Genomic DNA, 144,179 nt, shown 5'->3' on the forward strand with positions numbered 1-144,179 from the left:
TCTACTGAATTGCTTTCAATTCTGGGTGTCCTGTTTTAGGTTTGTTGTTGTTGTTATTATTCAGTCATTTCAGTTATGTCTGACTCCATGGCCTCCTCTGGGGTTTTCTTGACAAAAATACTGGAGTGATTTGCCATTTCCTTCTTCAGCTCATTTTACAGATGAGAAACTGAGATAAACAGGATGAAGTGACTCGCCTAGGTCCAGTGGCAAGAAATGATACAGCAGAAAAGGCTGCTGGATGAGTAGGCAGAGGATCTGGGTGCAAATCCTGGCCTTGCCACTTATGACCCATGTGATCTTGAGCAACCTTTCTAGGCTTTGTTCCTCATCATTAAAATGAATCCTTTGGTAGTGTGGTGAAGCCTATGGACCCTTGCTCAAAACAAAGTTTCTAAATGCATAAAATAAAATACATGGGATTACAAGGGAACTCAATTATATTGAAATATAGTTATAAAAATTTTTAAAACACGTTCATGGACACTGGGTTAAGAATTCCTGGCTCTGGATGGCTCCTGAGGTCCCTTCAAGTTCTGATTCTCTGTTCTTCTGATTCAGTGACTTGGAAAGAAATGTGCCAGAGAAGAAAGCCCTGAGAAGAAAAAATGAAAATTACACAGAGAGAAAGAAGTAAAGAATATCACTGTCTGCACCCCAGGAAAAGGGGGGAGGTAGCCAAAGCTGGCAGAAGTCACGCGAACACACTCTTTAGGTATAGAAAATATTTCAAAGAGCTCTGGTCTTGATGGACGTACAGTACCCCACCCTCTCTCTTTGCTTTGTAAATAAAATAACTCTATAATACTTGAAGATTATTTATTATCTTACCTCACGTTCAGCTCCCACTCTGAACTCCCTTTGGTTTACAGCCATGTGATCATCTCTTTTTTTTTTAGATGGACAATTTAACCAACCAGCTGTTGTTCTTCCTCCATGATACCAAATCACTCAAACTAACAGATTCTTCTTCTCCTACCCAACCCGCACCTCTACTCCAGAATTGGCTTACAATTTTGACAGTCAAAAACATTAATTATTATATTATTAATATTACATTATTAATCAATCAATCAATTAATTACTTTTGTCCATAACTCAGAAAAACTAAGAGTCTTTGGGCTAGTTGATATCTAAGGTTCCTTCCAACTCTTAATCCTATAATCTTTTATTTTTGCTTTTTAAAAAACAATTTATTTATTAATTTTTAGTTTTCAATATTCACTTCCATGAAATTTTGAGTTTTAAATTTTCTCCTCCTCTCTCTCCCCAAGAGGTCATGCTATATGATACATTAAGCATATTTTCACATTAGTCATGATGTGATCATCCCTTTCTTCACCCAGAAATGAGAACGCTAAAGAAGAACATATTACTTTGTGAGCTCTGTCTCTGTCTCTTTGTCTCTGTCTCTATGCCTCTGAGTCTGTCCTTGTTTCTTTCTATCTGTCTTGCTCTGATTCTGTCTCTCTGTACCTGTCTCTGTCCTCATCTCACTGTCCCTAAATCTGTCTCTCTGTCCCTCTCTGTCTCTTTCCCTATGTCTCTTTGTCTCTGGGTCTGTCTGTGTCTATCTGTCTTTCCCTCCTGTCTCCCCCAGTTCCTAAAACCAGCTCTGTTATTCTGTTGGCTATGGAGTTATAGCCCCACCTGTTTAGTTGCCTATGAATAGCAGGACAATCTCTCAGGCTGGGAATACTGTATCACATGCCACACTTCACAGCATCATGGTATCAGTGTGTTAAAGGGAACCTGGAGTGGAAGGCCATCTTCCCCACCCCTCTGTCTGTAGGCAAGACTGCCTTTAACTTCTGTAGGTAGAAGAAAAAGTAGTACTGTAAAATTTGGAACCCTCTTGGTCCAGTTACACTGCTTTCCAAATGGACAAGCAATGAACTTTTCTCCAACATTAGAAAATTGTTTTTTGGAGGCAAATTTCTTGAAGGAAAAAAAGGAAATTATTATGGAAGAAGCTTATATTAGATATTCAATTCTTCCTGTATGCTCAGGAGCTTAAGACTTTTATAAATCTTCTGGTTTTGAATGCTGAATCATTAAATGTTCAGTGAATCCCAGGCATTTGATATAAAGTTGAGTTTAATTTTCAGAGAACAAAATAATTGCTCAGTACTGGTGGTGGTAATATTGATGGGGGAATGTTTTTGAAGGAATACACCTGCAACTATGACACAGATGAAATTCTTAACACTTGACATTAGAAAATAATGGTATCTGTAAAGTGAATAAATCTGATTTTGACTCTCTTATGTCAAATTGGGAGAAGACGAATCTTTATGCAAGTATGCTATGTAGTAATAAACCTGCTTAAGGAGCATATTTAATGGTTGCCAAGACTATATATATTTCTAATAATTGTTTATATTTTAAATTTAACACTATTATTTCTAGAAGGAAGCTTGGTTTCTTCCTGCTAATTCAAGTTGGGATGAGATTGTAAAAAAGCCCAACCATCAAAATTTTACAGAAGGCAGTAGCTTTATACTGCTAAGGTCACACTAAGAAATGAAGACTTATTTTAAGGTCATTTTGTAAATAAATATTAAATAATATTTTAGTAGATTTTTTTTTCTTCCTTGGGGGTAGAGGAAGAAAGAGGGAACAAAAGAATCATTTTCAATTTATTTTTCACATAAATATTGCTTTCTTATTTATCATTGGGGTGTTTTCTTAAATTTTCTTATCAGATGATTATTCTAGACCTGTAATTTCATCCATGTAAGGAACTCTCAATGTGGAAACTTTTTCCACCAATGCAGATTGAAAATTTGTTTATAGATTGTTACTTGGGACACAGGAATTAAGCAACTCACCCATGGTCATAGTTAGTATGTGTCAGAGGCAAGTCTTGAATCTAGGTTTTCTGGAATCCAAAGCAGCTTCTATCCGTGTTAGGCTCCCTCATAACTGGTTTTTAGTCTCCCTTGATCTTTGTAAAATGTTAGTTTTTATTTAAGAGTATTGGATCATGGATTTAGAGTTGGGACATTAGAGATTATCTAGTCTAATCCTCTCATTCCTTAAAAGTGGGGAACCTGAGACCCAGAGAGATGAATTTAACTCAAGTCACCCAGGTAGTGAGTAGCAGACCTGTAATTCAAACTCAGAGCCTCTGACTCCAAATCTAGTCTTTTCTCTTTGTTATGCTTTGTACTTAACCAGAATAGTAGTTTCAAAGACTACATCATTATTATGAACTGCTCCTGGGAGAATAGTTCAGAGGAATGAAATGAGGTGCTGACAAAAAACAATAAAACCCAATTATACCTTTTCTGGCCATTCAGTGGTTTACTAGAGATGAACTTGGGTGTCTCTGGGTGAAGAACCACATCACCCAACCCACCCTAAGCCAAAGATAAGGACTATGCATTATGAAGCAAGATTTGAAGTTCATTGATAAGTCAAAATGGAAAATACTCCTGTTTCCACTGTTTGTGTTATGCTTCTTCCAGGGATATATAATAACCCCTCTGTCTCCAGGGCTGCCAAGTCAGCACTTTTGATGAGCACTTAGGGAAAATGGCACCCCCCACTCTCCATCATCAACAACAACCCAAAGCCATAACTAGTTATAATGGCATAAGGGGGAGTAAGGGGAAATTTAGAAAGGATATCAGGAAATATTTTCTCAGAGCCAGTCAATAAGAATATGGAATAGTCTTCCAAAATATGTGGTAAAAGTCCTGTCACTAGAATTCTGCAAACTTGTGCTATTAATATCATTGCTGCTATCATGGCCATTCATGTTTATTAAGCACTATCAGTGCATTAGGCTCTATGCGGTAGAGTTAGACAGAGTGTCTGTGAGACGAGGCACTCCAAGATGTTCTGCAGGAAGCAACCCTGTGCTGACAGAGAGAGAGGGATGGATGAGCCCTTTCTCAATTCTGTTTCTATTATAAATTAGATGCCTACTTAAAAAATGAGCAAAGTATAAATAATTAAAACCAAATCAAAGGCATGTATTACCACCACAGCAACCCGGCTTTTGGAGATAACTGGACTCTTCTCACATGCTTTATCCACATTGCTCTTGCTTTGTTTTGCCTTTTATTTTTCCATTAAGGTTATAGATACCATCTTAAGCTATTGGTTCCTTTTAATAAATAATAATAATAATAATAATAATGATAGCTCAATGTATATATTACTTTACCACTTTACATACGAGAATCTTAGAATTAGATAATGCGAGTGTTGTTATTGTTATTATCTCTGTTTTACAGAGAAGGTAATTGAAAGAGGTGAAATAACTTGGCCATAGTCAGATGGTTGGTGAGTAGGAGAACCTGAACTTGATCCCGAGTCTTCTCATTCTACTATAATAAGCTGAAAGATTTTTTACAAGTTTTTCTTTCCTTTCTTTCACAGATTTCATCCATTTGCACTTAGTATTATGTAAGTGCTAAAAATATTTATTTACCAAATATCCTAAAAATAATTGAAACAATCTTCCAAGCACTAGTACATTTTGACCCTCCCAATACAATGGCCTCAAAGTTTCCTGACCTCCTCAACTTCACTTATCTCTGTCTCTACTCCACGAGAAAACCCAAAATCTGGAAAAGGAAATAAGCATAAACACATAACAATCTTACTGTGCTTTCCATCCAGAGCACCATATCTTGTGTCAGGATTCACTTTTCTAGTCTTATTCTTGTCCAGATGAGATAGTAGTTCCCATCATTTCTGCAACTCGTGAAGAAATAGTCAATAGTGCAGCCTCTGCCCAAGTGATAAAGTGGAGTTTGCTGGCCAGGAAGGCTTCTTTTGGAACTATTATGGGAAGGGAATGTTTAATACATTGGTATATTACAAAAAGATACAAAAGCTGTAACTGACTTCTGTTTCATAGAGAGTATGTTGAGAAATGATGCCCCCATAGATACATAAATTCAGCATTTACATAGCTTTTCTGAACCCCAGTTTTTCTCAGCTGTTAAATAGAGGTAATAATATTTACATTATCCATCATCTCACAGAATTGTCTAAAATGAGCTGTTAATATTGTATCACAGTATTACCATTGTGACCAAGTGTTCAGTAAGATGAATTGACAAAGTGTATCATCAACTACATAATAATATCTGACCTTTGTGTAGCACCTTAAAAGATTATAAAATGCTTCACATATATTATTTCATCTTCACAAAATTCCTGCAAGTACAAGAAGCATCTTTATTTCTATTTTACAGTAGAGGAACTTAAGGCTCTTAAAGGTGGACTTACCCATGGTCATATAATTACCATGTCAGTAGCCCAAGGCAGTACTCTTCCAATTACAGCACAAAGCTCTGGATTAAAGTAAAGGCCTATGACCTGGACTTGCTAAAATAACACACCCAGTTTCTGGTATACTTTGTGTTTATGTTGTGTGCATGGCTTTTTAGATTGACAAATTGGTACTTTTTAGATTGACAACTGGATTGGTAGACCATGCAGGCACATACTGGCGTGTAATTGGCTATATGAGCAATGTTTAACTCAGCAATGCACATCTTCGATAGCATCTGAGACAGTTTTATTTCTTTTTCTTGAGGGATAAATTCTCAGAGGCATCCCCATACGAGGCTCTGCTGCCAATAGCAGGAACTGCACTCAACTTATTTCAACTGACTACACTGAACTCTTCAAATGATGTGTCAGCAATTATGTGAAACTGATTAAAACACAACAAACAAATCATTCTGGGCCTAATGTGCAATGTGTGAGAGCTTGTTGGAGAATATATTTAGGCACAAATCTTCTGAAACAATATTCCTGTAAATCCGGTATCAATCCCTTGGGGAGATATTGGTAGTAAGCAGGAAATCAGCAAACAAATTGATCTTACATGGGCTGTGATGTTAGCAGTATTCATGAAATTGAATTTCATCTTAACATATTAAAATCAATATTCAGTATTCAGTTTAATTTAGAATGTAAATACCATCAAGGGTTTTCAAGACTGAGAAAATAATGGTTTCTAACCTTTATATAATAATAATGTTGATAGCTCACATTTGTATAATGCTTTATGATTTACAAAGTACTTTACATATATGATCATATTTGATCCTCACATCAATCCTAGATAGCCCAAGTACTGTGTAAGGGGAGCAGCAATTTGAGTGCAGTCACAGGAATGAAAGACAAAAGTTGCCAGGTCAACTGCACCCCTCGAGGGTGGTTAAATTATAATCTGCATGTCCCTGGTACCAGAGGCCAAAGGCATAAAGGGAGTTTTTCAAGTAACTAATTCACCCTAAACCAAATATCAATGGCATGAGTGAATTCTTGCTGAAGGAGAACACACACACAACACACACACACACACACACACACACACACACAAACACACACACACATTTTTTTTTAACCAAACCTATGATGAAATATTATTTGAGTACCTGAAAAGTCAGATGAACAATTTGGTGGTACAGAAAGCGTATAGGAAATTTATGTCTAGTTCCTCAATATCTTCGAAATGAGAGAGAAAAGGACTTTGACCTGCATTTAGAAAGGTTTTTTCATATATACATATTTATTTATTTTTGTGAGGCAATTGAGGTTAACTGACTTGTCCAGAGTCACACAGCTAGTGAGTGTCATGTGTCTGAGGCTGTATTTGAACTCAGGTCCTCTTGACTCCAGGACCAGTGCGCCACCTAGCTACCCCAGAAAGATTTTTTTCTATAGTCAGTGGAAATCAAAAGACCAATGACTGCCAAGCAGATGAACAATGTCAGAGACCCACATGGCCAGAGGATTGTTGTATCCCCCATTAGACTGTGAGCTCCTTAAGGGTAGGGGCTGTTTTTTCCTTCTTTTTGTATTCCCATTACTTAGAACAGTGGTTGACACAGAGTAGATGCTTAATAAATATTTATTGGTCATGTAATTGATTAGGTTATAACAAAAAGATACGGAAATACCATATCAATGATACAATACTAATAAAATGACTGTGGAGTTGGTGAGGGAACATAGGTCTGAAAGTAATAAAACTAACCTTGCCTGGATTCAAGACATGTCCTCAAGTCTAGGCCATCAGGGTCAAATGAAAGGGCACCTTTGATTCAACTGCAGAAGTGCAGAGCAAGTACACTGGAAAGTGGCACAGTGGCCAAAATCAATCTTCTCAGAGGGATAAGGGGACTTGAAACAGGAGGTCAAAACAACCCATGACAAGAAAATTCAGGCAAAGAGTCCAAGCTATTTTTTGCTGCAGATGTGAACAAGATGGCCATACTTTGGCCAAGTGCACATAAGCAGAGATTCTAGCATTGTTTTATCAGAAATTGAATTCTACTAGACAAGCATAAGGAAATAGAGATGAAGTTGGGAACAGGAGTTACCCCAAACCCCAAAGAACAAAACCTATGTCCCATCATCCATTCTTGGGTCTTTTCTACTTAGATCTCCTTTATAGCAGAAACATCCAGGTCTTGTTTTATCCTTGCGGTTGCTTGGCACATGGTCTCTCTCTCTCTGTCTGTCTCTGTCTCTCTATCTCTGTCTCTGTCTCTCTGTCTCTCTATTGCTCTGGATATTGGTTATGACGTAGAATTCTGGCACTTTTACTTCTGTGTACTTTTCAGGAGGTAATCAATAGATTCTTTCTATCTTTAATTTGCCCTCTAGTTCTAGCAGATATGATCATTTTCATTTTTTGTCTCTTGAAAAATAGTGTCTGGGATTTTTTTTTTTAAATATGGGTTTCAGGGAGTTTAGTGATTCTTAAATTTTCTTTCCATGATCAGTTTTTTTAATCAGCTGTTTTTAATATCAGATATCTTACATTTTGCCTCATGTTTTTGATGTTTTAATTTTGTTCTAATATTTCTTGTTTTCTCACATATTCATTAATTTTTTTTTTCTGTTTAACTACACTTTTCTGGGAGTCCATTACTTGGGCAAGGTTTACCATTTCTCTTCTCTTCTAAGCTATTGTTCTCCTTTCAATTCTTTTCTCCAGAGATTTTATTTTATTTTTTAAAAATCTCACTTATTTCAAGTAACTCTTGTGGAAAATTCATATCCCCCCTTTGAGTCTCTACTTCCAATTATTACAATGTCACTTTCTCTTTTGTGATCGGAGTTTTGGACAATTCCAAATGACTATAATTCCTCATAACAATTAAGTGTTTTCTTCGGTTTATGTATCTCTCCAGTTTTAGTGTCAGGGCTTTGTGCCAGGGCCAGCCTCTACCCCATGCTGTATCTTTGAGTACTGACCTTGGCCAGGCTCCTATACTGCCACTTTCCAGGGTTAGGCCTCCCTCAACCTTTGAGGTTTGAAGTGATTAATTTTCAGGGATCTGTATAGTGTCTCAGGACAGAGTGCCAACAATCTTGGAGCCCTGGAGTTGAACACTGCCATACCTAAATTTTCTTCCACTTTTTTGTGGTTTCCAAAGTCTCCACTATGGGTTTCTAACCACCTGAGGACTTTCTAGAGTATCCCTTATTCTTGCTGCCTCTAGATTCAGAGGCTAGGAGGCTGCTTGCTTCCTTACGTGCCATTTGCTTTCTCGTTGGCCCTTTACTGTTGCCTGGGGGCTTCTGGCTGATGTGTTGTGTAGTTCTGGAGCAGAAATCATTTGTCATGCTCATTTGATTTCTTGATCATTGTTTGGTCTTGTGTGGATTTGGAGGCTTTTTTGTGGGAGTAGGTGTACAATAACTTATCAGCTTGCCTCTGATCAGGCATCTTGGCTGGAAATCCCACTGGTAATCTCTTGATGACAAGATTAAAATTAAGAAAGCCCTCAAGCACATTGGGTGGACACTGTGATTAATTTATAGAAGAACTTGTACAAAAGATCCCCTGGATTGGCAGGCACAGATGGGTGGCAATCTGCATTGAAGAGATTAAAAAGATCCTTTATTTGATGAATCATATTCATTGACTTGATTGATCCATTGGTTATTGAATCAAAAATCCATTATTTGATTATACATGTATCTCTAGATTATTTCTGAAATATCCTACAGGTATTTCAAAATGGTTTTGGTTTTATCAGATTATTGTAAATTGAAGAGGAATTTTCTAGATATATAACTATCACCATGAAACTAAGTAAACAGGAAATGGTCTGATGTATTTGTTTCCAGATAAGTGTCCAGTCCTACAACTCAGTTTTGCATTGTGCATTAATCAAGTGTCTTCATTTTGGACTTTGTGGATGGCTAGAGGGCTTATTGCTTGCCTTACCTAAGCATTTTGGCCAAAAGCCCCACAGATGTAGTGGTTTTTAAGCACTGCCACTTTTTATTCCTAAACATTCCATATGGGACTGGATGATTTCTGGTTTTCTTGTGGTGATAGACTAGGAGAGTACTTTGGGGAGCCATTTCTTCAGGTTGAGATCACAGGAATGTTGTGAAGTAATGTCTGAGAAGCACTCTGACCTTTCATGGAGATTCTAGATCAATATCAAGCATCGTTATTATTTATTATTAGATTGAAAGAAATAGGAAGGCAGGAGATACTTCTTTTGCTGTAATGCTATGACCCAGATAGATTGCATTTTGCTAGGATGGTCCAGTGTTTGTGGCTTACCACAAGAAGCTTCCATCCTAGTCAGGTTCACGCTAGGGACGTAGGGTTTGGTGAATCTTAAAGAATGATCACAACATTTTCATAACCCTTTAATGTTTTCAAAGAGCTTATACACATTATATCTCATCTAAACCTCAGGTAAACCCTAGAAGTTAGGTACTATAAGCAATGTTTTCCAAATGAGGAAACTGAGTCTTAGAGAAGTTAGGTAGCTTGCCCATGGTCACATAGCTATTGAATGTCTGAGACAAAACTTGAATCCAGGCATTCCTGACTCCATTCCATCACTCTCTCCACTGAACCAGAGATTGTGTTTGAGGTTGTCTGAACCCATTCCATTTTATGTTTAAGGGAAGAACAAAAAGCTTTAGGGGTATTGGGTAAGAAGCAGTGAATTAATGACAAGATCCCTGATGACGACTTCTACTTAACATTAATTAGAGAGGAGTGAAAAATACTATTTGAAGCCTGAAAATCCAGTTTTAAGTTCTGGTCTATAGAATCATAGTATCCCAATTAGAGCTGAAACGGATTTGGGGATCCTTCTAGTCCCACCTCTTAACTCCTCACAGACAAGGGACTGAAGACAAGAGAGGTTCAGATAGTTGCCCAAGACCTCACAGGTAGTAAGTGTTTGAGGGGGGATTTGAACCCATCTTCCTGAATCCTAGTCCAGCACCCTATTCATTACGTGTTCTGCTACTTACTAGCCATATTGTGGGGAAGGAATTTTACCTCTCCTAGTTTCAAATTTCTCATTTCTAGAATGAGAGAAATAATGTTCACTCTACCTTCTTCACAGGTTTGTTGAAAGGAAAACATTTTTAGTATATTTTTCCATTTATTATGTAAAAACATTATAAATTATGGACCATTGTTCTCAATTTCATGAAGAGAATGACAACCAGGTGAACTTTTTTGACTATAGCAACCGAAAATTAGTCATCTAGTAAGGTCATATCCATTTTTTAGAGGGAGTCCTCTTAATAGTCAAATCCTATTTTGTAATTATTAAAATATTATTATTAATAATGAGGATAACTGAAGCACTCTCAATAAAAAAAGGTGCAGTAGGTTAGTATAGTTGGGTTAGTATAGTTGGTAGAACTTATCATTCTTACTTGTTTTATTTATTGAATCCAGCTTTGAGTTTTTATGACTCCAATGTCTACAAAGAGATAGACTCGAGTGACTCTCAGGATGACATGGATAGCCTATGGTTCAAGAGATATGAATTTGGCCTTAGATTGACCATAAATAACTCTAATCTTAGGCAAGTTACTTGGATTGAGGCTAAGTTTCTCTTGTTACTAGGGCAGAACCCCTTGACTAAAAAGAGATGCCACCTTCATTGGCCTCTCCTCTGGCATTGAGCTTGGAATCCAAAAGACATGATCAAGATGGTCATGATTAAAACTGCAAATCATGAAAACTGTGTTCAGTTCACTTTTTGAAAAGTATATTGATAAATTGGAGCCCATCTAGAAGAGGGCAAACAGGATGGTGAAGGATCTTGAATACTGATAGAAGAAAATGGGGATTTAACATGGAGAAGGAAAGGACTGGAGTGAGGGGCATATAGTAGTAGTCTTCAAGTATTTGAAGGATTGTAATGTGGAAGAGGGATTAGGTTTGTTCTTGGTTCAATAGTAGAACTAAAAGCAATGAGTAGAAAAGCTGCATAGGCAGATTTGGGTATGATGTGAGGGAAATGTCCCAACAATTAGAGCTAATCAAAAATGGAAGGAGCTACCTTAGGAGGCATTGGGTTCCCCCCCACTATAGGTCTTCAGTCAAATACTATATGACACTTGTTGGGCATGTGGTAATAGGGTCTTATTTTAGTATATGCCACTGTGGAAGGCACTGAGGTTCCTTCCAACTCCAACATTCTGTGGTGGAATCTCCAAACCTCATGGGCTACTGTGAATAGACATCACAAGAAAGAAAATAATTACACATTTATGATTTAGACCAGAAATAGTAGGAACAAATTAGGGATGTGTATGTAAAGGTAGAGTCAAAATAGCCCCATCCCACTTAGCCCTGATTACATTTATTGTTTCAGAACATATCTTATTATTCATTAGGTGAGACCAAGTCCCTTAGACAATTGGAACAGGCTTCTTAGGGAGTTGTCTAGGCCTGTTTATATCCAATGAACAATTGAGATGTGTGCTTCCCTGATAAATGTGTCAGGGCTAAGAGGAATGGAGTGACCCTATACTACAAAAAATAAGTTGTTTGAATGCTTTTTCTTTGCTAGTTCTTTTTTTTCCTCGTGTGAAGACTGTGAGACATTGGTCCTGCCCTTATTCTCTTTCATTCTTGTTTGGTATTCTGCTAGGAGGGGAGGGGGAAGGACATAGAGAAGAGAGAAGGTGAGGAGCAAAGAAGAGGGACTAGCACAATAGTAGTGAGGGACACCCACAGAGTTAGGGGATGTGATTTAGATGATAGTTCTGCAAAGGAGATTGAATGGACAGAATGATCAGATGGGTAAGAAGAGAACCAAGAGAGAACAGTATTGTGAAAATCCAAAAAAGAGGAACTATAGAGAGAAAATAGTGGTCGGTGGTGCCAAGTGCAGCAGAGGGGTTAAGAAGGATGAAGGCTGGTTTGGCAATTAAGAGATCATTGATAATTTTGAAGACAGTACTTTGAGATGAATGTTGAGGTCTGGAAACCAGGTTGCAAAAGATTGATGAGCTGGTAAGAGGATGTGGAGGCAAAAATTTCAGAGAATATTTTCTTGGAGTTTTGCTGGGAAAGGGAGGAATGATATAGAATGATTGCTTGAGGGGACGATAGGGCCTAGTGGGTTACTACTTATGAATGATACCCTCAGTTTATAGAAGTTATTTTTAGAGGGATTTGAATGTTTTTAACTAAACCAGAAATTTCTCTTAAAGGTCCCTATGTATTTTTCCCCAATTATGTATCAAGATAACTTTTAGCATTCGTTTTTACAAGGTTTTTTGTGTTCCAAATTTTTCTCTCTCCCTCCATCTCCTCCTCTCTTCTGAAAATGGTAGGCAATTTGATACAGGTTATAAATGTGCTATCATGTAAAACATATTTCCACATTAGTCATAGTTGTGAAAGAAGAAACAGCTCAAAAAGGAAAAAAAACATGAAAAAGAATAAAGTAAGTGGAAAAAAGTGTGCTTCACTCTGCATTCAGAGTCCATCAGTTCTTTATCTGGATGTGGATGGCATTTTCCTTTGTGAGTCCTTCATACTTGTCTTGGAGCATTGTGTTGCTGAGAAGAACTGAGTCATTCATAGTTGATTATCACATGATGTTGCTGATATGCTGTACAATGTTTTCCTGGTTCTGCTCATTTTTACTTTGCATCAGTTTGCACAAGTCATTCCAGGTTTTTCTGAAATCTTCCTGTTCATCATTTCTTATTGCACAATAGTATTCCATTACATTAATATATCACAGCTTGTTCAGTCATTCCCCAACTGATGGACATCCCCTCATTTTCCAATATTTTACTACCACAAAAAGGGCTGCTATAAATATTTTTGCGCATGAAGGTCCTTTCCCCTTTTTTATGATCTCTTTGATATATGGACCTAGTAGAGGTATTGCTGGGTCAAAGGGTATGCACAGTTTAAAACCCTTTGGGCATAGTTCTAAATTGCTCTCCAGAATGGTTGGATTAGTTCATAGCTCTACCAACAGTGCATTAGTGTCCCAATTTTCCCACATCCTCTCCAACATTTATCATTTTCCTTTTTTATCATATTAACCAATCTGATAAGTGTGAGGTGGTATCTCAAATTTGTTTTAATTTACATTTCTCTAATCAAAAGTGATTCAGAGCACTTCTTTATATGCCTATAGATAGCTTTGATTTTTTTTCATCTGAAAACTGCCTGTTCATATCCTTTGGCCATTTGTGTGTCGGGGAATGGGTTGTATTCTTATAAATTTGACTCATTTCTCTATATATTTGAGAAATGAGATCTTTATCAGAAACACTGGCTGTAAAGATTGTTTCCAAGCTTTCTGCATTCCTTCTAATCTTGGTTGCAGTGGTTTTGTTTGTTCAAAAGCTTTTTAGTTTAATATAGCCAAGATTATCTAGTTTACATTTTACAATAGTCTCTATCTCTTGCCTGGTCATGAATTCTTCCCTTCTCCATATATATGACAGGTAGACTATTCCTTGCTCTTCTAATTTGCTTATGGTGTGTCACCCTTTATGTCTAAATCATATACCCATTTTGACCTTATTTATTTTGGTATATGGTATGAGATGTTGGTCTATACCTAGTTTGTGCTCTATGGTTTTCCAGTTTCCCCAGCAGTTTTTGTCAAAAAGCGAGTTCTTATCCCAAAGGCTGAGGTTTTTGGGTTTATCAAAAGCTAGGTTTCTGTAGTCATAGACTACTGTGTCTTGTGTACCTAATCTATTCTACTGATCCACCACCCTATTTCTTAGGCAGTACCAGGTAGTTTTGATGGTTACTGCTTTATAATATAGTTTGAAATCTGGTATTACTAGACTACCTTCCTTTGTATTTTTTTTCGTGAATTCCCTTGATGTTTTTGACCTTTTGTTCTTCCAGATGAATTTTGTTGTTATTTTTCCAGCTCTATAATATTCTACTAAAATAATATTAGGTTTTTTTGCATGGCACTGAATAAGTAAATTAATGTAGGCATAATTGTCATTTTTATTATATCAACTCAGCCTACCCTTGAGCAATTGGCATTTTTCCATTTGTTTAGACCTGACTTTATTTGTATGAAAAATGTTTTCTAATTTTGTTCATATTGTTCCTGGATTTGTCTTGGCAGGCAAACTCCCAGGTATTCTATATTGTTTACAGTTATTTTAAATGGAATTTCTCCTTCTATCTCTTGCTGGACTTTCTTGGTCATGTAAAGAAATGCTAGGGGCAGCTAGGTGGTGCAGTGGATAGAGCACTGGTCCTGAAGTCAGGAGGACCTGAGTTCAAATCTGACCTCAGACCAAACACTTGACACTTACTAGCTGTGTGGCCCTAGGCAAGTCACTTAACCTCAATTGCCCAAACAACCAAAAACTTTGCATTAATAATCATTAGGGAAATTAGTCTATAATTTTCTTTCTCTGTTTTAGACCTTCCTGATTTAGGTATCAGCACCATATTTGTGTCATAAAAGGAGTTTGGTAGGACTTCTTCTTTCCCTATTTTCCCAAATAGTTTATTTAGTATTAGAATTAATTATTCCTTAAATGTTTGGCAGAATTCACTTGTGCACCTATCTGGCCCTGGAGATTTTTTCTTAGGGAGTTCATTGATGGCTTGTTCAATTTGTTTTTCTAAGATGGGGTTATTTTGGCATTCTATTGCCTGATCTGTTAATCTATGTAATTTATATTTTCATAAATATTCATCAATTTCACTCAGATGGTCAGATTTATTAGTATATAGTTGGGCAAAATATTTCCTAATAATTGTTTTAATTTCTTCTTCATTGGTGGTGATTTTGCCCTTTTCATTTTGATATGAGATATTTGGTTTTCTTTTTTTTTTAAATCAAATTAACAAATGGCTCATTTATCTTATTTGTTTCTCATAAAACCAGCTTCTTTATTTTTCAGCTCAACAGTTTATTATTGTTGTTGTTGTTTACTTTCAGTTTTATTAATCTCACCTTTGATTTTCAGGATTTCCAATTTGGTGCTTTATTGGAAATTTTTAATTTGTTGTTTTTCAATTTTTTTCAGTTGCATACCCAATACATTGATCTGCTCTTTCTCTACTTTGTTGATATAAAAATTTAGAGAAATAAATTTTTCCCTAAGTACTGTACTGCTTTGGCTGCATCCCATACATTTTGAGATGTTGTCTCATTGTTTTCATTCTCTTTAATGAAATTATTGTTTCTATGATTTGTTCTTTGACACTTTTATTCTTTTTTTTTCTTGATTTTTGGTGAGTCAATTAGGGTTAAGTGACTTGCCCAGTGTCACAGAGCTAATAAGTATCAAGTGCCTGAGTCAGATTTGAATTCAGGTCCTCCTGACTCCAAGGCCAGAGCTCTATCCACTGTTCCACTTAGCTGTCCTGACACTCTTATTCTTTAGGATTAGATTATTTAGTTTCCAATTAATTTTTAATCTATCTTTCCTCTGTCCTTTGTCAAATGTAATTTTTATTGCATTATGATCTGAAAAGAATACATTTAAGATTTTTGTTTTCCTACATTTGATTTTGAAGTTTTTAATGACCTAATATATGGTCACTTTTTGTGTAGGTACCATGTGCTGCTGAGAAAAAGATATATTCCTTTCTGTTCCCATTCAGTTTTCTCCAAAGGTCTGTCACATTTAATTTTTCTTTTTTTAAAATTAATTTATTTATTTTTACATTTCAACATTCACTTCCATAAGATTTTGAGTTTTAAATTTTCTCTCCTTCCCTCCTCTCCTCTCTCCAAAGATGGTGTGTAATCTGATATAGGTTCTACAATCTGATATAGGTTCTGCACATACATTCACATTAAACATTTTCACATTAGTCATGTTGTAAAGAAGAATTAGAACCAATGGGAGGAACCATGAGAAAGAAGAAACAAAACAACACACACAAAAAAAGAGAGCAAATAGTATTCTTTGATCTGCATTCAGACTCCATAGTTCTTTCTCTGGATGTGGATAGCCTTCACTCTATGTGTGTCTCTGCTTCAAGTGTGTTTCTTGTAAATAACATATTGTAGGATTCTGTAGTTTGATCCATTCTGCTATCTGCTTCTGTTTTATGGGAGAGTTCATCACATTCACATTCAGTTATGATTACTGACTGTGTATTTCTCTCTATCCTATTTGTCCTCCTGTTTGTCCTCTCTCTCCTTTTTTCCCTTTCCCTCTTTAACAGTGTTTTGCTTCTGTCTACTGTCTCCCCTAGTCTTCCCTTTCTTCTGTCAGTCCCCGCCCCCCACACACTTTACTTAATCTCCTCCCCTCCTACCTTCCTGTTGGATAAGACAGATTTCTATAGACAACTGATTGTGTATATTATTCCCTCTTTGAGCCAATACTGATGAGAATAAGGTTCAAGCAATGCCTATAGCCTATCCTCCCATCTTTCCCTCCACTGTAATAGGTCTTTCGAGCCTGTTCATATAAAATAGTTTGCTCTATTCTACCTCTCCCTTCCTTCTGCACCCACTTGTACTCCTCTTTCTGATCCCTTAATTATTTTTTATGTCATTCTCTCAAATTCACCTTATACCCATACCCTCTGTTTATGTATATTCCTTGTAGCTGTAGCATTACTAGTGCAATTTTTAATAATTACAAGTATCATCTTCCCATTTAGGGATATAAACAGTTCAGTTCCATTGAGTCCCTTATATTTTTTTTCCCTTTTTAAGCTTCTCTTGGGTCTTGATATTGGAGATCAAATTTTTTGTTCAATTCTGGTCTCCTTTTGAGAGTTCAAAATCCTTCTGTTTCATTGAATGACAATTTTTACCTTGAAGTATTATGCTTAATTTCACAGGTTCAGTGATTCTTGGTTGTAGTCTTAGCTTCTTTGCCTTCTGGAATAGCATGTTCTATGACCTCTGATCCTTTAATGTTGTAGCTGCTAAGTCCTGTGTAATCCTGATTGTGCTCTCTGATATCTGAATTGGTTTCTTTTTTTTTTTTCTGGCCACTTGCAGTATTTTTCCCTTCACCTGGTAGTTCTGAAATTTGGCTATAATGTTCCTTGAGGTTTTTATTTTTGGATCTCTTTCAAGAGGTAATCAGTGGATTCTTTCAATGCCTATTTTCCCTATGCTTCTAGAATATCAGAGCAGTTTTCCTTGATAATTTAAAGATGCTGTTCAGGTCCTCCTTTTGAGTATGGCTTTCAAGTAGTCCAATTATTCTGACATTGTCACTCTTGGATCTATTTTCCAGGTCAGTTGTTTTTCCAATGAGATATTTTACATTTTCTTCAATTTTTGTCATTCTTTTGAATTTGTTTGATTGATTCTTGTTGTCTCATAGAGTTATTAGCTTCTACTTGCCCACTTCTAACTTTTAAGGAGTTGTTTTCCTCAGTTGGCTTTTGTACTTCCTTTTCCATTTGGCCAGTTGTACTTTTTAAGGAATTGTTTTCTTTTTCCAAGTTGTTGACTCTTTCTTCATAATTCTCTTGTATCACTCTCATTTCTTTTCCCAATTTTTCTCTCATATGATTTTAAGCTTCTTTTTGAGCTCTTGCATGAGTTCTTTCTGGGCTTGAGACCACTTCCACTTTTTATTTCAGGCTTTGCCCATAAATGTTTTGACATTGTTGTCCTCTTCTGAATTTGTGTCTTGATTTTCCCTGTCATCATAATAACTTTCTGCAATCAGATTCTTTTTGTTGTTGTTGTTGTTTTTTATTTTTTGCTCATCTTTTTTGGCCTTATTCCTTTCTTTAAAATTTGAGCTCTGCTCCCTGGATGGAAGGGGAACTTTCTCAGGCTTCTTGTGCCAGGGGCTAGAGACTCTGTCTGTTTATCTGGTGCTACATTAATGTTGCCCTGAGGCCCACAGGGGACATTGCTATCTGATGCTGTGCTGAGGGGACAGAGTGTTGGCAAGATGGTTGGCACTACTAGAGGCTGTAGGGGTCTGGCAGTTAACTGGTGCTGAGCCTAGGTCCTAGTGCTGATGGCTGGCATGTGCTTAGGCTGGTAGGTGTTTCTGCATTTCCCCAGGGCTACACTGAAGCATGTGGTAGTTTGGCCTCTGGAGGCTCCCTATTGCCCAGGGCTATGCTAAAGGACATGGCAGAGCCCCTGCACTAGTGGCTGCCTGTTTGCTTAGGCAGCTGTAGGGTTGCTGTCTAACTGTGTGCCTAGGGCTATGCTGAAGCCCGCGGAGGTCTGGCTGCTGGAGGTAGTTCTTGGAGCTTCAGTCCACCTATTCCCCTGGCTATGCTAGGCAGGTGAGGGCTCCAGGTATTGGCATTTGCCTGCTGCACTACACTAGGGCTCAGATCTCCCTCTGGTTTGCTGAGGTGGGGCTTGCTGCTGGCTTGCTAGGACACATCTTCTCCTGGACTGCATTCCTCTTTTACCTGAGAGAGACAGACCTTTCCTGTTGATCTTCCCAAGTTTCTTGGGCTAAAAGATTATTTCACTTTATCTTTTTGCTAGTTTTCCTGTTCTAGGATTTGTTTGGGGCACTATTTTATAGTTGTTTGGAGATGAATATGGGAGAATTATGGGGATTTACTGCTTACTCCACCATCTTGGCTCCCAGAAACCCTAGTCTAGTAGCAGGAATTTCAAAACAATAGCTTTTGTTGCTGTGCTGTGACAAAGGGGCAGCTAATAACTAAACTTTTTTGTAATACGGTTTAGAATGAAGGACCTTTTTGTAGGAGGTATAGGTGACCACCTTGACCTGGATCTAGTAAGAAACCTGTATTCTTTGTACTCTTCAACTGGAGAAGGATGTTTTGGTCTCATAGAAATTTGCTATGAGGTGTTTGTACTTCTTAGGCTAAGGCAGGATAATACGATGCAAACTCAACAGTGACATTTTATAAATGACACCCCTAGACTATGGTAAGAGATTTTGATTTGGGGGCAGTTGGGTGGAACAGTGGATAGAGCTCTGGCCCTGGAGTGAGGAGGACCTGAGTCCAAATCTGGCCTCAGACACTTGACACTTACTAGCTGTGTGACCCTGGGCAAGTCACTTAACCCCGATTGCCCCACAAAAAAAAGAAATTTTGATTTGTCTCTGTCAATTTGTGGAATTTAAAATAATGTAAAAAAGCCAAGAATTACATATAGAATGAGAAATGTAGTTTTTTTTTTATTTTTTCAAGATTTGGATAGTGGTTCAAGTATGAAACTTTTTAATTCAGATTCATTTTTATCATATTTTTCTCAACTGAAACTGCTCTCTCCAAAGTTACCAATGATTTCTTAATTACCAAATCTAATTACCTTTTCTCAGTATTCATCCTTCTTTACTTCTCTACAGCCTTTGATATTCTCCTCCTTGATCCTTGGATCTTTCCTGGTTCTTCATACTTTTTCTACCATCTGACTTCTGTTTAGTGTCCTTTGCTGGATCTTCATATAGCTTATGTCCCTCAGGACTTTGTCTTAGGGCCTTCTTCTTTTCCTTCTGTTTACTAGTTTGCTTGGTGATCTCATAAGTCCTATGAATTCAATTATCCTTTTTATGCTGATGATTCACCTATCTACTTATTCAATCCTAATCTCTCCCCCCAACTCCAGAGTCCTATCTCCTACTGCCTTTTGGATATCTTCAACTGAATGACCTATAGACATCTTAAATTCAGTGTGTCAAAAACTGAACTCATACTCTCTCACCCCAAGCCCTACATCCTTCCAAGCTTACTTATTATTGTAAAAAAGAACACTGTCTTCCCAGCATCGTTCCCTTCTCATTACTTCTTCAGTCCCATATCGTTGTTCAGAATAGAACTCATTATCTTTCCACCTAAACTCTCCCTCCACCCCACCTATCTTACCTATTATTGTAGAGGGCAACGCCATCTTCACAGTTCCTCGGGCTCATCTCTCGCTTCCCCAACATCCAGCCTGATGCTAAGGCCTGTTAATTTCAACTTTGTGACATATTTCAAATATGACTCCTCCGTCCCCCTGACACTGCCACCCCTCTGGTACAAGCCCTTATCCCCTCGCGTCTTGATTACTGCAATAACCTGCTGGTGAATATGCCAGCCTCATATCCCTCCCCCCTCAAATCTATTCTCCATTCAGCCAGTAAAGTGGTTTTCCGGAAGTGCCGCTCCTGTCGTTTCACTCTTCTACTCGATAAGATTCGACATCTTCCTGTGGCCTCCAGGATGAATTACAAAATTCTCTGTTTTACCATTCAAAGCCTTTCATAACCTAGCATCCTCCCTACCCCACCTTTCCAGGCTCCTTGTATCTATCTTGTTTCCAACCCAAACACTCCGATCCAGCGACGCTGGTCTCCTGACAGTCCCGCCGCCGAGAAACTCCATCTCTTGGCTCCAGGAATTTTTTCTGGCTGACTCCTTTGCTTGAATACTCGCACTCGACCTTTCCTAGCTCCCTTTAAGTCCCAAATAAAAACCCCGCCTTCTGAGGGAAACTTTCCGTGACCCCTGTTAGTTCCCACGCTTCCATCTAATTATTTGGATAGTTTGGTGGCACGGTAGACAGAATACCAGGCCTGGAGTCCACACATTTTCCTGAGTTAAAATCTGGCTTCAGACACTTAGTAGTTGTGTGACCCTGGGTAAGTCACTTAAACCTGTTGGCCTCAGTTTTCTCATCTGTAAAATGGGCTGGGAAAGGACATGACAAACCGCTCCAATATTTTTGCCAAGAAAACCCCAAAAGGGTCATGAGGAATTGGACACAACTGAAATGACTGAATAACAACAAATTTATTCTGTATATAACTTGCTTTGTATATTTGTTTGCATATTATCTTCCCCATTAGATTATAAGCTCCTAGAAATCAGGATTGACTTTTGCCTCTTTTGGTATCCCCAGTGCTTAGCATAGTGCCTGGCACTTAGTAGGTACTTAATAAATGTTGATTGATTGATTGATTGATCTGCTTGCCCCAAGTTTCTCCTTACTTCTAGTCTCATCTCAGTTGTCAAATTGATCTTCCTTAAGCACAGGTATTAACATGTCACCACCCCTGCTCAATTGACAAATGTAAAATCTTTTTGTCTTTCAAAGTCCTTCATAGACTGACTCCTCACATATACCCCCCATCTCCATCTTTTTACATCTTAATTCCCACAGTGTACTCTATGGATCCAAAGACAGTCCATCTCTCAACTCCAGGCATTTTCATTGGCTGTCCATCATGCCTAGAAGGCTCTCTCTCCTTACCTCTGACTCCTAGCTTCCTTGGCTTCCTTCAAGTCCCAACTAAAATCTTACCTTCTACGGGAAGCCTTTCCCAATCTCCCTTAATTGTTGTACCTTCTCTCTGTTGATTATCTCCAATTTATCCTGAATATATTTGTCTGTAAACAATTATTTTCATGTTCACCTTTATTAGACTGTAATCTCCTTGAGAGCAGGAACTGTCTTTTGCTTTTCTTTATATCCTGAGTGCTTAGAAGACTGCCTAGCACATAGTAGATGCTTAATAAATGCTTACTGATTGTTTGTTTTTTTTTCTTAGCAGAAATTTAGGGAATGGGGAGGGGCAGAAGAAAGGTTATAAATATCCGCTGAGATCCACCGAAGAACATTAGAACAGAATTTAATTTTATGTTGTAACTGCATGAGGCCTATAAATCTTGCTAAGTTTGAAAAGTTTGTGGCATAGTTTTACTTTTAGAAATTATGGGTGCATTTGGCACCTGGTGTTTCAACTATACTCAAGTGTTAAAATGTTTGGAGTAAGTGGAACTAAACTACTATATGTAGCAATTTAATATTTTATGTTGGGATAATGGCTGGTTTAACATTCATTAAGAAAGCCTATTTAAGTAGGAAGGGAATTTAGCACATTTTTAAAGCCCTTATGTAATTTGCTTTTGTTTTTGAGTCACGTTTAATATGATTAATAACCTATATCCTTTTGTAAACTCAAGAGATTGAAAACTAGTATTCACAGGGATGCTTATTTACCATCTCTAATATCTGGGTTTGCTCCAGGCATATTTATACTTGTTCCTGGATTTGTATGAGAGTACATGTCAAGCATTGTGTATATTCATGTGGTTCTTGGGTTTGGGAATCTTATAGAAAAATCATAAATTTTAGCTATCTACTTGTGAGAATTTGCAAGTTCAGAGGAAAAAACAAAGTCTATGTACCATATGTATTTCTAGTCTATGTCAGACACAAAGAAGGTTTTGTCATACCTTAGACATTCACTATCATCTGGAACCCCTGCCAGAAAGACTGTGGACTCTGAAAGTATGCTATATTATCATCAAAGCAAACATAGACTATGAACTTTTGAGACTTAGCAAAATATTATGCCTTCTATAGTTATAACCTAAAATTAAATTCTATTAAAAAGTTCTTGGGGTGGATCTCTGAAGTCACTGTAACTGTCTCCTTCATACCAAGTTTCTGTTAAAGAAAGTATAATAGGAAAACAAAGCCAAAGTGAATTTAAAATGAAGACAAGGTTTCATGTTTGAGCTACTCTCCTGTCTTCCATTCTAAGATTCTTTGGAGACATCTTTCTATACTATGTATACTGTACTCTCTATATTTGCCTTTCTGTACCAACATTGCTTTCTAAGTATAGCTACTTTTCCCCTCTACTCTCAGAGGAAGAGGTAGCCCTCCTCCTTGCCAAGTCTAGCCCTTTCCATATGGGCTCATCCATCGCTTTCTGTCTCTTTCCTGACCTTGCTCCATTAATCACTTACTGTTCTACTGACTCCTTTTTTGGTTTCCATATCATACTGTTGGTTAATATCAACTGCTTTCTAACCATGTCTTCCCATTTCTTATATTTATGAAGCTGATTTGTAGAACCTACCAATAAGGGCCCAGTTCTTCCGTTACTCAAGAAAAAGATGTTACCAATATATATTTACCTCAGTTCTCTAACCTGTCAAGATTTTCTTGGATCCTGATTCAGTCATTTAGTATGTTTGGTATCCCTTCTAACTTTGTATCATCTGCAAATTTAGTAAGCATGTAACTCAGTAACCAAGTCACTAAAAAAAAAATCAATCGATCAATAAACATATATTAAGCACCTACTATGTGTCAGGCACTGTGCTAAGTGCTGAGGATACAAAAAAGGAGGTAAGACAGTCTCTGCCCTCAAGGAGCTTACATTGTAATGGGAGATACAAAATGCAAACAAATATATAAAAGAAAGCTATATACAGGATAAATAGAAAATAATTAATAGAGGGAAGATAGCAGAATTAGGAGTGATGGGAAAGGCTTCCTGCAAAAGATGGTGTTTTAGTTGAGACTTAAAGGAAGTTAGTAGACAGAGTTCTAAGGGCACCTTACAGAATGTTGGAACACCTCACTGGAGAATTCTTTTCAGATGATATTGAGCTATTAATGATTACTTTTTGAATCTTGCCATTCTCCTAGTTCTGAAACCATCTAAATATATTCTCCTGTAGCCCAGAGTTTCCCATGGACAGCATTATTCCCAAGAGCAGCTGAAATCAGATTAAAATATAATTAGGAAATATTGAACAAAATAAATAAAAATACGATAGAACATAGATAATGCTGACATGTGGTTTCCTAAGTCAATATGTATAGATTAGTGGTCCCAACTCTATTTGAGTTTGACAGTCTTTATACAATCCATAATAATAGCAAAGACTACTTCATAATCATAGCAAGTATTTATATAGTGTTTTAAGGCTTGTAAAATACTTTGCATGTGTTATTTCATTTGATCCTCATGCAAGGTAGGTGTTATTATTGTTCCAATTATATAGATGAGGAAAAGGTCACACACAGCTAGTAAATGTCTGAGGCAAGATTTGAACACAGGTTGTCCAGACTCCATGTCCAGTATATTGTCAAGCACTTTTCTCAATTCTAGGTAAATTATATATCATCCATCTGATCTACTAGTTCAACAATCTTGTCAAAAAAGAAAATAAGATGAGTCTGGCATTACCTGTTCATGATACAGTTACCCAAGCCTGATTTATTTTAGTCATTTTTGACTGTCTTACCCACCCATCCAATCAGTTGCAAAACACTCTTTATTCTATCTCTAAAATAACTTTTGAAATCAGCATTCCCTTTTTACTAGTACTGTAGCCACCTTAATTCATCCCCCCATTGCCTCCCATCTGAACTAACTGTGGGGTCTTGGACAAATGACCTATCTTTTCTTGACCTCAGTTTCTTCATCTCTAAAAATAAGGAATTTGAACAAAATGGTTTTCACAGTCCCATTCAGTTTTAGAAGTCTGTAAGTACTTGGGCAGCTAGGTGGCACAGTAGATAGAACATTGGTTCTGGAGTCAGGAGGACCTGAGTTCAAATCTACCCTCAGACACTTACTAGCTGTGTGACCCTGAGCAAGTCTCTTAACCCTAATTACCTCCAAAAAGAAAAAAAAAAGTCTATGAATCCTATTGCCATATGTTAATGGTTAAAATACTTATTTACAGGTTTGCTAAATAATTGAGGAAATAATTTTTTCAAAGAGCATCACTGGTATCAAACTCAGTTTTAATAATGAGCCACTAAACTGTACATAAGGGGGGGGATTCCTGGGGACCACATATTGACTTTAAAAAACCATATATTAATATTATCTATGTTGTATTGTATTTTTATTTATTTTGTTCAATATTTTCCTCTTAGCTTTTAATCTAGTTTGGCCCTCACTGGGGAAGTATTATTACAGCACTGGGGGAAATCCTCTGGCCTAGTATACTGAAGAAGCTAAATAACGTGTCCAGGGCCACACAGCCAGTTAGTGAGGGCAATTCTCAAACACATATCTTAATGGTTTTGAGGCCAGTTCTACATCTGCTAGGTCATATTGCCTCTCTTGATAGAGAGAATTTTGCAATTTGTCCAGTAGGTAAAGCCCATCCTATAAACTACTAAGGATACTCAATACTCTTATCACAAAAAAGTTTTTTTTATGTCATTTATTTAATAGATGTAATTTGGGTATAATTATTTATACAATATCATAATGTCACAAAAGTCCTGTAATAGATTTGTGAAAATAATGAAACCTTCTTTATATGGCAGCTTTTTAGAGCTCAGGCTCTCTAATGTTAAATATTTGCTAAAATGTAAGAAAGAGAATTGACAGATATTGGGTGAGAATGATTTAACTTAAGGATAAAATACATCCAAATCAGTGAGATTTGAATGAACAAAATGTATTCCTAATTTATTAGCTCCTATTTCTATAGGTTTATTGAACACTTTTCTCAAACTCCCCTGTAAAGTTCATCAAATATATATTATCCTCATTTTATAGATGAGAAAAAATGAGGCCCAAGAAGAGTGAGATTTTAAAAAAAGGCTGAGATTTAAAAAAAAAAAGGAAAGGGCTGTTCAGTAGCATGAAATCTATTAACAAACCAACAAAAAATGAGACATACGCTAAGATTTAATGACCAGTATTCCTGGAAGTAAAGGCTGGAACTGGATGGTTAAAGGCTTTAAATGCCACATAAGAATTTCTATTTTATCTTAGAGGCAATAGGAAGTCCCTGGAGTTTCTTGAGCAGGGAGGTAATATGGTTTTGCAGTTGTTTGGGAGATGGATTAGAGTGGAGAGAATCTTGAGGCAGAAATACTAATTTAGGATGCTGTTGAAATGGTCCAGACCAGAGGTGGGGAACTTGCGTCCTCGACGCCACACATAGCCTTTTCAGGTCCTTGGGTGCTGCCCCTTGACTGAGTCCAAGTTTTATAGAACAACTCCTTTTATTCAGGGGATTTGTTCTGTGAAGTTTGGATTCAGTCAAAGGGCCACACTTGAGGACCTATAGGACCACATGTGGCTTTGAGGCCACATGTTCCCCACCCCTAGCCCAGACAAAAGGTGATAAGGTCAGAATGCTGACTATTTGAATGGCTAGAAGGGGAACAATATGAAAGGCAAGATGTTAACTTAACCACAATCTATTTCTCAACCTAGAAAAGGTATTTGGTTTCCATTTGCAGTTGACATAGAATACCAGTTTGGGTAGACTTATGGCAAACTTTGATTCTACATCTACAAATATAAATCAAGCATATGCAGTCCAAAAAGTTTCAAACACCATGCATCCCTTGTTCTCCCTACTATGATGATAATGTTAAGTGATTTTTTTTTGTCCAGGGTCACAAAGTAATACAGACAGAAACAGCTAGAATCAGAGCAAATTCAGTCTATTTCCCTTCCCCCTCCCCCAATCCTTTTCAGTGATAATTAACCAACTCTAGGCCTCTGCCTTCTTGGAATTTGAACAGACTGATAATTAAATACAGTAACAGCTAATTTATAAAACCTTGTCAATTAATCCAAGAAGTTCAGAGATGAAAGAGACCTCAGAGGCCATCAAAGCCAATCCATATCTATACTGGAAATCTATAACACCCACAAAAGGTGATCACCAAGATTACACTGGAGACCTCCAGTAATGGAGACCTCCATGATCTTCTGAGGGAAGCCACAGGACACCACTTTGGGCATGACTCTTTAGCTTTCACCCATTGCTATTTGTTCTGCCTTCCAGAGACAAGCTGAATAGAAATAATTTCTTTCACAAGGCAGTCTTTCAAATACTTAAACATAGTTATCACCTCTTCCTTGTGAAAGAATTTTTTCCACAGAAGGTCCTTGACAGCAGGGATTATTTCTTCTTTTGTCTTTGTAACCCCTGAGCTAGCACAATGCCTTGCACACAGTAGGTGCTTTAAAATGCATGTTGATGGATTGGTTGTTTGAAGTTTGTTAAATAAGCTTAGGCCTTGAAGGAATAAACCTTTGCATTGTTGACCGCTGTTACTTTGTCTTCTCTGGATTTTTATGAATAACTTTGTTTTGTTTTTTGTCTGTTTCTTTGTTTGTTTTCCTATTGGTCTAACTGCTCTTCAGTCTCCTTTCCTAGATTATCTTCCATGCCATACTCTCTAAATGTAAGCATTACCGAAAGCTCATATCTGACCCTCTTCTTTTCTCTCAGCATCCTCTTTCTTGGTGATTGTTTCAGATAAATTAAATTATCATCTCTATAAAGATGACCCTCCTGCTTTACAGTTTTAGCCTCTTAAGCTGGAGTTCCACATGACCACATTCCCATTGGGCATTTCTTTGGCATCCCTTAAGCATCTTAAACTCAATATTTCTAAATCATCTCATTATCTTTTTCCCCTAAAACCCACCCCTCTTCCTAACTTTACAATTACTCTTGAGGACACCACTGTCCTTCCAGTCACCCAGTTTGGAATTATCCTTTTAGGTTCTTCCTTCTCCCTCATATTTAATCACTTGCAAATTCCTGTTGAGTCTACCTCCAAAACTACTTTCAAATTTGTCCCCTTCTCTCCTTGCATATCACAACCATGATCATTTGTGTTGTTGTATTTTGCCTAGATTATCTCGAGACTGGTCTCCTTATTTCTAGTCTCTTCCCTTTCCAATCCATGCTCCATATAACAGTCAAATTGGCATTCCTAAATCATGTCTATGTTACTCCCTTGCTTAAAGCAAACTGACAAAACCCTAAGTAGCTCCCTCTTCCTTCTAGTGTTAAACAATCTGATTCCAGATGGCCTTTTTAGACTTAATGCAGCATTCTTTATATTATCACATTCTTGCCAAACTTATCTTCTTATTATTCTCTGTACATGATATTTCATCTCCCATCTCCATGCCTTTACACAAGCTTCGAACACCTTACCTCATTACCTCAGCTTCTTAGAATCCTTAACCTCCTTCAAAGTTTAGCTCAATGCCATTTCATGCATGGGATCTTTCTTGATCTTGACAGCTTCTAGCACCCTGTCCCTGAAATTGCTTTGTGTTTATTTGGTATGTATTGTATATTTACTTACCCTCATATGTATAATTTCCCCTCAAGAGAATACAAGCTCCTTGAGGACAAGTAATATTCTATTTTTGTCTTTGTATGCCCTGAACCCAGCACAGTGCCTTGTACTAAAGAGGTACTAAATCAATACTTTTAAAACTGAATTTATGTGAAAATATACCTAATTTATATCTTTTCCTGCATTATCAAACAATGTATTAAATATGCCTAAACTTTTTAGTCAACATTCATTATAATATAAGTTAATTATTATATTGTATTTTACCAAGGAGAGGTAAAGTGGGGAGAAATATCTCCCACAATAAGCTGTATTTGTTTGTTTAATAGGAGGTCCTATGAATAATACTCTTTCCTGATGTTTTAGTAAGCTAATATATGAACTTTTCCCTCTTTAGAAAATTCCTCTTTGCATGGAAAACTAATGGTCACAGGATGATAACAAGTCCATGGTTCCTCTGCTCTGATTCTCTGACCCTCTCCAATTCTAAAGAGTGAAGGAAGAGGGTTACAAACACTCTCTCATTGGAGACTTCAAAAATCTGAATGATCTCTTTGGAAGAAATATGTGGGAGAAAGAGGACCTGAAGGGATACAATGGCATTAAATTTGGCCCTCAAGTCCCATTGGTACAGGGATGGGCTACATCACCAAGGCAACCCAGCAGGCACTATGACCTCAGATCCATATGTGGAAAATTTTTTCATTTAGGCAGAAAATAAATAGAATTGTGTGGTCAGTGTTTCAGGAGAAAAGAATGAGAAGCTGGAGGCATGGAAGACAGACAACATCCAGGGAAGTTCCCTAATCCCATCCTATTTTCCTTGAGAAAGATGGAACCCCAGGGTAAAAGGGGATGTAAGTGTGCAAAATTCTTACTTTCTTCTCACTTAGGAGGATGCGTTGACATTATGCTAAATATATTTTCTCATTACCATGTTTTTAATTACTTTATTTTTGTTACAGTTGAAAGTTGGGCCTGAGTATAAGTAAGAAGATTGGAGTTGAGGGAGGTCTTAGGAAGAGAAGAACCAACATTCTTCTTTGAGTTGATTTTCTAATCTTTTCATTTGACTTTGCTCTGATATTTCAGATTGCATATCTTCATCTTGGAGTTCCATCTCTTCTAATTTGTTTTGCAGAATGCGCAACTTTTTATTAAAAATTTCCAGTCTCTGTTCTAAAACATTGGCTCTCTTTTCAAGTTTTTCTTTAAGAACTTTAATTCCACTCCTTATTTCATCTTTGAATTCTTTTGTTAGAATTTTCAACTGCTCTTGTGCCTGTTCCATCCTCTTTTCTGGTGTACCAGCTATGGGGGGCAATAACAAAGTATTCCTTTCTTCTTGAGATGTCTCCTCAGATTCGTTTACCCTGTAGTATTTCTGCATTGTAGAAGGGCCTTTCTTGTGCTTGCTCATGTTTCAGTCTCTTTACTTTTTTGTTTTGTTTTCCCCGTGGCATTTTCCGTGTGAAGATTACTTTCCTTTCTGCTCTTTATTGTTGTTCTTTTACCTTATGTGGATCAGCTGTTGCTATTTGGAGGTGATTACTGGGAGTGAGCTGATCTCATGACTACTCACTGAACCATCTTGGGAGAAATCCTGCCCTCTAAAGCACTCCTTGGCTAGTCACTGTAGATATAGAAAGAAACCCAGAAAGTCAAGCCAGTGGAAATCTAGGAATGTAGTTGATATTTAGACTCATAAGTATAGTAAGCTTATTATTTTCCTATGATGAATATAGCCTTTCTCTCCTCTTTGAGAGTTTAATAGTAGGTGAAGACTTAACCAGGTTGGTGGCAGGTGGGTCAAATCTTCCTGTGTTTTTTTCCCTTTCATTTTTATTTCAAAAAATGCTGAGGGAGAACAGATGGGTGACTACATTCATGCTATGCTATCTTTTCAAAAGAAAATGTGGGTCAAAGTATTATACAAAATAAAAACATTTATGTAATCCATAATGAATCTCACCGTCATTATTCTCAAGTATCTGAGCTATAGGCTATTATCCACAATATCTTCTTTTTTTTATAAAAGTAAGCATTGCTATAGTGAAAACAAGTCCTATTTATATAGGATACTTTGGGAAATCACTTTTACCTTCCACATTTGACCTTTTAAAGTCATTATTATTAGATATCTATTCAGGTTGAGCTTTATACATGGAAATGTTGGGGAGGGTGGTGATCAAGAGGAATAAGAATCATGACCTGAGATTTAACATGGTCAGAAATTTGTTTTAGAAGTCAGGTTAAACGGGAATGAGGATGTGGGCAAGAGATCAACAGAAAAATAAGGTGTGAGAGACCATGGAGATCTGGTGTTGGAGACAGGAATGGAACATAACTAAGGAAGAGTAGGAGAATAGGCTTATTTAAATGAAGTAGTTTAAAAGATGGTTTGTGAGAGGAGAAGGAAGGAGCAAGAGAAGGAAAGCATAATTACAGTGGGTATCAGTTGTGAAGTTATATAAAGATGTGTTATATGTATGTGTATATATACATATATGCATGTATTGTGAACATATGGACATATATGTGTATTTGTGTATACATATAGTCCATGGAGGTCTGAGGTAGACAATAGAAATAGCTAATTTTTTCTCAGAATCACTTGATGAGGAGCAGTGTGATAAAGTAGAAAGAATAGATGTGGGGAGGGGTGGTTTCTCTTTTAATTGTTCTGGGCCCTGTTATTTACTATGGAAAAGTCAAGTCATGTAACCTCATAGTACTTTGGGGAAAATATGGATTTATTTAATTAAGGCACAGGAGAGTGAAAGCCTCACAGTGCTTATAAGACATTCACTGGGAATACCATCCTTTCCACTTTCCCCTCTTCGGATGCCAATGGCTATAGGAAATAGGTGAATCAAAGGCAACTAATTGGATCAGCATTTCCCTGGGACAGTTAAGGGAATCAGATAAGGGAAAATGACTTTTGTTTTTTGGATTATCTCACTCATACTTGTTGGTGAAAATCAGTCTAGTCTTGTACAGGGGACAAGAGACTGGTTGTAGCACTAAGGTAGAGTGTATCTATGGAACTGTCAGGTAAATATTGGTCATGGTCACTGTGGTTTTGTAGCACTAACACAGTTCCAGACTTTGTGTCTGTTTAAGATTTACAGAATCTTACACAATTTCTAAAAGGTAATTTGATGTTCTGGAATTCTAAGATATCATTATGATTCATCTATTCAGTGGTCAGCTTAAACAGCCCCAACCTTCTGGAGCTGCCTAGAACTCAAAAGCAAGACAGGAGTGTAAAAAAAAAAATTAAAACCTATAAAAATGCCTGTCACAAAACACATGCACTTAACCCCCATAAGAGGAGAGAAGAGTCTGTCATAACTAACTTTTCAGGCTCAGAGAATATTCATCCAACTTACCTGAATCACAGTGCTTGAATTTGTGGCTTAAACTTCAGTTCTGCCTAGGTTATAACAAGACTGCCTGGAGGCAAATGGCACCGGCTGTAGATAGTGGTCAGAAAGTGAGATGGTGGTAGCATAGTCACAACTAACATGGATATACCACTTAAAAGTTTGCACAGCACTTTATATGCATTGAATCACCTGAGCCTCATAACAACCCTCTGTGAGGTAGATACTGCAGGTATTATTATCCCTATTGTACAGATGAGGAAAGTGAAGATCAGACAAGTTGTCTTGTGTTCACATAGTTACCAAGCATGAGAGACAGAATTTGAATTCAAGATTTTCCTAACTCTAAGTTCAGAACTATCACTGAGAAACTCTGAATAGGAGTAATAGCCCAAACACTTTGAGACATATGGCAAGGCAGGTGGAAGATTGGGATCAATTGGAAATTTCAGGATTTCAGTTGGATTTCAAGAAAGCATTTGACAAAATTTTGTAGTTTATCATTTGGACAATGGAGGAACGTGTACCAGATAGTTTCAGAACTGGAAAGAAGTCTCTAATGGAATGAGTAAGGGATGTCAGGAATGTTCCATTTTCGCCTCTGTGCTGTTTAACATTTTAGAAAATGTTAAATTGTTTAAAATATTTTATAAATGTTAATTCAAGGGTAAATACGTAAATGACCTATATATCAAATTTGCAAATGACGTAAAGTTGGGATGGAGATCAGAACAGATCCTGACATAGAAGGATTTTTGACAGACTGGAATGGTGGACTTGAATAAGATTGAGTTACTGGAGATAAATATACAGTTAGTTGTGCATTTCAATGACAAAAAAATCAACTTAGCAAGTACAAGATATGGAGGCATGGTTGGGTAGCAAATAATTTTAAAAATCATTTGGTGGCTTTAATTAACTTGCAAAACTCTATGTGAGTCAACAATGCCAAATAAATGCCAGCCAAAAATTTGGCTAATGCATTATCTTAAGCTACATTAAAAGAGATACATTGAATGAGAGAGGGAATGGTACTGCTGTTACTCTGACTTAGACAAACTACCTTTGGAGTATGGCGTTCAGGTTGAGGCGCCACATTTTAAGAAAGATATTGCCAAGTCAGAGAATATTCGAAAAAGGGGAGAGCAGGGAAATGAGGTACATAGTTTAGTGATTGAAAATTCACTGAAGAAAAGGACAATTTTGCATGAATTTAGATTAATGAACAATATTGCTAAAAATTTAGAAAATAGACATTGGTTGAGCATCAGGCTAAAATTTTCTGGCAGGGAAAATTACTGGTAAATATGATATTTAGTTGTGACCTAAGTCTGAGTCCACTTTGGTAAAGTAGAAACAGCATATGCCTCTGAGGGGTCCCTCTATCCTCAACTCTATTCTTTGTGATCCTAGAAAATTCATTTATCCAGTAAAATGGATATTTTACTGAATAATGTATTGGAACAGCTAATTTCTTAAGTCCTTTCCAGCTCTTGATCTATGATTGTATGTAGGTCCCATTTACTAGCTGCATGACTTTGGGCAAATTGCTTCAATTCAAACATGAAATAGTCCCTGTTCTCAAGGATGTTTGTTTACAAATAAAAATACATACAAAGTAAAATACGAAGTAATTTTTAATGTGAAGGTGTATGTGTTGAGGTGGGGTGTACTAACACCCGGAAGAATCGAAAAAGGCTTCTTGTAGAATGATGGCACTTAAGCTGAGTCTTTAAAGAACCTAGGGATTACAAGAAGTGAAGGTTAGGAAGGATTATGTATCCAGGAGGACAGAGAAGTCTATGGGGTTAAGTGCCCCAGAGATTTCAAGGAGTGTAAGAACTGAGAAAAGACCAACAAATTGAGCAGTTAAAAAAATTTTTTTTGATAACTGGAGATAGCAGCCAGTTGAGAGTGCTTCATTTTCTTTTTTTTTTAAATTTATGAAATAAAACAAGCATTTATGTAACATATATAGTAAAAAAGATGGATTACACATGACGTTTCAAATCTATTACAACTTGCTATTCCTTTTATATATGTAATAAAGTTATCATGTACATTTCTTTTTTTCTCTTTTTTTCTCCCTTTACCCTGCCCTAGAGATGGCTATCATTAGACACAAATATATGTGTGTGTGTATGTATATATATATGTTATGCATATATATATACACACACACATATGTGTGTAAAATTATTCTATACATACTTCTGTCAGTTCTTTCTCTGGATGCAGATAGCATCTTTCTTCATATGTCCTTTATAGTGAATGCGGGTAATTATAGCAGTCAAAATCACTTATTCACTCAAAGTCGTTCTTAAAACAATATTGCTGTTACTATATACAACATACATATAACTGTATATGCTCTCTTGGTTCTGCTCATTTTGCTCTTCATTATTTCATGCAAGTCTTTCCATGTTTTTCTAAGATCATTGAGCTCATCATTTCTTATAGCACAGTGTTATTCCATCACAATCATATACCACAATTTGTTCATCCATTCCCTAATCCAATGTGGGAACTGGACTAGGATCTCTTTTAAGGCCAATCCCCATTCTAGCAATCTCTGATGAGATGTTAAGATTTAGAAAGTCATCATGCAGTCTGGAGTTGTCTCTTTTGAAATGAGAGTTGTATAAGAATGAAGAATTCTATTACTCTTCTGTTTTCACGTCCAAGAAAAAAGGAACTCAACTGTGATTACAAAAGAGCCATTTGCCATGATAAGTTCCTAGCCGCTATACGTGGTTAATATGTTTAGCTTGGGTTATTAACATGATATGTATTTAATTTGACTTCTTTTTCTTTGTAAAAATGTTTACCTATCAGTGCTTATCAAATTTTATATATGTGTATTTATACATATGTATATGTGTACATGTATGATTTAGTTTTTATCTACTCTTTTTCTTGGATTGCTCCCCACAAAGAGGCCACATTATCATGAGGTTCAGAAAGGTTTTTTATGCTCATTGAGAGTTGTTTTTTGAAAGTTGTATTAGAAATTCAAAACACATCATGTCCCAGAAATATTTCTTTAATTGAGAAATAGGTTACTGGTGAATAGAATCCATAGAATTGAATTCACAGAGAAATAATTGTGCTATGATAATAATAAAAAACCCAACTTAATGTTCTCTAGGCAATAGAACATTGTCAATGTGCTAAATCTTTGTCTGTAAACTTATTAAATTATTGTTTTATGAATCTTCTGTGGGCCTATATCCAAATTGAATGTTTTGCCAATACTAATCCCTTACTGGTGGTTCTAACAAAGAGTTCTCTTTCAGGGACAGGTCTTGTTCCTTGGGGAAGTAAATAGAGTCAATGATTTACTGATAAGGCCACCCAGTATATATATCATTGCTGTCCCATATATCAATGTCACGGGCAACAGCTTGCTTTACTAAGTGATTCTGCAGTGTCTTCTCAAAGACTATTTTGTTTTGTAATCAGATCAAAGTGGCAACATGAATACTTTTCAGTATTGCATAAATTGTGTTCATCTCTAATAGCACTATTATTTCAGAGACGTATTTATGGATTAGTATCCCCCAGAAATTGCAGCTGAAATTTTTTATTTCATCTTTCAAAGCCTGAATAAACTTGTCTCCTTAGAAAACACCCAACATTAGTTTGCTTATCATTCATGTGAGCTGAAGCATGGCTGATTGCGGAGACGCTTTTACACTAAAATTGAGATTTTATGCTTGTTCCTTCTTGGAAGGATTCAGACATTCATGTGGCATTTGCTTTGTAACTCTTACTAGCATGTGGGTTGCAAATTTGGTGTTAATTAGCCAAGCCATTTTGTAGATGCTCCCGCCTGTCCATAGGATGCTATCAAATGGTATTAAATATTTTATCCAATCTCTTGAAAATGGATTGGAAAACTAATGAGTGATTGCTTTGCGAAAATTACACAGGGTGAAGAGAAAACCCTAAAGGAACACTGCCCCTTTGATGATGACTGACAGATAATGACATAGCTTTCAGTCTTTGCTTAAAAAAAAAGAGGCAGATTTTACTGAGTGGGTAGTATAGTTTCGCATCAGTCGTAAGTTGATACTGGAAATGCCTTTAGGAGAACAAGTAGAAGGACACGTTTTCTTTTGAAATCCAAAAGATGAGGAAAAGTTTGGCAGTTTTTAAAAAATTGATATCTTTCTAAACAAGTTACTGATTTTCTTTTTGGATTTGCAATACAGGCATTCCTGTGAGTAGTCCCATTTTGAAGCGTTTCTCCGAAGTAGCATGCTATGCTCTGTACGTAATTTTTCAATGAGGAATCCTACTTGCAGCATATTTTTTCCTTCAAAGGCTTTGCATTTCTGCATAAAAAGCTTATTAATTATTTGTAGCTGCTTGTCATCGTGTTCTGATAATAGAAGCCTGGTCAAGGATAATAATTACCACTTCACCTTTTTTGGATCATACATATCCAGTATTCCTAGTGCAATATTACCCAAAGCATCTCTTCTCTCCCTGTACACAGGACCAAAAGTGCAGGCACATCATTTATTGATAAGACAAAAAGAATGTAATGAAATTATCAATGTTCTTGAATTAATTATGAACATGATTAAGAAAGCTAAAATCTCAGGAGCCAGGATCTCATTACCCATTCAGTCTTAGGGATTGCTTTCATTCAGCTAAGCAAAAAGGCTTTGAGCAGTTCCACAATTGCCTTTCTCTCATTTATTTGTGCTAGAATTAAGGTTTATTTGTTTTCTGTTTTCTCCTTCTTCAGAGATTATTTCTCTTAGTTTATCCATTTAACAAATTGTTTCTTCCTCTATCATAGAAGAATGCCCCTGTAGGGCCTACATCACTGTCTTCTGTCTACAGACCTCCTCCTTTTGAGGACATTTTCTCTCAACTCATTTTGCTGGGAGCTCCTAAATATCTCTCAAGGTAAGTCTGAGAATGTAGCCAAAAAGTTCTTTCAGATTTATGTCTGCAGCTATACAACAGCTCTGTCTGAGTCCCATTCAGCTCAGACTCTTAATGACATCATTATTACGCTGTCTGAACTAGGCTACATTTAACTGGGAGCCTGCTTAGTATTATTACTTACCTTCCTTACTATGTGAAGGTACTAATAATAGTTGTTTGGGGGGTGATGGGGGAGGGGAGGGGAGGAGGAAGAGGCAAGGAATTGCATCAAAAATAACAGGGAAATTGAGTTTGGATTTAAATCTGGTTGCCCTGAGCAGCATAAATAAGAAGCCAAAGTCCATTTCGAATGGACATTTTGGAGGATGGAAATCCTAATAGGTCTGTTGCCCTCACTCCATCACAGTTGGTTCAAGAAGATTGTAACTGAAGATTCTATGCTGTCCCTCGCTTTATTTACGGATTTTTCAGTGTTCCACATTTCAAAATGTTCCTCCTTACAAGGCCCTCTGGAATTCCGGGTTATTGTAATGTCTAATGGAAAAGGAATATTGGAATGATGCAGTATAATGTCAAATGCCTGGTAATTACCTTGGTGAAACCTGGCAAGGAAAACAGATCTTTTTGTCAGATAAAGCGAGAGGACTTTTAAGCAGCAAACTTTTCCTAATAAATCATTGATATAAAACGCCATTGTTAAGATATGATGTTCTCTGTCAGCCTGCATTTTGCAGTCACAGGCATGGCTATGCTGCATGGTTTAATGATGTTTTGGTTTAAAAATGTGACTTTGGAGCCCATGTTTTTTCATATGTGAGAGTTAAACATTGGAAAGCTAAGATGCAGGAGAACAGTCATAGCTGTAGGTCATTAAACAAATGCTGTCTGTGTCCCACTTTAAAAAAAATTGATCCTGGTTTTCTATGTAATGGTGACTTAATAAGATTGCTTTTACCTTCACTAATGAAGGTAAAATGAATGGGAAAAATGCAAAAATTAAAATACAAGATGAATTTTGGAGTTCTCCACAATAAAATGATTGCAACATACAATATTCAAACGTGGAGTCCTAGAAACAACCTTGAAATTTGAAAGTTTGCTATAAAATGTGATTAAATACACAAAGAGTGGAGACTGTCCCTGTAAATTTAGAGACAGCTATTATATAGTAAATATGCTTATATGAATTTGTATGTGAGTGTTTTATTTTTTTAAATGCTGCTTCTGTTTTTTTTTTAACCTGTCTATATCAAGCTTTTGAAAATATCTCTGTTGCTTATAGTGACATAACATTATTGGCTATTCTATTTTCTGCTGCCTATTTTATGTTTTGTTAATTTGATAAACAAATGGCTATTGATAAATGGAATGACAGCTAATATCTATTCTGCTTAGGCCTGATTTTAACATTCATGAAGCTAACCATTTTAATTTGAAAGTGTTAAAAATGCATAAAGACCTTGAGTCTTGTTTTTATATATCAAACAAGAAGAGTAGTAGAAAGTAATTTTCTCATTTTATGAACTCAAAATGCCAGAGAAAAAAAAAGGTCTGTTGCTTAAGTAGCAGCTTCTTACATTTCATCTCATTCTGAGAAAACGAAAATGTCTCTGAATTCTTTTGATATTTCTTTCACATCTTATCAAAAGAGAAAAAATGAATCATATCATATCTTGCACGCTATTGCTACATGAAAGGAGTGAACAGAAATTCTGTGTGGTTTTCTCAAGGGGAAGCCCATTATTATGGTCTTCTAGGTGGTCATCTTCACTGCAGTTATTGGATGTGTTCAGGTGAAACAGTTTGCAGATTGAAATATTCAGTGTACCAACAGACACATTGGTTGCTAGTGATGGATTAAAGAGGGGGATGGGAAGAGGGGGAAGGAAGAGTGGCTTATCTTTCTCTAGAAAGTTGGTAAACAGAAAATGTTCTTCCAATTCAAAAGCATAAAAGGCGCATTTTCTTTAGCTTATGGCTATTACAATATCCACATGTTTCTAGAAAGATATTATTGTGATGAGTTCATTAGCTCAGAGAGAATACTAATGACTAGTGCCTCTAGCTAAATCTGAAAAAGTTGTTTTAATGGAAAGCATTTAAATGTCTATCTTGGTCATCTAGAAATCATGCCTTGTCCTTACATTAAAAGTCACTTGCTGGTATGTGTGCGTAAGACAAAATACAATTTTATCTGTAATAAATTAATAGAGTTGACTTCACAGAACTGAAACAAATTGAAGTTAAACCAATACTAGAAAACTAACTTGAGAAAACATTCTTTGGAAGTTAGATATTGCTAGGCTGGAGGAAAAAAAGGTATTGCTAATAGACTAGTAAATATATTATAAGTACTGGTTAGGAGAAACCTTCCAATCTTCAATACAGAGCAGAGCATCATAATTATATTTTAAACAGGTTTATTTTTTTTTACATAAAAATTGAAGCTATGATAAAAATGGAAACATCACAAAAATTTTAAAGTTTCTGAAGATGTCCTAATTAAACAATTTCCCTAGTAAGAAAAACTGCTCAGTCTTCACTGAAAAAGAGTAAAGGGTATCCAAAAGCCATACGTCCACAAACATACACACATACATACATATGTTATATATATATATATATATATATATATATATATATATATGTAACACACATATTAATATCTATCATTGCTAGCTGATCTATTGCTTTTTTTAAAAAATCAAAATAAAGGTAATTGGCATTTTGGACTCCAGATACTAAGTGTAAACATATCTAATTGATACAGAAATAAAACACCAATAATAATTTTAAAATAATATTAAATATTAAAAAATATGACTTATGTTGTTAATGGTTCTAATTATTGTTGGCTAAAGAACTACCAAATGGCATGTGTGTATGTATTCACATATATATATATATATATATATATATATATATATATATATATATATATATATATATATATATATATGTATACACACACACACATATATATAAAGATCTGTATCAATATATACTATGCATGTGTTTCCATAACATGTAGATGTGCACACATACATGTATTATGCATATTCATGGCATATGCACACACCTTCTATACACACAAGTCTTTATATATAGCAGACACAGTATATGCTTATTGGACTTGATTGGATTTCTGTTCTAGTGATCTTTCCACTATGTAATTACTACTATATTATATACTCATCTATGCACACATACATCACATATACAAGCACATGATTTAAGCAATGTGGTATGGAAAGAAGAGTACTGAACTAGAAACCTGAAGATTCGAGTTCTAGGCCTGTCACTATCTACTTGTGTGACCTTGAACAAAGAACGGTATGGAGGTGAGGGTGTTGGTGGAGTTGGATTAAGTGATCCTCAAGGTCTCATACAACTCTCAAATTCTGTTATGCCCAGTTTCCAAGAGAGAGTTAGAGTTCTCCCATCTCTCTGTCTCTATTTCTTTCTGCTCATTCTTTCTCCCTCCTCTCTCTCCCCATCTCTGTCTCTTCTGTCTTTGTATGTATGTATAATAAACATGCATATATGTGTATATTATATATACTGACAAGATATATTGTTTAAATGATTGTTTTTACCTTTCTACTTAGAAATAAGAGAAATATAGCATTAGTGTTTCTTTCTCCAAGTGTTAAAATATTAAAGTATGCTTTTTAACAGAGAACAGGTAAAATTCTCCATATGCTCTAAGTTTATTGCTCACTAAAGTATTGATCGTTCTTGAACTTTTGCGATCCAGCTAGCTTGATTCTGGAAGTTCAAAACTTAATTTACCCCCAGCCATTTAAGTTTATGCTGACCTGTCCCTATAAACAGTGGGGCTTGCATTCTAGCAAATACTTCTTTAAAAAATTCCCCGAGTGTAAAAAGAGAAAATTATTTCATCCTTGCATTTCTCAAAGCAAGTTGTTGGGCCTTTGCAAATTGCTAATAAGCTCATTTAACTCCTGCTATGTATGAATGCTGAACTGATCTCTCTAACTAAAATTAGCTTTTTCTTTTGGTCAGTAGCCCAAATTTCCCTACTTTTGAGGGCAGCTGTATTCCACTAAGATGCAATTTCATTTATGGTATTAAAAACTGTGTTTGGCATTTGGGGCATTTCTGTCCATGGATGTTCGTAGCATGGCGCAATACACTAAAAGCTGAGGATGCTGGTGGTGTTGGGGGGGGGGGTGGTGGCACATTGACGCAAAAGGGTCCATTTTACTCCGAATGGGTTAAGCAGAACTACCTGCTTTAGATTGATTTAAATCAGTAATGGATCTTCTCATAAAGCTGCTGTTACTAGATATTACATTGCTATCTCAGTCCTTTGATAGCACAGATAAGAAGTGCTTACCACAGAGGAGGCTCCTAAAGGACAGATATTGTTTCCCATACCTCAGGGAGTAAAAAGCCATACTGCTGGTTCAGGAACTTTTACTAACAGCAAGTAAATTCAGGCCTTATCAAGTTACAGCACAAACTGCACTCATGTTTTATTATTCTCATTAGAGATTTAAGGACTAATTCCAGTTGTTAGCGCTTAGCAGTTTAATGTTTTCCATAGATAAGAATTAAGATTCTTCTGGGGGATTTTTTTATTTGCTAAAGCTTGCAAAATATAATGTGATAATGCACTTACTTTGATGTAATACAGGAGGTTTTCTAAATGTCCTAAATGTTTTTAAGGCATAGATTTTTAAAATTTAAACTTAATGACTAGATTTTTCCAAGTTGAAAAGGCACCCATTTCACTGAAACATGGCTTTCTTTTTTTTTGGATGGGGGTGGGGTAGGGAACCCAAATCAGATTCCCCTCTGGAAATATTAAAGAAGACTGCACTTGAATTTTCCCTACCTGATCCTGAGTATGACCAGTTCTCAAATCAAAGAAACTGAATGAAAGCAAATTCCATTACTCTAGGCAAAGTGAAATTTGATTCAAAATGAAGCATTGAATTAAACCAGTTTTGCAAGCACAACTTATATTACAATTGTTATCTTGAAGTGAAACTGCAAGGTTTTTTAAGGTTTTGAGGGCAGAGACTGTAAAGTGGAGACATATCAAAACTGTTGAGTTGATGGCATTTCAATTTTCGAGAAGGATTTCAGATTTTGAAGTTAAGCATGAAAATGTGGTTGATAATTGGTTCCCTTGACCCTGTATGGCAAATTTGTGGGAGAACATGAAACAAAGCTTTGCAGAATGGGCAGAGATGGTTGCATCATGATGTGTTTTGTTGGAGGGAATACCCACACTGATGAGAACCTGGAATCTGTTGGAACACTGGGTCCTAATACTAAATGACTAGTTTGGTCTTTGGGAAGAGGAAGGGGTTCTGTGAGCTTGGCATTGATCAGGCTGTTTTACTTCCTTAAACTTCAAATCACAGATTCAGAAGTGGAAGGGGTCTCTGAGATCATTTAGTCCAACCCCAGTATTTTACAGTTGAGGACACTGCAGGAGCCCCAGAGAGGTAAAGTGATTTGCTGAAGGTTACCCAGGTAATAGTGGAAGGGCTTGAACTGGAACCCTGGTCCTATTACTCCCCATTCATCAATCTTTCCATTGCACCACAATACCTTTCTTTATCTTACCACTGAACCCAGTTGGCTCTGAAGGAGAAAGTGAGCCTGGTGATTTTGTACAACCCTCCCTCACTTAAATCCAATTTACCTGTGTGTCATATTATCACCTCCCTGAAGTCATCTTCAAGAAGGAAGGACACACAACAACAACCTTTCTAAAAGAGAAAATTTATTTGAACAGATGATGTCCAATTTGAAAAACTTAATACCAAGAGTCTCAAGAGAATATTCAAGTATTATAATTAAATTAAACTCTAAAATTGCTGGTTTAGCTTTGTTTCTAACAGGAAGTATCTTCCCTCTGCTAGTAAATCTATATAGAAAACCCTGTAAACTCCTTGAATATAGGGACTGTTTGGTCTTCGTATTCAAATTCCTAGTACTCATACATAAGAGGTGCTTAATACATGCTTATTGAAATTGAGTATTTTCAAATGCATTCATTTTTTCCTGCCCTTAGCCATGGTGTGTACTTGTAGCTTTCAGGTATGGTCAGAGATGACTATATTTCAATGATGTGATCTCTATATAAAAAAAAACTTGTAAAGTGAGACACATATAATATGCATATAATAAATATGTTTTATACATATATACATATATAAATAAATGATGTTATCATAATGAGACGTTGATTGGCTGACACTTTGGTATCCTGTTTTTGGAAGACTATTTTCCTAGGGTATGGTAGTACTACCAGGAATAGGATTATCCCTAGTAACTCCAAAATTCCCGAGGAATGCCTGCTGCAGAAGGTTATTTCCAGATTTTTAAACAACAGCAGCAGCAGCAGCAACAACAACAACAACTACTACTACTACTACTACCACCACCTCATGGCTGGTTAAGTTGATCTGTTTAAAAAGAGGATCCTTACTCAGGCCCCCTGCTCTGAGAATTTCTTGTTTAGTTTCAAGCACTGCTGCTTCTGTTGGAGCCTCAGATTCCTTCCTCCTTTTAGTCGGTGATACTGTATTTGCCAGAAAAAAATTGAACATGCTTGTTCCAGTTACATTATGGGGTGTAATCCTCCCTTATACAGGAAATAAATTTATTATGAAGAACTCCCACTAGAAACCTTGGAAAACTTACACAGAGCTGTGTGGTGTCCAAAATGCTGTTCAGTAGGTTTTCCAAAACACCCAGGTAACAGCTGGTGCAGGCCATGTGCCAGCCCTGACAGCCCATATGCTCTCTTTAGTGCTGTAATTATCTCAACACAAAACTCTGATAACCCAGTCTACTGGGTCCAGTTTCACTAGGTTAAATTGACTCAGTGGCTTTGTTAGTAAGTTCCTTTGGCACAGTAAGAACTTCATCAAGAATTTAAGTATTGAGGGGTAGGCCTGAAAAACCAATATGAGTGTGACTTTCAAGACAGGTGTCTTATTAACCCTAAGAGAGTGTAGGTTGTAGTTCATTATAGTGGCACCCAGCAGCACTGCTCTAGTTAAAGGTCTGTCTTTGTTTCCACTGTACACCCAGGCTTAGGGGACAGTAGAGGAGGTGAGGGGAGGTGATAACTCATTTGCTTTTAATAATTGACTATGAGCTACATCTTGGTGTGTGAAGCCAGGATTATGTAGGGTTCTCTTCTGCATGTTGGGGGGCAGAGGAGGTTAAGTATGATGGGAAAGAGAATGAGGGAGGGGGTGAAAATAAAAATGGAAATTGGATTCAGATTAAGCCTGTCTTTATTAATTATGGAGTTAGAGATGGGGTTCTTAACCTGGGGTCCATGAACTTGGTTTTTAAAAAAAATTTGATAACTATATTTTAATATAATTGACTGCCTTAGTAATCCTATGTATTTTATTTTATGCATTTTAAAACATGATTCGAGGAGTCCACATGCTTCATTTGACTGCCAAAGGAGTACATGACACAAAAAAGGTTGAGCCCTGAATTAAAGATAATATTCCCCCTTTGTCTGATGCATCTTACTCTAGGATTGGAATGAAAAGATGTTAAAACAAAAGGACATTCAAATTAGCACTTTGGAGGTTTGGGGCTCATAATTGTGAATGCACTTTTGCTTTCCTATTCTGTTCTTATTTCCTTTTTAGAGAAAGGTAAAATTCTAAAATACCAGTTGCAGCTATACTACAGGCAAACCTTCCCATAAATTGATTACCATTGACTTAAAAGAAACTTTTTCACACTATAAGTGTGCAGAGTTTAGCCCTTGCTAGTGGAAATTAAGTGAAGGTCAAATTTGATTCTGTTACCTTAGCTCCTTGACTACAATTTTTAAATGCAGAAGCATGAAAGTGAAGTGAAAGTAGAGCTAGAAGTAAGATGGATGGTTTATCCACAAGCCAAGGTTTAACTCGATCCCACCCCTTGGTTACCCACAGATGGTTAGTAGGGCTCTTTATTAGACTTTGGAGATTAGTAAGGGGCTTGAGCTTCTGATTTTCCTGCCTAAAGTTGATTTTGTCCCACTCTTTAACTATAGTAGAGGGCAGCTAGGTGGTACAGTGGATAGACTGCTGGGCCTGGAGGCAAGGAGGCTTGTCTTCCTGAGTTCAAATCTGGCCTCAGACACTCACTAGCTATGTGACCTTGGGCAAGCCTCTTAACACTATTTGCCTCAGTTTCCTTACCTGTAAACTTAGTTGAAGAAGGAAATGGCAAATCATTCCAACATCTTTGCCAAGAAAACCCCAAACGGGGTCACGAAGAGTCAGACACGACTGAAAAAAGTGACTGAACTTAATTGTAGCAGAAGTTGAAGCCAGCCAAATTGTACAGCCATTGCTCTGCTGGTTGTTTTTAATCTGGCTCTGTGAAGAGAGAGGGAGTGATTTCAGATGCTACTGACAAGTGGGATTGGAAGAAATTGGAAGTTCATTGAAAGCAGAGAACCACGACTTGTACTTCTTCTGCAGCAAGCGCAGCATCATGTATAGTTCCAGGCACCTTAAAATACTTAGCAAATTGAATTATTGAATATCAAATGACATTCTTTCCCACTGTGCTACTGTAGGTTGATCTGGGTCTGAGTCCAACCTTAGGAATGAGTCTCTACCAAGACAGACTTGGGTTTCTGCTCCTCTTGAAAGTGGATCTATTTTGAACTACTATTAGTTCATTAAGGGTATCTTTGGGAAGTTTTGATTGAGGCCTAGGGATGGGGATATAGCCATATAGATTTTCTTCCATATTGGACATCACAGTGAAATCAGCTCACTAGCATCGTATTAAATTTTCAATTTAATAAAGTAAATTTGGCAACAAAGAGATGCTAGATCATTTAGTTCATAAAAACCAACACACGAACCTTTGTTATTTAGTTTTCATCTACAGGTAGTTATACTTCTAAAGTCATTATTTATATGTTGTCAAGAGTACTCACCAAATTTATTGACTTGTACATTATTCTTTGCAAATAAGTTCTGGCTGCTCTCTGCATATTATAATTAAAACGACAGGGACTTTAATCATTTATGAAATTTTAAACTACATACTGAATATAAATGTATCATTCAATGTGATAGAATGAATTAAATTCATCACTGTCAAATAACTGTATAAAAGATGAAATATGTCTCATCCCACATCATTAACTTATAAAAAAGCCAGTTTTGCAAGTATTGTAATATGCAGTACTTTTTATGGCTTTGGGGGGATACTTTTTAAGAGCTAAGTCATTTAATGTATACTCTGAGACTCTTTTGAAAGGAGATGTATTTTAAATAGGAGTTACTTTAAAACTTACCTATACAGAAGACAATTTGCATTTAGGATTCAAGAGTGACTCATCTGTGTAAAGAGTGGGGAATTGGACCCTTTCCACAGGAACACCAAAGCATTTTTTTTGTTAGCAACAATATTATATATATAATCTACATATATATATCAATATCTATAGCTATATATGCAAATTATTGAGTTGAAGCAAATTGGATTTAGACAAAAATCTTTTCTGTGGATAGTTTTTTTTCCCCCTTCTTTTTCTATGGAGAAGTACTGGGATGGGAGGGAGGATCTTAGCTATATGTCTCAAACAAATATCTGGGTGAAATTTTATAAGTTTTCTGATCAAATTCTTCTTTTACCTGTGTAGACATAATCTCAATGACCACATCTCAAAGGCGAAAGCAAAACAGAACATGGAAACGAGGATCCAGATAATTCCCTTATGCTCCAGTTTTTCCTAGTTGAAGTGATGCCTTTTTCTGGTTAGAAATTGAGATTTTTTTTTTCTAGAATACATCTGGCTAGACCATTTAATATTTGAATTATTTTTTATGATGGGAATTATTTTTATCTCTCCATGCATATATACATATATTCCATATGTATATATAGACACATGCATACACACGCATATATGTGCATATGTGCATGTGTGTATTCCATATAGGCTTTTTGTGAATTTTAGACTTTTGTTATGATTAAAGTGAGCCTTTTTAATGGTCCCAGCATTTCAACCATATGCTTAACCATATTCTTCTTTCTGTGGATTCCTATCCATTTCTCTGTAGATTACCAACCCACCTAAACCTGAAATATGCATGGCCTTCCAAACACTAATTTTCCCAGATGTCTTTAGCTAATTCTCATGATTGAAAAAATGAACAGATTAATTAGGACATTTAACAAAATTTCTTCCCCTTGTTTGAATTCTCATAGCCCAATCTCAGATGCAATTTTCCAGTGAAATGCAGTGGAAACATGACACAAGAAGAAAAATGAAGACTGTTATGGTGTACTGGGATTTACAGGGCTCCTTCATAAATTGTGTTTCAATTAAAAACGTAAAGAAAGTCTCAAGCCTATTTAGGATATGTTAACTTGGGAACAGAATCTATTGTGATACATTACTCTTCATAAATGATCAAAGTGATCTTTGATCATATCATTTCATACTGTCAGAGTTTTAGACTGTATATTTTTGGTATGCGGATCTGGTGAGTATTAAATTCCCCTCACACTGAGTCATGTTATGTCACATGTTGCTCATGTCACATAATACCAAAAATCAATAAAATCAATGCTTTTTAGAACTTGATATATTAAAATGTTAGCTACATGATATCCAACTCCCCCTACAGTTATTTGATCATGCACCTCTGATAAGTGAGTATTTCTTTTCGGGAGGAAGGTGGTAGCGATATAAGATGAAGTAATGAACAGTATGGAAAAAGGAAAATGGTCTAAGACTTCAATCTCCTCAACTAATCCCCAGCAACTTTCCAAAAGCTGATTAATGACTGGAGTACTACCCTGGTTTTATAGTTTTAGCTTTTCATTATCTCTATTTTATCAAGCTTAAATGAGAGCAAACTGTAATAGGTGATTGCAACAATTTTTTTTCAAAAAAGTCATACAATTATGAAGAGAAATATTTTAGAGGGAAAGACTTATTACAAAAACCCTTTTTGTTATTACCCATGATATATCTTTCTTTGCCACATGAAGAATAATATTAATGATTAATTTTTCTACATGCAGTGTATATGCCATTTCAGGATGGTACTTATTATTGCTAAGATTTTTTTGTAAATGCAATTCCCAAGTTATCTTGCTTTAAGAAATTATAAATCACAAATCCTTTTGTCACTTTTATTGACCTAAAATGGGTCTAATGTGTTAGTCTGTTTGAAGGCAGAACGATTTACTAAAAGGTTGTCCAAAGCTTTCTACTGTTTTTCAGTACGATTATAAGGCAGTAATTGTCTGTGACAATAGTTTGTATCTTAGAGCAAAATGTAGATCAAGACATGAGATTTCAAGATTTTTTTCTCCAATAGATTTCTTTATATTGAGAAATCTTATTAGGTGGGAAACAGAATTTTATGAAAATAAAATTCAATAATAGAGGAAGGTGAAAATTGTTTTACTTAAGCCTCTCCATTCTTTTTTCTCCTGCTTCCCAGAATTGTTTCAAAGCCTAGAAGGTGATGCCGTATTCCTTGGTGTGCTGTTTAAAGTCAGAAGCAGCAATATTTAGCACATGCTTGGGCAGCCTTGTTTGAAATCCATGCCTTCCCTCTCTGGTGTTCTGATGTGCCTTTAGGGGATGCTTTCCTGTTTGTAGTTTGTTTTCTTTTGTTTAAGGTTTCAGCTACTGCATTGACTAATGATTATATAGCAGTAAACTCTCGTCCCTGCTAAATTCAGAGGTAATGCCTCAAAAGCATTTTTCCCTTGTGTGACATAAAACAATAAAAGAACTAGACAAACCCCTTTTGAGGAAGAATAATCCTTTGTTTAAAGAAAAGAAAAGGCGTCTCCTTGACGCCTGGAGGGTGTAGAATTCAAATCAAAGACTTAACTAATTGATTAAAAAAAACCAAACATAAAACAAGATTTAATTCTGAATACTTATCAGGTAGAGTTATCATTCACTGTAGTAACTCTTCAGTAGTAATATACCATGACACTACAGTTTTTATATTCGTGTAACTTCTTTGTGATACCAAATCTGCAATATTTATTTTACACCTTTTTACTTGATTGACGTATTTTGCTTTTGGACACAACAGGTCTAAATAATGACTCTTTTCTTCAGAACCTCATTACTAGTTCAATTTATCAATAGTATTTTGGTCTAACAGCTTAACATATTTTGTGTCTTTGAAAATAATTATGTTTCCTTTCCTTCCCCCCCTCCCCCTTCAGTTCTTTAGGACAAATTGAAAGAGTGAATTTTGGAAACAGTGTTTGTGCATTGCACTTAGTTTGTCTTTAGAAAAATTTAAGGATGTCATTAGGTTAACACAACATATATTCTTAACCTCTGGATTTACCAATGCCAACTCCAGTTTTAGGAGAATTTGAACATACCGTTTAATTGTTCTGCCTGCAATTTTTAAAATGAGGCTTGTGGTCATGATTCTGAGTGATAAATTCTTCTTGATTTATCTTCAGTTGTCACTGGCCAAACCTTAGGGAATGGAGGATTAGTTATGGTGGCAAAGGAGCTATTATTTTAAACTGGAATTTTTTTTTTTATGTTGTAACCCAATTAGGCAGAAAGGGAAGAATCCATTGCCGATGTTGTCAGTTTATTGGAAGTGATTCTCCAGATTGGATGAAGTTCACTAATAGAAAAAAATGACATTCAAATTTTGACTCTAACTTAGGATTAGGATACATTAAAAAAAAGTAGTTAAATTTGATATCATACTCTTAAAATGGAACTATGTCTTAATAATTTAGTAGTTTAAATTTTAGTATTTTAAAAGTGAAAGACTTCAAAATAAGAATGAACCACTTCTTAAGGCTTTCCCATCTTACTTCTAAATGTGGCTTGTCTTTTATCACATAAATCCTTGTGCATTGATATATAAGTTGCACATGTATACCTTGCATGCATTTGGTCTTGTGGTGAAATGAATGCAAGTAGGAGTGTGAAGGCAAGGGGTATTTACATCTATTGCCAAAATGCTTTATTTCGGAAACATGAACAATAATACTGACTTTACACTGCACCAATTCTGAATGCCAGCCAATCAAGGCATATGGTAATTATTTATAATATAGATAGAAAGCATTTCCTAATCAGAAATTCCCTATACCAATGAAATCATACTTTTTATTGGTCAAAACATCCCAAAAGTTATAGGTAACTAATATCAATGAAGATAAATATGTGCTGTTCTTACAGACTTATCCTCATATAATAAACCTAATTTATGCACATTTTAGTTATTTTTTTTCCCTTTGAAATTCCAAAAACTCAAGTGAGGGAAAAAGTTTTCCATTGAAGTTGCAAAGCTGCTATAGTCAGGCCACAAAAATAGTCCAAGTTGGCCCCAAACACAGGTGCTCCCAGTTTGAACATCATGCCTGGCTTTTCCTCAGAGAAACCAAATGAAATAATGTCGCTAAACACAGGTGCAGAATTCTGCATCTGTGAGGGAGCAGGGGCTGTGTGTGTTTGTGTGTGTGTGTTTGTGTGTGTGTGTGTGTGTGTGTGTGTGTGTGTGTGTGTGCGCGTGTTTGCATGCTGCCTGAAACCATGGCTTTCTCCTGACCATTTTCAGCATGGAAGCCTTCATTGTCCATGGGAGCACCTGTGTCAGAACCAATCAGGGAAACGTAGAAATGTTGCCCATACCTACCCAGCATTACTTATTTATCAACAGCAACACCAAATATTGACACAAACAGGCAAGGATGCCTTCATCTGTAGAGTTGTGCTGAATCGATGCTTGGGTATCCATTTGTCTACTGACTAATGGGAATGGGGTCAAGTGTCCAGAAAAGTAAAGCCCCAATTCTTTTTCCTCTAAAAACTTAAGTCATTTTATATTTCTGGATTTTGCAGGAGAACTAGGTGGGAAAGGGGTCTCCAAACTTAAGGGTGGGATAACCACCATCCTCTAGGGGGCACTTTGGTGCGTCATCTGCTCTGGGGGAGATTGTTGGTCTTACTGTTTGATAACCGCTTGGAGACTTTGGATATGAAGCTGTGGAAGATTTTGCTTTTCTGTGGCAGCAGCAGCAGCAGCAGCAGCAGCAGCAGCAGCAGCAGCAGGGTCTGGATTCCTGGCAGACTCCACAGGCATTTGTGTTTGTGGCTTTCTATTTGCCTCTGGGCCTTTCATGCGGCTGGGCTGGGGAGGGGCTATCTGGGCTAGTAGATGCTCTTGGAAACCATTTCTTCTGTGACAATTTAAATTTATGTGATTCTTAACTGTCTGTAAACAAAGCATTTTAAATCTAGCACTAAATCTCCATCGAGGTCATCTGGCATTAGAAACAATGTTTGATGATTTTGTCCATGTTTATTTTCTTTATCCTGAAAAAAAAAATCATCCTCAATGAGTTTATTGTCCTCTGATACAGAAATACAAAACATACAGAACACTTAGACCCTCCCCCCACTTCTGACTGAGCAGATAAAAATCCATCTGTTTTTTATCGGCACAATCAGAGGGCCAAATTCTGTGCCCGGTGTAAAACAAGACAGAAAGAAAAAAAGAAACAGCCATAGGAATACTATTGTGAACAAGTACCTAAGTCAGTTGTGGTTAGACATGGGTAATTTATAGTGCCATTTTGGCCTCATGATAGTTGGTTTGGAAAAATAGACCCAAATCATGTGCATTGTAGAACAATTATGATCTGAATAAGTAGTACTATAAATATTAATCTTCAGCTACTGGCAACCTCCCTTTGGAAATTAAAATAGAAAATAAAAATGATTTCAAGTCAAATCAACAAGAACTTCCCATGTGTCACGTGTTGTGCTAAATGCTGAGGCTATAAAGGCAAAAGCATAGACCCAGCCCTCAAAGAGCTTACATTTTAATGGGGGAGACAACATGTAAGCAGATACAGAATACATACATGCATAATTGTCATATTTTAATAGTATAAATATTATTGTATAATACAAATAATGTAGATTATATAATACACACACTATATTAATAATAAATATAAATATATGTGCCTAGAGAGGGGACAATTTTGGCTGACTGTAAACTAGTGATAGTCTTCTAAACACAAACGTATTCAGACAAATGTTTGATAGCTAGTCACTGACTTGTACAGGCACCAAACAGTCCTGGAAATTTTTCTTGTTTGTTGCATACTGAGAATTGGTTGTGGAGAGCCTCCTGTATCCTTCCTGAAGGTTGTTTGTTGCTGTTTTTCCATTTGTCTGAGTGCCAAGCTTTCTGTGCTACAAGTGAGAAGGGAACATTGACAGACAGACAGACCGGGGAGATTTGAGAGAGGGAGAGAGAGAGGAAGAGAGAGGGGGAGAGAGAGAGGAAGAGAGAGAGAGAGAGAGAGAGAGAGAGAGAGAGAGAGAGAGAGAGAGAGAGAGAGAGAGAGAGAGAGAGAGAGAGAGAGGGAGAGAGAGAAGAGAGAGGAGAGAGAGAGAGAGAGAGAGAGAGAGAGAGAGAGAGAGAGAGAGAGAGAGAGAGAGAGAGAGGAAGAGAGAGGGAGAGAGAGAGAGAGAGAGAGAGAGGAAGAGAGAGGAGGAGAGAAGAGAGGGAGAGAGAGAGAGAGAGAGAGAGAGAGAGAGAGAGAGAGAGAGAGAGAGAAAGAGAGAGAAAGAGAGGAGGTAGAAAAGGTAACCAAGAAAGATAGAGATCACAGAAAAACATGAAGCAAGAGTGTTATACTGTAAAAATTGTGAATTGTCAATTGAGTCTAACTTCTGAAGATTCAAACTCTGGTGTGGAGTCCCTAGCTTCAACACTATTGTCCCTACATTAGATTCAGTCCTAGCTCATTTATGCTTTCTCTTTTGGTTGTCTGAGATGGTGAGAGAAATGGAGAGAAAGACAGATTTCTCACATCCCTCTATTCTTATAAATATTTTGATCCCAATTTGAAACAGGTTAAAGTCAATAGTGACATTGAACTTTTAAAAAATCACATTGTTTTCTTTCCCAAAACACATTTGTATATGTTTGTCTAAACCTCAGATATATGGAAATGGGGAAGTGATTTTATTTCAAATCTGTTTCTAAATGACAGATGACAGTCAGAATGGCATTGAGTCTGTGTGTCTGTCTATATAATGTTTTTCATCACCATCATTATGCATTTCCAGGGAAAAATCTTTGGGAAAAATGATGCCAAGCAGGAGTAATATTCAGGATTAATGTTAAGGGAACATTTTTAGAAGAAGAAATAGGAAAAATATAAATTAAAGAATAAATATTAAACTAGGTAGCCAGCTGAGAAAATGTACAGAGGTCAACGCTTAATTTTGAATGGGAAAAAATATTTAGAATTATTAGGTTTTTAGCTTCAGTTAGTAAGCATTTATTAAATATTTCCTATGAACCTACATGTTCAAAAATATTTATTATAGCTCTTTTTTATTGTGGCAAGGAATTGGAAATTGAACAATTGGGGAATGTCTGAACAAGTTATGGTATATGAATGTAATGGAACACCATTATGCTATAAGAAATGATGAGCAGGTGGATTTCAGAAAAACCTGAAAAGCCTCGCATGAACTGATGCTGAAGTGAGCAGAACCAGGAGAACATTGTACCGTGGTACCTATAACATTGTACAATGGTCAACTGTGATTGAATAAGCTCTTCTCAGCAATATAATAATCCAAAACAATTGCAAAAGACTCATGATGGAAAATATTATCCACATGCAGAGAAAGAATTGATGGAGTCTGAATGCAGATTGAAGCACAGTATTTTCATTTTGGGTTTTTTTTGTGTGTTTTTCCCCTTTTTTTTCTGTTTCTTCTTTTACAACATGACTAATATGGAAATGTTTTACATGACTGCAGATGCATAATCTCTATCAAATTGCTTGAGGTCTTGGGGATGGGAAGGGGAGGGAAGGAGAAAAATTTGGAACTCAAAATCTTTCAAAAAATGAATGTTGAAAATTGTCTTTACATGTAATTAGAAAAAAATAAGATAGTATTAAAAATGTTTTCAACATCCCCAGACACTGTGCTAAGTGCTGGGGCTACAAAGAAAGGAAAATAAAAAACCAGTCACTTTCCTATAAGAGTTTAGATTTCAATGGGGGATACATGTAAATAAATAGGTATCCTCAAGGTATTTACAGAGTAGATGAAGGTGATATGAAAATTAAAGGCTAAAAATCCTGATTCTTGAAATAAACCAGGGAAACTAAGGGGTGAACCTGAGTAGGAAGATCATTCCAAGCATTAGAGGCAGCCAGTGCAAAGGCAGAAAGATGGGAAAGGTAGTGTTGTATTTGAGAAACTGCAAATATGCCGGTTGTAGCTGAACCATGGATTGTGTGTGGGGGAAAGGCTATGAATTGTGGGAGAAGACTAGAAAGGTAGGAAAGGACCAGATTATAAAGCGATTTAAATGTCAGACAACTTTATAATTGTTCCTGAAGGAAATAGGGAGCCACTGGAGTTGACTTAGTAGGAAGTTGAGGGGAGGAGGGGAAAGAGTGACAGGGTCAGACCTATGCTTTAGAAAAATCATCTTGGAAAATGAGAAGATAGAGTGGATTGGGGAGAAACTTGAGCTAGAGACACTAGAAGGCTACTGTAGTGGTCCAGGCTAGAGGGGGTGAAAGCCTCAACTATTGTAGTTATATGAGTGGAGAAAAACAGATGTATACAAGAGGTAGAGACATTATGATTTGGCAATGGATTTGTTTTATTAGTGAACTAATGAGATCACCAAGAGTATGGAGAAAATGGAGAAGACCCAGGAAAAAAAGCCTTGGTGGGCTAGTGATCATGGAATGAATGAAGAACCAGCAAAGTAAATTGAGGAGTCATTGGAGAAATTAGAGGAAGAAAAGCATCACAAAAACCTAGAGAAGAGAGGCTATCCAGGAGAAAGTGACTAATTGTGCCAAGGACTGCAGAGAAGTCAAGGGGAATCAGGACTGAGAAGTTGCCATTACACTTGGCAATTAAGAAATCACTGATAACTTTGAAAGGGGAGTTTGATGAAGTCTGAACCAAGGCTGCAGAGGATTTAGAAAAGGGTGAGAGGAGAGCAAGGAGAGGCATTGATTGTAGAGAGCCTTCTCAAAGAGTTTAGCTTCAAAGGGGAGGAAAGAAACATGACAATACTGGCACAGATGATTGTATGAAGTGAAGGGTTTTTTAAGGATGGGGTATACATGGCTAGGTTTTTAGGCAGTGGGGAAGGAGCCAGTAGATAGGGAGAGATTGAAGATGAAGGGTGAGATTTATAGAGATGGGGTAATTTTCTGGAAAAGTCAGTAGGAGATGGGATTAAGGAGTATGTAGAGGGATTTGTGTGCCTTGGCAAGGAGAACATCCCTTCATGAGAATCTAAAATGAAGGAGGACATAGTAGGTCTGAATGACATGAGATGAAGAAGAGCAAAGGGGGTGGGATTCTCTGGGGAGAATGGTCTCCACTTTTTTCCTTTTGGTAAAGTGTGAGGTGAAGTCCTTAGGTAAGAGAATAGTGAAATGTGTGCTGCAGGAGGCTTGGGTAGAGTTAACGGAACCGCCACTGTGCAGAGAGGTAAACTGAATCAATTAAGTAGGAATAGAATGATTGCCTTGTGGCAGCAAATAGAAGAGTGACGTGCTTATTGATTACCACTACCTCCTCCACCCATAGGGTGACAATGGACCTTCTGGTTTGTGTTAGGTAACATGTAGAGTGAGTCAGTGAATCCTCTCTCTCTTCATCTCTGCCTCTTGCCTTCCTTCATATCCCAGCTAAAATCTCACCTTTCATGAGAAGCTTTTCCTGATCCCTCTTTGTGCTAGGGCCTTCAATCTATTGATTATTTTCAATTTGTCCTTCATATATTTTGTTTGTATAGTTGTTTGTATGTTGTGTTCCCCATTAGAATGTGAGCTCGAGAGCAGGGAATATATGTTTGCCTCTGTTTGTGCCCTTGGTGCCTAGCAGAGTGCCTGGCACATAGTAGGCACTTAATAAATGCTTATTGCCTCACTGATATAGTCTTGATGTATATGTCAGGTGACCCTTGCTAGCCATGGGACTTTTCCCAGATAGTTCTGGGACTTGTAAGTTTTCTTCTAGAAGTCTGTCCCAAACAAGGCAGGACATACTTCTAGGAGTAGCTTAGCTTTTATAGTCCTTTATAATTAATTTATTTGCAACAATTCTATAAAGTAAGTAATCCAAGTATTATTACTTCCATTTTACAGATGAGAAAACTGAGGTTCAGAGGGACAAGTGACTTATCCCTATATTCACATATATAGTAAATTATAAACAAGTACTCAAATTCATATTTTCTGATTTCAAGTTCAGAGTTTGGTCCATGACACCATATTGCTTCCTATGACACAGAAGGTGCTTTCCAGACACAGAATGATCTAGAAGGTCCACAGAACACTTGGTTGGATTGCTTTGCTATAAATCCACTCCTGCCATGGTTTCCAGTCTACTTAGGGAAAAGTGTTGGGGGAGGGGGGTGTAAATGAAACTAGAATTCTTAGAATACTTTCAAATTAATAATATTTCATCTTGTTCAGTTAAATTCAGCAAAACTTCATTGCATGTATTTTTAACCAAGTCATTATGCTTGGCAGTGTTGATATAGAAATAGTTGCAAAATAGGTCTTATTCTCAAAGAGCTTACAATCCAATGGGAAAAAAAAGGACTAGTATTCAAGTAAACGAGAGGACGAATAAATAAAAAGAGGGACAGGAAAAGTGCCATGGGAAATTTGAGGAGGAAAAGATCACTTTTTTCTTCAGTAGGCAAAGGAAGAGGAAGTAGGATTTAAATTAGACCTCTAAGGAAGAGAGGGACTTCAGTTCCAGACATGGGAAGCATCATGAATATGGTACAGTGTTAGGTAATTGTGCATGTGAAATAGTTCAGTTTGGCTAAAATGTAGCATTTGTGAAGATGGGTAGTACAAGATAAGACTGGACAAGTAGGTTGGAACAGATTGTGACAGGCCTTGAATACCCAAATCAGGAGTTCTTCAGTTTATATTTTATTCAATATTCATTTATGCTGTAAGCATGGGTGGCAATGTGGACAGTAGACTGGAGAGTTTATGGCTTAGACACAAGGGTACCTTCATCCTTCCAGTTACCCAGGCTCATAACATTGGAGTCATCTTTGACTCATAATTTTCCTTTACCAGTACCATCTCAAATCTAATCTGTTGCCAAGTCTTGACTATTTTTACCTTCACAACATCTCTCCTATCAATCTCCTTTTCTCTATTCACACAACAACTACCTTAGTTCATGCCCTCGTCCCTTTTCACCCAGAGCACTGCAATAGTCTCCTTGTCTCTCTGCCTCAAGTCTCCAATCTGCCATCTATATTGTTGTCAAAGAAGTAAGATTCCTAAAGCACAAGTATGATGGCCAAGCCACTGTCCAACTTCAGTGGCTCCCCATTACCTGAAAGAACAAATGCAAACTCTTCTGTTGCACATTTAAAACCCTTCGTAGCCTGGCTACAACCAATCTTTCCAGCCTTATTACACATTATTTTCCCTTCACCTATTCTTCAGTTCAGCTAAATGGTTCTTTTTGCTGTTTAACACACACCATTCATCTCTCATCTCTGTGTTGTTGCACTGGCCATACCCCATGCCTGGAATGTACTTCCTCCTCACTTCCATCTTAGGTCATATAGCTTTTTTCAGAGTTCAGCTCAAGTTTCACCTCTTACACAAGACAAGTGCTTCTGGTCCCCTTCTCCCTCCCCTATATAGAAAGGGGTTGATGAATGGAATCCCTAATCAACCTGATGAGTTCCTCTAGTCAACCTGATGAAATTATAGAAAGGGCATTTCCCAAGCTTGACTCCAAATTGCCTTGTGTTCATTTTGTACATGTTTTGTATATGTGTACATGGTGTCAGAATGTAAGTTCTTCCAGGGCAGGGTTTTATTTTTGACTTTGTATCTTTAATGCCTGGTGCATAGTAGGCACTAAATAAATGTCTCTTGTTTGAATCAGATAATCTCAATGTCACTTAATTTGTAGACTCTAACCAATTCAATTAAACAGACTCATTTCTGTTTTAATTTTTTAATTAAGAGGCCTAAGACTATCTGCTTGCAATTTTGAGGAAGTGAACAGCCGATATTATTTTCTCGGTCTTTAGTTCCTAGGGACAGCTGAAGACTTCTGTAGTCCATTCCTGCAAACGTGCCAGTGCTAAGAAGATTTTTCAAAAGTTGTGCCTTGTGGGAAAACTTGACCAGGTCTTGAGAAAGCAGAAGTCAAAAACATTTTAACTGGATTGGGTTTGATGGAAAGAGAAAGAATAAAAATATTGACTGAGGGAAGCTCAACAGTTTGTAGAAGTCAACACCACGTGAAATTCAAAGACATAGAACCTGGGGAAGGTATTGAAGTTGAAGGAGTTGTCTCCATTATTAGTTCAAGGCTCTCTGGACATTCCAGATCATTCCATCTTCTCATCTGTAGACTCTTTATGATTACCATTTGTTAATTCACATTTTATTATTAACATCAGAATCTCTTCAATTAAATAAATATTGGTCTTGTGCTAAGGTTAAAAAGACAGAAATGACAATCCTTGCCCTCAGAGAACCTACATTCTATAGAATGTCTTATATTTTCTTTATTGATAATTGATAACATCAATGCCCCATGCAACAAAGGAAGCCTTAATGAATCATTTTTCTTTCCTTAATCTGTTCCAAATATTTTATATTCATTTATTTTATTTGATTTTAATTTATGCCTATTTCAACTGTGCCATTAACATTTGTGATATTATCATCATTAAAATGTTATCTTTGGGGGCAGCTAAGTGGAAAAGTGGATAGAGCACTGGTCCTGGAGTCAGAAGAACCTGAGTTCAAATCCAGCCTCAGACACTTTAGCTGTGTGACTCTGGGCAAGTCACTTAACCCCAATTGCCTTACCAAAAAAAAAAAAGTTATCTTTGCCCATTTGAAGATCATCCTTAACCTTATTGCTTCTGACTTTCAAAGAGGTCATGTTATAAGATTTAGGGTTGCATAGAGCCATAGAGGTTGTCTGATCTAATCCCTTCATCTTACACATGAGGAAACTGAGGCCCAGAGAGGTTAAGTTATTTACCCAAGATCTGGAGTCTGTAGTTGTTCTATTTCTCATATACAAAAATCAGATAATGATTCCTTAGAACATTGGGTAAATCTTCTTCCCCACGTGGTGGATTTCTGGGACTACATGGGCAAAAGTGGCACAGGACATCGATAAACTATGATATATATCATAGTATCTCATTGATGCAATAAAAATGCTTTGGAGCACTAGATTTTGGCCTACTTTCATCAAGATGGAACCTCCCTTGCTCCTTGAGGCCATTGGAAAGTTCATCCCTAGAGCCTTAATTTTGTGGAGGGCCTCGTACTGGCATTCATTCTCCTTTTGGCCCTGTTCCTGGCTTCCCAGTTTTCAAACCATGCTGTATCAGCAGTCAGTCAACTGGCTTTTATTAAGCACCCACCATAAACAGGCACTGTATTAAGAGAAGGGGATACAAAGAAAGGGGGAAAAAACAGTCTCTACTCTTGAGGAGTTCACATTCTAATGAGGAAGACAACATGCAAACAACTATGTATGATCAAGATATATACGGGGTAATTTGGAGGAATAGTCTTATAGGGATGGCACCAGACTGTGAAGGGCTTTAAAACTGACTATGTTCTATCCGATCCTGGAAGGAATGGGGAGTCATTGGAGTTTACTGAAAAGAAGGGTGATATGGTCAGATTTATGTTTTAGGAAGCTCAAGTTGACAGCTGAGTGGAGGAGGGATTAATTAGAGTGGGAGTGACTTAAAGCAGGGAAACCAACTAGCAAGCTATTGCAATATTCCAGGCTTGAGGTGATGAGGGTCTGAACCAGAGTAGTGGCAATGTGAGAGGAGAGAAAGGGGTGTATAGGAGATATGTTATGATGGCAGAAATGACAGGACCTGGCAAAGTGAAAGGATGACACCCAAGTTGCAGGTCTGGGTGACTGTAGAATGCCCTCAGGAATAATAAGGAAGTAAGGAAGAGGGGAACATTAACATTCCTGGTGGAAAGATAGTAAGTTTGGTTTTGGACATGCTGAGTTTAAGATGTCTATGGACCAACCAGTTTCAAAAATTTAATAGACATTTAGAAATAAAAGACTGAAGTTTGAGACAGAGGTTAGGGCTGAAATGAAATAAGTCTGCTAACACCAAGGATACCTCAGCCACACACTCCCAAACTGCATGTCCAGAGCTGGGACATTAGTTGTGCTCTCTTCCTGAACTCCAAATCCGGAGTCAGATATTGACATTCCTCTCGGGTCCCTCAGTTTACCATCTCCATGCCTTTATACAGGATGTCCTTCATGCCTAAAACACACTCCCTCCTCATCTTCACCTTGTAGATTCCCTAGTAGGGCTACTTTCTACATGAGTCCTTTCCTAATTCCTCCGAGTACTAGTGCTCAGGCACTAAAACTTATATAGTGTATAGTTCATTTACTTGTCTATGCACATATTGTTGCCTTCCGAAAGACCATGAGCTACCTGAGGCTAGAGAACATTTATTTTTGTCTTTGGATCACCAGTGCTTGACATAATAATAATAATAATAATAATAATAATAATAATAATAATAATAATAATAATAATAATTAATAAAAACTTGTTCAATGAACAAATTTATAATGTGGCAAGCACTATGTGAGATACTATGAAGGGATGTAAAAAAAAAAGTTAAACTTAGTTTTTACCTTGGTATGGGTAGACTGTGTTTGGTATTGAGAAATTTTGCATTGTCTTCTATATTTATGAATCCTCATCTGTTACTTACTCTTTTAAGGAAAGGGAGTGAGCATTTATAAAGTCCCTGCTCTGTGCCAGGCACTGTGCTAAGCACTTTATAGATGCTATCTCATTTGATAATTACAATAAAAATTGTGATATTATTCTCATTCGTTTAATCAGACTAATGATCATCAAGGGAGGTATGGTACAATAGTCTGGGAATTAGAACACTTGAGTTCTAATCCCAGATCTGCTATTAGTTGTATAGCCTTGAATAAATCACTTTTCCTTTCTGGGTTTCAGTTTCTTCCACCTTTAAAGTGAGGGAGTTGAACTAGGTCAGTGGTGTCAAACTCCAATAAAAACTGGGGCTGCTAAACAATACAGAAGGATAGCTGCAGGCTGCATTTTGACTTCATTTTAAAGTGTAATATTAACTATGTTTTATTATATTTTTATTTCATTAAATATTTCCCAATTACATTTTCATCTGGTTCAGGAAGCACTTGGAAGTGTTGTGAGCCGCATATTTGATACCTTAGACTAGGTGATTGACTAAGAGATGTCTAAGGTCCCTTCTAGTTCTTTTATTTGAAAAGTCTAAATCTGTAAGTATCCACACCTATACGATATTAAACTAAACATTATTTTACAACTGTACCTCTTAGGATATCTCCTTCGCACCTTTCCCTTCATCTGAACTCGTTCAATTTAAGTCTTTTTTCTCCTTGAAGCTTTCTTTGACCAAGCTAGCCCACAGCATTCTTCCTATCCTCAGAAATGCTTATTGCCTATACCAGTGATCCCCAGCTTTTTTTAGTATGAGGTTCCCTTCTTAATTCCAAAAACTTTTGGGGATGCCAACTTGTTAGTGATTGCACCGTTAATATCCATTGATTGAGAAAATATGTAGAGACAAAATGATGATGCTTGGAACATATATAGGTGTGTGGATTTCTGGCAATAGTTTCAAGGTCTCCAGACTTGGAAACACTGATATTTTCCATTCAGCGCTTAAGTAACTATACAAAATGATCTGTAATTATCTTTTTTTATGTGCGTGTATCTGCCTCCCCAGTTGTACTATCTGCTCATTAAGGGCAGGGACCATGTGTCTCCCACAGTGTTTGGTGCTCAATAAAAGTTAATATGATTTCTTTTTATTGTTATTGATAATTGATAAGTCATTGAAAATAACATAAAATTATAGAATTTTAGAACTAGAAGTTTCAACCCTCCAGAGTCACAATCTACAAATGCCTCATAAGACCACAGACTTAATGAGGTTCAAATTCTGAAAGCTTTTATTAGCACTGAGCCTCCTTCATAGGCAGAGCATCCACTAAGCCAAAGCATTTTGTATGACTGGGTTAGGGGGCTGAAGTCCCTACTGCTGTAGCTACTACCTGCTTGCTTCCTCAGGCTGGCTGAAGCCACCCAGCTTCTGGGGTTCTGTCCTTCAGACATGCCTCCCTGATGCCCTGGAGTCCTGTTGCCCTGCCATTCTGGCCTTTGGTAGGTCTCTAACATCTGCTTTTCTACCTTCTCTTTGTTTTACAATCTTATCTCCTCAGTACCTCCCCACCACCTCACCCTACTTTTGCCCTGGGGAGAGAGCAGTGTGTGTGTGTGTGTGTGTGTGTGTGTGTGTGTGCGTGTGTGTGTGTGTGTGTGTGTGTGTGTGTGTGTGTAGGGGGGCTTTTTGATCCTTCAAGAGACATACAGCCTTACCCCTACTGTATCATTACAGAAGTACACCCATCTGTCACAAATGTTTTCTACTTTATATTGGAGTAATAGCTTTTCAACGTGGTATCTGCCTTCCAGTCCTCTAGAAGGAGCTGAGCTTTCAAAGCCCATGGCCAGAGGAGCCTTCCTTAATACTCAAGTCTGGTTTAAACTGAGTCCATCCAGTTTAACCTTTTGGTTACTAGAGCCTTGAGGAGGCTCTAGTTCTTTCTCTTCACACAGTCATCTATTTTACAGATACTGTCTATCATTCATGAAGCGCTTTAAAGTTTGCAAAGCATTTCGGATGCTATTTCACTTGGTCCTCACCACAGCTGTGTGGTATGTGTAATTATGATCCCCATCACAGATGAAGAAATTTGGGTCCAACTGTGTTACTCCCTTCCCTAGGATTATATGGCTAGTTAATGGTAGAGGCAGGACCGGAGCCCAGCATCCTGATATTCACTTCAAATCTCTATTCACTGCATTTAAAATGTGATGTAAATTCTTTGTTTCTGGGGATTCTCAGTGACTAAGAAGTACTCAAGTGAACTAAGTGAAGCCACAAACGCAGAGTTACACGTCCCATATCAATATGCATCATTGGCATGGCAATTACTAGAAGTTATGAAGAGCAATACTTTCTAAACAACTTTTTACAATATATTTCGCCATTTGGGTGATAAAAGTATACAGTTTGACTGAATAGTCCTCCCCCACAGTCTCTTTGTGACACCTTCAATAGCTTAGGTTATATAGGAGCTTATAGGTTGGGCTTTGTAGGAATTAATTCCCAATACCATTATCTCCAAGTAGCATAGACTCAGGCCTAGAATATATATGTCTCAGGTCTACAGATGTAATGAATGCTCTTCTCTTTTGGTTATAGTCAGTGTGCAAAAGAACCCTAAGTCATGCTTATGGGCAAACCAACCATATTACAGCTGAGTAGAGGTTGGAGGGATTATAGTAATACTTTCCTATTTTTTATTAATAGAATTTATTTTCTGAAGAGAACTTCCATCTACTTGTTCATTATTAAACTTCAGTTAATTTATATCTATACATTTCTCCAACTTGAGAAGTTCCTTCTAATTTCAAATGATCTTCTCTGGATCCACTTACCCAACCTAAGGAACATGATCCCTATTGAATCACCTAAGTCACTGATGAAATTATTAAATGGCACCAGGTGCAGAATTGACCCTTTAAGGACCTCCATTCAATACACCCTCAAGGCTGACATTTAACCATTGATGACTGCTCTGAATATGGCCCTCCAACCAATATCACATTAATCAATACTGTTCTTCTAACCCCTAATCACCAAAATCACTTCCTCTGTTTAGAGCTGACTTCATTTGTTCTCATCAGCTGTTTAAGGCAGAAAGAGTGCCCAGAAATTAGGATGAACCATGTAATTTCAAGGTAGGACCAGCTTCTTGTGGTAGGAGTAAAGTTTAAGGCAGAGCAGGTGTGAAAAACAAAAATGTGATTTTTTTTTACCTTCTACACTGTCTACATTGTCTTTGACTCTACTCCATAGGTTGGGGGGAGAGATGTCAATCTGTTCAATTAGCATTGGATTTTACATAATAAACTCTCTGTGGGATATCTCTAAATCAATTTAATTTTTTTCCATTTTCCCCAAATAAATAAATTTTACCAGTAGGAATTCCAATTTTATCTTGTATTAAATTTTAATTTGAGAAAATTAATTCCCGAGCTTAGGTGGCTTTTATTGCAATCCTATTAAACATAATGCTCAGTCAGGTTACTTTACTCCCCACAATTACTGATTAGAATATTTTTTAAACTTTCTCTTTGTGTTTTATCAAAGTTGAATGACACATAGAAAACCAATTCTGGGATTCTTGGTTTCTTTTAATGGTGTTTTTCCTTCAAGCATTAAGAAGCCTACTTTCACTTTTTAAATGAGAAGCTAGCCTTACACATATGAATAAATTTCCTCTTCTTTAGCTGGAGCAAACCTTCTAAATAGTGATTTTCTCTCATTTTTTTAACAGCCCAGTGAAATAGAGCATGGAAGAAATGACCAACTGGCTAGAACCAGCACTGACAAGAATAGGGCACTATCTTCTATCCATAGAATAAATCTTTGTGATTCAATGTTAAATTTGGAGGATTAGTGGAAATTTAATTGTGACTTCCTCATTGGCCTATATTTTAATAAATGAGTGGCATAATAGAAAAGGCAACGAAGGTTGCTAATTTTCAGTAAGGCGTAATTTACATCTAAAGCAATGCAATTATATTTTGTTTTAAGCAACTATACATGTGTCTATGTATTCAAACCACCATTGTATATGCCATATCTTATTTCTAAAAGTTACTTAGAAATGTATCTTATTTCTAGGGTAGGAATTTAATGGCAAATATCTTTATTTTCACAGAATTAAGAAATAGTAAGAGAGTCAACATGCTCTAGTGCAGAGCTGTCTAAGACACATCCTGCGGACCATATGCAGTGTACAACATTTCCAAATGCTACTGAACCAGATTAAAATGTAATTGAAAAATATTTGACAAAACAAAAAAAAACATAGATAATATAATAACAGGGGTCCTTATGTATAAATTAGTGACCCCAGTAACTATTTGAGTTCGAAACCATTGTTGTTATGGATAAAGATCTAATTTTGAAGGCAGAAAGGCTTAGATTTAAATTCCACCTGATACATACCAGCTCTGTTACTCTAAGAAAGTCATATAAGCTATAATTGCTCTTGCAAGCTTTTCTTTTTAAGTCTATAAGTTATAGAACTGTGACCAACCACACATACGTTTATAGAGAGAGTTAACTCACCAGGAGTCCCCTACACTAGTGAAATCATAGATTTGGGGTGGATGACAAGGAGAGAAAGAATTATGTATAGTATTGCCAAAGATCTTAGTCAACATTGTAACACAGATATATTATTGCCGAGGGCAATGACAGTGATCACCACACCCAACCTTTTTAGTCCCACCCATTCCCAAGCAAAGAACTCTAAGTTCTGAAATCTGATTGTTCCATATATCTTAACCAATTAACTTCACAGTCTCCAATTAAAAGGAGGATTCAAGGACATATAATATTTTTGTTAAAATCCTTCTTCAGTTTATTATACCTTAGATTCTAGAAGCATAAAAATAGTTTAGATATATAAGATATTTGTACTCTCTTCTTTGTGTGTGTGGGTAGAGGAGTACTCTTTTATACTTCATTATATTTGTCTAAATATTTCACTTTACTTCTGGTAATTCATAGCTCAAATTAATGATTTTGCTTAGGCCTAACAACAAAATGCTAATAATTCATATATTTCTATGGTGCTTTAACATTTTATAAAATGATACAGAAAACATTTAAAAGGTTCTTATATCAGTCCTGGTTTGTAGGTAATAAATATTATCCACTTTTTACAAATGAGAAAATTGTAGTTTCTGAGACCCAACTTGTATCTGCTTATTCCAAATTCAGCAACCTTGATTATACCACATACTGGCAATAACTAAAAAAGAAAAAGGAATTTTTTTTCCTTCTTGATATAACAACATGCTGATTAATTGGTGCTTTTTCAATTATAGTTAACTGGGCAGTCCATATTTTTCATCCACTTTGTCTTTTTAGTATGAATTGTTTGATCAATCTCTTTTGAGTATCATGGATCTCATTGAGAAGGTCTTGTTCTTTTGGGCTTTTATGTAATTGGCACAGTAGTATTTCTACCCAGGAGCATCTATGGAATGGAACTTCTCTTATAATAATAATAATAAGCATTTATATAGCATTAAGGTTTGCAAAGCATTTTACATATATTATCTCATTTGATCCTCACAATAACCATTAACGTGGAATTCTTCTCTTTGGACTTGGTAGAAAATATACTAAATAAAAGTGGTAAATGCTGTTGAGCGTGGCTTCCTTTTTGATACTTTGCTTGATGTTGATGCTTAACAGATCTTTAAAGCAAAGGTATCTCTTTTGGTTATACGTGGAACCCTGTGTATACAAGACAATTTTGGAGACAATTTTAAAACTTCATTTTGCTGTGCTGAATCCAATGCTTCTTTGAAATCAGCAAACAGGGACCAAGTGAGGTGGAACACTTTTGTAATCCCTACTATAGGGGACACTGAGGCTGGCAAATATCTTTAGCTCTAATATTCTGAGTTGCATTGAGCTAAACCAATCATGTGTCATCCCTAGATATGGCATTAAGTAGAGATGAACTAACTTCATTTGACTTTCCCAAGTTTATATATCTAGCCAATGGATAAAACATTGTAGAAGAATTTGTTGAAGGAAAAACCATAGAGAATTTTTCAGGAATCTTTGATATTCAGGTAATATTTTTTTTCATGGGTTTAGTTTTTTTCCCTCCATTTAATCACTATTATTCAGTCAGTCATCAAGACTTGAATCCAGATATTCATTTTCTGAGGCCAAGTGACTATCCATTATGACACACTGCCTAGAGAGGCTTACAAAACATTAGAGAGTCAAGGAGGAAAGGTATGTTGAGGTTTTTGAGCTTCAGTGTCTGGGAGAAAAATAATACCCTTGTCAGAAAGAGAGATATTAGAAGGAAGAGCAAGAATTTAAGGGAAAGACGGTGAGTTCAGTTTTGCTTAGTAAATTGCTCTGGACCTGTTTAGTAGGGGCTAAACATGTATTAACTGACCGATCATTCCTATTTGCAAAAGTTCCTTCTTTCTAAGGTTCTAGAAATCACATAGCCCATGCAAAAATGGGAGGGAAGCAGTTAGAAGTCTCATTCATTTTTCAGCTAATCTTCTTTGGTTCCTTGAAAAGGGGACATTATTTCATAGCTCACTTCCTCTTCTAAGCAAGGAGCTTAGTAAATGGGCAAAGAGTGCCATAGATAGTTCTCACGTCTTTTAAATATTTAAGAAATCACAAGCAAGAACAATATTTGCTCCTGTTACCCTATCACAGAAGAAAAAGCCCTGGCTATGGAATCAGAAGTTTCTAGTTCATATTCTACATCTGATACTTACTAGATGTGTGACTTTGGTCAAGTCACTTAATATCTCTGGACCTGAAGGACTTGGATTAGCTGATCTCTGATTTCTTTTCTAGCTATAGAACTATCATTCTATGATTCTAATGAAAACGTGTAACAAGTACAAAAGTCAATTTGAGAAGGGTCACTGAGTGCACCCTTGTCTCAAGTTGAGAATCAAGTATCAAGTAAAACTATCTGCTTGGATGAAGTAAGGTATACACTTCAAGAATAATGCTAAAGAAAAGCATCAGTGGCCAAGCATAGTGGCACACACCTGTAATCCTAGCTCCTGGGGAAGTTGAATTTGATCATTTTGAGCTGCAGTGGGCTATGCTGCTTAGGTGTCCCCCACTAATTTTGGCACTAATATGGTAAGGCTTTGGGTGGAGGGGGCTACCAGGTTGCCTAAGAAAGGGCAAACTGGCCCAAGTAAGAAATGGAACAAGTAAAAACTCCCAATTGATTATTGATTAGTAGTAGCATTGAGCCTGTGTGTAGCCCCTATATTTCTGGCCTGCATGAGAGAGTTAGACCCAGTCTTCAAAAAAAAAAAATTAAAATAGCTAATGATTCAAGCAACCTTCCTTTTTATTTGTTATCAGTCATTACAACTTTTTTTTTAATAATCAAATAATTTTAGAGTTGGAAAGGACCTTAGAAATCAATTGTGACCACTTCTTTTCACATATAAGGAAATTAAGTCAGAGTAATAAAATGACTTGTCCAAGGCTATATACTAGGAAAGCAACAAAACTTGGACTAGAACCCAAGTATTCTAATTTCCAGTTAATGCTTTTTTCCATTGCACTTTAACTGCAGTTCCCTCATTATTTTTTAATGTTGCATGCAAGCAAATTTCTAGTCGTCTAATGTAAGGTTCCAATTTCTCTCATCAGCCTATAAGCTTACTTTTGAATTATGAGTTGACAACAAGCTGCTTCACTCTTCAACTTTGTTGTTTTAAATGGATGGTAATGATCTCAGTTAAGTGCCTATTTCCATAGAATGTTAGTTGTAAAGAAGAAAATATGTAGAATTTGAATGAATGTTAAAGACAAATGAATGGATAATAAGCTCTCAGTGTGTTTTGCTGACATGATTATGTGATTAATAATCACATTGCAAATTGTTCGACATTTAAAGACTCAAGAAAATGAAAAAACTAGCCACAGGATAAAGTCAAAGTGACTGAGAATTGTTATGCTACTTTTCTTCGGCAAAATTCTCTCAAATTCAATTGAAATCAGTAAGTGAGTTATTATGAGGTGGAACCAACAGAAGACTAAAAGTTTTATTTGTTAATTTCCCAAGTCTTGATTTTGTGGTGGGCCAGTATGTCATCCACAAAGCATCTTTGACTTCTATATGATGTCAAAAATACAAAAGCCTCACAAAAAATAGTCATAGCTAAAAAGTCTCCTTTGTATTCATTAGATATTATTTTTCTCTAGAATGAGACCATACCTATCCTGTAGCATTTCTCCTTTTAAGGATGCCCAGTCTCTAGGTCAGATTACAGGTGAGAGTAAGACATAAAGGCCTAAATGTCTAGCATTCATTTGAAAACGTAAGCCTGTAGCCAGGGATGTGCTGTAAATGTTTAACAGTAGGATTTTCAATTTTTTAAAAAAAAGTATACATGGCATTTTAAAAGTTTGATATGAATTGTTTTTCTCCATCACTTTATTAAGTGGAAGCAATCAGTAATACAATAAATCAAGCCCTGATTTGTAACATTTGCAAATTTCTGAAGTGTAAATGCCCACAAAGAAAATTTAAAAGTCAGTTTTGGCTCATGTTGGTTCAAGCTGGCTTTGATATCTGAAGCCTGTAGCTTGGGAAAGAGGCTGAAATTAGAGCTATACTCAGGCACAATACAAATATGAATGTCAGTCTATATACTTGGGAGACACTGCCAAGTTGACTCCCAAGACAGCTCCCCATAGTTGAAAGAACAAATGAGCTCTCCTAAAAAGAAAAAAGAAAGGGGAGGCTGACAAATGCACATTTCAGGACTACTGAGAGAAAGAGAATCTAGTTGAATTGATAATTAATTTATGAAATCATGAAATCTTGAATTTTGCCACCAGTGAAGGACACAGAGTGGTCAAAACGGTCTACATAAGCTACATTCCATCAGAGTTCATCGAGGTGAATGAGCAAAGAGAAAAGGCCATGGAACTTGATAATGAACAGGTTATTGGTAATCTCCAAGAGAGCAATTTATGTGGTATGGAGAGCACAGGGGCAATAAAAGAAGGTGAGGAAATGGAGAGCAGGTGTAAACCATCTTTTTTTTTTTTCCTCCAACAGTCATTGAGTATGAAAGGAAGGAAAAAATTAGAATAGTAGCTAGCGAGAGCATCAGGTTCAAGCCATAGAGCCCTGTGCCTACTTGAAGAGAAAAAGGAAGAAACCAGTGGGAAGAGAAAGATTGCTCTTTTTAATAATAGTATTTTATTTTTTGCCAATTATATGTAAAGACATTTTTTAGCATTCATTTTTACAAGATTTTAATTCCAAACTTTTCTCTCTCCCTCCCTTTCTCCCCTCCCCTCTTTCTAAAATGGTAAGTAATTTGATATAGGTTATATATGTGCAATTACGTAAAACATATTTCCATATTAGTTACAGTTGTGAAAGCAGAAACTGATTAAAAGGAAAAAAATCAAGAAAAAATAAAGTGGAAAAAGTATGTTTCCATCTGTATTCAGAGTCCATCAGCTCTTTATCTGGATGTGGATAGCATTTTCCATCATAAGTCCTTTGTAATTGTCATGGTTCCTTGTGTTGCTGAGAAGAGCAAAGTCATCCATAGTTGACCATCAAAAATGCTGCTGATATTGTATATGATGTCTTCCTGGTTCTGCTTATCTCATTTTCCATCAGTTCATACAAGTGAAAGATTGCTTTTTGATGTGTTGATCCTTCTATGTGTTTTGTACCCTTGGATCAACAAATTCCCCTACAATCTATTAAAATATTCTACTCTATTCAATGTGCTCCCTTCAAAGAGGGATTCTTAATTCAGGTTGAACTTTCTGGCTAGAGGTAATTGTGGTAGTGGTGGTTTCAAACCCTTTTATGTATATCTTTCAAAACTGACTAATTAGTGATGTTCAAAAATGGGTAATTTTCTTATCACCAATCAAAATAGAAGATAATACTTTCCTACCTTATTTTTGACAATTAATGGGAACATTCCTTTTCAATGAGACCATGGTAGCTGAGTAGGCCCATTACCCTTTCTTGTCACTGAATATATGACAGTGTTGTCAGATTGACAAGGCAAAGGATGCCATGGGGGCTTCGCCCATTTCAAATAAATTGTAGCACTGTGAGGATTTTAGAATGTAACAATGACCATCTTCCAACCACTGTTGCCCTTCCCTATTCTTATTCCTATTCCTTTTGAGAAAAAGTACTAGTTTTCTCTTTCTCTTGCTAACCTGACCAAGCTCTGGAGTAGCGTTCCAGATTGATTCAAGTTGCTTTTGAACACTTAGATATCTGAACAGAAGAAGACTGGTAAGTAAATGCTGAAAGCAAGAGCCCTTTTAATTTTTTTTTAGAGAATTTTGGCTTAAACAAAGCAAAATTTTTGTATTAACTTGAGATACCCAGGACTGTCAGAGGGAGCAAGGATGCAATCACTGAAGAGTCAAGGATATAACTGGACTTTGGGGGTGGGGGGGGCATTAGGACAAAGAACCCAGGTCAGAGGGCCTGGGTTAAAATCTCAGTTCTGCTACTTGCTTAGTGACCTTGGAAAGGTCACAATCTCTCTGGGCCTGTTTCATCATTTATATTGGTTTGATTAGGTGACCAGGTCTAAATCTATGATCCTGTGAATTTGTGGGGGTGAAGTTTAGGTCTTGTTCAGGTGAGATAATTTTCAGGCCATGAGAGGAAGAGAAAGGGGATGAATGATTCACTTTCAACCTGTTACCTAGACTTTCATGACTCCTATTAGTTTTATGTATGAACAATACAACATGGTACTCAATGATATGGAAAAGTAACAAGAGTTTTAGAGAGAAAGAGACAAGCACATCTGATTGATTTTCCACCTTTGATGTCATAGACACGGAATGGAGTATGGTAACTTCCAGCTATAGGAGGGGGGTAATCACAGAAAAGAGCAGGGGTACCAGACAGACGGAGAGGGAATGTAAATAAAAGACAGTCTGGTGTAATAGAGGCTAAGCCCACAAAAAAAAAAAACGAGTTTTGTTGGACTACCACAGATAAGTGTGTATGTTCAAATTCAGAAAATTGCCTTTTTTTTTCAATGAAGAGTAAGGATTGGATGAGATCTTGAACCATCATTTAATCTTATATTATCTTGGTCAGATGAAAATATGCGTGTAAGTAACCGCATACACAAAACAGTTAGTAGCAACAATATATTTATCTGATATCTGATAGTCTATAAAATGTGTCTTTCACAAAGATGAATTCACTTGGCAATGACCAAGAAAAATTGATTGAAAGGGGATACTGTGACACAGTGTACTTTCCATATGACTTTTCTCATGACCAACAAGCCTAAAAAAGCTGCCAATCAATGATTCAGCTTACCAACAAAATCGCCGTAGAAGCATTCAAGAGACCTGAGTTCTGGGCCTTGTCCTTCCCACTTAACTAGCTTTGTGATCTCAGACAGGTCACAACCACAAATACGTGTCTAGGATATAACTATCAATGAACTAATTCTGTGGGTTGAATTTCTAGCTGCCTGCCTTCATTTGAGCAATATTAATTTTATTTCTATAGGGAGTCAGTTAACAAGCCTTTATTAAACAGTATGTGCTAGGCACTATGCTCTGTAGATAAAAAGAAAGCCAGTAACATTGCCTGCCCTCAAGAATCTTGCATTGTATGTTGGTAGAATGTAAGCTCCTTGTATATAGGGACTGTCTCATTTTTGCCCTTGTATTACTAATACCTAGCACAAGGCCTGTTACATACATGGTACTTGATAAATGCTTGTTGATTGGTTTTTTTCTGATGACAATGGTTGGATCAATTTATTTCTCATGGCTGTGGATTTTACTGAGAAAAGAAGTCTAAAAAAATGGTATTGAAGAGCATGAATTTTCAATGCATATGGTCAATATGGTTTTTAAACTTACTCTTTACTTTAATCACATTCTACATTGTATAGAACTTACTTGGCCGCAGGTCATATTCCCCTTTTAAAAACTAAGTCCTTTGAGTCAAGGGGATGTGATTTTCATGGTTGTTGTTCAGTCATTTCAGTCTGTCTGACTCTTAGTGACTCCATTTGGGGTTTTCTTGGCAAAGATGCTGGAATTTCCTTTTGCCATTTCCTTCTCCAGCTTATTTTACAAATAAGGAAACTGATGCAAACAGGGTTAAGTGACTTGCCCAGGGTCACATAGCTAGTAATTGTCTGAGTCCAGATTTGAACTCAGGCTTCCCTGACTCCAGGCTTGGCGCTCAATATCCATTGTGCCACCTAGCTGCCCAAATTTAATTACCTTTGGATAAAAAAGGGCATCCCTTTTTTTTTTTTAACACCAATTCATATACTTAAGGAGATGCTCTAAACTGGATATTTTATTCAGTTGACAAAGCCTGTTTTATCTTAATATAGACTCAATCAAAGGTGTTAAGTAGGTATGAACAAGGCCTAGACACCTCTATTAAATCAATCACTCTAAGGCACAAATTAGATGTGAACAAGTTCTTAATTTAGGAGAAAAATGCTTTAGAATCATTGGATGAAGTCAAAGGAGAAAACAAATGAAATGTATTGGGATTAGTTGAAAGAATTAGAAATACCTCTGAGCCTATGCATATCAGAGAAGAAATTTGAGCAAACAAGACAGTTGTGCTTCTGGGAATGCCATGAGAAAGCCAACTCCTTGCTTCTATAGCAGAGGGAGGAGGAGAGGGTCCAACTAGTGAACCCAGAGGGAGTTTCATATTCTCATTTCCGCTACCAAACATTGACTAGAGGACCAATCTTGTACACTTTGAAAGACAGAAAGACATCAGAGTTCTCATCAGTGTCTCAGGAGGAGAAGTGGTTTAAAAAGAAATTAGACACATGAACAACCAGGTATGGTGATCTCTTTGGGGAGGACAGAAATGCAACTGTGGATTCTACATAGGCATTGGCCCTCAGTGACTAGCAAAAATCTATACACCTTAAGGGAATTTCATGAGGACTCCATGAAAGGAGAAAAGGACTTCCAAAAATTGAGTTGTTACCCATATGCTCTCTGAGTTTGAGCCTATAATATTTCTTAGACTCTTGAGGGGAGGAGAAAATATTTTGGTAACAACTATCCATGCTATGCCTGTTGAGTAAATAACCATTTTAAAAGCCAATTCATATGAACTAGTTGATTAACTTTGATGAAACAATAATGAGAACACTTAGGGTAGGGGAGGGGCTTGTGAGAAATAGTACTAGAGAAGTCTCCAACTCCTCAGGCTCACTCCTAAAACCTTGAGGGGAGGAATAGTGAGCTTCCCTTTAAGACATGACCTGCCAGTGTGAGTGACAGCAGGGAAGTGAAATCTAGATGGGGAACTACATTTGTATTGTTAGTTTCTAGTACATTGCACACAGTAGGCACCTAATGAATGTTTGTTTAATTTATTGAATTGAATTTGTAGTCTTCTAGGAGCTCTATGTAAGTAATATAATGTTCTCTGTGATTACAAGCATTTGGAAATTTCACAATTAATAGAGAATCGATCTTTAGTTTTTAGGAAGCCTATGATACTGAACATTGGGTAAAATATCAAATAAGGAGATAAATTTTCACCACTGTACTAATTTAACAAAAATTATCCTGAGTTTTAATCTCTCCCAAATTGTACCTTGGGCAGCTAGCTCTGGGCTTGGAACTAGAAAGAATCATCTTCATGGACTCAAATCTGGCCTCAGACCCTTACTAGCTGTGTGACCCTGTGCAAGTCACTCAACCCTGCTTGCCTCAGTTTCCTCATCTGTAAAATGAGCTAGAGAAGGAAGTGGCAAACTGCTCCGGTATCTTTGCCAACAAAACTCCAAATGGAGTCATGGAAAGTCAGACACAACTGAAAAACAACAAATTGCACCTAAATAAAACGCTTAGCCTTTTAAATTCTTTCCAGGTATTCTGTAGTTTTATTTGCAGAATAGCATTTGACACTCAATACATCTTATTATAAGCATTAAAAAAAACTACAACTATGATAAGGTTTATTTTTAAGTTGCTTATGTAGTATTTAATTTAAATTGTTTAATGTAGTGTATAACAGGCTGACTGTGATCTACTTTTATCATCAATGATGATGAAGCATTTAGGGTGTTTGATTTCTTACTGTTTGATTTGTTACCTATATAAATCCTTATGAAACAATTTGGGCATATGTATTTCATTTCAATAATGTTAGTAAATTCCTCATGTTGGCTCAGTAGCAAGGAGAAAATTTAATTATAACTCTATACTTGAAAAGGATCACCACACTTTTGCCACAAACTGCCTTTTTCACCTGTTTTTTCCCCCCAGGTTATTAATTCAAGATTTAGAAGCACTGTGGGGCACTATATAGAATGTTAGAATCAAAAAGACCTAAATTTGAATCCTTCCTCAGCTACATTCATAACCCTGAACAAGTCACTTAATGTCAGTCTTAATTCTCTCATCTTTAAAATGGGGATAATAATACCACCTGCCTTACTGGGTTGCTGTAAACATCAAACGAGATAATATATGTAAAGCCCATTTCAAACCTTAAAGTGATGTGTGTGTGTGTGTGTGTGTGTGTATACATATGTATGTTCTCTATTTTTATTTATAATTTCTGCTGAATCAAGATTTCTAGGAGATGGCAAATATATGCCTGTCGACTTTATTCAGTAGCTCTTCTTTACATGGATGCAGTGATGGCCCACCAAAATTTCTGTCCCACAATGAAATGCAAATGACCAAAACACTGATGAGATAAAAGGTTTTTGAGTGAGTGTGTTGGTCACAGTAAGTGTATTTCAGGGGTTAAGGACCAGGTATTCTCTGCTCATTCAGAATGTCCTTTGATATCAGGAGAATCACGCAGCTAGCATGGGTCTCCCTGTCTCTAATGAGTAATTTTTTTTGTTTGTATGACAGGAGAGGAGGAGGGTGAGAGATGACTGGGACCAGTAGTCATTCAAGAAATTGATTTCTCAGCTCCGCACACCTCCCACCACTTTTTCCATAGCTCTGGTTTTCAGTGTGTACACTATTGGCTTTGAAGTCAGTTTAAAAAAAATTAACAGAGGTTTACTTTTTAATTAAATGTAGTACCATTTGGGAAGATGTATGCTAATCTGGGTCCAAATCTGCAGCCCTCAGCTTTACAAGATGCTGCTCCAGCAGAGGCTGTAAAGCTCTCGATAAGAGGAGGAGGGACCAAGGTGCAAGTCCCTCAGTGATAACCTCCTGACTCCAACATTATAGGTCTTTCTGCTGGAATTGAGTTCTACATCTTACTCAATTGGTTATTGTCACAAATGAGTAATGGATGCACCCTGCCAGTGTCCCAGGGTACAAGATCCAGTCCATCAGGCCATCAGGAGGCACAGCTGTGGGCCGCAGGGGCAGACAGATAAAGGGTGAGTTGTTAAAGGAACAGAGACCACCAGTGACTGAACTGCACACCTACCGCAAGACAGAGCCGTTCCTGGACTGGTCGTGGTTAGAGTGTGCATTCAGCACAGCCTTCCCTGGGTTCATGGAGAATTCAGATAAAAACCACATAAATAAAACCCAGCAAATCCAAGGAGGTGGCAATGAAGGGGCGCAACCTCCCTGCCAGGTACTTGAGAAAGACAGTTATTTAGAAGACCAAAAAATAAAAACCAGCCCGCAAATAACTAGTCCCATACTTACAGGGATGAGCAGATGATAAGCAAAAATTTTTGTACCTTTCCATTTTGTTACCTTTTCTCTTCTTCAGTGTTTCTTAGTGACAGGGGACGTGCATTTGCTTATTTTGGTGCTTTTTTTTCATTCTATAAAAACAACTGTGCTTTAGGGTTTTGTTATAAGATGTTATTGCTTGGTTTGGTTTTAATTTGCTAGGTCCATGATTCCATTGATATTAGGGAGCTTCCAGTGAGGAAGTTTGCCAGAGCAAAGCATATCAATACCTTCTCTGCAATTTACATAGTCTTAGTTTTCTCAAGGCAATAAGAGATTAAGTGACTTGGGCAAGGTCAAACAATCAATGCATGTTAGAGGCAGGACTGGAAGGTAGATGCCCTGAACTCCGAGGCCATCTCTCTGCTTCACTAGGCTTTAGTACAAGAGTTAGACAAAACTGGCTCCTGATTGAGAGCCAACTTTGGTCCTGAATGAGTTTCTGATATTACCTTATGTAAATGGTTCAGGCTTTACACACCTTCCTCCAGGCAGAACAAATTACTCTCTTAATTAGAGTTCTTGATGCATTCACATCCTCTGTTACTGAGAAACAGCTGCCAGAGGCCATCTATTTCAACCCTCTCATTTTATATGAAACTGAAAGCCCAGAGAGGTCCAGTGATTTTTGCCAACGTTACTTGAGGACTAAGGGGCAGAGTCAGAATTTGAACCCCAGGACCTTTGACTCCAAATATAGCCATTTTTGTGCTGTACCACTGCCATCTGTAATAGAATGACCAGTATGCGGTAAATTCTGGGTCATTGAAAGGCAATGTGGCTTAGTGTATAAAGAACCAGGCTTGAGATCAAGAAAAACTGGGTTCAAGTGATGCCTCTGACACATGCATTAGTTATGTGAACATTGGTAAATCATTTAAATTCTCAGTTCCCCCACACAACTTCATAGGTCCACATATTGTATAAGAGTTATAGACCTGCATCAGTGGAAGGAATATATATATACACACACATATATATACACACATATACACACATATACATACATATATATGTGTATATATATACACACATATACATACATACATATACACATATACACACATATATGTATATATGTATACATATATACACACATACATATGTGTTTGTACACATATATGCATATACACACATGTATTATATACACATATGTATGTGTGTATGTGTGTGTGTGTATATATATATATATATATATATATATATAATATATATATGTATACATGCCCACACACATACATATAATACACACGCTAGTTATACTAGGGGCAGCTAGGTAGCACAGTGGATAGAGTGCCAGGCCTGGAGTCAGGGAGACTCATCTTCTAAGTTCAAATCCGGCCTCAGAGACTTCCTAGCTGTGTGACCCTGGGCAAGTTGCTTGACCCTGTTTTCCTCAGTTCCTCATCTCTAAAGTGAGCTAGAGAAGGAAATGTCGAAGCACTCCAGTGTCTTTTCAAAGGAGGCAGCCTGGTTGACGTTAGAGGCAGCACTGAATTGGGAGTAAGAAAACCTGGGTTTGAAACCCACCTCTGATATAAGTAAGAAGCTTGGGCAACTTAAATAAGTTTCATAATAAGAAAAATGGGCATAAAACATATGCTGCTTATCTCTCAGGATAGTTATGAGGCTCAAATAAGGTCATGTGGAGTGAGGGGCTTTGTAAACCTTAAAGTCCTATATAAATATGAGCTATTAGTATCAGATCATTGAGCTGTGTCAGATGACATAGAATAGTATGTTGGTATATAAATATAGTGAGGTTGCATGGTGGGTGGAGCACTCATCTTCCTGAGTTCAAATCTGGCCTCAGACACTTACTAACTGTGTGACCCTAGGCAACTCACTTATCCTGGTTTGCCTCAGTTTCCTCCTTTGTAAAATGAACTGAAGAAAGAATATCTCTGCCAAGAAAACCCCCAAAGGGGTCACAAAGAGTGAGACACAACTGAAAAATGACTGAATAACAGTAATATAAATGTGACTTAATGAGTAAAAAGTTACTGTGCCAAAGTACACCAAGAATGTTAATTACATTTATAATACAGAAGATATAATAAGATTCTGGAGAAAGAGGGCAGGGGTTATGTTTTCTTATAAGGTTATAGCAATGCAACCAGAGGCTGGAAAAGAAAATCTGTGTACCTGTAAAAGACTGTATGACCAATTAACATGTCAACTCCTTTAAGTCCTAGATGAAGTGTTTTATGTGAGAGTTCTGAACTGGACTTTTCTGAGTTTTGCTCATGTCCTGAATAGTCACACAAACTGGCTAAATTAGCTTGATGCACAATGATCCCATGAATATGGTTTACTGTGCTATTCATGTGACCTTGGGCAAATTATTCAACATCCCTTCCTGGGTCTTAATTTCTTCATTTCTTAATTAAATGAAAGGGTTATATTTTCCTAATCCTCACAACTGCTAGTATCTCCCTACTCCCCAAATTACCTTTTAAATTACCTTTTATTTGTTTTGCATGATAATAAGTATGTATGTTATCTCTTCCATAAAATGTAACCTCCTTGAGGACAGGAATTTTTTGTTGTTTTTGTCTTTATGTCTTTAGCAGTTAGCACAGTGCCTGCAACTTGGAGGGGCTGAATAAATATTTGCATATTAATTTATTGATTCATTAGGTGGTCCTTTAATTGCCTTCCAAGTCTAAAGCTATGCTCTTACGATTCTTTGAACTGATTTCCATAAGCACCATGAAGCACGGATTCACATATATTCTATTCAAAGGAATAAATCCAGGTCTCTGAAGATAACCTCTAACTCTTAGACAGTCATCTGCATAAACTTACTTTATTTTTGTGGTTCTGAAAATAAAGCTAGAAGGGAGTTTGTAGGATCTCTCTTTTCAGAAGGCTAGTTGGTCTCCTACCCTTTAAAGCAAATCAAAGAAGCTATTGTGAAGTCAGAAAAAAAAAATTGTTGGATGGGCGAGCATATTATGGGTTGGAAAATCAGTTCTCTTACTAACCTTCAACCCTCAACGCCTAGGTCAAATAAGCATGAATGAACCTTTCTCCCAAGATGTGATTCTGATGGGCAGGGTCATCACAATATTTCTTTATATGGAATGGATAAATTTGAAAAATGGCTGAACCAGAAGTAGCTTAAAGAACATAGTAATCACATGCCAACTGACAAGATGCTAACAGAGGAGCCATGGGTCTAGACAACAATTTGCATAATCAACAGTCTTAATTTACTTCAAGGATCTTGTTTTTAGCAAGAAGTTGAATGTTTTTAGATAGTTACCTAAAATACTTTGCTTTGGTCAAAAACAAGATTTTTTTTATGTCAGAAAAGTGCTCTAATCTGCATTTGTCTGAAACTTCCAGGAGCAAGGAAAAGAAAAATGCAAGATCTATCAAAGGCTCTTAGAACTGATATCATCATGACAAGGTTGCTTGTTTTATTCCTTGCTGTAGAGAAGCTATGTGAATCAGTGCTTTTTTATTAGGGAAAGACTGTTAGTGTTGGAATGAAAATAATTCAGAGGCACTTATTACTAAATGGAATTCACTTTTGGAGTTTGCCACATCCTTGTACTTTCCACATTTTAATGTGTTTGGAGGGCTGCTTGAAAAGAAACGAAGTTCTCGTTAGAATTGAAGATGTAAGGATCCATTTCTGCCTAACAATCTCATACTCATGCATTCCCTAAAGTGTATCCCATCTGCTTTGGGGAGCTCTCATTGCAATATGCCGTGATTGCAGGATAAGCACACCATTTTCCTGTCAATACTTTCCTATTAGCCTCCTGGATCCATACATCATCGTCTTGCTGGTCTGCAGTTTGCTTATCTTTGTCTCTGAGGCTGCCTTTGATTTATCTAACACCCAGGTTAATGAGGCATAGCGCCCAGGGTGGCTCCAAGGATAATGCACTCCTGTATAAAAATGCTTAAGGAAGGATCAAGTGATAATCCATTCTAGACTAAAAGGCCTAACCCTTCAACAAATGTTGTATTTCTTAATCGCTAAACTAAGACTATAATAGCTCCCCCTTAAGCTACTACCATCGGTAAAGCCACACACACTAACTACATGCAATTTACCAAAAGAACTGAAAATTGGATTTTAATTTGTGCTTCACAAAAAAGCATCCCCCCCAAAATAGTTCATGTCTTAGGAATAGTTATCACCATTATTTGACAGCATTCTTATGCAAAAAATAAGTTAGCTTTAATATTTAATTTACAGTAATAGTTTTATATTCCCTCACTGGGACCTATGTTTTTCTAAAGACAAAAATAACAGAAGCGAGAATGTTGTTGTGGCAAGGATAAATCAAGCCAGCTCTTTCAATAATGGAGGTAATTACAAAGTGTACATATCTAAAACGTACTGAGTGGTTAGGGGTTGTTTAATTAACATAAAAATTTCAATATCATCAGCAAGTATGTTTGGTGTCACCAAGTATTGTTAAATTTCATCCTGAAATACTTATGGCTCTCCCTGTTCTTGCAAGTTAGTCAGCCCCAATATTCTTTTGCTTCTAATTGCTAACTGATACAGAAACACTTTTAGATGTTTAAAAACTTGATTCCATACGGCTGTCCAAAAAGCACAACGTGTAGTAGGTACATATCATTAATAATAGATGGCCAACCCAAGTACTAAAGATTCCAAACATTTACTTTCTGACTTTGTTGGTCCAGCGAGCATATTGGCATTATTCAAATCAGCAGGGCAGTTGCTGCCAACCTTTATTCCATGTAGACATAACTTATATAAGATTATATGGGGTTTTTTGGGGGAGTCATAGTGTTTAAAGTAAAAAAAGGAGCCAAAAGGTGATGAAAGAGTCTTTAGTTCAACTCCTTCATGTACAGAGAAGGAAATTTAAACCCAGAAAGGCCAAATAACTTGACCAAGAGTATACAGGGAGCAAATAACAGAGCCTGCTTCTAACTCTGCTCTTTCCGTCCTAGCCTCCAAAGCTGCTAAAAGAGTTTATTCTCTCTACTATTCCTTTTTTGAGGGATGGGGGAAGAAGCAAAAATTTTATGAATCTGCTGTGAGTACTAAAATTTGAATTATTGTGATGGTCTTCCCCCCCACCTTTTTAGCCCATAAAAATAATGGTAGCCCCATTCCCAAGAGAGGAAAGACTTTGAACAGTCACAAGTCCCAACAAAAAAAATCACTCATTGGCTCCCTCTGACCCCTTAGGAGTTGACAAAAGCAATAAGTCCCTTTTTTGGTCACTGGCCATCATTATTGAGGACCAGAGTTGGAATTTAATGATGTGACATTATTAGGAATTGTTATTGAGATGTAAATGATCTTCTCTTGGTTTATTTAAGTCACATAAAGAACCTAGTTTAGAATGAAAATTACTTATTGATTATTAGACCAATTAACAAAATAAATTTTAGTGCTGCTATTAACATTTTTGCAGAATCTAAAGGCAAGGCTGCCCAGACTAAGCAGAACACTGAATTGTCCCAGGACTCAACCAGATTGTCCTGTCCCTATGAATTTTATTCTTTATAGGGAATTTTTTTCCAGAAAAAAAATGGAACAGCTAGTACCACACACCCTTAGTTGTACTTCTTTCTTAATTTTAAGCAGACAAAAACCAAACACTTAGCAAGGCATGACAGTGTTGCCACCTGTCTCATCTGAATTCTCTGTGTAAAAGAATGGCATATCCCCTACTTGCTTTGATATAGTTTAAAAGCACTGGGAAGACATTTAAAATGGAATCTGTATCTTGGGTTTCCCTTTTCTGGTTCTTTTGTTGCTTTCCATCAATGGATCAGCATCATTCATCATTTATGGGGTTTGCTTTTTTGAGTTGTGTCTTTTCCTTTCATTAGTTCTTCAGATCCCCTTTAACCTTGCTCCAGGAGGGTGGTAGAGCCTTTGAGGTGATGACTAACATTAAAAAAGCATTGTAATGTTACAAGCAAAGAAAGTGTTAATAAAAGACTCTTTGGGGGGCAAATTGGTTTTCCCCAGGAAATTCTGACAGCTGCATTACCCATTAGTTAATAACATCATTTTACATGGATTTTTTTTTGAGACATCTGGAATTGCTTTGATAGTCCAACAGGATTGCAAGAGTGTTTTGGGTCATTAAACTGGAAATTGTCCCAGGGTGTTACTTCCGAATACTTTACATCTGTCTCCTCCTTGTTGTCTGTCTCTTCACTTTTGGCTCACAACATCCTAAGTCAAGTTAGATTTAGAAACTGATTTTTAGCTTTACCACTGTTAACAAAGTCTGTTTTCAGCATAGATTTGAATTAGATACTTTTAAAAGAAAAACAGGGATATTCCCTCAAATAAGATTATGATGAATGAAATATTTTGTATGCATTTGAAGGCAGCAAAGTGTAGCAGAATGGGCACTGGATTGGGAACCTGGGTTCTGCCACTAACTAGTAGTAGACCATAGACATGTGATTTAACTTCCTTATATCTGAGTTCCCTCATCTGTAAAATTGGGACAATATTTAGACCTCACAGAGTGTGACCCTACCTTGTGAGATTATTGTTAGAAAAATACTTTATGAATCTTCAGCTAGGCAATGGAAAGTATACTGGTTATGGGGTTAAAGAAACTACATTCAAATCTTGTCGCTTTATACTGCTACCTGTGTGACCTTGAGTGAGTATTTTAACCACTCCATTCTGTAAGATTATGAAGTTGAACTACATGGCATCTAAGGCCCCTTCCAGCTATAAATCTATGATCCTACAAGTCATCTTCTTCATCATCATCATCATCACATACACAAGATGAAGTGGAGGCAATTGTGACAATTGCATACATAACTAATCAAAAATATTTTCATTGTCTGGATACCTCTGACATCATACAGGACCATAGCTTTCTAGGGAGAGACTCCAGTGGTCATTTAGTTTAACCCTTTCATTCTACGGGTAAGAAAACTGAGGCCCAAAGAGATTAAGGTCTACACAGCCTAAGGTCACACATCCAATAAACTGCAAATCTGAAGTCAAACTCATCTTCCAACTCCAAGTTCAGAGCTTTTTCCACAATGAAATTGTTCCTGACCTAGTTTTCACCATTGCCCTCACTAGGAAATATTTATTCAATGCTTGTTTGTATGTGGAATTGTACGACAAGTGTTAGTGGACATGGTCTATTAACAGGGAACTTCAACATGGACAGACATGAAAGTCATGCTGACAAGCACTTGGCTTAAATTGTCCCAATAATTGTCTCCGTTCTTCACCTTCCTTTGCATGTGGAGAAGAAGCTTAAAATAATTGAGAGGCATATATATAAAGTGCTTATTATTGTTCCATGGTTTCTTAATATCTTTAATCTTTAAATACAATTATGTTAATTATGTATGCTCTTTGTGAATTCTGTGCTGTCTGTTTCCCTATTCAGCTTGCTTACAACGTATCAGCATTTCTCAGTCTCTTCTCCTTTCCTTAAGACGTCTAACATCCTTAAGGTCAGGGACAGAGTCTAATCCTAACTGTGAATAATGCTCATACCACCTTCTCCTGAGCCTTGGACTCCATCTACATTCTGGAAATGTTCATTGGTGAAAACAACAGGATTATATGGACTATGGAGGGAACCATTTTCACATATTTTTATTTTTTACATTTATTTTATTTTTCATATTTTTAAAAGGAGCACTCTATGCTCCTTTAAGAATAAATTCAGTCAGAGTGCTATTCAAAAACAGATCAATGCATTCAGCCAAAATGAGAAAGGAGGAAAAGGAATCAGCCTGCAGTTAATCTCTGTGGGCATAAGAGGTAGAGTAGGGGCACCTAGGGGTGCAGTGGATAGAGCAACGGCCCTGCAGTCAGGAAGACCTGAGTTCAAATCTTGCCTCAGACACATAACACTAGCTATGTGACTCTAGGAAAGTCACTTAAACCCCAATTGCCTCACAAAAAAAAAAATAAGAGGTAGAGTAGTTTAGAGGAGAGAATACTGAACTTGGAGTCAGAAAACAATCAATCAGTAAGCACTTATTAAGTGCCTCTTGTGCCAGGCTCAGTACTAAACCCTGGGGATAGAAGAGATAAAAATGAATAATCCCTGCCTTCAAGGAGCTTACAGTCTATTGGGGAGAAAACATGTCAGGATGAATATATAAAATGCTAGGTAAATTCAGAGGGTATCACTAGCAGCTGAGAGCATCAGGAATGACCTCATGCTGGTAGTGGAATTTGAACTGAACTTCAGAGGAAATTAGGGTTTCTAAGGGGTGGAGATGAGGAGGTAGCCAAACACTGGCCAGGGTGAGGGATTGGGGTAGTCTATACAAGAGCATGGAGAGAAGGACTAGAATGTCATATGGGAGCTGCAACTAGAAGGTCAGTTTGACTGGACCAAAGAGTATGTAAAGGAATGTATTATGCCGCAGGGGTGGGGAACCTGTGGCCTCGAGGCCACTTATGGCCTTCTAGGTCCTCAAGTGTGGCCCTGGGCTGCACTTGAGGACTGGTTGCTCTTGAGGACATAGAAGACTACACGTGGCCTCGAGGTTCCCCCCCCCAGCCTGGAATAGGGCTAGAAAGGTAAGTTGTGAAGGGTTTTAAACACCAAATAGGCTAGCTTATATTTTATTCTAGAGATAAAAGTGTTTAGGGCCACTGGACTTTAATAAGACCTGGGTTAATTGATTTCTAGCTACATAAGTAATCTGAGGCCTGGCATTTTCCATTTCTGTGCCTCATTTTCTTAACAACAGCTCACATTTATAGAGCACTATAAGGTTGGCAAGATGTCTTATATATGTCACTTTTTTTATTCTCACAATAATTATCAGGTGTAAGTTATTCCCATTTTACAGATGAGGAAATGAGAATGAGAATACTTGAGCCATCGACTACATGTATTTTTTTGTGAGAATCAAATAACAGACTGTGTAAAGCTCTTTGTAACCATAAAGTGCTAAATAAATGCATTATTGTTTAGTTATTTTCAGTCATGTCTGATGCTCCATGGCCCCATTTGGGGTTTCTTGGCAGATACTGGAGTAGTTTGCCATCTCCTTCTTATTTTACAGCTGAGGAAACTAAGGCAAACAGGGTTAAGTGACTTGCCCAGGGTCATACAGCTAGTAAGTATCTGAGGCTGGATTCGAACTCACGAAGATGTGTCTTCCTGATTCCAAGTCCAGTGCTCTATCCCCTGTGTCACCTAGCTGCCCAGATAAATGTGAGTTGGTGCTAATTTTTAGAAGCCCACTGAACTGAGGCTCTGTCAAGTCTAAAGATTTCCCAGTTGGTAGGAGATTTGTTATGTTCTCCCCTAAAATAAAGAAACTCTCCATTTTAATGAAAATGTTTCTTATACCAGCAAAATCACACAACAAATTCATTCTATTAATCATTCAAAGAGCATCAGAGGTCAATAGCTATCCATTAAGCAACTGTCCCTCTACTGTAGTAACATCAATCACAGGGAAGTTCTGTAATTACTTGTATAATTATCATTTATTTTTTCTCCTAAATGCCCAGTCATTTTAACAGGATGTTGGACCAACATATCTCCATGCCTAGAACAAATGGAAACTCCCTGAGGTCAGGGAGGGTCTCCTTTGTATTTTTTTTTTTTTTTTAATCTTTGTACCTATGTGCCTCATACACAGTAGACGCTTAATAAATTTTTGTTGAATTGATTTGAACATTTCAGACATAGAGCCCGCAGGGCATGTGGGGTTCTTTTTTAACATTTGCTTAGCACCTTAGGAGACCTTAATTTTTGTGACAGCCTTTCTTTCACTGAAGGTATGCATCTTCAGAACCTTGGAAATGTGAGCCTTTTCAGTGACATCATATGGTTTATAATTTTTTATAGAATTCCATGTTGTACATAAGAAATTTTTCAGATTTGGTGTTAAATTTATGAATGAGAGGAGGATGTGTACTCCTTCCAGTGCAGAGAAGATTCCTTGGATAGAAGTTGCTTTGCATGATGACTGGCATGGCATGGTAGATAGAGAGCTAAATTTGGATTCAGATGACCCAAGTTTGAATCCCTCTATAGACATTTATTACCTATGTAACCTTGGGGAAGATGTGTAACCTCTCACCCTCATCTTTTTCCTCATCGATGAAAAGGAGATAACTATAGGTCAAATGGAATAATACATGTCAAATACTTTCCAAACCTTAAGGTACTATATACATGCTAGCTTAAATTTATTATGATGAACTGATACCGTGCTTGATGCTAAACAAAAGATCAAGAAATAATGCAGTCCATCAGTTTGCATTCATCAACAGCAACAGTTGTTCAAATTATCTCATATAAACATCAGGATAGCCTTGTGAAGTAGGTACTGCAAGTATTATCATAACCATTTTACAGATTAAGAAACTAAGATCCAGAGAAATTAAGTGATTTGCCTGTAGTCACACAGCTGATGAGTTTCACAGGCAGGATTTGAACCTAGATCTCTCCTCACTCTAAATCTAGTCGTCTTTTCACCATATCATGCCAAGTCCAATCAGACAGTTAACAATCATCAAGCAATCCATTCTTAACTTGGAAATCATTGTACAAGATGATATGGGCTGCTTAAAGAAAGTCCAAGTCATAGTTTTAGCCTTGAAGGAACTGACACGCTGAGAGGGAGACAGCATCAAAACAAGAACCCAAACTATAGAAATAAAAAGAAAAACGACCATATTTGTTGAAGTAGATCTGGTGGCTACAAGGTTGCTGCAGTGATTGGAGGACAAGAACTGGGTCATTGTATGGCAACGTGTATTACCTTGTGTTATCATGACAAAGTATGTATTAATAAGCATTTCACTTTTGCTGCATTTTGAAACCTAAGATGATCTTTCCACATATCCAGATAATATAGTTGAAAGCAGGAATTGGAATCAGAAGCGACCTGGATTCACATTCTGGATTCTGCCTCTAGAACTACCTCTGTAACCCTAGACAAGTCAGTTAACATCTCTAAACCTCAATTTCCTCCTTTATAGAATAGAGATATTAATGATACCTCACTTATTTCAGACATTCAAAAAGAAGGAAATTTAATATATTTAGTATTTATTAAATGCCAACACTGTGTCAGGCATCAGGGATAGAAAAATAGGTGAGACCCAGGCCTTGCTGTCAAAGGGCTTACAATTGGGCAGAGTATAAATCACATGTGAACAAATTGTCAGGAAATAAGAAATAACAAGAAGAGATATAGGCTAAGTTCTGTAAGAAGTCTGAGGAGGGAAAGATCACTTTAGGCATTAGGGATGGGTGGAGATGAGGGATGGCTTCATTGAGGATGGTCCATCAAGGAAAGTAGAGAATTCGGTAGATATACATGAGAGACAGGAGAGGCATTCAATTTTGATATGGAAAAATAGCAAGAGCAAAGGCAGAAGAGAGTCATCTTCCAAGAGAGAATAAGTGATGCAAAGCAGTCAAATCTGGTTAGAATGTTGGATACCTGAAAGGAGTAATATGAAATAAAGCTAGAAAGGTATTTTGGCATTGTATTGTTGAGGACCTTAAAGACCACTATCCAGAGTTTATACCTTATTTAGTGAGCAATAGGGAGCCACTGCAGGTTTGGGAGTAGAGGAGTGACAATTAGTAAAGATGGTTACTCAGGCAGAAGCATGAAGAACGGATTGGAGAAAGGATAGTCTGGAAATGAAAATATGCAATAACAGTAGTCTAACAAGAGGTGATAAGACCCTGAGCTGGGGTGTTTGTCAAGGGAGTAGAACAGAGGGGATGGATTTAGAAAGATGATTGCCAAGATAAACTCACTAGGGTTTGATAACTGGTGGGATGTGAGGGAGAGAGCAGGAAGAGCCAACACCATTTATTCCATAGAGCAGTGTTCATTTAGCTGCAGCAGGGAGGAGAAGTCAGAGGGTGGGGGTACTAAGGTTTGAGGGTTCACTAGAAAGAATTAGGATGTGGGAGGAATTTTTCCCCATTCCCCCCAGGTTTTAGGGCTGCTATTAGGGCCTCCTAAGTGGTCTCCCTAGTTCCTAGTTCTAGTCTCTCCCCCTCTCCAATGCATCTTCCATACAGTTTCCAAATTGATATTCCTAAAGCACAGGTCTGACCATATTCCTTACTACCCTGCTTTAAAAGCTCCAGTGGCTCTCTACTGCCTCTTGTTTGGCCACTTAAAGTCCTGTACAATGTAGCTCCAGCTTACCTCTCCAGCCTTATTGCATGTGATTCCTTTTCAGGCTTTCCATATTCCAAGTAAGCTGGTCCACTTGCTGTTGCCCCTCTATACATGGCATCTGAATCCCTTTTCTGTGTCTACACACAGGCTGTCCCAATGCCTTGGATGTGCTCCTTCTCACTTGGGCCCCTTAGAATCCTGAATTTCTGTTAAAATTAAGGTCAAGAGTTACATCCTACATAAGGCATATTCTGATCCTCCAGGTGCTAGTGCCTTCTCTCTCAACTACACTCCCCCCCCACCACCACACCATACTTATTTATTTACTTGGCATATATCTTCTACGTATCTATCTGTATATATGTTGTTTCTTCTTCATAGACTCCAAATTCCTTGAGGTCAACCGCTATTTCATATTTGTTATTTATCCTCCACAACTAGCACATAGTAGGAACTTAATAATGTTTGTTGAATAAATGAATGAAACACTAGATGGTCAAAGGAGCCAGGTATTACAAAACCAAGGAAAAAATAGTTGGCCATGAGATGGTGAACGTAAGGGACCTTAGAGGTTGTCTTCTCCATTTTACAAATGAGAAGAGTATGGTTCTGACAGAGAAGTTCTGGTTAATGTTTAACAACCAGCTCTAAGGGAAAAAAATGTACCCATGACATACTTTTAAATTTAATCTGCTTATTAGCATTTTCTCTATCACTTTCTTAAGTGAAAAAAATCAACAAAACAAATCAAGCCCTGATTTGTAGCACTTGTGGATTTCTGATGGGTAACTGCTCACTGGAAAATTTAACAAAAGGCTCTCTTGAGACAGTGCAAGCTTCTTCTAGCATACCCCTGGAGAAAAGTTAAATAACTCGCCCTACTTAGTGCCAGGAATAAATAGAAGAGTTGGAATTTAAACCCACATTCACTGATTCTAAATCCAGCATTTTTCCACTGTCACAGCATCTTATACTGTTCATAGAATTATATTCTAGTTCATATTAAATGTACTCTGTGTGCATTCTTCTTTCTGTGAGGGGAGAAAGTAAGAATAAAACAAGGTGGGTAGATTGGAACAACTGTGCCCAGAACTTAGTACAGCATTTGGCACATAGTAGACACTTAATAAATGTTGATTGATTGATTGCTAGAGAAGATGTCAATGGAATGAAGCTTATGATAAGACAAAAACTAGATTTGTGCAGTGATAAGGACATTGGAAAGGTCAAGGAAGAGAACTGCAAAGTAGAATGGTATGAAGGAAAAAGTGCTGGCATTGGAATCAGAGAAAGGAAGGAAGGAAGAAGAGGGAAGGAGAGAAGGAAGAAGATAGGAAAGAAGAAGAGAAGGAAGGATGGGAGGGAGTGAGGGAAAGAAAGAAAGGGGAATAAAGAAAGAAAAGGAAGGGAGGGATGGAAGGAAGTGTTTATTAAATTCTTAGTACGTGCCAGGAACTATGTTAAATACTTACAAATATTATCTCATTTGATCTTCACAACAACCCTGGAGGGTAGGTACTATTATTAACCCAATTTTATGGTTGAGGAAACTGAGGTATCTGAGGATTCTACCTACCGATCCATCTAGCTAACTCTAGGTTTGACCTGGTTTGAATCCTGTCTCTGGCACTTAATATTTGTGTGACCCTGGGCAAGTCATTTAACCTCTCTAGACCTTAGTTTCCTTATCTGAAAAATAATGTAGTTGAATTAGATGACTTAAGTCTCCTGGCTCTAAATCTATGGTCCTATAAGCTGCCTGAAGAGGAGAATTTCAAAACTAGGCTAACCAAGCTCCATCTTTTAAATTCTATATTGTTCCTAAGGTAAGAGATATATCTTTCAACCCTAATTGACCTGTTTTAGGAATAAAGTCTGGGACAATAATCTAACAGTGGATTAATTTTCAAATGCCAGTTTCTTAGGCAATAACTTTCCAATGGTAAGTATAGAAAATAAGGAAAAATGTGTTAAAATGCATGCATAATGGCAGCATTTGTATAGGGAAGAGGCAATTGGAAAAGGCTTATTTGAATACTCTTGGCTTGAATCCTTTCTTTGAATGCACACTACACTTTGATGAGATACAGCCTGAAAACCACTGAACTGATAGTCATAGGATCACAGACAGAGCTGAAAGGGACCATACAGGGTATCTAGCCCAACCTCCCGTTTTACAGCTGAAGAGTCTGAGAATCAGAGGCGTTAAATAACTTGCCTTTCTGTGTCAGAGGTGGGACTGGAACCTAGGTCTTCCTGACTCTTCATCCAGTTCTCTATAGACTATACTATGGTTAGTTCAAATATCCAAGCTTAAATTCCAACTCTGACACTTAATGTTCGTGACTTGAGGTTTGTCATTTAATCTCTTTTATTCTCATATTCCTCATCTGCATTTGCCCTGACTACCTTAAAGAACTTCGTAAGGATCAAATTTGATAATGGACATAAAGGTCTTTGTAACTAAATGAACTTAGTATTTCAGACCATATATGGAATGCTATGTTTATCTTTGAGCAAAAAATATTAGGAAGGCACTTGACCAACAGCAGAGTGTCTGGAAAAGGGTGACCTGGGTAGAGACCATGCCTTTGAAGGAAGTGGTTCTATTTAGGCTAGAGAAAGATTGCAGGGAGCCTGAGAGCTGGGTTCAAATATTTCAAAGGGTCTCTTGTGGCAGAGAAATTTTGTGCTCTTTTTAGCCTCAGAGACTAAAAGTAGGCTAAAAAGAGCGCAAAATTTCTCTGCCACAAGATACCCTTTGATAGAGATAAAGAGATTTAGGCTCTATATAAGGAAAGACTTCCTAGCTAGAAAAATGGAATAGGTTGCTTTAGGATGTAGCAAGTTCACCATCACTAAAAGTCTTTAGGTGGAAGCTAGGTGGCCACTTGCCAAGATATTATAGAGAGTATTTCTGTTTAGAAAAAAGTTGGACTAGATAATTTCTGATGTATTTTTTAATTCTGACATTTGGGGATTCAAAAGACCTGATATTTTGCCATGGAAGGTACTCCCCACATTAGTACAGATTGATATCTTTCCATGCAGGGGTGTGGAACTTGTGGCCTCTAGACCTGATTGACAAAGCACCACACTTAAGGACCTAAGGGCCACATGTGGCCTCGAGGCCGCAGGTTCCCCACCTCGCTTAGATGTTGCCTTAATGAGTTGTGGTAAAAATGAATGGATGACTAGACCTAAAGAATTCCTGTATTAAATGAGGTGGATAATGGAGTGCCCCAGGGCTCTTTCCTTGATCTATGTTATTCAATATTTTCATCAATGACTTGGCAATGGATGGCATATCTATCAATTTTTCACATTACATACATCTGGAAAGAAACACCCTGGTGTTGTATGACAGATTTCAGTGTGAAGAAAGACAGACTAGAACAGTGGACCAAATTTATTAAGTCTTATATTTGAGTTAAGAAAAAAAATCAATTGAACAAGAATAGGATGACTGCACTTGAATTAAAAAAGTCAATTACACAAGTGTAAGATGGGGAAATGTAGCCAGTCATTGGTTTTTATGAAAAAGATCTAGAGATTTCAATGAACTGCAAGCTTACTGAGAGTTAACAGATGACAGACGTGGCTGCTAGGGGAGAAAGACCACTGTTGTAATCTTACGCTATAGTAAGAGAAATTAAATGTCCAGGCTACAGGAATTAACAGTACTGCTCTATTCTCCTCTGGTAAAATCACATGTATAGTCTTAGTTTCAGTGATGGGTGTCACATTTTAGAAAGGTCACCGGCAAACTTGTTTGTATCCAAAAGGCAATAACCAGGATGGTGAGGAGATTTAACATCAAGGATGGGTTGAAGAAACTAGAGAAGCTTAACCCAGAAAAGGGAAGATATAAAGAATCATATTGTATCATCATCATCATCATCATCATTATTGGCCATCATCGTTATCATCAACACCATCATTATCATCACCTTCATCATTATCATTTTCAATATCATTATTAAATATAAATTCTCACCAAAGAATTCTATAGAACTCTGAGAAAAGAGCCCTTACTACCACTACTCTGTGGATGAAGTATTGTTCTACAATGTATTGGATTCTCTAGGATGGAAATCTAGGTGCACAGCTCTGAGCTTGGGTGTAGAAACTGCTTTAGCACCCATGTTGTAAAGGCTCCCCAGAAGGTGAGTGAATGAGATAAACACTACAGTATGCAAATTATAAGCGCGATAGCTCATTTCCATGAATTCTCTTCCCTGAGGCAGTTCCAAGAGCCCCAAGCAAGTTAGTCATAGTTGCTCTGATGGTTCTAGGGCTCAGCAGACTGAACTTTTCCCTAGAAAGCAGAGCTCCCTGCTGCTATGGTTGCAAGTCCACCATCCATATTCTTCTGTTGCTCGGACAGCATCATAAACTCTAGATAGTTATCTTGTGCTGGGTCCCAGTGTATGTTACTACCTCAGGGAGTATTTAATAACACTTATATTTATTGAATTGGGGGTTACAGGCCACAAAGCCATGTTGTCTTAAGCCGTAGTCTCCGACTTGCTTCCGTCACCCCTCCAATTGCCAGTAATTGACTAACATGCGAACCAGCTTGTGAAAGATCAATAGTGCTGGTTGTCTACTCATTGAAGCATCTACTCCCCAAGAGACTGAGAGTGGATGAGTATTTATCAGTCAATCATTCACATCAACAAACATTTATTAAGCACCTACAATGTTCCAGGCACTATGCTAAACACTAGGGATACAAAGGCAAAAATGAAATCATTCTTGCCCTCAAAGAGCTTACATCCTATCAGAGGATATACTATATACATAGATAAATATATGGAAGATAAAGAAGTATATTAAGTTAAATACAAAGTACTTAGGGAGGAATCCTTGAAAGCAAAAAGTAAGAAGGTAGAAGGAGCCATTATTAGATCCCTATGGTACTCAGAAAGAACTGGTTTCCTTTTTTGAAAATACATTCTGAGAATAAGTAAGGTAATGAGTATGTTGTTTATGGTTTCTCAGGAGAAGTGAAACCATGTTTCTGGGATTCTTTCCTACTTATCTGAATCTTACTTGCCCTTCTAAGGCCAACTGAAATCCTGCCTCCAATGTGTAGTCATCCCCGATCACTTCAGCTAACCATCATTGAGTCTTCTGAATTCGTATTATATTTATGGTCTGTGCTACATAATTGCTATTTTAGCATTTATGGAATATTTTGTATTATTAGTTATTTTCTTATGCACTAGATATTACTATGAAATTATGATACAAAAAATAGTGAGTGTAGGTATAGACAAATGAGCCCTTTTTTTCAAAGTCACCTTAATAGATGATGCTCTTATTCTAATGATTCTGCCATCAAAATATGTCTTGACTGCTTCATTTCAAATTGTCTGTGAGCCAGTTGATGAACAGAACAAGAAACACCAGTCAGATTACTTGCTAGTCACTCCTGATTTTTTCTTTCAAAAAATGATGTTATCCAGATTGCTAGCTCAAATTGAATTTGGCTGTTTATAAAAATCAAATCCACTCTCAAAAGGCAAAGGTGATCTACCCATGAAAATATTCAAAAGAATATATTGGAGACTTTTTCAGGGGAGCTCCAAAAATTGTTGAAACAAGTATATAATCTTTCATGGTGAATAATTTGCAGGCATTAATGTGAATGCATAAATTCTGGTATATTTGGTAAAGTATGAAATAAAATAATCAAGTGAAATTAATCTAGTGGAATCACTTTACAGTCACTTTGCTCATATCCTTTCTCCTCGTATAGAATATAAACTTCTTGAGATCAAAAACCTCTTTTTAAAAAATATCTTTGACAGTCACACTTCAGCACACTCAACAAATATCTAATTGTTTGTTGATTGATAGGAATGACAAAGGAATTTTATCATAATCAGCATTAATCATATCATGTAATGGGGGTCATCAGATGAGCCTTGTTCACCTATCTGTTGGACTGGGATACTTCCCAATGAGCAGATTCTATGCCTTGGCTTCTTCTAGCAGTCCCATGCTCAGGCCTTAGCTAAAGAGCATGCATGACCAGAAGCTCCTGTAAGTCCCCATGGTCCCCATCACTGGGGGGTGTTTTGAAGATGATTAATGAGTACACAGGAGGAATCTCTTAGTCAGTAGGCTGTACAAGGTGAGTTAATATCCATACTCCCTCTTTCCTCTTTCTTGAACATGTGTCTTAGGATACTGACACTTATTCTTGGACTTCTTTATCAGAGGTTTAAGGGAATTTGTCCCATCTCCCGCTTCCAGTAACTCTGATGGTTATACCCATGTGGCCATAAGTACATGTGTTTTCCTAGGTAAGCTTGAGAATGTACCTCAAGTGTCTGATTGTCTATTCTGCTCTGTATTTTTTTCCCTGAAGACAGATGACTATACAGCAATCTCCAGGTGGATGCTTCTAGCTTTGATGGTGACCTCATGAGTTCTGAAGGTGTAAATCCACAGGTAGTAAGAAGTGCTTTCTGTAACCACTTCCTTCTCAAAAGAGAAGATGATCATGACCAGGAGGATGGGCCACACATACTCAAAAACACTTTTTTGAATGGAATTAAATTGTATTGATTCATTGTTCAAAGACAGGAACAGTCCACATTAAGGGGAAAATAAATGGAAATAATAAATTCTTACCCTTTGACCCAATTATTGTATTAGACAACAGACTGTTTTCCCCTAAGGGAGAAAATGTAGCTAAGGAGCTAAGGCAGTCAAGAATATTCTCTAGCACACTCTTGGTTTCCCATAACCTGTGTATGGGACTTTCCTTACGAGCATATTGTGTGTTAGGGTAGTGTCCTATTACTGACCATTGCCAGAACATTTGGTGTCTGGTTCCTAGGAACTTCAAACTCATTTTGTCCTTGTTTCAAGAATTAAATCAGGAGGAAGGCAGAAATTAAGGGACCTGAGTTCTAAGACTAACTCTTTCTTTAATTGATGAGATGACCTTGTGTGGGCAGCTAGGTGGTACAGTAGATAGAGAACCAGGACTGAAGTCAGGAAAATTCATCTTCCTTAGTTCAAATCTGGTCTCAGACACTTACTAGCTTGTGACCTTGGGAAAGTCACTTAACCCTGTTTGCTTCAGTTCCTTATCTATAAAATGAACTGGAGGAAAAAATGGCAAACCACTCCAGTATCTTTGACAAGAAAATCCAAAATAGGGTTCTAAAGAGTCTGAAATGACTGAACAACAACAACAACAACATGACCTTGTGCAAATCATTTAACCTTTATAGGCCTCAGTTTCCTAAATTGTAAAAACTAGAGGTTTGGGTTAAATTATTTATGAGGTTTAAGTTTTATATCCTGTGGTCTAGAAGGGGAAAAAAAGAAGATAAGAGGTAGTGAGTAGGAGCTCACTACCTCATGTTACAGAGGTAAAACTCTGGCTCTGGCTGGAGTCAAAAAGATTTGTTTTCAAATCCTGCAAGCCTCTGGTGCTTAGTGTGACCTTAGGCAAGTCATTTAACATCCTTGTTAAGTGAAAGCATCCTCTTAAGATAATATTTAAATGGAAACTGGAAACAGCCAGTTTATTATTATTATAATAATTAGACAAGATGACCACTAAGGTCCCTTTCATTTCTAAGTCTATCAACCTCTGAATACCCTCTCCAAGTAATGCACCTTGCTTAGAATGCCTGGAAGAACTGAACTATAATTGAACAAGAAGTCACATATTCTAGGCACTGTCTAAAATATCTATGTTATAGGCCACATGTAGCAACTTGCCCTTGGGAACTTTCTTCAAAAGAGCAGTTACTGCATGAAGACTCTTGCATGCGCAGCACTGTGGATCCTGCCTTTCTAGGATCTTAAATGATTAGGTACCAAAATAACCTAAGACAGGCAGTATAATATAGGAGGTAAGCTAGCTGTCCTCAGAGCTAGCAATGTTGTTGTAATTCAGTTGTTTCAGGTCTGTCTGACTCTTTATAATTACATTTGGAGTTTTCTTGGCAAAGATACTGGAGTGGTTTGCCATTTCCTTCTCTAGCTCATTTGATAGATGATGAAACTGAAGCAAACAGGGTTAAGTGACTTGCCCAGGGTCACACAGCTAGGAAGTGTGTGAGGACGTATTTGAACTCAGGAAGATGAGTCTTCCTGACTTCAGGCCTGGTGCTCTGTGCACTATGGCGCCACCTAGCGGCCCAGAGTTAGCAATGTCTGTGTTCAAGTCCATCACTCTCACACATATTAGCAGTTTCATGATGGGCATCATATGACTTCTCAGATCGTCCCTGGGAACTGTCTTAGACATAGTAACTAGCACTATAAATGACAGTGTAATTACTGATATGCAGTGGTAGAGAGAGTTTCCCATATCAATGAAATAACAAAAATGACCAAGCATAGGCATTCAAAAATTAGACAGTAGATAAGTCTATTCTACCTACTCTGAGATTTATTATCTTCCTTCATGTGTTACAGAGCTGGAAAATGGGATTCAGGAGACAAAAAGAATTGAAATTATTTAGCTTTGAGAAGAAAACAGAAAGCTCAAATATTCTGAGTACAAATACATACAAGGTTAAAGATCAATAATTCCTTATCATCTGTCTAAGAGATGGAAGAGGGAAAAATAGGCTAAAACCACAATAGATTTTTTTTGTTTTATACAAAGGTATATCCAAATAGTGGGTGATGTTCATCCTTGAATGGACTACCAAGCAAGACATTCTCTGAAAGCATTTAAAATAGAATAGGCACCTATCTGTCTGAGGTATTTTAAGCCTAGGTCTCTCTTAAGGCAGGACTATAGAAAAGAAGACAGTAATTATAAATCACATTTCTGTAGCTCTTTACAATTACAAAGTGTTTTATGTCCATTAGCGTATTTGACCCTCATTATGACCTTGTAAGGTAGGTAGTGGAAATATTTTTTATACATGGGGAAACCAAGGTTCAGAAAAGTTGTAATTTTCCCAATGTCACACAGCATAATAAGTAATAAACTAAAGATCTGAACCATCGTAGATCATAGGATTTATTGTTAAAAGGAAGCTTTGAGATCCACTAGCCCAAGTACGTAATTTTCCTTTTTTAAATTCAATTTTACTTTATTTTCAGGTCTGTATTCTTTCTCTCCCTTGTCCTCTTTCCTTCTCCTTTTCCCCTTTTTGAGAAAGCAAGAAAAACAAAACCAATAACGAACATGTGCAGTCACACAAAATAAATTCTCCATTGATATTGCCCGAAGAAATGCCTCAATATGCCATCATATTCTAGATAGGGAAACTGACACCCACAGAGGATGCATGACTCACAAAAGCTCATACCTGAGGCTAAAGTTGCCTTCTAGTACTTGACTTATTTTTTGAAATTTATAATTCCACCTTCATTATGATAAATATGCTAAATATATAGATCAACTTGGTAAGAATGAAAGGACTTTGAAAAAAAAATTGTTGTTCACTTATTTCAGTCATGTCTGACTCTTCGTGACCCCATTTAGGGTTTTCTTGACTAAGATACTGGAGTGGTTTGCCATTTCCTCCTCCAGCTCATTTTACAGATGAGGCACTGAGGCAAACAGGGTTAAATAACTTTCCCAGGGTCACACAGCTGGTACGTGTCTGAGGCCAAATTTGAACTCAGGAAGATGAGTCTTGTTGATTTCAAGTCTAGTGTTCTACCCACTGAACCTCCTAGCTGAATAAAAAGAATGATTATAAACTCATGGAGGGGCATTTTTCCTTATTTGAAGACAAAAAGTAAAACTGAGATTTTGTGTACACACTGTAGTATAACTAATTTGTGGGGGAAATGGGATTCTCATTTTCCTATAAGGTAGCGTGTGCGCCAGAAGTTAATTATTTATACATCCAATCATTGGCAGATTAACACAGCAGGTATAAGCAATAAAAAAATAGATTTGCCTTTGTTTCTACAAATGTGCTTCTGTCACAATGGCAGTAGACTAGTTAGTTCAGTGGATCTCCTTTTCTAGTTTTTCTCCAAGTGAGAAACGATGAAAAATCTTAAATAAAAGTAATCAGAACAGTGTTATAAAATCCAAACTGCCACTAGATCAGAGAATGTAATCTTGCAATAATGGCAACCACAATCAACAGGACGAAATTATTTTTCTTTTTAAAAAATTAAGTTTTTTGGTAAAATATTTAGAATTAAAAAGAAAGTTTTTCTCTAAGTTATCATAAAGTGTTCTTGAGTATGTTTTGTTTGTTTACCTCCTTTCATTAGCCTTCGTGATATTTACATCTGAAGGGTTTATTTACATCCAGAATTCCTCTTTGTCCATGTTCCAAGATCAGAAGGATGAACCTGCAGTGGAAGGATGAGCAGTGCACATCTTAATCCAATCTCATATTTTCTAGAGATAAACCACACACTTCATTTATAGAACCTAGTTAATTTTTGCATATAAGGTATGTTGTACAGCTGATGATAAAAGAATCACATTTGTGTTTCTAGTTTGTATTTCCAATCCTGGGCAGAAAAAAAAAATGTTCTCACCTTTAAAAGTGTATGATGAATCAGTGCAGAATGAAAGAGAACGCCCAAGTAATGCTGTGTTCTGGAAGAAGGGAACTCCATGGGCCTCCAATGGAACTTGGAAGACATATGGTTTCATCCAGTCACCAGTTTCTTTAGAACTTAGCTTCCAGCTGGGCTCTCCTGTTTAGGATGAGGAATAGTGATGTCACATCTCTGCTATTCATGCTTCTGGCAGGTGTATGCTAGATCCTGACTACTAAATACTTTGTAATTAGTATGCCTTGGAGCAATTACTGTCAACTTACATCTGTAACTGGAGTGAGGGCACTGTTAGCATGCCTGTGTTCGTTTCTCTAATGTCCCAAGCCTATAGACCTATACACAGCTGCCTGAAGGATCAGTGTTTGATGCATGAACCATAGGCAGACCTCAGAAATGTATCTAATTATAGCAGTATCTGTGTGTGCTATGGTAGCAGGATGTATTATTCATAGCCCAAAATGAACCACTATATGAGGAAAGAAAAATCTTACATAAGATGTTTGCTTTTAAATTCAGTGTTTCCTTGAATAGAGCATAATTCTAGGGAATCAACAGTTGCTTATGATGCTTTTAAAATAATTCATAAGATGTGTGAGGCATTGTCATATATTTCCTGCATTGTTAACATGTCATTTGCTGATATTCTAGTGGGATCAAAAGTGGTGGGCTAGAGAGAATATTATTGAATTGTACTGAAAGTACTGAATTAAATTAACTGTTCTCCATGTGTACCTTTAGAAGTGCATATTTAAAGTCCCATAGAGCCTAACATGATCATCTAATCAATAATAATAATAATAATAACAATAGCTACTATATCAGAGGCAATTATTATGATGAAATGAATGTTAAGCATCTATTATAATCTGTGTATCATCTCATTGGACTTCAATCACTAATAGCAGCTGGCTGTTTAAATAGATAACAATGCATTATTCCCTATATCTACAAAATCTGGATTACTTATCCATAAATAAGGGTCATAAAATGACCCTGTTTACAAACTTTACAAAAGTTTAAAAACTTTACAAAAAAACCTTGCTATTTACTAAGCTTGTCACTCTTTACTTACACCTTCTTAATGATCTAATTTATAACCCAATAACATAATTTTGTTCTGTGACAATTTAGGGAAGTGATTGTTTAGGCAAACATAAAATTAGAAATGTAGAATCCTCGGATTGCTGGAGAGTGCTAAATTCTTTAGTAATCCCAAATATTTATATTAGTTTTATGGCTTAAGTGGTACAATCAGTTTAACCCATTAAAATAAAGTATATTTATTTGAATAACCTGTTTTGTAACTAGTCAAAAATGGCTTTAAACCAGTAATGATTCACATTTCTTGCAAGTGAAGTGCCTCTAATTATGGATGAATTGATTTGTTTTATGTTCCGTCCTGGATTCCCTGTTTTCTTTCCTGTCCTACTTTCTCCTCTACCATCCCCTTTTCCCAAACCCATCCCAACATCCCACCTCAAATACCCTCAGACCAAACTGGAATTTCTTTTTGATAGTAGGGATGATGGAATTATAAAATTTTAGAGACCATTCCATCCAGTCCTTCCATTTTATTAATTAGGAAAGAAGCCTGGGAAGATTAAATGCTTGGTTGCCTGTGGTCACTCCCCTGGCACAATCAAGACTAGCTGGTCCACTAGCCTTCAGACCAGTGAATACCATGACTCATCCTCCTTTTTTAAAAATTCTCCACAGCACCCAACACAATGCGACATTCAGAGACCATGCTGACTATTTGTGGAATCGAAAAAGAAAATTCAAGCGCTATGTAAACGTTAAGTCTGATATTGCTCTCAAAGGGAGGCTAGTCACAGACTCATAGAATTTTGAGAATTGAAAGAGACCTCAGCATCTATCTATTCCACTCCATACCCACTAGAACATACCCAGCAAGATGTCATCCAAGCTGTACTTGAAGATGGACTTAGCAAAAAAAAAAAAAGCGTCAAATACCAGCTTTGCCACTTTGTACTTTCTAGGCAACAAGTAAGTGGCATAGCAGATAGAGAGCACTAGCCCTAGAGTCAGGAAGACCTAAGTAAAACTCTTGCCTCATATACTTAACTAGCTGTACAATCCTGAGTGAGTCACTTAACCTCTGTAAGCTTCAGTTTCCTCATTTGTAAAATGGAAATAATAATAGCACCTACCTCCCAGGGTTGTAGTGGAGATCAAACAAGATATTTGTAAAGCACTTTGCAAATCTTAAAGTGCTATGTAAATGTCAGCTGTTATTATTGTTATTATTATTAGCTAAATGATCTTTGAGGAAGTCGCTTAACCTGCCTGTGCCTCACTTTCTATATCTATAAAATGAGAGCATCAGATTGGATAATCTCTACTTTACCTTCTCACTCTAAGCCCATGAACCTTTTATCCCGTGACATTTGATATGGAATTTTAAAATATTCCTTCATTGCTTTAGCTACAAAGGTGACAAAACACAAAAACAACTCTCATAGATCTTGTGGGTGATGAGTGGGATGAAGCAAGTACAAGTATTGTCTTTTTGTCCCTTTTATTTCAAATGCTAACCTGGGCAAAATTCAGAGGGACTTGCACAAAAGGAGTACAAACATGATGAAAATTTGTATCAAGTATTTTTTTCAGAAGTTTCTTTTGTTAGTACGTGATATAGACTAATGGCCATGGGAACTTTTGAATTACAGAATCAGAATGTGTCATTTATCCATTCAAAGATGTCTGCTTTATAGGAAAGGAGGAATTAGAAGGAAAGTTATGCAAAGGGGAATAATGGAGATTTAACATTGAGTAAAGTAGAGAGGAAAATCTAATCTAGAAATTCCTGGAGTTCCTGGTCATCCTAGCATGATTTGGTAGTAGAAAAACAGCTACAAAATGTGATATTGGAATGGCAGGGGGAGGGGGAAGCAGGAAATTGGGGACAATCAGAAGCATTTGTTCCAACCTTCCTGATTTCATAGATGATATATTTATTAGGACTTCTTTTATTTATTTCTTCAGGGTCTAAAATACATGTTTTTCTACTTTTACAACTTCCTTCAGGATATCAATCTCAACATTCAAACTCTGTGTCTTAAAGCATGTTCCTCACTTGCGTATTTATGTATAATGCCATACGAAGATCTGTAGGCAGAGGAGTGGGAGTGACGATAAGGTAATGAGATTCCCCTCGCCTGTGAAGTCATTCTTCGGACTTTATCATTTTGTTTAACTGTGTTATCACTTGTACTCTTTTTTTTATAGTGGAATGATGGAAATTGGTAAATGGTATCTTCATCGTATAGAGGGCACTTTCCCCTTACTTCAGTTTTATCCATTTGTAGAGACTCTAATTTGATAGAGAGAAAGAGCATATAGCCTTACCAACTCCACAGTATCCCCTGGGAGGCCTCAGCTTGCACCTAGGAGGTCACAGACTGAACTTGAAGGTATAGCCTGACAGACATTTTTGACTTGGCACAAGAGACCAGAATGTGTGTGTGTGTGTGTGTGTGTGTGTGTGTGTGTGTGTTTGTGTGTGTACATGAAGAGGAGAGGGATCAGGTGAAGATAATGGTACAAGCCATTTTCATTTAATTATTATTTCACTTAATTAATTATATGCAGAGTAAGGCTTCATTTGTGTTCCTAATATCCAGTTATATTGCTCTAAATCCACAGTTTCTTTCTTTTGATAAAATAAGAAATGAAAGACAAATTTGGCAGATTTTTCACCCACAAATATCACTTTGGAATAGATTTCCCAAGATTTCCCAAATCTATCATTTGTAATTTTTTCTATATAAATTACATTAAAAATATCAACAGAAAAATATTTGTGATTTAAAATTTTATTCAATAACAGTTCTTTTTCAAATATAATTACTTAGCTTGGGGGAAGTGCTTGGTCAACCTTAAACTCCATATAAATGGGAGCTTTGACTATCACTTTTATTAAGGAAAAATATATGTATATACATTATATATAAACTAATATTTAAATATGGTTAACACTATATATAAAATGAACTGTTAGCTGTATATAAAATATGATTTGTATATAATTATGTTGGCTAGCTATATAAGCAAATATGATTCTCTTTTATATACATATAATATATAGCCAGTGATTTGTAAGATATTGGTTTTATATACATAATTATGTGGAATTGGTATGTTATATATGTAATTTTTTTTTCTTGGAAAATAATAGTTGGACATCTAAAGAAACTGTATATGGGTTATATCACAGTTAAGAACCCTTTAGAGAAAATGAAATAGATTTTCAGGTAACATTTCAGTCTAAAGCATGAAGGAGAACACAGTATTGGAATATTGTTCATATTCATTCCTCTCTTTCATTTTCCTTTTTCCCCTTTTCCTTCCCTTCTCTTTCTTCTGTGCTTGCTTGCTACTCTAGCTTTTAAACCATCTTTAATTCCTCTACTTTGTGCTCATGGGAACCCCTGCACTTTGAGAATACTTGACATTCAGGAAAATACACTTTATATGTTAAAAATCAATGGTGACACTATATTTGCAGAGCAAAGGCCAAACATTTGGAGTTTCTTTATAGAGAGTAAGTGCTTGGAGACCAGCTTTGTGCTACTAAGCCGTAGACATCAAAGAATAATAATACCGCAGTTTTTGACTCAGTGGCCTGAATAGTTCCCAGCACAGTTAAGTGAAGTATTGAACTCTTCTACAGATCTGTAATAGGGAGCCAGGTTGAGCATTCCTATTTTATCTTAATTTACTAAGGAGCCCTTTATGTCTCAAAAGTCTGCAGATTGTGTTTTTAAAGTTTCTTCCGGAGAAGGCAGGAGTTTATAAGCAAGAGCATCCAAAGTAAAATGTTGGCTTTGCTTTATGAAAACGTGAAATTGATTGAGAGGAAACAATCCTGGGCCCACCCCCGCTTTGTCTCCATACTGACACTTGGTACGATTATGATTTAAAATAAAATGTTGTATTTAGTGCCATCATCCCTACCCCACCCTCAATTGGCTTAATTTTTGTAGATTTAACACAAAACCTACAGAGCATTTCTTAGCTCATTAGATACTGCATTATATGCTCTGGATTTGCTTTGTACTTTTGACCCCTAGCTGTTATTAGGTGATCTGTACTAAATCAGCAGAAAGGGGTTGGTAATGATGATTACTAAGCTAATAATAATTATCAGGGCTAAGCATTATTATTGATGGCTCTGGTATCTTTTCATATGTGTTTTCCCAGTGACACTGATGTGTTATTTCTGTTATTAGAAATGAACTCTTAGTGACCTATCATTTATCATCAGATGAAGGACTGCTTGGCCTAATAAATACATGACATTAACAGAAGCTTTTTTTGGTGCTGAAAGGGATCTACTTAAACCACTGATGTTCTAAGGTTTCAAATCGGGCATAGAATGTTCATTCTCTTTACTTGTAAAAGAGATTCAGAGGGAGCTATGACAGCCTTTACTTTCAAGGACTCACCTTGGAGAAAGCGGGGGATGAAGCCAGACAGAGTGGGTGAAGTATTCGTTTGGATACGTTTATAAAACCCCAGAATATAAAAAAAGGATAGAAGTATCATCACAGTACACTGTCTTAGAATTATATAACAGAAAGGATTCATCAAATCTAAACCCCTCCTTTTAAAGACCCAGAAGAAACCAAAGCCCACGCGACTTGTCCAAGGTCACACAACTACTTATTCTACTTTCATGTCCCCCTTCATGAAAGGCAGCATGGAATAACAGATTTAGCTGATTTCAGAGATGAAAAGACACAGGAGAACTAGTATTCCTGAAATATCTTGGGTGCAGCCACTGAAATTAATATCTGGTTGCTGAAAATTTATTTTTTCTCATTTTTGTCTGCTAACTTTCATCCTTACTAAGGACCATCTAGAAGCCTAGGGATATGAGATATTCAGGAGGCAATGGGGAGTATTGTGAGGAATTTTTTTTAAATTTATGCATATGTGTCAGTGAAGGCCTCTTGGTGATGCATTGGTTTTCTTCCTGTGGAAATGATGATAATGTGATCTCTGATTCCTAGAGCTGCCAGAAAGCAAGTGTGAATATAGCTATAATGTGTGCATATAAAAAAGAGTACCCTTTATTCGCATGCCCTGTCATTGTCGATCTGGAAGGTGGAGTTAGATAATATATCTGAACCTCTTGGACACTCAGTTAACCCTGAGCATCATGAGAAGTCATTCAGGATCCACTATAGTTGGATGGCTGTGCTTCATAGGCACATAAAGAATATATGAAGGAGATCATGGATTGATTTGCATGTGTTTTCAACACCGTAAAATGTGCATTCAACATCATGAAGTCCAGAAGAAACTGTGAGGGGCTCCTTGGAGCTTTTGGAAAGATATCATTAGGGTTCTAAACAGTTTTTCAGATTTATTTTAAATAGGGGGTTATTTATAGGAGGGCATGATGGTAATACTGATTAGACCTTGCTGGACCCATAGGTGAGGTCCTTAGCATCCGTGAAGGATAAGCTACTCAAATTCTCAATCAGACCTTTGATCTTATTAATTTGAATGTTGCCTTCTGTGATGCACTTTGCAACTTTTACTTACACCTCCAAAACATGTGATTCTTGTCCATACTATCTCATAAATTTACCACAAGGAGTCCATTTACCATGTGGGAAGACCACTTTGCTTTCTCCTGACATTATCAGGTAGCTGTAAAGTGCATGAATTATTTGTCTGTTATGCCCTGCTTTTGTCACATGACCAGCCCATCTTCTTTTTCTTTCACACATTTCCTTGATGACATTATTACTTCTATTTGTCTTTGAAATCCCTCATTTGTATGTACTGAAGCCTGTTCACATCTACAATGGGCCTCTCCATTACCCTACATATGATAATCATTTTCTTTTATAAAATACAGTTCACTGATATCTTTTGTTTTTACATCACTTATATTTTTTCCTATATCACCACTACTTCCCCTCCCAGACAGCCATCCGTTTTAACAAAGTATTATTTCAAGGAAAAAGAAAAGAGGAAGAGAAAAAAATTCATCATAACTAATCAGTATGTTTTTAAAACTCTGATAATATATTCAAAGTTCTACAACTGTGAGCCTCTGCAAAGCAGTGTAGAAATGTGTTTTCTCATATTTCTTCTTTGTTTTTTGTAATTTGGAACATTCATTATTGTCTGCTTTGTGGTAGTCATTCTTTTCATTTATATTGTTGTAGTCATTGTCTGTATTGTTTTCTTAACTTTGCTTCCTTTTCTTTATGTTATTTCTTTTGAGTCTTTCATTTCTTTTCCTTACTTACATTTATCATTTCTTATAGCGCAGAAATATTTCATTACATTCGTGTACCATAATTTATTTAGCCATTTCCCAATTTGATAGGCATCTACTTCATTTCCAGTCTTTTGCAACTGTAAAAAGTATTGCTATAAATATTGTGATAGAGAGCCTTTCTTTTTATTAATTACCTCCTTGGGTATACTCCTAGTAGTGGAATCCCCCGGTCAAATGGCATGCACCTTTTAGATTTGTTGTTGTTGTTGCATAATTTTAAATCACTTCCCAGGGCAGTTGTGCTAATTCAGAGCTCCACCAACAATGCATCAATGTGTCTGTCTTTCCACAAGTGATATTCATTTTCAAATTCAAGAGTTTGACCTGATCATCCATACAGAAAAAAAACAAGTAAATGAAGAATATGTATTTCCCATGTCATGCAATTAGATTGATAATCTTTAGATCTTGTCTATCCACATATGTGTGTATGTATATGTATGTATGTAAGCATGTATGTATGTATATCTGGTTTAGGTAGTACAAATGGACCAAAGTTGGGCCCAGGATTAAATAGGAATACGAGCATAGACAGTCTGGATTGCCTTCAGGATATTACAAAGTTCCTTTAATGACCCCAGATTTCTCCAGGAAACAATATGGCTGTGAGTCATAGAATACAACAATTTCAAAAAACAAAGAAAAAGAAAATGAATAGCCTAGAGAGAAATAATTTACTTGTAGTAAAATATTTTAGTTTACTTTTGAGAACTTACAAAGTTCATAGAATAATCTGCATTTCTAATTGTGTTGTAAGCACTTCCTTGCAAGCACAAGGAATGTGAACCTTGAGATGACCATTCTTGTGATCGTGGAAGTTGTAGGAAATCTTCCTTTCCTACCTCCTTTCACATTACCGGAAGATGCCTCTGTGAACCTATCCTTCATGATGTGATACAAGCAGCACTGGCTATTCCTGGAGGCTAGCCTAGTTTCCCATGAATGAAGCAGAGCATTAGCTTATGGTCACTCCCCTGCTTTACTCCTATTGTACTATTCAAAAGCTGGCTAGTCTTTCTCATTTGTAATAGTTATTTTTTTCATAGTTCATCATCTTTTTTTCCTCCTCACACTCACCTCTTATTTCTCCCATCCTTCTCCTCTCAGCTTTTAAACAATCTTCTCATACACTTTCTCTTTCTTCACTTATTCTCTCCCTTTTGTTTTCCATTTTCCCTTTGTAATCATAATCTGTTCCTCATTTTTTTCTTTATTCTTCCTTCATTCTATTGCTTTTGATTCGCCCTCCTTCACATATGGCATTTCTCAGTCCTAATCCTTTTGATGTTTGTTTGTTTGTTTGTTTTTTAATCTCCTCCATGGTTCCCAAGAAAAGGGGAAAGAAGGACCTAAAAATTGTTACCCCTATTGATCAAGATGACACAGATCTTTGTGGCATTCTGTCCTCTGAAGTTTTTCTTCAAGGGATTGTAAGTACCCAGAGGGCAGCATGGTGCCTGTGCAGATAAGTCTTCAGTAAATGTGTCTATAGAATTTTTTTGGGTGTGGGAGACCCTTAGTTATTGTTTTTGAGGGTTTTCAGGGTGGGAGGAAAAAGGGTGAAAGGGAGCCAGCATTTTGTGCAGTGAATTACTTTAATTTCTAAACCACTTTTACTTTCACTGAAAACATAAAGTAGAACATATTAAACAGTGTCATAGTTGTATATCTGCTATAGCATGAAGACATTTTTGGGTTTTAAAGAAATAAGTACTTTAACAAAGAAAACATGAAGATTCATATTGGTACTCTTCATCCCTAGCCTCATGTGCAATTTTTACCTGGGAGCGGCTTATGCCAATGTACCGTAGTACAATCCTGGTAAATATTTAACTGCCATTCTAAGACATCCTTCCCCACCCCCATGTTTCTATTAGCATTTTACTATGCATTGATGAAAGGCAATTTGAGAAATGCGAGTGTTTGTGAGCATGTTTAGTAAGCATGTATACTCTGGGTATTATTTTTACAATAAGAAATAATGTATACATTCCATTTTCTGTAATAGAGAACTTAGTAGATGGCTTCTTAATGAGAGGGGCTGATGCAAAATGACCCCTGCTTTCCTAAACACACAGCAATCTAATTTGAACCTGTATGCCAATTACTGGCCTCTGTGGAGCACTTGACTGTGAAACGATCAAGTCACAATAGGATTAGAACACGGTGCTCTGAGACCACAAGGGAAAGCAAACCTAGGCATAACTGCAGGTTTATTCCTCTAAATTGTCTGTAAACAGCATTGATAGCCACCTTAGTGCCACCTTGGTATTGTTTCTATAAATCCTCCATAGAAACAATCTAAAATGAATAGACAATGAGTCAGTAATGGCATGCTAGCTCCCAATCCAGGGCTGCTCCACTGATCTGCCTCATGAATACCATTCATAGGAATTTATCCTAAATAAACACTCTCAGATTGTATAGCAGACGGGCTTTATGTGTATAATAATGTTTTATGTACACAGACACAACAGTCAGATCCCATAGCCAACAGGGGCTTCTTCTTGATCTCTCTTTGCCAGAATTAACTTTAAAAGTTGTGTCATTAAAGTGTTCTTTGCACATGTTTCTGCATTCAGATGCCTATGAGTTACCTACCTTTCATTGTGCTTAGAATTTCTAGCTCTTATCTAATGTGGCACGCTGGTTTCCCGTGACTTACGAGGGGAGATTAGATTGTCCTGTTTGGATGATCAGTACAGGTCTGAGGATCAACAAGAAAAGAAGAGAAATGTAAGAGATGGCTAGGTGGCATAGTGGCCAGAGTGTTGGAGCTGGCATCAGGAAGACCTAACCTTGAATCCTGCCTTAGATACTGCCTAGCTGTGTCATCCTGGGCAAGGCATCAAACTCTCTCAGCTTTGGTTTCCTCATCTGTAAAATGTGGATGATAATAGCACTTACCTCACAGGGTGACTGTAAGGATCGAATGAAATAACACACAGAAAGTACTTTGCAAACCTTAAAGAGCTATAGAAATGCTAACTGTTATATAAACTAGGACAACTAGAGCAGAATTTACTTCCACATACCCTGTTAGTGTTACTGAACTATTTAAGTGAAATCTAAGAGAAGACTATTTAAATGTTGCTTATTATTAAACTAAGGGCAGCTAGGTGGTGTAGTGCATAGAGCACCAGTCCTGCAGTTAGGAAAACCTTAGTCAAATCGGGCCTCAGACACTTACTAACTGTGTGACCCTGAGCAAATCACTTAACCCTGTTTGTCTCAGCTTGTTCATCTGTAAAATGAGCTGGAGAAAGAAATGGCAAACACTCCAGTATCTTTGCCAAGAAAACTCCAACTGGGGTCATGAACAGTCAGATATAACTGAGAACGACTAAACAACAACAGTTATTCTACTTGTCCAAGCCTGGCTTCTGAGTGTGTTTATAAATGGAAAGGAAGCGTGGTTTAATGGAAAGATATAGGACTTAGAAGGTAAAGTTCTGGGTTCTTGACTGGGACTCTTAGCAACAGTGTGACTGTCACAGAAAGAGGTCAAGTCCATTAACTTTTGCTAATCTTATCTGTAAAATGGAGATGATGCTTGTATTACTTGCATCACCATATAGTGTGAGGAAGTGGGATTATGTATATAAAGTACTTTGCAAAAAGCTTAAAGTCCTATGGAAATGTTAGTTATCATTATGATAACTATTGACACATTAATTGTGTCTAAACACATTGTCTAAATAGGTTGTACTCCACTCGTCAGTGATTTCATAGTGTCATGTGTCATCATCATCATTTCGCATAAGGGAAACTTACATGGGAACGTAAATTTTTAGCTGTGTTCCTCTTACAGAAAAAAAAACCCCAGAATCTTTTCATTCATTATAAGACATTTACATATGTCAAGAAATGCTGATCATCTTCCTGAATTGAGACTGAAGAATCCATCACCCTGCAGCCAACCTCGTGATGAGTCTCTCTGAATTTATCCAGATTGGTCCTTGGACAAAAAAACATATAATTCACCATCAGCCTGGCACAGAAAGTCTCTCCAGCTTGGTAGGACCTGCCAAAACTTTTGCACCTTTGGTATTATCTTCAAGAATCCAGAATCATTTGTACACCATAGTCTGGCATCTGATTAGGACTGTAAGAGAGGCAAGCCAAAACGGTACAAGGAAATAAAGAGTGCAACCCTTTATTATTAGCAAATTGTGTAAAACAACTCCTACATTCCTTATTCAATGAAATGAAATGAAATGAAAATGCTATCTCATGCAGAGAAAAAACTGATAAATGTATAGAATAGTTTTACATAGCTATTCCTATTTGTGTCTAATGGTAGTCATCTCTAGGGCAAGAGGGGAGGGAAGAAAATAAAGAAATTTACATGATAGCTTTATTATATATTTAAAAAGAGTAGCAAGTTGTATATAATAGATGTGTGGTTTCGTATGTAATTATCTTTTTATTGTATTATGTTATGGAAATCCTTATTTTATTCTATAAATTAAAAATAAAAAAATTAACTGATAAAAATAAAATAATGCAGGGTACTGTTTTGTTTTTTTTAATTGTGAGATCAGAATATAAGGGAAGGGGAAAACTGATAATTTTACAAGATTGGGTATCCTGTTATAACACTCATTTTCTTTTGAGCCTTTCTCTCTTTCCCTTATAGGCTACTCAGGAAAATCTTGCAGCCAGAATACTTGGGTTAAAGTCCCAGCTCTGATGCTTACTAGCTCTGTGATGTTGGGCAACTCATTTAACCCCTGTGTGTCTTAGTTTTCCCATTTGTACGATGAGGATCATGGTGCTTGCAATACCAACCTCATAGGATTGTAAGGTAAACACATGTAAACAGAGCTGTATGTAAACATGACTTAGTATTTTGCTCTCTAGCTATTCTACTCTAGTGATTCCTCTCTGTTGACTATTTCCAGTTTATCCTGTATATGGCTTGTTTATAAAGAATTGTTTGTATGTTCTCTCTCCCATTAGACTGTGAACTTCTTGACAGCAGGAACTATATTTTGGCCTTTTTTTGTACTCTCAGCTCTTAACACAGTGCCTGGCATATAGTAGACATTTAATAAAAGTTTATTGGCTGATTTTTTTCCTATCACCATCATTTAATCACCTCTGCCACCTCAACCTGGTACCAATCTTTAGCTGGATAGAACATAGCTACTGTCTGTTTCTGCTCCTTTTTGGAATGGACTATGTAAAATGTTATTAATATTAGCACTGACTTAGAAGATGTATAGATGTTGAACTGGGCTTGGAGTCAAGATGACTTTGGTTCAAATCATGACTCTGACATGTCTATTAAGTAACAGATGTTTGGGATTTCTATTAATGGGAGGAATTCCCACACCAAAAGCTCTCCTGTGTGAATCTCAATCTTTTCAAGAGCAGGAAACTCCCATGATTTTTAGTGGAGAGGAATGTACTGACAGGGTAGCTAGGTGGCACAGTGGGGTAGTGCAACTCCCTTAAAGATAAACTTGTTGCCAGACATAAAATTAATTCCCACACACTAGGGCTAGTGATATCTTCTGAACCAAATATCAAAATGCATATTCATACAGAAAACATCCATTTTCTAAAGCTTCTCAACTACATGTCGCTACACATGCTCTGACAAATGACATTCCTTTTCCAAAGCCTTGTCAGAAATGTGCTGTTTTTCCCCTTGAAATTAATGATTTCATGGAAATTTGATGACATATGGTTACCATGCCTACAGGATGACTCTGCAATATAAAGTATTTGCTGAGAGAATTGCTTTATTTGGGGGGACAAGATCTCATAGAAACATAGTTCATAGGATCAGAGACTCAGACTGGAAGAGTTCTTAAAGGCCATGGAGTCCAACGTTCTTATTTTACATGGGAGGAAACTGAGGCATTGAGTAGTGCCAACAGTTATATGGTCATTTGACTCACAGTATACTCTATCCAAACCTTGCAAGAATGAGCCACGTTATAACAAGTTTTACCCATTTTTGTCAAACTTAAAGCAAGGTCTTGAAGCTGTAACATTTCAATAACATTAATTATTGATTAGAGCTCATGAAATCTGTCAGTACCTTCAAAGCTGCTTAGTTTCTTTCCTCTAGGTTTTCTCAGGATTTCTCAATGGACATATTTAAACATCATGACATTACCAGTATTGTATTTCCTATGGCAGGATCATTCCCAAAACAGCATTGTGGATGCTACATTCTAAACCCAGGAGGCTTTTAGGTATGTTCTATTTTAACTAGGAATAGTTTTTGAACCTGTGAGTTCATTCATATAGGGAACTCCCTGGTGAGGAAATTTCTTCTGCTAATGTGGGTCAGCAACGTCTAATCTTGCAGTTAATAGCATGCAAAGAGGAGAAGTGACTTCCTCAGGTCCCCACAGCTAGCATGTGTCAGAGGTAAGCTCCGGACTTCCTCATTTCAAAATTAATTTCCACTATACCACTTTTCATTTTAGCAGTGCTTAGCTCAGTGCCCAGCACCTAGTAGGTACTTAAAGGTTCATTGACTGATTGATTAGATAGTCTATAAAATTTGGCTATACAGCAGCTAGGTGGCTCAGTGGAAAGAGTGCCAAGCCTGGAGTCAGGAAGACCTTAGTTCAAATCTGGCCTCAGACACTTAGTAGCTGTGTGACCTTGAACAAGTCATTTAACCCTGTTTGCCTCAGTTTCGTCACTCATCCATTTCTGTAACAAAGTTCTATGACTTACCCTTTTATTTGGTGATTTTTTTGTCAGTATATACTGTGTATATCCAAATCAAATGAACTTCAGACTAACTTGGACTCCAGATTTTATATAAAAGAAAACCAAACCAACAATCTATCTGATAGTTGATTACTGATTTTTTTTTGTTTTTTCTTTTTCTTTTCTTTCTTTTTTTTTTTTTTTTTGGTGAGGCAATCGAGGTTAAGTGACTTGCCCAGGGTCACACAGATAGTACGCATCAAGTATATGAGCCAAATTTGAGCTCAGGTCCTCCTGACTCCAAGGCTGAAGTCCTATCCACTGTGCCACCTAGCTGTCCCTAACATTTATTTGTTGTTCAATTGTCTGACTCTTTGTGACCCCCATGGAGAAACAACACATCCGAAGGGTTTAGTGGATTTTCATGCCAAAGATGCTAGAGTGGTTTGTCATTTCTTTCTCCATTAAGGCAAACAGGGATCAAGTGACTTGCCCAGGGTCACATAGCTAGCAAATACATGAGGATTAATTTGAACTCAGCTCTTCCTGACTCTAGGATCAGCACACTGAGCCACCTAGCTGCCTAGCTAGCCTTTATTAAGCATTCAGTATGAGTCAGTGCTGAGATGCCTACAGATAAAAGCAAAAATAGACTCTATCTTCAAGACATTTACATTCAAATGAGAGAGACGTAAATATATATATATATATATGTATATGTATATATATATATATAGTTGTGTATATGTATATACACAACTATATATATATATGTATATACATATACACAACTATATATATATATGTATATATATAGTTATATTCAAAGTACACACAAAATAGATAAAAGGTAACCTTGAAGGGGAAGTCATTAGCAACTGGAGTAGAAGGAGTGGGGACTTGGGAAGTCCTCCTGCTCCTAACTTTTGAGCTGAATCATGAAGAAAGCCAGAGTTAGAAGAAGCAAAGAAGTAAAGCATTCAAGACATGGAGGACAGCAAACCCAAAGGCATGGAAAGGGGAGAATTCCAGTATGGCTGGACCATAGAGTGCATGGAGGAGAGTAAAAGACTGGGTAAAAGATAAGAAGCACTAATTCTCACTAAAAATGCACTTCATGAAAATATTTTCATTTCATAACATCTTATTGGTGATTCTAAATAGATTAGCATCTTCCTCCTTAGTGATTATAAATTTTAAGTGGTTCTATATTCTTTCCTGCTAAAACTGATATATGACAGATATTTTTTATGCCAAATCCCATTATTTTAGGAGGATTGTGGCATTTCTTTACTTTATCCTCATTACTTTTAAACTTGGCTGCAACTTCCCTTGGAAAGCCCATTTTAGAGAGGACTAGCTCATGATGAAGTTATTTTCTTGTTCTTTTTCAGCCAAAGAATGTTCTAGTCCATTTCTTCATATAGGAGGAAGTTGTTCTTATATCAAAACAATTATTTTCACTATTTGATGTAGCCTTTTCCCAATTTTGTTGTTGTTTCTCCATATGGTTTTCTAAACTTTGTATTTCAAGGAACCTAAGTCTATATCTGAGACTGATTCACTCATATACCCATCGACATATAATCACTTTTTAAAAAATTTATTAATTTATTTTGATTCATCAACAATCACTTCCATATGCTTTTGAGTTGAAAATTTTTATTCCCCTTCCTCCCCCCCAACCCTCCCCAAGGCAGCACACAATCTGATATAGGCTTTACATTTGCATTCCCATTGAACATATTTTCACATTAGTGAAGTTGTAAGTAAAAATTAAAACCAATAGGAGGAACCATCAGAAAGATGAAACAAAACTCAACAGAAGGTAAAAATAAGGGATAGTGAGACATATAATCACTTTTGCTGCCAAGAATGGGGTACCTGATGAAAATTTGAGTAACCGCAAATCTGAAGCTTTGTGGGAGCTCAAAGTATATGAAGTTTGAGTGAATTTGAAATTTGGGGAAATGTAATCATACCCATGAGTCTTACACACACACATATATATACACACACACACATATATACACACACATATATATATACGTGTGTATGTATACACTCATATACATAGTGCAATACTTAAGAAATCCATTTTATTTATATTTTGTTATCAACTACACAACCAGAACAAAAATTCTGTTACTAATGGTACCATTGAAATAGATACCCAGAGAAATGAATGGAAATCACTTTATTTTTTATCAATGTTCCATATTAAACCTTCCAAATCCCATTTGAGTATCTATCTATTATTGTTATAGGTGTGGAGTAGTGTATGTTAGGGAAAACTGGAAGAGGAATGAGTAGATGAGTTCTAGATCAGATTGTGCCTTGTCTAGTTTTATGTCTTTGAAGAAACCACTTAATGTTAGTATCAAATTAGTTCCCTCCTGGGAAAAGTAATAACTTGAATTTACCTATTGCTCCATTACTTTTCAAAATCCTCTAAATATATGATCTAGTTTCAAGTTTCCAAGCATCCTTTGATTCTTGTGGTATTTGGGTAGGTTTACAGGTCTTACTATTCTCATTTTGGAGATGAAGAAACTGAGATATAGACTTTGTTATTTTCTCAGACTTTCAAAAATAGTGGAAGTCTTGGGACTAGAACCTAAGTCTCCTGACTCCTTTTCAAATGCTCTTTCTTCTTAGGTCACTATGGATTGATTCCCTTAAGTGTTGTTTGACTGTGACTAAAAGAGCGTTTGATAATTTGCTAATTGCAAGCAGTCAACAGGTCATACAATTAATAGTTAGGAAAGTAATTGAGTAAGGCATATTTAACAGCTATTTTTCAAAGAAGTGCCCTTCCTAAATCAGGGTAGTTCTTTGCATCATCATTCAGTAGCTGGAAGGGAACTCAAAGTTCTTCTATTCTAACCTGTGGCCCAGGAAAGTTAACTATCTTACTCAAGGTCATAGAGGTGGTAAGAATCAAAGAGGGAGTTTGAATCCAGGTTCTCTCATTCTAGGCACTGTTCTTTCTACTATGCCAACGTGAGCAGGCAGTTTATAGGGGAAATTTTCAGGAAAAGTTAAGAAAAATTATCTCATCTAAATAATACATAAAGGTTTATATTCAAAGAGCAGCTCTCTAGATTTGCAAAATTCTTATGAGGTCGATAATATAAGTATTATTATTCCCATTTATTATATGATTAAACTGGGGATCAAAAAGTGAAGTGACTTCTTCAAGGTCATATACCTGGACTTGAGCCTTCTTCCTGGTGGCCTTCTGCCACTAAGTCCATTGTTTTCTCAGGAAATCATTCTGTTTCTAAATATTCAATAAATATAGAAACTAAGGGGGAAATCAGAGTGCCCTAGAGATATGTGCTGTTTGTATTCTTGCCTGAATTGTACAGTGTCTATTGCAAATGCAAGTTAGTCTTCTTGCTAGAGTTAAAAAGTGAGTTTGAATAATAACTTTAATCTGTCAGCTTATTAGATATAGTCTCAGTCTTCAACTTTCATGGGGATAACATTCCTAGAAAATGTTGTGAAAATAAAAAATGCAAATATTGATACAGCAAACCTACAGAAAATAGGGGGTTAGATTCCTGTAGCCACCAAAAACTGTAATGTTTTGCTAGAGATTTCTGAAAATGCACTTTTCTACATGCAATTTTTACATACAATTTTTATAACAAAATATTAATTCTGATAATAGGCACTTTTCCTAACACAGTAACCATGAAATAACCCATAAAATGCAGCACATAAAATAAAATTGGTAACATGCAAAATATTTTTTTCTCACTAGTAATTCCCTGGAATTCAGTGTCCTTTTGTGCTAATATCTTATTTTTTAAAATTTATTTTAGACAATATTCACTTTTCATAATATTTGAAATCTGCAATACCATAAATGTCATACATACAGCAAATAAAATTCTTAAAACTAAAACTTTTTTTAACCTGTATCTTACCTCCCACTGTCAGAACATGGTGTGAAGATATTGTACTTTATAATGAATCAATTCATTAGTGCCAAACTCAAGGCCAACAGCAGCCGCAGACATTCAAGTTGAAGTTTATCTAGCACCTTTATTTTCTCATTAAGCCACATTACTAACTTTGTACTCTTAGGCTTAGAGCCCAAAGAATTTGTATTACATTTTTTTGGGCATAATTGTAACACAAAACTTGAGTTTTCAAGGTAATGAAAATATGTAATGATTGCACCAGCACACTTTATAATGGTAGGGTGAGCAAAACCAGTGAAGCACCTAGTAGGATACTGGTCTCCCCACAAATTTGCGCACATCATACTTCTCATTTTTTTCTCTATTGCCCCTAGCTGTGAATGTGTATGGTCAACTTGAAAGTGAAAATAAAGTTACTAATAAAAATCACACAAATGCTTGAAGTGGTAAAAGTTAAATGCAAGAATGTTAAGGATTATATATATATATATATATATATATATATATATATATATATATATATATATATATATATATATATAAAATCAAATGTTTTAGGGGTAAAATAGAACTAATATTCCAAGAAGGAAATAAAAATGGACATGAGTCTAAAAGAATATGTCAATAGAATGAGTCAGCTTTGGTGGAAGTATGTTCCATGTTATTTGCATCATTTTAGCAAAGAAAGGATTTTCGCATTGTAGACACCCAACTCCAAAGTTCTTTGACTTCATGCTGTGGTTATTTTCTGACTTAGTATAGTGATATGTGAAGTGAAACCCTAGAATAAACATGTTATATGAATCCAAGATAATATTATTGTTGGTTGCTTAGAGTGCTTGCCAAACATTTAGAGCCCAAGGCTCTACTCACAAAAAAGATTTTATCTTGAAAGGATTTATTTGCTGAGCAGACAGAGTAATCAAGAACAATACCAATGTATAATATAAATTCACAAAACTTGCAGTGGAAGAAGGGGGTCCATAAAGAAAGACTCAATTTCTTTGTGAAAATTTTTGTTTCACAATATGACTAATATGGAAATACATTTTGCATAATTGCACGTGTATAGCCTATATGAAATTCCTTACCATCTCAGGGAAGGGAAGGGAGGGTAGGGGAAAGAGGGAAAATTTGCAAAACAAAATTTTTTTAAATGAATGTTAAAATTGTTTTTACATGTAATTGGGAAAATAAAATATTATTCATAAAGTTAAAAAAAGAAAAATTTTGGAGGAGCTTAACTTTCTAGGTATTTGCAAAGATCTAAATTCTTGAAATCAAGTATCCAAAGAATTTTTTTTCAGTAACATTGCAGTTACTATTCAATCATTTATACTTGTGGAGATGCAGACCATAGCTCAATTTCTCCATCCATGGAATGGGATTGTGGATATATGCTCTTTTCATATATGTACCATGAAGATTAATGACCTAAAATCTATAAAATACATTGAGATTCTCAAAAAGACTTAGATGATTACTGGGCATATTATTATTAGCAATAATAATGATTTTACATGGCTGCATATACGGAATAATAAATAGGACACTGAATCATAGGGCTATAATTCTATCAAGGTATCCTGAGGGGTCATAAAAACCACAAGAACAAAGCTTGAGTCATTGTAATCACATCTGCCTCAGATTGAATTATTGCCTCATAATTCAAAATTTGCATGTCTTTTATTCTGTGTAGTAACAAGACACCCATGGGGCCAGCTCCCATCTTCTGGTCCAAAGGCTCAAATCTGGGTGGCTGAATCTATTCTGGTATGAATATGTTGGTGTTATGAACAGTCTGAAAGTCATTGGAACACAAATTCCTTTCGGATAGCCAATTTGCATTGTTCCAGCCCATGCTTGATTACACCATTCCCCTTCCCTTCAATACTTTTCATATTCAACAGACTAAAAGAATTTTAAAAAAAAGCACCTTCACTTAGCGTACCATCTATATGGATTGCAATGAAAACCTAACATAAAGGGACTAGAAAAAAGAAACAACGTATTTAGTTTATTTTATAAATGAGGCCTAATTATGATTAGGTCCAATTAAGTCAATTAGAATCTATAATTAGGTTCTTTTTTTAAGGAGCAGGAGGGGCATATGGGGAAGGAAATAAACACTGTGCTAAGTGCTTTTACAACTATTATATTATTTGATCTTCACAACAATCTTGGGAGGTAGGTACTATCATCATCTACATTTTAAAGTTGAAGAAATTGAGGTAAACAGAGGCTAAGTGACTTGCCCAAGGTCACACAGTTAGCAAGTGTCTGAGACTGGATTTCAATTCAGGTGTTCCTGACTCCAAGCCCAGAGCTCTATCTAGCAGTGCACCGCCAGCTGCCTCTAACCACATTGGGTACACACATATGTTGCTGAGTTCAACCTCAGTCTTTCCAACTTAAGAGAATCTGATAGAGCTCAAGAACCCAGAATTATATCCCAACATATGAAAAGTCATGAAAACTCTGTTTTAGGCTTATACCATTTTGAAAGAATTTGTCAAAATAGATATGGTTTGGGAGATGACTAAACAAATTATGATGCATGGATGTAATAGAATTAGTTATCATGACACAGAAAATAATGAATAAGAAGAATGTGGGAAGGTATGGGAAGACTTCTATGAATTTTGCAAAGTTTGACTGCAATAATATAAATAAGTAAAATAATTGAAACTGAATGCTATAAAAATATTCCTAATAACCAACCTTGACTCCAAAAAATAAAAATGAGAGCATACCTCCCTCAATTCTTTGTAGAGATAAGGGAATATGGAGGTGGAGTATAGCCAGGGTATGTTGGTAGACATTTAACAACTGAGTCTCCAAAGTTTAATTTGCATTATTAGCATTTCTCCATCACTTTTTAAAGTCTAGATAAATAAAACAACAATCCTTAGTTTGTAGCATTTGCAAATTTCCAAGGTGCAAATGCTCACACTAATAATTTAATAATCCACTGTTTTGGATTATCAGTATGCAAGTCTGATTTGACTCTAGCACACCACTGATATTCATTTGATCAATACATCAGTCATTCAAAAAGTTTAGTAAGAACTCACTTTTTACCAGACACAGCACTGGTTAATGGGCTAGTTAGTTCTGCAGAAATATTTTTCCTCTTTTTCACTCTTCTTATAAAGGTTCTACAGGTTGATAGAAGGGGAAGAGATATATTAGAAAATAAAGGGGATGTAAAAGCAAGACATTTTGATAAAAATTAAAATAAAAGGTCTTTGTCCTGAAATCCTGAATTTGACCCCAAGAGTAATGTTGACTTCTTAGTGACTGCTAGAAAGAGCCCTAGACTAGGTGAACTGTGTGAGCATCCTTTAGTCCTAGGCCCTGGACTACTAGATGTACCTAGGATCCAGATCAGATTCTTTTGGGAGTGATTTGCCTCAGCCATCAATTCAGCAAATGATTCCATTCAACAAGCATTCACTTTTTACTTTTAGAAAAATTTATCTTCATTGTTGCCTTTTGTTTTACCATTATGATCATTTCCCAATTTATCCCTCTCCCTTCCTCTACCTAGTAAGCCTCACCCTTTATAAGAAAGATACTGAAAGAAAATGATGAATTTTATTAAACATAATCAACATATAGACTAAGTCTGACAGCATATGCAATATTGCATACCTATAGCACCCCTCCTTTTTCCACTACAAAGAAGAAAGGGGCCTGAATTTTCTCCAACCTTTTCCAAAGTTAAGCTTGTTTATTATAATTACACAGCATTGATTCTTTTGTCATTGTTGTTCTTTCTACTCATATATTAACAAAGAATTATTAGGCATTTGCTTATGTAAGGCAGTATTCTGTCTAGTGTTTTTTTTTAAACAAATACTAAATAGTGTCTGGTCTCAAGGAGTTTACATTACTGGGGGAATACAACATGTATATGAATATATATACACAGGGAATATACGATAATTTCAAGAAGAATTGAGTGCTAATAATTAGGGGAGGGGTCAGAAAGGTTTTATGTGGGGGAGAAGGAGGGGGTGGAAAGTAACCAGAGCTGTACTTGGAAGAAAGCTAGGGAGGCAGAGGTGAAGATGGATATGTCATGTACATGGGAGGTTTGTGCAAAGGTGTGTGGGTGTCAGAGATGCAAATAGCACATTCGAAGTCAGGATAATTAAGGTTTTCATAGAGTTAGAAGGGACTTTGGAGAGATAAAGAAACTTGAGTCCCCATAGACAGGCAGTGAAACATCTTATTCCTTTATAAATACGTATTTACACATATGTGTACATGTATTTGTACATGATGGTTATATATGATAGATGATTATAAATATATATTGTAACCACAGAATTTTAGATGTCAATATATACATTTTAAAAATTATAGTGCAATATAAGTGGCATTTGTCTTTGAAATCCATTTTTAAAGTTCCTAGAGCATAAGTGACTTTATATAATAAGTGAGGGTTGATTCTTATTATTATTTTACTCCAGAGCAATAAAATATACAAAACATTTGGCACAGAATAGAGAAGATGGCTCATTGAAAGGTATTAACCATCTGGAACAAAGAACAACTGTGCTCTATAGTCTGCCCTTTTTTCAGGTGTCATTAGAAGTGTTGATTCTCATCTTCTAGTCTTACAGAATTCATGCATGCCCTGCAGGACCTGGGCGGCAGTGGTTATTTCTGTATATGGTGATCCAGCATATCCAAGGCTCTTTCCTTCTGGATTCTGGCAGAAGTTCCCTTAAAGGGCCCTTTAACTTCCATTGTGAACCTACAGTCCTATAACACGGAATGTAGAGATAATCTTATTAGTAGAGAAGACAAATGTATGGGAGGTTAGGAGTCTTGAACACTGGTTAATTAAATAATAGAGGAAAGTGATCAATGAAGTATGAATACCCACATCCATCAATTAGACTTAGTCTATCTATGAAAGAAAGGGCTAAAATGCCTGCTGAAGGGAATTTGAGCTGCTGTGAATCACTAAAGGTAACAAACACTCCTGCGTATGTGTGGACTATTCATCACCGTTCCTAAGTAGTGGGTAGCTAGGTGGCTCAGTGGATAGAGCATTGGGCTTAGAGTCAAGAAGCTGAGTTTAAATCTGGCTACAGGCACATACTAGCTGTGTAACTCTGAGCAAGTCACTTAACCTCGGTTTGTCTCAGTTCCCTCAATCGTAAAATGTGGATGATGATAGCACCTACCTCCCAAGGTTGTGGTGAGGATCAGGTGAGATAATATTTGTAAAAGCACTTAGCACAGTGCCTGGCACATAGTAGGCACTTTATAAATTCTTATTCCCTTTCCTGCTTCCCCCAGGCTGTTCTGCTTATAGTGTAATGGAAAGATTACTGGATTAAGAGTCAGGAGTCCTCCTTCTAGTCCTCATGCTGAATTAACTATTCATGTGACTTTGATCAGATCAATTAACCTTTTTTTCCCCCTGGACCTCAATTGCCTCAACTCAAAAATAAGAGAGTTCAATCCAACAAATACTTATTCAGTTCCTACTTACAAAGCTTAGTGAGCTGTGATCCTTCCACCTTTGAAACTTCATAATTATTAATTTCTTTGGAAGGAAGGAAACAAATATTTGTTAAGCACTTTGTGCCATGCACTGTGTTAAATGCTTTAAAAAATATCTCATTTGATCCTCACAGCAACTCCAAAATTAAGTGCTATTATTATCTCCATTTTCAGTTGGGGCAACTGAGGCAGAAAGCAATTAAATGGCTTGCCTAGGGCTGCACAGCTGGTAAGTGTCTGAGGTTGGATTTGAACTCAAGTCTTCCCATCTCCAAGTCCAGTGCTCTGTCCATTATATCATCTAGAAGAAATAGTTATGATCAAAATGTACTGCACTTAACATTGCCTTAGAATCTGTGACTTTAAAAAAATGTAAGCCTTGAAGGACCTCATTAACATAAATATTCAAAGTGCAATATAGAATAGTTTCTTGAGTGGAATAGTAACCCCCCTCACAGTGGATTTGGTTACTATTCCCAAATACTGTTAGAAAGATCTCCCTTCCAGTGAGCCCAAATCTGCCTGACTTTAATTTTCATCAAATTTTGCTCTGACTTTTGCTCTCAGAGGTAAGTAGAACTCTTTCACATGAGGACTCTTCAAATATTTGAAGACAACTAAACTATTTCCATTCCCAAGTCTTTTATGCTCCTGTTCCTTTAGCTAATTCTCTTATGGCATGGTATCCAGGGCCCTGCCTAACCTGGCTCTCCCCCTCTGGAAGTGCACCAGTTTGTCTATATCCCTCTTTAAATATGTCATTCAGAAAAGAACACAATGGTCCAAGTACAATCTCACCAAGTCAAAGTATAGCAACATGATCACTTCTCTTGTTTTGATAATTATATTTCTATGCTTCTGTCCTTCTCATCATTTCTTACAGTACAATAGTATTCCATTATGTTCATATATCACAATTTGTTCAATCATTCCCCAATTGATCAGCACTTAACATGGTTTCTAGTTCTTTGCCACTACCAAAAGATCCATTAGCTTTTATATTTCCATGTCATATTTTTGTATATATATTAATACAATATATTTAATATACATTTATACATATTTCAAGGTCATGTTAAATCATATTGAAAATTAATTCCATAAACCCCTAAATACTTTCCCTTTTTAAATTTAATTTTCTTTTTTTAAGTAACAAAAATCTATTTTACCTCTCTCACATATCCCTATTCCATTAAGAAAAAAAGAAAAACAAAACCTTTGTAACATATATGCACAGTCAAGCAAAACAGTTTCCCACACTGGCCATATGGAAAAAATGTATGATTCATTCTGTACCTTGAGTTCATCATCTTTGTGTCAGGAGGTGGGTAGCATGTTTTATCATTGGTCCTTTGAAATCATGGTTGGTCATTATGTTAATCAAAGTGGTTATGGTTATCAAAGTTGTATTCACACTGTCATTATTAGTGTATAAATTATTCTCCTGGTTCTGCTCAGTTTAGTCTTTATCAGTTCATACAAATCTTTCAAGGTTTCTCTGAAATTGATCCTTTCATTATTTTTAACAGCATAATAGCATTCCATTACAATTATTATCCATAATTTGTTCCCTAATTATTGGGTACCCCCTTTCTTTTTAAATGTTTTATTCAGCTCTGTTATCACAAAAAGAATTGCTGTAAATATGTTTATACACTTGTGGCTTTTTCTTCTTTCTTTGATCTCTCTAGTCTATAAGCCAAAAAGTGATTAGTACCTTTTGAGGCATAGTTCCAAATTACTTTCCAAAATGGCTGGATCAATTCCCAGTTCCACCAACAATACGTGTATGTTCCTGATTTCCCATAGTCTCTCCAATTTTTGTCATTTTCCCTTTTATTTTTGGCCAATTTTGTCAATCTAATAGATGTGAAGGGGAATCTCAGAGTTGTCTGAATTTGCATTTCTTCCAGATATTTTCCACATGAACTGCTTTCTAGCCATACCACCTTCATTTTACAAGTGAGCCTTTTGTTATCTTTTTCTAAAGTGCAGTGTTTTAAAATTCATAATTTTCATCTTATTTGTTCCAACCTCTTAGTATCTTTCTAGATATCAATTTTATCAGTTCATTAGCTATTCCTCCCAGCTTTGTGTTACCTAATCCATAAATCTTATAAACCTACTATTTATAGCTTCATTAAAGTAATTTAATACAAGTGTTGGTGAGATCAAGCCCAAAGACGGAATCCTGTGAGAAATATGTATATGTGTGTGTATGTATATACACACACATGTACATGTATGTGAGGTTGATTTCTGTCATTGCTATCAATAGAGACTTTTGTCTCATGTCTCACTGAAACTCATATATACTATGTATGCAATTTCTATGGCATATACTTGATCTGTTGGTCTAGTATTTTTATCAAAAAAAATTATGAAGTTAATGTGGGATGATTTGTTCTTAATGAACTTATGCTGTCTTGCAGTAGTCCAAAGGGCTTTCATTTCTTTAAGTGTCTACATTATACTGAAGAAGCTACAGACCTAAACCAATTTCATCACCAAATATGCACATCAAATGTCATAATATCGAAATTCACAAAGACAATTCAGCTGAATTGAAAAATGATATAGATAGTAAATTGTAAAGGACTTTAATAGTCCTTTCTCAGAATTATATGAATCTTAGGGAAACATAAACAAAGAAGGAATATAAAATAGAACAATTTGTTGTAGAATTTAGACCTAAAGACATGGTATCTTCTACATGGGAATGTTTATATACACACACACCTATACACACATATGTGTGTGTATACGCACACATATATTTCTCAGCACCGATTTTTAAAGAGAAATTATGAATACATATTTTAAAAAGGAGAAATATTTAACATATACTTTACAGATAAAATAAAGTAACAGTTAACACAAGGAACACAAGCAAAAGCTATGAAGTTAAATATATAGACGTGGCATTCTGAATAATGAGTGGATCAAAGAATAAAGCATAGAAACAATAACTGTATGAAAGAGGATGATAATGAGACAACATACTAAAATTTCTCAGATGTAGTTAAAGTAGTACTCAAAAGAAAAATTATATTTCTGAGCACATATATTAACAAAATAGAAAAGAATATTCATGATTTGTTAAAAACTAGACAATCAACAAATAAATAAATCCAAAATGAATACATCAGAAGAAATATTGAAAATTAGAGGAGAGATAGGCAAAATGGAAAACTAAAAGCTATAGAATTGATAAAAATAATTGCTGGTTCTTAGAAAAGACTAGTATGTTATAAACCTTTAGCCAGCCTGATAAAAAAGAATAGGGAGAAAATCAAATGGCCAAAATAAAAAAAATATATAATGCAAAAATCAGAATAAATAAAAAGGACTATCACAACCTACTATATATACTAAGAATTTAATAGAAATGAAGGATCACTTTTGAGTACCTAAAAATTATGTCTATAATGTCCTCTAGTCTATTTCTACAAATCAAAGTTACACTCACTCACTTATGATTCAAAGGATAAAACTTTTTTTTTCAAAGTAGAAATAATATTATTTCCTATGAAATCAGGCTATGTGTGTAGGGTTGGGAAAAGCACAGGAAGAAATATAATAAAACTCTTGACCCTTCTGTATCCTGGAATTAAAGGGAATGTTCTTTATGGCTCCATGTCAGAAATTATTTTTCATAGAAATTTCATAAAACAATTTATTGTAAATTGAAAACATGAAAATATAAACTAAAATTTAATGAAAAAGAAGTAAGATTTTGTTCATCCTATCATATCAAATAAGCAAGTAAAGTAGGTTTATTTACCCTGTAACATCTGTGGGATAACCTATTATAAAAATGTTAAAAATGTCTTTCATTGCGGAAAGTGACAAGATACTTTGAGGCAAGTTACTGTGAAAATGAAGATTTTTTTACTGATCTATGCTCTTGAAATTTTTATGTTAAGATAATATTTCTCAGATGTCAGTTTCATCATTGACACTATCTTCAATAATACCATCTAAGCATCTGCATAATGGCATTATACTATAAACTATCAATCTTGAAAATAAGATTGTGCTTTATGTATATTAGCTAACTAGTTCCTTCTTAACTTATACAGAGAGAATTCCCTTGGAACATAGGATAGTTAATAAAAGTTTTATCTGAATGAAGGCAATAGGCTCATATTATGGTAGTTTAGTAAGGTGGAAAGAAAGATGTGTTTGGAATCAGAAGACCTGGGTTCAAATCCCAGCTCTGCAACTTACTGCATGTGACCTTGGGGAAGTCCCTTAATCTCACTGGGCTTCATTTTCCTCATGTATTAAGTGAAGGGTGTGGATCAGAAGATGTATAAGGTTTCTTCCTTATCATCCCTGTGTCTGTTTCATTATTTGTAAAATGGGAATGATAATAATAGCACTTACCTCACAGGGTTGATGAGGATCAAATGAGTTAACATATGTGTATATTTTGTAAACTTTAAAGCACCATATAAATGCTAGCTATTATTAATATGAATCTAATCTTGAGTTGCATTGATAAAACATAATATTTAGGACAAGATATATGATATTCTGCTATACTTTGACTTGGTCAAATCATATCTGGAGAATTGTATTCAGTTCTGGATGCCACATCTTGGGAAGAATATGGAAAAGCTGGAGAGTTTCCACTTTATATGGGGTAGAAGATCATTCCCTTGAAGGGTGGGTTAAAGAAACTAGAAATGTTTAAACTGGAAAAAAGAATATTTGGGGCAGGATAGGGAGCATGAAAGTTGTCTTAAAATATTTGAAGACAAAGTGGATCGTGTGGAAGTGATTAAACCTGTTATATTTGGTCCCAGAGGGCGAAACTAATAACTGCGTGAAAATTATAGAGACAGATTTGAGCTCAGTATAAGGATGGATATTATAGCAATTCAAAAATAGGAAGTGCTGCCTTGGTAGATAGTTCCTTGTTACCAAGTGGCACATCAAACAGAAGCAAAATGATCCTTTGTTGGAATTCTGTAAAAAAAAAATTCTGTCTGAAAGGGAGATTGAGCTAGAAATGCCTTTCTGATTCAAAGATTTCATGACACCAAGAAGAATGAGAACAAATATTTATGGCATAAACGTGGATAAAAAGCAAAGAAATTAATGAGTGATGGTCATGGATATCCCCCCAAATAGCTTTTTATATGAACTAATGGAAATCAGTTAGGTCATGCCTATGTCATTTAGGCCTAAATCTAGCCTTACTTATTGGTGACTTTGGTGATGGCCTATATGAAGAGATGTCAGGGTTTCCTCGAAAACCTGAACCCCCTCCTCACACATTGACTGATACTTCAAATTTCTTTAATAATAGGAGATGCAAAGTTTTAGTGATGTGGCCTAAAGTAGAAGTACCATTGGGAGAGGTAACACATTGGCTAAATTTATATTAAAGTATAAATGATTGATCTCTCATCTGCCTCCAGTGATACAAGGGAAGGGAGAAAATGAGCGTCAAAAAAGTGACCCTTGAAGGCCAAATATACAGGATAATATAGATTAATGTGAGTATGACCTCTAAGCGTGCAAAATGGAATACCTCCCCATCTTCTCACCCTATATTACTCTTGTTGATTTTTCCTATAAGTCACAGGATCATGGATTAAACAGAGAAGGGATCTCATAGGCTATTTCAATACTTATTATACAGATAATCTGGGCCTTAGGTTAAATGACTTGCTCATGGTCACAGATAATAAGTATTAAAGGTAGGATTTGAACCTATGTTTTCCTGACTCCAAGGGCAACACTCTATACACTATACTAAGATACCCCTTTTCCAGGGAGAATTTATCCCTGGAACATTCTTTATCCCTCAACATTTTTTAAGTCAATTGGGGTTAAGTGACTTGCCCAGGGTCACACAGCTAGTAAGTGTCAAGTGTTTGGTCTGAGGGCAGATTTGAACTCAGGTCCTCCTGACTTTAGGGTTGGTGCTCTATCCACTGTGCCACCTAGCTGCCCCCATCCCTCAACATTCTTGAGACCTTCTACTACTAGAGGTGAGATCACTTTGAAAATGATTTGCTGAAGATAGTCAAAAAAGTGAGAACTACAATCTCTTTTTGTTGTTTGCTTAATAAGAAGTAACCAGTTTGAGTGATTTCTTCACTAAATTGATTGACTAACTTCACCTGCTGTTTTGACACATTATGAACAAATTCCATATTGCATATCTCTCAGTTTCCCATGATAGCCCACATCATGGAGTGTGCATTTAACTCAAATAATGGCAGCTGGGCCTGAGCACTGGATGGGCAGTGAAGAACTGCTAAACAAGATAACATAACATCTGTCCAAAACCCTAAGCTCTGCACAAGCCTCCCTGCCACAGACCTTTCCTTTCCTTTCTAATGGCTTTTGCTCAGTAAGAAGTACACTCATCAATAATGCACATTTTTCAGGCATAGTAAAAATGTTTGTGAAAGGCTATTAATGGGAAAGCAAAATGCCCACATTGCAAACCCTAATTCCTCATTTATTTTAACCATTTTTTTTTCTTGAAAGTGCTTAAAACTATGTCTGCAGTTTGGATGGGAAAAATTCAATACCAGGGTCAGAGGAAGATCAAAAAATGTACCAGTTTTAAATCTTTAGGGGTCTTGGATCCTAGGAGTTTGGCTAGATAGATAATCTTTGGATAGATAATATTGGTCTTTTTGACATTAAAAACACCACTAGTAATTTCTTTAGAAATCAATATGAAATGTAACAAAAAAAAAAAGAAAAGAAAAAAATACTCAATGAGCCAAGGTCCACCACAGAAAGTTTTCAAGGGAAAGTAAAATCTTCCATTGGAATTACACAGTCCCAGAAAAGTGGGGTTTCCATTGGTAAACCCTGACATCTTTCTCCATAGCAGTGTGAATGGTACCACTATAATGAGAGAAACTACAGCTTGGAGCCAGCATGGCTATATCCTTTTCTCAGCTTCTACAGTCCCCACACCCCTGGAGTACCATTCGAGACAGTGATGAACTGTGGTCTCAATTCCCTTATTAGCTGTAAGACCTAAAAATTATATGTGCAATTAAAAGGCAAAATGCTGATATTACTCATAGGAAGCCCTTTGTACATTAGCAAGGTACAAAAGTCTGCTGACACTTTGCAACAGAGATAGTCAGCAGGGCAAAAGATTAATAGAGCCTCATAAATTTGCAGGGTGAATACAGTAGATAGGGGCAGAATAAGCATGTTGTATTAGAGATAAATAAAGGGCATGGTCAGCTTGACAAAACATTTAACAAGGAACACAACATCTCCTTTTAGGCAATTTGCTTGGCTGGCATTAGCCTGCTTTATATAACTACACATAATTACCCCCCTCAGTACTTGTTGTTTTGTGACACAAAAGCCTTCAGGCTTCCCAGAAAAGGAACCATAGGAAGACAGCCTGTTGTGAAGGGCAACACAGTTTACCATGCTCTCCTGGCCAGGAAAGACATTCATGCTACAGGCCAAGGCCAGGGGCAGATGAAAGTGGGAAGGGATGTTTTAACAGGGGCAATAGGAATTACATTGGTTTATGATTTGTTCATTTGAATGAAAACTATGGATCTCACAAATGTCTGAAAGTCAAGTGAAATGATGAGTGCTGTGAAGAATTTGAGAGCTACTCCTTGTGTTGTTTTGTAGGGGTTTAGCAACAGGGAATGGTTTTATTTTACACATGGCTAAAGAGGCAGCTCGGTATAGTAGGAAGAAAGCAGGCCTGTGCTGGAGCCAGCTCTAACTGGCTTATGAAAATGGATGTTTAAATTTTCAGTGTGACCATTTACTCCCTTGGAAGCCATAGCCACTACAAATCAGGGCTTGATTTATAGTTTTGTTGATTTCTAGATTTAGGAAAGTGATGGAGAGAATGTTCATAATGCATATTAAACTTAAAAGTACCGTTCTTTTGGAGAGCTATTTGTTAAACATTTACTGGCATATTGCTGACAGAAAGCTAGCCCTGGAGTCAGAAAGACCTGAGTTCAAGTCCTCCCACTGCCATATACTAGCATTGTGGCCCTAGGGAAATCTTTAAACTTCCCAGTACCCCTACGTAACTCTCTAGGAATATAAATTGAAAAATAGTTGTTGATAAAGTACTAGTAGGTCCCCATTCCCTTTCTCCCCGCAAATAGAATTTCATAATGAATGAATCTGGAAATAGACATTTATAGAAATGTATCAGTGGTTCAATGGAAAGAATGCTGGATTGGGAGTCAGAAATGCTAGCTCTGCTACTCAACACTTCTGTGACTTTCAAGGAAGTCACTTTCCCTCAGCTGGCCTCAGTTTCCTGTTTTGTAAAATGAGGGGGTTGGACTACTAGACCAACTCTGAATTCTCTTACAGCTTGATGTCTCTGCGATCTGTGGATAAGTGAAAACTTTCTGCCCTTTCCTTTTAAATTTCAGCACCATGAAATACCACTTGCCTGTAATCCATTGACTAACTGTGAGGTAATCTTAAAGGTCTCTGAATTTAGTTTCTTTTAGAAATAGGATTCCCAAATGATGATGCTCAGCTAAGGTCCACTCCTGAAAAGTGATCTAAAAATCCCTTCTGTCAACAGATCTTGTTGCAAAGGGGTTTGCTGTTCCCTATTTTCAGCCCAGCTTAACCAAGAGATGAAAAATAGCAGCATAACAGAGTCACAAAATATTGGAAACCTTAAAGATCACATGGTCCAACCCTATCATTGAGAAAGTCTCTCCTAATTTGAAATCCAAATGAAATTAAGAATTAGTTTGACTTTCATCCAAAGTATTTTTTTTTTGTTATCTGAATACTCAGAGGTTAGTCGGAAGCAAAAATGACAGGGGAATATGAATACTCAGGAGTTTTTTAGTTAGTATTCTATGTCAATACTAGTATTTGGCTGGTATTCAGTGTTTCAAATCTTATCCCACCTTCTTCTACTTCCATGTAGAAAAATCTGTTTTTAAAAGTCCCTCTCCTCATCCGTGGCCTGTCTTATAAGCCACAGCTTTCATGAAGCCTTCCCTAACTCCCCCAATTGAAAGTGATCTCTCTCCTCCCAAACTTCTTTTTCTATACTTCATCATACTTACCAATCATATTTGTCTTATTTCTCTGTTACATTATAAGCTACCTTTTAAAACTCCATATTCCTTCTACCTAGTACAGTGTTAAGTATAGCTCTTTTTTTATCCAAACTTGCAATTTCATTTATGTAGGGAACTCCTGGCGTGGAAGCTCCCTCCAAGAATGAAGATTTCTTATCCATATCTTACAATCTTGAAATGACAATGTTGTCATTATGCCCTGGGTAGATAGCTGGCCACCACATCAGAACACCTTGGTTTTGTGCCTCTGACACATACTGTCCATATTAATGTCTTAATGCTTTAGGAAACCTGAAGTTGCAAAGAAGGTACCAACCTGCATTGGTAACTGGAGTTCTAAACTCCAGTGAACTCTGGGACACATAGCTAGTATGGGTGAGAGACAGGACATCTACATAGCACTTTATGGCTTACAAAGCAACTTATATGTTTTATCTCATTTGGTTCTATATGGGAAGATGACCACTTAAATAAGGAGACCAAAATTCCCTAGCTCCAGGAGGTTGCCAGAAAAAGGACAAATTCTCAAGACTAAGGTTTCCAGATGGTTGTTTGGGCAAAGAGTATCTAAGGGGCATTAAGAAGCAGTCAGTACCTGCTCAATGTGAAAACAGAGCTGCCATGTAAATAATATTAGATAATTCTTAGCACAACCACACAGCTAGTCTTTGGGAATGTGGACTACTAGTCAAATTTGCCATTTACACATTCTGTATCCTCTACTTTGGAAGAAACAGGTTGCTTTCTATCCTGGTCATTTTAGACTTTAAAACAGTTTAGACAGAACCAAAAAAGAGAAGTTAGGGAAAGAGTTGGTTTAGGAAATGAGTCAGAATTGAATCAGTATCTCCATATTTCCTATAATATATGATGAATGACCATAACCACCAACTCTAGAATGAGGTTTTAATGCTATTTGCATCTACCTGTCCCAGCTATTTATAAATCCATTTTATTATAGATAGTGTGAGTCTTTTTCTGTTCATTAATTCATTCAACAAATATTTATTAAACATCTGTACCTTTTCCTTGTTCCTCATGTTTGTTGGTGAGGGAGGCAGAATGTGCATGAGGGTACCATACATTCTGATGAAACTCTCAATATATTCAAGCCAAGTTGTTGTGCCACTCACAAACAATGGCTTATATGCAATCAGACATTTGTACTAATTTTTGAGTGCTTTGATGTCTGGTAGGGAATGGTTTGTCTTCTAGAAGATGATGAGAAGGTACAAGATGTCAGAGTACAAGCTGGGACCTAGTTGAACCCTTTCAACATTCTCCTTCAAACTTTAAAATAATGTTTCAAATCAAATTAGAATTGGGCAAGTAGAAATTAATGGCTCCATGAGACTTCAAGAAACAATAAAACAAAATCAAAAAAGTAAAAAAAAAAGAAGCAAATGTGAAATATCTCATTGGAAAAGCAATTGACCTGGAAAATAAATCAAGGAGAGATAATTTATGAATTATTAGACTACCTGAAGCCATGACCAAAAAAGAGCCTAGACATCATATTTCAAGATACCGTAAAGGAAAACTTCAGGGAAGAAAATGGATATTTAGGAAATAGAGGACTTCCAAGCATTCCTGATGAAAAGACCAGAGCTGAATAGAAAATTTGACATTCAAACAGAAAACTCAAGAGAAGCATAAAAAGGTAAATATGAAAGAATAATCATAAGGGACTCAATAAAATTGAACTCTTTACATTCCTATATGGAAGATGATACATGTAACTCCTAAAAACTTTATTATTATTATTATTAGGGCAGTTAGAAGGAGTTGACATAGACAGAGGACATGGGTGTGAATCAATTGTGGTGAAATGATCTCCCTAAAAAATGTAGGGTGAGAAAGAGTGGGAGAAGGGGGAAGGGAGAAGTAGAATGGGGAAAATTTTCTAACATAAAAGAGGTGTACAAAGAAGCACTTCTATAGTAAAGGGAGAAAGGGGGGAATGACAAGCAATGCTGGAACCTCACTGTCATTGGAAATTGTTTCAAAGAAGGAAGAATGTATACCTATATGTATGTAATATAATATAATTAATATAACATATCACATTGTATATATTATACACACACACACACTCATTTGAGTATAAAATCAAGGCAGTGGTCAGAAGGAAACAGACTTCTCAGAAGGGACAGAATAAGAAGAGAGAGAGAAGGATAAACAGAAGAAAATAGGATGGAGAGAAATATGCAGTTACTAATCATAACTGTGTATGTGAATGGGATGAGCTAACCCATAAAATGGAATTAGATAGCAGAATATATTAGAAATTCCAACAGATTCCAACAATATATTGTGTACAAAGAGACACACTTGAAAAAGACGCACAGAGAGTTAAAATAAAGGTCTGGAGAAGAATCTCTTATACTTCAGCTAAAGTAAAACAGGGCAGGGTAGCAACCATGATCTCAGACAAAACAAAAACAAAAATAGACGTAATTAAAAGAGATAATCATGGAAATTATATTTTGCTAAAAGGTGCCTCGACAATAAAATAATGTAAAATTTTATAGCAAGTTTCTTTGACAAAGGCCTCATTTCTCAAATATATAGGGAACTGAATCAGATTTGTAAAAATAAGAGCCATTCCTCAATTGATAAATGATCAAGGGATATGAAAAATCACTGTTGATTAGAGAAAAGCAAATTAAAACAACTCTGAGTTGCCACCTCACACCTATCATAAAGACAAATGCTGGAGGTGATGAGGGAAAATAGGTACATTAATTGACTATGGGTAGAATCGTGAGCCAGTCCACAATCTGAAACTATGACTAAAGGGCTATAAAACTGTGCATACTCTTTGGTCCAGCAATTCACTACTAGGTCTCTACCCCAAAGAGATGAAAGAAAAAGGAAAATGACCCATATGTTCAAAATATCTGTAGCAGCTCTTTTTGTGATGGCAAAGAATTGGAAATTGAAGGGATGCCCATCAGTTGGAGAATTTCTGAACAAGTTGTGGCATATGATTATGATGGGGTACTATTGTGCTATAAGAAATGACAAGGGAGATGGTTTTGGAAAAACACGGCAAGACATATATGAATTGATCCAAAGTAAAGTGAGAAGAACCAGAAGATCAGTATACACAGTAACAGCAATGTTGTAATGATGATGAAAGATTTGGCTACTCTGGTCAATACAACGATCCAAGACAACTTCAAAGGACTCATGATGAGAAAATGCTGTCTACCTCCAGGGAGAGAACTGATGAAACTCTGAGGGCAAAATGAACTATAATTTTCTGGCTTTCTTTCTTTTTTTTTTCTTTGTGTTATGATATGGCTAATAGGGAAACATATTTTGCATGATTTCACATGTGTAATTGATATATCGTTTGCCTTCTCGGGGTAGGGGAGGGATGGGAGGGAGAGAACCTGGAACTCACAATTTAAAAAGAAAAGAATGTTAAAAATAAGTAAAAAAATAAATTGGGGAGGATAAAAGATGAGGAGGCCTAGGAGGCCAAGGTGGTATATAGCTTGCAAGAATTATCTGCCTTTTAAAGCTTATTGCTACAATGACTGCTGTTTACCGTATGGTCCCTCAGCAAGAAACCTTAAAGAAATGTGAGAGTCCAGACATGGAAATCCAATAGAACATTTATTCAGCCCCGAGGGCATCTTTTATTGCTCAGCAGTCCAACCTTCCAGAACCTTCCTCCAGAGTGACAGTGAATTATAGCTACATAGGGCTCCCTGCACACAGATTCGTCCTCGTCATACATACTCATAAGTATCTCACCACCTACCAAGGGGGTCATTATTCATGACATGATATTCTCCACTGTAACATTGTAATAAAGTTGCAGCCGGTTGCTTTTTCCTCCTTAATACACTGATTCTCATCTCCTCTCCAGGGTATGTCAAGGGACTGCCTCATACGGCCATCGGTCTTAGGGCTCTCAGACTTCCAGTTAAAGAGATGCTAATAGCATAAATGAAGTCATGTAAATGTCAGTGAGAGCCCTTTAAGAGAGTTTGGTTGGCAATATACCTTGAAGTCCTCCTTAACAAGAAATACATTTTAAAAGAATTTGCCCATCAAACTTGGGCTTTCTCTTATATGCAAACAAAATTGTATTTTTATGACTTTTTTTCATTTCTTTTGACATTTGTGCACAAAATAATGCAATAAGAGGATTAGCTGGTCACACAACTTATTGAATGTGACATTAAAGAACTATAAGCATTTATACTTTAGAAAAACTGTTTCCATACTAAACCTCATCGGAATATGTGCTGCTCATCATGTTCTAGATTTTCCTGGAAAAAATCCACAGCTAAAAATGACATTATCTTCCATTTATATGAGTCTGGAAACTTGCTTCTCTAAGACAAATAGTGCTTTATGCCATAAGTCTCTTGTTAGACCTACAATCTGGAGCAAATGGACTCTTTTTGACCAAGTATTTGAAGGAAATTAAAATTGTTCTCTTGATATTTTGCTGTAAAATGGACAGAAGTATGTTCTTATTCTCTCTCTATGTCTCTGTTTCTTTCTACCTTTGTTTCTCTGCCTCTCTCTTACACATATACATACATATATACATTTGTATGTATGTGTATACATGCATATATATACATATAAATAGAAAAAGAAATAAAAGTATTTTTTACCTCTGAAATGGTAGAGACAAGTTAAAAAAAAGAAATAGAAGGAAACTAGGGAGAGAAAATATTTATGATAGGGATTATTTCCTGGGAGTGGGTGTAGTGGGGAGGAATGAGGGTCTAAAGGCTAAAGGTAAGGGGGATGGTGAAGATAGTGAAGTTTTTTTCTATAATTAAAGTAAGAGGAAGAGGAAGTGAACTTTACCTGAATCATGAGGGATTCGGGCTACTTATAAGAAAAAAAATCCCTTTTAGGAAGTGAGTGGTATTCCTTTGGATAAGGTTAATTCACTGTAAATTTCACAAGTAAATTCTCAGTCTCTGAGGTCTTTAAAACTAGATTAAGGGTGAAGGTGACTGGAATAGGCCTAAAAAGCAGATGAGGGGATGTGGTTAGACTAGATAAGTTCTCAATGCTCTTTTCATTCCTTTGATAGGATAATCATAAAGGTCTGTATTATTTCATCAGTGTGGGAACTCCCTTCACCAAGCAGATCACAGAACATCTATAACTTGGTAGATAAATCTTAGACAATCATCTGAGGCTTGGTGACTTGCTCAGGGTCACACAGGCAGTAAATGTCAGTGGCAATATTTGAATCCAAGTCTTCTTGGCTGCATTTCCAGAACTCAGCCAACTACATCAAACCACCTCGGGTATAAAAACACCTAATTAAAATTTATTTATATGTGAAACAGATTATGGAGCTTATGACCATGGACTTCACTGATAGAGTTCTTATAGAACTTCTATGTAAAATCCTCATAGTCCACTAAGGAAGACAACATCTGGAGAAGGCTATAAAGGGAGAAACAAAAGAAAAGCAATGCCTAGGGAAGAGGAGCTTTAAATCCAGATGAGGAAGGAGATAAGATAAAATTCAGAGGCAGAAGGATTTCATAAAATTTAAATCAGTCTTTGTATCATGAACATATTTTTTGTTTCTTTTAGCTTGGCCAACTTGCAGTTAGAATGTAAGATTTAACTATGTCAGGAACCCCCATAAAAGAAAAGAAAAAGAAAGAATGAGTGAAGCTTGAATTGTATTCTAAGGTGCAAGAGGCTGTGCTCTAGCCAAAGAGAAGGGAAAAAGAACATTTAATAGAGCAAATGTGATTCACTGCTCTTTTAAAAATAAAAATGATATGCTAATAGTATGTATCCAGAAGAAAAAAGAATAATTCCTTTGAATCTAAATTCCAGGATAGACTAGCCACCTTTTCCTAGCCTCTGGTTGGGGTGACCTTCTGTGTAACTAAAATTTGCTGTCAGATATTTCTTTGGGCCAATACATACATGCATACATACATATATATACATACATGTATATACGTGTGTGTGTGTGTGTATATATATATATATATATATATATATATATATATATATATATATTATCCCCTTACTGTTGACTTCCTTGCCCTCCTGCTTCTACTGTGATGAGGTTCCTGAAACGGTAAAAGAAGAAAATTCCAGCAATTTACACTATCTTTTCCCCTAGACCAAGGGTTCTTGACCCTTTTTTGTTATTATGCTTCCCTTTGGCAGTCTGGTGAAACCCACGTACTCCTCAGAATAATGATTTAAAATATATAAAATAAAATATATGAGATTACAAAGGAAATCAATTATATCGACATCATTATCAACATAAAAAAGTTAATGGATTCCCATTTAAGAACCCCTGCCCTAGACAGAGCATTTCCCCTGAATCCCTGTCTCTTTCCCTCGCCTGGTGAACTGGGCTAAATAAACCAAAAGGAAATCTGAAGATCCCCTTTGTGTTGAGCCTGAAGCAAGTCTTGAGAAGCCAGCTCTGCTTTCTCTGCTCTGCTTTGTTTTCATCCTGCCCCACCCCTGCTCCCTTTAGTCTCCAAAAAACCAAAACCCCAAGGGAAAAGAAAGATCTTATTTAATGTCATCCTACTAAAGTTCTTATCCCCTGGTACTATAACGTCTGCACTAAAAATAGGAGACCAAAGTTCCTCTCTTCCTGATCCCCTCCCCTGTCCCCCAGTAGAAGGTTGTTTGATCTCCTTTTCTTATCAGTGCTAGGTCTGCATCTCTTTCACCACAGTTCATTCTGATTGCATGTGCAGTTGGCTTTTTTCCTCTTCCTTTGCATCTTTCTCCAGTGTGTATCCTTGGTACTTAACCAGCACCTCCAAAAAGGGTTTGGATGGGGCTATATAAACTGATCACTAGGACACATACAATGACGAGCGCTGAGTAAATTAGTGGAGCATGGCAATACAATGAATATAGTGTGTCCCAAATTGCCCTTCTTCAATCTGATTTTCAATAATAACAACACATATTGCAATAGCAACATATACAACAAAAAGGGATCTTCCAGCAAAATGGCACGATGTCCAAAACCATTCCTTTTTCCATAACACTTTCTGTATCTGCATTGAAGTTATATGATAGTAAAATGACTCTGAATTTCCCACATTACAGCATAAGGGATGGATTCCTAAGGTCTTAGAGCTATTGTGTTACATTTCTGTCATGCTGGTCAAATCTTCAGAAATTTGGATTGCCCCAGAGCATGTTACAATAAGGCAAACACTGCTTGGAGAGTCTTATTGAACTTCTATGTAAAATCCTCATAGTCCATTAAGGTTCTAGAGCTCACTCCATCATCATCATCATTAATAATAGTGATAGTAATAATAGTATTTATATAGTGCTTTTAAGGTTTGCAAAATGCTTTTCAAATATCTTGTTTTATCTTCACAAAAACCCTGGTAGTATTAATATCCTAATTTTAAAGATGAGAAAATTGAAACTGACAGAGGTAAAGTGACTTGCCCAGGATCACACAGCTTAGTAAGTATCTGAGGTAGGAACTGTGTACCTTTTGGTCAGTCATTAAACTTATCTTTATTTCTGTTTTCTAGTCCTCAAAATGAAAAGTTTGAATAAGAACATAGAATTAGACATGACATCAGGATTCCATAATTATTGGCATTGAGGTAGTCAAGTGCTGGGTTCCAGTTTGTATTTTGTTAATTAACTATGAGACTACTTGACCAGTTTGTATGTTAATTTTTTATGTTTTGTAAAGGAAGGTGCTCACTCCATGTGCTTCATAAGAACATATTAAAAGTGAATGAAAGTTACTTCCCTCATTGCCTATTAGACCAAGGACAATTCACTTACCCTTTTGCAGTTTTGGTTTCAGTAAAATTTCAAGTAAGATGAGGGATATAGACTAGATAATCTCTAAAGCCCCCTAAAGCTCTATGTTCTGTGACTGTATAACAACCATTTTAAGAGCTCAAGAAGTTTCATTTTCAAGGCATCCTATCAATACAAAGTAATATGCCTTTCTAGAGATAGAGAATGAAGTAGATTTTTTCTTGTTTCTTCTAATTCTATGATTCTGAGTGTTCCTCATTCTTTAAGTGCTTAACAAATGGTATCATGTCCTAACATTTAACCTAGAGCCAATGGTAGAGAGGTTGGTTGAATTTCCCACTTACATATTTGTATACAGCATATTTATAGGTATTAGATATTATCATTAGCTTTGAGAAAACACAATCCCACTGAAAAGGAAAGTGTACTCATCTCTCTAACATGTGCTCATCCTCTTCCCTCTCCTTAATATGTATTTTAAATATGATTATGATATCTTCCCAATTCTTATCCCAATGTTATATTTCATTTCTTTATTGCATATCTTTATCATTGTGTAGGCATGGCTGTCATGGTATAAGGTATCATCATTCACAATTGAGGGATGAGCAGGAATATACTAAAGCAATAGTAAATTAATTACGGCAAAAAAAAGGAGGATAGTCACTGTTAACATAGACCAATAAGGATCTTAAGTATCCAAGAAGGTATTGTGATATATTTAAATTAGTCATTCCATTCTTCTGTGGAGAATAGAAGAGGAAAACCCAAATCCATGCACACACAGACACTTCCAATCCAAGGATAATTTGTTAAATGCCTTCTCTGGTCAAGGCATTGTCCTAAGTAATGGGGTTACAAAGGCGAAGAGGAGAAACAGTCCTTTATACCAAAATGTAGGTCTCTTTGGAGCTGGTATGCAGTTACTATGCATATCCAAAGCCATAACTAGAAATTTTTGTGCCTCAGGCAAGCATGACAAAGCATGCCCTGAATTCATTTGAGATTGGAGATCATAGAACACTGAAAAACCACCGCTGAGGTAGCCACTGTGAGGGGACAGAAGCAGAGGGAAAATAACTTACATGGGGAAAAAATACAACTATCTGATGGGTACTTATCTAAATGAATTACTCCTGTTAGCTAGGTGCTATACTCAGTTGTTTCTATGTGGCTGAAGGACTGGGAGGCAGGATGGTACAATGAAAAGAGAATTGCATCTGGAGTTAGAAGACCTAGGTTCATAATCCTGCTTATGATTCTATAACTCAAAAAAGTATTAGCACTCTAAATTTCAGCATCTTCAACAAAACCTTAGCTTCCCCATAACTTTTATAGCTGTGTATATCTGCTAAAAATGTATAGATAACATAAACTTTTCAAAACTAATATACCTAAGAAAATCAAAACAGTTTAATTTTTTTCTTTAGAAGAGCAGCAAAGATGTTTTTAGTGAGAAGAAAATATATGTATATGTATACATATATATACATACACATATATGACAAATCACTGATACCTCCTAGTATGTGATAAAGTCAACTTATGCTTAGCTTATTGTGACTGAAAGTATTTTCTGGGTCCAATATATTTAGATTTTAGAATTTAAAAGGACCACAAATATTTTGCAAATTGTCAAAGTTGTGCTGGATAAGTTTTAGATTTTAAATAAGTGTTAAGAATGGTTTTTGTTAGTCCACCTACTTACAGGAATTTATTCTGCCTATGGGTATGCAAAATTTCGTTACCTTCTTATGTTCCTTCAAGTTTCTGTGAAAATATATGCTTTGGGACACTTTAGTAAATTTATGGAGGTATGTGAGTGTGCTGAAAAGGACAAATGACAAGATTTGTACGTGTGTGTATCTGTGTATTGTGAAAGAGGGGTTTTACTCATTCTAAATGCATGCTTAGATTATTAATGTAAAATATGGCCTGTATTTTCTCATGGAGGGTGAGAAGGGAGAAATCATCAAGGAGACAAGTAGCTGCATCATTAATCTATGATCTCTTAGTTCTGGAACAGATACTGATTTTTTCCTTCTTGCTTTCAAGGGCTCCTAATACATTGCTTTAATGTTTAATCTTAACATAACCCCAGACAAAAACACAAAAACAAACATGGGAACCAAGTGGAAGTTTCTCCCGAAGGGCTCAATTTAGCTTTCCTCACTCCTCTGACTCCCATAGGAAAACAGGAACTCTGGGCTGAGAGGGTCTCCAAGGAGAGGAATGGAAGTACAGTTCCTGAGGATCACAGCAAGACAGGGGCTAAGCCCACTGAGAATAGGACCCAATGCAATGGGATGACAATGAGACAAACTCTCCTCAATTATTTCAATCTTGGCATCATTGGGAAACTCTCTGTTTTCCCAGTCACTGCTCCACGGATGGGCTTTCAGCAGTTGGCAATTCTCCAATTTAGCACTCTATTTCACACAACAGCTCTAATTTTCAAATATTGACTTGAGAACTTAGCCTCCCTGGTGCCAGCTCAATTCCTAAACATTATCGTATTTAAAGCTTTGATTATTATGATGTGCTCTTGGGCCTTCTAGCAATCAGAGGAAATTCATCCTCATGCACTATTTTCTTCCATGCAGTTCACAGAAGGTACCACATCTGTGTAAGACCTTATGGAAAGGTGTCTGTATTTGGGGGCAATTTGGCAGACATGTAGATTTTGACTGAAACTGTATTAACACGAACCAAACGACAGATCAAGGATGATGAATGTTTTGCAACTGGACATATTTTAAATAATTTGATCATGATATACATTTTGAGTTATGCAAAGTTCTTTTAGTATTTCTGAGACTGTGGCTTTTTCACATGACTGACATCAGAATGCATATTCTGCATTTGATCAGTGCTCCTGAGTGAGGTGTAGTACATGTTGGAAAAAACTAGATGGCTTTAATATTTATGAATTCATAATTGTTTCTCAGGAGAAGGAATATGGTATCAACGTATTTCTTAAATGTGAAAAGGTTGATTGCTAATCACTGTCAGTCACAGTGCATTTTAATAAAGAGCTCAGGAAAAGGGATGGTTTTGTTTTGTTTTTAGATATTATCTAATATAGCATCACCCTGGAAATGAGTGCTGGTCCTTATACTCAAGATCTAAAATAAGTGAAGGGAGTCTAATGAGAATAAGGCAGTGTGCCCAAAACATGTTATTATAGTCTGTTTCTTTCTTTTTTTTTCTGTTCCATTTTGGTTTGTATATCCTATAAATCAGGGTGACTGAAAAAAAAAACCATAAACTCACCATGCCTAGATGAGGTAACAGGTCAAACCAGACTATTTGATAATGGTTTAAGGATTAAAAAGAAAAAAAGAACATAGGCCATTATAAGAAGCATTATTCTCAAAAGTTCATTTTTCTACGGAATCTACTGTAGGCAATTTTAGTCTTTAGAGCAGCTTTTGAAGCCTTGGGTAAGATGTCCATAGAGTGAAACCCTGGTGCCAGTCTCAGGAACAATCCAAAAGTGGTGACCCTGGGTAATCAGAGAAATTCAATTAATAAACATTCATTAAGTGCTTACTATGTGCCAGGCAGTGTGCTAAGCACTGGGATACAAAAAGAGGCAGAAAATAGTTCCTGCCTTTAAGGAGCAATGAGGAAGACAACATGCAAGCAAATATATACAAAGCAAATTATATACAGGATAAACAGAAAGCAAGAGAAGGGAAGGAGAGCTTCCAGTAAAACAAGGGATTTTAGTTGGAAATTAAAGAAAGCCATGATCATGTAGGTTGAAGGAAGGAGGGGTAGTGTTCCAGGCATGGGGGACAGCCAGAGAAAACACCCAGAGCCAAGAGGTCAAGAGCTTTAGGGAATGGCAAGTAATTTTGTTTTCGTTTTTTTTTTTTAAGATGAAGGAGACCTGAGCAAGTTTATAGACAACAGGCAAGAAGTCAGTAAATAAGGAGAGAATGAGAATAAGAGAGACAAAGAATGATGGGAAGATAGCACCATTCCCTCCTTGTAAGGAAATAAGATTAAATCTCTGTAGGTAAGGGGAGGGGTCATTATCTGGGTGACTGACTACAGAGCTTTGTCAGTGACTTGTTTCTCTAACTCTGTGCATGTAAAGTCGACGACAGGATTCTGGTTAAGGCAGCCAGATTTTCAAATGCAGTGACTTGGAGACATTTTCCCTATTCAGTGTCATAGCAACAACCAAGCAATTTATTATCTAGTTTGTGCACCTTTCATTTGTCATACACAGGTAATTCCTTCTTTCGTCCTTGTTTAGCCAGCATATAACTGATTCCCTCTTTCCTCTTAAGCTATTCCCTCCAACCCTTCACTCATTTTTATGACTTAATTCTGAACTCCCTCCAAGTTGTCTTCATATTTCTTCTCACTTAAAAGCCCCAAACTGATATAAACAATGAACAGTAAAGAATCACAGTCCCTTGATCACTTTTTGATGGAAATATTGTTAATATTAAACTTTTATTAAGCCCTCTCCATTTGTTGGACATGGCAAATGACCTTCAGAAAATATAGTTCTTGCTCTCAGGGAGTTTACATTCTACTAACCAAAAAGACAAACGATCCAAGTGTATTGTGGATGTCAATTTCATCCTCAAGCATCAGTCCCCCTCTGTCTCTGTGCCATTTCCCAACTCACTGTTTTTGATTATACATGTATTTTGGAAAGGGAGGAGGGTGGTGGGAAACAATTAGGATTATCAGGTGAAAGGCACAGAAGAGGCAAAGGTAAGAGGAGAAGAAGGATTATTGAAGAAGAAAGGACAGCTGAGAACTTTTTTCCCCCCAAGAGCTTATTTTTAAAAGAGCCAGAGCTGTTATAGATAGAGATATACAGTCCTGCCCCCCCCCAAAACCATACAATGCCTAATGTTCAGGTCCTGCCACTCAACTTCATCTATTTAAGGTGAAGAGAGCATGGACGGCATATGTAAGTCAGTGTCTGGAGTAGAACCTTCAGTTAGAAACAGTTCTCTCAACCTGTTTTGATTTCCCTTATCCCTCTGTATTGCCTTCATTTCTTACCTTCAATGTTTTCAAATTCCTTCATCCCAGCTTCTGCTCCTTATGAGCGATTACCATGAACTAGAGCTGGCATGCAGCTATACGGTCACAGAATTTGCAGCTGGTGGCAAACTTAGCGACCATTTAGTGCGCTCCCTTACTATATAAGAATATCCCCTTATTTTATAAATAACAAAATTTATTTATAAAATAAGGGGAAAATAAGGGACCTCCTTATTTAATAAATAATATAAATATAAATATAAAACATTTTATTTTATTAAAAATATTTGTATTACTTTTAAATAACATAAATATAAAATAATATAATTACAAATAAGGAAATTCATTTATAAAATAATATAAGCCTCCCTCTTATCATATAAATTATGGAACTC

General features: G+C 36.6%; 2 long non-coding RNA genes across 3 annotated transcripts; one reads left to right on the plus strand and one right to left on the minus strand.

The window, feature by feature from the left end:
• The first annotated feature begins 28,797 nt into the window (after positions 1 to 28,797).
• LOC110198800 (uncharacterized) lies at positions 28,798 to 92,093 on the plus strand. Of its 2 annotated transcripts, none has more exons than XR_002321831.2 (3): positions 28,798 to 28,915; positions 36,255 to 36,364; positions 91,723 to 92,093. It is a non-coding gene; the product is annotated as an uncharacterized LOC110198800 (long non-coding RNA). The 2 variants fall into 2 exon arrangements; XR_002321830.1 differs by lacking the exon at positions 91,723 to 92,093 and adding an exon at positions 63,882 to 63,946.
• LOC110198799 (uncharacterized) lies at positions 29,145 to 31,611 on the minus strand. The gene is made up of 2 exons (XR_002321829.2): positions 31,451 to 31,611; positions 29,145 to 29,691 (listed from the first exon to the last, which is right to left on the minus strand). It is a non-coding gene; the product is annotated as an uncharacterized LOC110198799 (long non-coding RNA).
• Positions 92,094 to 144,179: the final 52,086 nt, after the last annotated feature.

The sequence above is a fragment of the Phascolarctos cinereus genome, unplaced genomic scaffold, assembly GCF_003287225.1.
Source record: "Phascolarctos cinereus isolate Bilbo 61053 unplaced genomic scaffold, phaCin_HiC Scaffold_7;HRSCAF=346, whole genome shotgun sequence".
NCBI classification, from domain to species: Eukaryota; Metazoa; Chordata; class Mammalia; order Diprotodontia; family Phascolarctidae; genus Phascolarctos; species Phascolarctos cinereus.